The sequence below is a fragment of the Hydra vulgaris genome, chromosome 03, assembly GCF_038396675.1.
Source record: "Hydra vulgaris chromosome 03, alternate assembly HydraT2T_AEP".
Taxonomy (NCBI): domain Eukaryota; kingdom Metazoa; phylum Cnidaria; class Hydrozoa; order Anthoathecata; family Hydridae; genus Hydra; species Hydra vulgaris.
Genome location: NC_088922.1, coordinates 12,965,905 through 13,110,083, shown reverse-complemented (window position 1 = coordinate 13,110,083; position 144,179 = coordinate 12,965,905). Strand labels below are relative to the sequence as shown.

At 28.1% G+C, this 144,179-nt stretch overlaps 6 protein-coding genes across 8 annotated transcripts; 2 read left to right on the top strand and 4 right to left on the bottom strand.

Annotated features, from left to right (window-relative positions):
- Positions 1-3,429: 3,429 nt before the first annotated feature.
- On the bottom strand, positions 3,430-20,356 carry LOC136077956 (uncharacterized). Of its 3 annotated transcripts, none has more exons than XM_065792386.1 (4): positions 20,157-20,356; positions 19,467-19,597; positions 19,143-19,203; positions 3,430-3,582 (listed from the first exon to the last, which is right to left on the bottom strand). In XM_065792386.1, exons 2-4 carry the CDS (start codon positions 19,545-19,547, stop codon positions 3,479-3,481), a joined length of 246 nt encoding a protein of 81 aa, XP_065648458.1. In that variant the 5' UTR covers positions 19,548-19,597; positions 20,157-20,356; the 3' UTR covers positions 3,430-3,478. The 3 variants fall into 3 exon arrangements, with proteins under 3 accessions (XP_065648458.1, XP_065648456.1, XP_065648457.1); XM_065792384.1 differs by lacking the exon at positions 3,430-3,582 and adding an exon at positions 16,039-16,214; XM_065792385.1 differs by lacking the exons at positions 3,430-3,582; positions 20,157-20,356 and adding exons at positions 16,039-16,214; positions 19,986-20,144.
- A 12,402-nt stretch (positions 20,357-32,758) lies between these two features.
- Positions 32,759-33,337, bottom strand: LOC136078479 (uncharacterized). Its single transcript, XM_065794252.1, has 2 exons — positions 33,017-33,337; positions 32,759-32,965 (listed from the first exon to the last, which is right to left on the bottom strand). The coding sequence occupies exons 1-2, from the start codon at positions 33,335-33,337 to the stop codon at positions 32,759-32,761; spliced, it is 528 nt and encodes a 175-aa protein (XP_065650324.1).
- Positions 33,338-36,655: 3,318 nt separating this feature from the next.
- On the top strand, positions 36,656-37,789 carry LOC105843717 (probable palmitoyltransferase ZDHHC24). Its single transcript, XM_065792383.1, has one exon. It carries the CDS (start codon positions 36,717-36,719, stop codon positions 37,578-37,580), a length of 864 nt encoding a protein of 287 aa, XP_065648455.1. The 5' UTR covers positions 36,656-36,716; the 3' UTR covers positions 37,581-37,789.
- A 474-nt stretch (positions 37,790-38,263) lies between these two features.
- LOC100215025 (U5 small nuclear ribonucleoprotein 200 kDa helicase) lies at positions 38,264-78,554 on the top strand. Its single transcript, XM_065792382.1, has 32 exons — positions 38,264-38,354; positions 47,143-47,312; positions 47,401-47,575; positions 52,667-52,732; positions 53,277-53,412; positions 53,588-53,646; positions 53,721-53,807; positions 54,312-54,461; positions 61,138-61,237; positions 61,786-61,922; positions 62,039-62,119; positions 63,691-63,864; positions 64,412-64,705; positions 65,106-65,722; positions 66,823-67,030; positions 67,137-67,401; positions 67,594-67,772; positions 67,886-68,948; positions 69,158-69,318; positions 70,218-70,445; positions 71,098-71,289; positions 71,401-71,579; positions 71,648-71,810; positions 72,301-72,697; positions 73,231-73,307; positions 73,394-73,481; positions 73,581-73,702; positions 73,786-73,929; positions 75,986-76,162; positions 76,252-76,412; positions 77,891-78,022; positions 78,131-78,554. Exons 1-32 carry the CDS (start codon positions 38,310-38,312, stop codon positions 78,321-78,323), a joined length of 6,420 nt encoding a protein of 2,139 aa, XP_065648454.1. The 5' UTR covers positions 38,264-38,309; the 3' UTR covers positions 78,324-78,554.
- Positions 78,555-82,675: 4,121 nt separating this feature from the next.
- On the bottom strand, positions 82,676-87,167 carry LOC136078478 (protein FAM200C-like). Its single transcript, XM_065794251.1, has 3 exons — positions 86,855-87,167; positions 85,720-85,854; positions 82,676-83,235 (listed from the first exon to the last, which is right to left on the bottom strand). The coding sequence occupies exons 1-3, from the start codon at positions 87,165-87,167 to the stop codon at positions 82,676-82,678; spliced, it is 1,008 nt and encodes a 335-aa protein (XP_065650323.1).
- A 24,250-nt stretch (positions 87,168-111,417) lies between these two features.
- LOC100197083 (NADP-dependent malic enzyme) lies at positions 111,418-141,249 on the bottom strand. The gene is made up of 12 exons (XM_065792381.1): positions 140,819-141,249; positions 127,727-128,010; positions 120,399-120,474; positions 120,143-120,304; positions 118,295-118,398; positions 118,013-118,122; positions 117,684-117,781; positions 117,294-117,407; positions 116,293-116,404; positions 114,706-114,848; positions 112,236-112,409; positions 111,418-111,892 (listed from the first exon to the last, which is right to left on the bottom strand). Exons 1-12 carry the CDS (start codon positions 141,068-141,070, stop codon positions 111,656-111,658), a joined length of 1,866 nt encoding a protein of 621 aa, XP_065648453.1. The 5' UTR covers positions 141,071-141,249; the 3' UTR covers positions 111,418-111,655.
- Positions 141,250-144,179: the final 2,930 nt, after the last annotated feature.

The following is a 144,179-nucleotide window of genomic DNA, read 5'->3' as shown; positions in this document are numbered from 1 at the left end:
GAGTGGCCAGCACAAGGCAATGCGACCCTTGGTGTTCACATTATTCGCTATGAGCCCCTTGTTCAGTCTGACAAAGTTATTATACCTCCATTGCACATAAAACTTGGTCTGTTTAAGAACTTTGTTAAGGCATTACACTCTGACGGCGAACCGATGAAAATCATAAAGGAGACCTTTTCATAACTGTCACTTGCAAAAGCAGAGGAAGGAGTATTCGTTGGACCAGACACTCAAAAACTTTTGAAAAGCCAACAGTTTACTGATTCCTTGTCCCCGATTGAGGTCAGAGCATGGAAGGCTTTGAAAGACTGTGTGGAGAACTTTCTGGGTAAGTACCTGAAATTTTAAGGAATTAAGTGCATAATATTGTATTCTATCAAAAAATATCTTCTTTACACTCATTTATTCAGGCAAGCACCGGTCGGACGGCTATAAAGACATCATTTTTTTTTTTTTTTTTTTTTGCCATATAAATTTATTAAAGTCGTAAAGCATAATATAAATACAAATAGCAGGGGCAAGAAGAAGACATAATTGGTCTTATCACCAAGCCCCTTAGTCTATACCGTAAATATAAGACAATAAAAATTAAAAAAACGCAACACTATATAATATAAAACGTTTTTCTAAAGACTTAATAGAATAAAATCTCAGAACTGTTATCAGCCTTCAAAGAAATGAATGTGCACATTTCCCCAAAGATACACTTTTTATATAGCCATTTGGACTTTTTCACCAATCATTTTGAGAGAAACATTACAGACGAGCATGGAGAACGTTTCCACCAAACGATTTCAACTATTGAACATCGCTACCAGGGGTGCGCCAATGAGAGAATGATGGCTGACCTATGCTGGCTGACTTACAATCCTGTTTAGTTTGCCTTTTGTCAATTATACACTCATATACCCTAAAACATCGCTTAGTTTTATTACAAAAATTGGAAAACTGGTATCTCTAGTTTACCAAAAAATGGTTCGACCATGACAAATTTGGCTATGCATTTGGTCTTCAGGGCCATCCAAAGAACATTATTTTCGTTCCAAACCTCTTGTATAAAGTGAAAAGTGAAAAAATGTCTGGTAGTGTTATCTAGTGTTTACTTGTGACCATGAACTAACGACGCTTTTTTTTTTTTGCTAGATATGTATTTAACAAATTTAAACGAATAAAACTAATCGAGTTTTTGAGTAACTTTTTTGAGTGACTTTTTACATTAAATTCGAACGTAGGGTTTTGTACATTTGAGCAGGTGGAATATCAAAGTTTGAAGAGCATAAATATAACCTTTTCGAACAAAACGTACTCTTAGATAAAATACTATTAGATACCATGGATCAAAAACCAAAAAATACCAAGGATCAATTTATATTGTTGTTTAAATGCATAAATTTACATCATAAATTTATACAAACTATTCAGTATAAAATGACATAATATATACTCTACTATATTATAAAATGACATAATATATACTCTACTATATTATAAAATGACATAACATATACTCTACTATATTATAAAACGACATAATATATACTCTACTATATTATAAAATGACATAATATATACTCTACTATATTATAAAATGACATAATATATACTCTACTATATTATAAAATGACATAATATATACTCTACTTTATTATAAAATGACATAATATATACTCTACTATATTATAAAATGACATAATATATACTCTACTATATTATAAAATGACATAATATATACTCTACTATATTATAAAATGACATAATATATACTCTACTATATTATAAAATGACATAATATATACTCTACTATATTATAAAATGACATAATAAATACTCTACTATATTATAAAATGCCATAATATATACTCTACTATATTATAGTATATATTCGAAAATTTATATTTGTATACAGTAATTATATTTACATGTTTAATATAAAAATAAAGTTTTAAAAAGCAAGTGTTAGTAGAGTTATACTTTGACAAAAAAATTGAATCTAACAGCAGAAAAAAGAAACAAAATAAGAACATATCAATCCAAAATAAGAAAAAAAATAATTTAAGTATCAATGCTCAGAATTTTTTTAAATGAATTTCAAAAAAGTAAACAAATTATAATAAATAAGTAAATAAATAAAAATGTTTGATTCAGCTATAACTGATAATCATTTACTTTTACTGATTAAAGTTATTTCAGAAAACTACTCAAAAATACACTTTCATCATCTTGGCAAAGAAGTAACAAAAAGGTTTAGGAAGCAGTTGACTAAACTTATCTTATTCAAAAATCAATGAAAACATTTATTTTTATTATACCATATATATACAGTAGACTCCTGATAACTCAAACATTTAAAAAATTGAACTTCCAGTATTTGCTGGGACACTTAAAGGTCACGAGTTATTAGCAGTTATATATGTATATATATAATATGCATATATATATATATATATATATATATATATATGCATATTATATATGTATGTATATATACATATATATATATATATGCATATTATATATGTATATATATATATAATTATATATTATATATATATATATATATATATATATATATATATATATATATATATATATATATATATATATATATATATATAATCTAGTATATTTATGTATACACTTACATAAATGTACTAGATTAGTATATTTATGTGTGTGTGTGTATATAGTTAGTATATTTATTTGTATTCAAAGAAAAATCTATTAAAATTAAACTAAAATATTTATGAATAATAAACTCTAGAAGGAACCTCTGAGTTGTGTGTACTCACAGAGCTCAGCTAATAGTTCATGCAGCAGATGTACATTACCAGTATCTATTTAAAGCAAATTTTTATAAGAATATTTATATTAAACAGATACTAATCTGCCTATCATGCAGTTGTGTTATTAACCTTCTAGCACACAGCATAAGATAATTAAGAACTAAAAGGTACATAAATTGGTTATTAAATTTTTTCAAAGATTTTATTTATCTTATAATATACTTATACATATTCCTAAAAACAAAAAGAAAAATATATATCGCCTAATATAAATTTTATTTAACCTAATATATATATATATATATATATATATATATATATATATATATATATATATATATATATATATATATATATAAATATATATATATAAATATATATATATATATATATATAAATATATATATATATATATATATATATATATATATATATATATATATATATATATATATATATATTAGGTTAAATAAAATTTATTTAACCTAATATATATATATATACATTATTTATTAGGTTAAATAAAATAATATATACATATATATATAAATTTTATTATATTAATATATATATATATATATATATATATATATATATATATATATATATATATATATATATATATATACATATATATATACTAGCAGTAAGCAACCCGTAACATGGGTAATTAGTAATTAAATAATTGCTTATAGTTAATGACATAAAAAGACTACATTAACATCCGTTAAGTTTTTTTTTAAATCTTTTACACACAGCAGGTAATATAAAAAGAAAGTCAAGTAAAGCCTACCAACACCTAAAAAAAGAAATGAAAAATTACAATTTTTAATTACAAAAGTATTATTTGCATTTTATTGTAAGTAGAATTAGGATAATAATATAACAGAAAATATAAAGAATTAAAAAAATAGCTATAACAGCCCAGCTCTATCAACACAAAACACAGTAACAATAGCGCATAGCATAAGATATTTGTAAGCACACATTACAGACATTACGATGTCTCTCCAAAATAATTTAAAAAGTAAAGATTATAAAAAGGCTAGACTACTTAACTTAATAACACCACAAATTAATAAGATATTTTATCAACTAAAATACTTGAACTAAAAAGATTTTATTTATTACAATATTTAATAATTATGGTTAAACAATTTGAACAATTATATCATAAATAGCAAGCAACTCGTAAAATATTTTATATACATGGTTATTATCAATTGTGGTATTAAGAAATACGTAAGAGCTCAGTAATTACATGTTTTATTGATGCTCCCTGTACTAATTCTCATTTAACTCTCATCTAAGAGAGGGAGAGAAAGTGTTTCCAAGCTTCTCTCTAACTGTTGACTAATGATTTATAGAGTAAATTTCATATCATTAAATTTACTAAATTAAAACCATGTTTCAACAGTAAGCAAACTAATCAAGTGATGAGAAAGGCAACTAAAAAAAAAAGAACATAATTATGTTTGAATTTATTAAAAAATTTAAAATCATTTCAATTTGAAACTGCTATCAACTGTTACTATAAATAGTAAAATTCATTCTTAGTATTGTTCTGAAGTGTTTAAAATCAAATAAACAAACATTAACACTGCTTGACACTGAATTCTGGCATTCTGGTTTTTCTGCTCGCTGAGCAGCATTTTTTACATTTCAACAATGACTAATTTCATCTTGCCTAGCTCTCTTTCATTTGGACAACAATTATTTTCGCCTACTAGAATTTACACAAATATATCCTTCCTCTATTATTAGCCATTTTAATTTCACTGTATTCTTTAAACATACTACCAGTAATATTACTATTGTTATAATTGAATAATAAATAAATGTAAAAGAATCTTATAAACTGTGATCTTTTCTAATCAAAGACTATATTTTAACTTAAGATTAATTGAAATCCATATATATATATATATATATATATATATATATATATATATATATATATATATATATATACATACATAAGTTGTTTATCAAAAAAAAAAAAACATTTACATCAATAAATTATAATTTAACAAAGTATCTAGACTACAATACAAAATCTAAAAGCGTAAAAAATGAAGCAATATCAGTCAGTATATTTTACTCTTAAGTAATAAAAAAAAAAAAGGAATTCAAGAGTATGTCTATATTAATATTTTTTAAGAGAAAATATTCATATACAGAGAAATATAAAGGTAATTCTACAGTTAAGCGGCCTAAAATAATTTTATTTTTTCGCTTGTTGCGCACTGTAATAAATTATCACATCCGCCTAAAATATCACATCACCCATAGAAACATACAGTTCATGTTCCGAGATCAGATCATCCAAATATGGTAATAATATGATGTCATTCAAAAATTATTCGAATAACTCAATCATGAAAACTCCTCATTATTAAATTTTAAATCGTGGTAGTAGAATTTTTATTGTGTATCATTTTATTTAAAAATATACATAATTAGACTTCTAAAATTTTAAAGGCGGTTTATATTGAATATCGATATTAAGTAAGTTATTTTATATTATATAATCTTTTTACGAAACCATTTTTATTTCTTTTCTACCTAAGTTATACATTGAGTGATTATATGGGCTGGGCACTCAATCTAAATATGTGTATATATATGCGTATATATATATATATATATATATATATATATATATATATATATATATATATATATATATATATATATATATATATATATGTGTGTGTGTGTGTGAATAAAAAGTTGACTGGTCCCTAAAATTTTGAAAATAAAAGTTCTTCTAAAGTATGTCAACCTGGTACTCAAAAGAAGCGAAATTATATAAAAACTTTAAAAATAATAATCAATTTACAAAAAAATAACTTTTTTCTTAAATAAATGCATAAAAACTATTGTTTTTAAGCTGAAAATAAAAAAAGTCATTATGTTCAAGTTTTAAAAAAATAGTTTTTTTAAACATGCTTCTTTTGTAAAGTGATTACTGTTTTTGAAGTATTTATATAATTTCGCTTCTTTTGAGTACCAGGTTGACATACTTTAGAAGAACTTTTATTTTCAAAATTTTAGGGACCAGTCAAATTTTTAAGGGTCTTGAGCTACCCCTAAAATAATTTTTTGTTCAAAAAAATTTTAAACCTAGTGTTTTAGTATTATATAGAACAAAGTAAAGGGGTAGGAACAGGTTTTTTTCAAAAGTGTTGTTTTAAGAGCTACCCTAATATGTAACTCCTGTTATATTGGCAAGACATCAAAACCAGGGGCGTGGTGGCTCTAAAAAGCCCATGCGGGATTTTTATTAAAAGGCCTATATATGCGGGATTTTACCATATATGCTTGATGTAAAGGCCCATACGAAAAGAAAAAAAAAATATATATATATAATTAATATTATTGTTTGTAATACTTCAAAATAAAAATGGTAACAACACAATGCAGGGACCACGTTTTTGTTATGATTTTCTTAAAACACAACTTTACCGCAAGCAAATACGATTAGTTTTTTATTGTTTGAAGAACATAGCCTAACACAAATTTAAAAATCAAAGATTTTAATTTTTCTATTACTATATGATATATATTTTATTGTACAATAATATAAATTTCTTTACATTATGTAAAAAAAATTTTCTAAAATAAATATTGAAAATCTTGAAAAATAAGAAATTCTTTTTATTTTATGAGAAAATTCTTTTTAGTTTATGCTTTTGTTTAATTCGGTGTTTTTAACTTTTTTTAACATTTTAGGATAAACTCGCAACAGCTAAAATGCCGCTCTAAAAATGGTGCCGTTATTGACATAGTTTAAACATAAAAGTTTTTATAATGTAGTTTCATTTAGCAGTTCATCTTCCTTTTTTAAATCTGTCTGAGGACAGGATATTACAGAGTGATTTCTTTATTTACATACAATAATATAAACTGTATAAAGATTAAAAACTTTTTTTATTATTGAAGAAGTTTATATCTGTTTCGAAACGTTACAAAAATGCAAAACATGAGTTCGAATTTTATTTATATAAAACGTTTAAAATTTAACACCAAAACATTTTTCTTAAATAAATTAAAACGCAATACAATTACTATATAGTAATTGTATTCTGTTTTAATTTATTAAAGAAAAATATTTTAGGAATAAATTTTAAATTAAGTTAATTTAAGTCCAACAATAATAATACCTATTATTATTGTTGGGTCTGCTGACTTTCTTAAATTTATTTTGTCAACATTACGATCGTTAAAAACTGTTTATGGGTTCATTATTTTCTCATGAAAAAAATATCATAATAAGTCTTAAAACATCTACTTTGTTTTCAGAGCAATGTTATTATTATGCAAAATACTAATATAATTGCGCCTAAAGTCGAAAACTTTAAATCAAGTGATTAATAAAATTTTATTTGTGCTTACATAAATATTTTAAATGATTGTGGAATTTCTTTAAAATGTAGAAACAATTAAAATTTTCCAAAAGGCCCATATTTAGATGAAAAAGTGAAAAGCCCATGCGGGAATCCCGCTTAGCCTCTGGGGCCACCACGCCTCTGATCAAAACTGATTATGACTAGTATTTAATTAAAACTTTTTCATTATGAAAAAATTTGTCATTTTTTTAAGATGTTTATTTTTTACGTATTCATCATCTCAGTTATTATGCAAAGTACTTATAATGCGATGCAATTGTTGTGTTAAAAACTAATATTTTAGTTAATTTGTTAGTATATCTAACTATTTAATGCTGATATTGTGTTTTTTAACCTTTTTTTTGGGCTCTATAATAAGTATTTTCTTTATAATTCAATAAATCATCTATTACTCACCAAAATATTTGACTTTAGATTGCACAGTATTTTTCACACAGTTCAAATACCATTCCACCCAATACAATATTTTATTAGGGAAAGCTTAAGTTTATTATTCTTCTGCAGCATTGAATGAAGTACTTTAAAGGTTCCCATCTATCAATTAATGGATATAGCAATATGATTATATGTAAAATAAACATTAAATGTTTTTTACATATAGTCATAATGCTAATATCTATATATAAGCTTAGATTTTGTAAAAAAAAAGTATTTTTCTAAACTTATTATAGACATCATAAAGCATATTGTTGAGCTTTAAACTACTCTAAGGATATTTTGAGCACATTACTAATAGTATATAAGTATACTATACTTGTCTACTATAATTGTATACTTATCTGCCAATAGTAGATAAGTATACTATACTTATCAACTAATAGTACTGTGCTCAAAAACAAAAACCCATACTGATAGTTAATAAAGAGATTTTCAGAGGTTATTCAAGTTATTAAAGATTAGTAGTGTTATACAAAAAGATAAAGTCTTAGTTCTTTTATATAACTCTGTCAATCTCTAATAGCTACCTAAACTGTACTGCTAAATTTTATAGTAATATGATGTTTTCATATAATATATTATGTTATATTATTACTTCAAAATTAGGTTTTGTGACTTATATCACACAGAACTTTGTGATATATATAACATTTAAACAGGAATTTAAAAAGAGCAACTAATAATTTCTTTTTAAAAACAAAAAATTAATAATATACTCTCTTAACAAAACCAAAACTTTTCTTTATAAGATAATTTAATTGAACATTAAAGTTGATTAAATTCCAAAAATATAGGGTATAAAGTAGACAGTAAAAAATCTTTTAGTGTACTTTAAAATTAGGTTGCGAAGATTTGCGTATTTTTCATATGTGTAACAGCCTAATAAGCATTTAGTCAATTATCTTGAAATGAATCAAACATTATTAGACCCAAAGCATGGATTCAGGAAAAGAAAAACATGTTTACCAAATTATTATTGTTTTTATAAAGTCATGCTTGACAAATTTATTTTTTTTGAAAAATCATGCATTATCAATTCATTATTGTTTTTAGAGGGGTACCAGAATTTGTTGACAACGAAATATATATATTAGGGATATGACAATTTTGCAACCCTATATCTCCATACTAAATTTAGTGGAGATTTTGTGCAAAAATCAGAAAAATAACAAGCATTTTTACTATATGTCAAAAAAGTTCACCCCCCAATTAAAAAATATTTGTAAATTTTTTTTAAAAAATGTAGTTTTGCAACACATCTTCCACTACTTTATAGAAACCAATAAACATGTATAATTAAAATTTGTCTACTGTGTATTTGACAATAAGTATTTAATATTTAGTTTTTCTATGCTATGGCATAATGGCATTAAGTCTTGCATCACTTTCACAGCACGTTCTGCACATATATTTGAACGTTGTGTTGGTATTGGTGTTGGCTCAGTGGACCAAAACCTTTTCAATGATTTCAATGCTTTAGGATGCTCATTGCATGCTTCTAATAGATTAACCAAGTCTGCAGGATTGAAGTAGTGACCCCCAAACCATATATCACCCCATGAACCACAGATGAAGTCACATGCTGCTTGAGCTGATTCTGATTCTTGGTATTCTGGTAATAAAATGTAAGCAAGTAGAATAAAAATGGCTCTCGAATTCCACCTTGCATTGCTTATAGCAGGAAGTGATTTGAAATTAACTTTTGGAAAGTTACCTGTGCTTTTAAACTTTCTATAACATGCTATTAAGTGATTCAGGAAATCCATGTCATCTCTCCAGCGAGTTCGCTTCACTTTCATCGAAGGATTTCCAATATTACTAAACAATAGCTTCAAGTTCTCGTAATCTTGCTGCAACCTTGTCACAAAAGGGTAATGGAGATATGGTGACATTGTCGATCCTTCAAAAAGATCATTCATGACATGTTTCAAAAGAGTATCTAGAATATGGTGTTGGCATCCAATAAAAACAGGCTTTTCTAGTCCAATGGTTTTAAAATGTTTCTGTAACCGTGTAACTACACCATTTCTTAATCCTGTATTTGTAGATGTTGTGTCAGATACAATCATTTTTATGGCTGGCCACAGCTCATACTCATCTAGCACATGCTTTATCCCATTATATATTGTTTCACTTTTTCCATTCATCATTTCCAGAACAGCAAGCCTAACCTCTCTATTTTCATTTTTCAAAACAACTACTTGGTGTTCCATTTTCTTTATTTGTTTTCCATCAAAGTGCAAAGACCACTTTTCATTTTTTAGGTTTTCCATATAATTTGCTTTCAACTTTTCTCCTTCTTTCATAACACCTTTGTAGATACCACTTTGCGTTGGAGTATGAATAGAAATACCACTTTCTGAAAGAGTTTTACAGACTTTATGTGCTTTTTTGGTACTAATCTTAGCAGAAATCACTAAATTTACTGCTGAATTTGTTTTTTGTTTTTTAGATGATGATGAAGGACCTTCAGCTTCGATATCACTGCTGGAACACTGCTCTTCACTTTCTGAAGGTTCTCCTTCACTAGCTGATTCAACAAAATCTTGTCCTTGACTGATGGACATTTGTTTCTTTATCAACACTAATTTTCTTGGATGAATACATTCAGCATCTTTAATTGTGGTACAATATCCAGCTCTTCCATTTGTTGACTTTTGAAGACAATAAAATTCTTTATCTTCCTGACACAACCATTCACCTTTCTCATCGGTTATGTCAAACAATCGTGTAAAATTTTGAGTTCCGGGTTTTCGACTATCTTTGTCAAGTTTTTTCAATACATTTTCTATTTTTCTTTCTGCCGATTTCCCTTGTTGAATAGGAATATTTAGCTTTCTCCATAGCAATTTAGTTTCTTCAGCCACAATTGCAATTCTCTCCTTTCTACTTTTCACATTTGATGACAAACTTTTAAATCCATCAATGATACGCTGTTCTGTTGGCATCTTCTTCATTTCACTAATACTTTTAACAACAGTAGTACATTTTCTGGAAGTTTTAGCTTTTTCAAACCTTACTAAATTTGATTCCCAAACTTTCTTATTCTTGTTTGAAGCAACTCTATTTTTGGACATAATGTTCAAAACACAAGACAACAGTTTGACAAAGTTAAAGAAGGCAATTCCGGTTATATACAAAAAAACAATTATAAAATGCTGAAGCACTTCCGCGCGGTCCAACAGGGTTCAAATCGAAAATTGCAGTTATTAAAAGTTTCAGTTATCTCGTAAAGAAATCTGTAGAATTTATGATGTTTGTGATCACAGTCGTATATTGAGTAAGATTGGGTTCTTTATTATATTTCTAATTTATAACTCACTAAAAAGATAGGAAAAATTATTTTCAGATTGAGGGGTGATCTTTTTTGACACTTTACATAAAAAAAATATATTTTATGTTTATAAATATAATTTCTCCACTCATGGTTACATGGGGAATAAAAAATTCTTAAATTTTTTTTTTAGTCATACCCCTAATATATATTTAACAGTTATTTAGTGAAATAAATTCTTTGTAGCATTTCATATCAACAAATTTATTATATTTCATTTTAATTTTTATCACTTATTATTTTTGTAGTAACATTTAAAAAAAATAAGGTATCAATAGTGTTATTCATAAGGTATCAATAGTCTTATTACAAAACAAAAAACTTTTTCTGGCATTTTAGTTTTGGTAGCAAATTGCTACGGCTCATAATTTTACAGACTAATATTACTAATTCTTTAAGAATTAGCAGCTCTGAATCTGTTGTTATTGGAGACTGCTTGGATAAGAACTATTTTAATACATTTGCTTAACTTGACAAAGCGTTCAACCATATCAAATACTGAGTTCCAACCTATCTTGCAGAGGTATAAGTTCATATCCAAATTCTAGTTTTACATGCTTCTGCAATATATCATCTATTTTCACACGTAATTTTTTAAACAATTTATGGTGCAAACTTTTTTTGAAACTGAAACTGAGCTATTTCAAATTTGATGTAGCCCAGCTCTTCACCTTTATTAAGTTCTTGACTGTTGTCCTCATTGTCATCCTCCCTATTATTAATTTCAGAATTATGGTATAAAACTTTATTTGGTTTCACATAAAGTACCTCCCCCACTGCAGGCCTTGTTAAGAAACAATATGCCATTTGAATTTTGCACAAGAAATGGCAATTTTACATGCACGCTAAAACTTTTTTAAATTATTATTTAAACAGTCTTTTAAAATAGTTTATGTGGAAAACATTAGGCAGTAATTAATTGTGGTAATAATATTTGTGAAATATTTTTTTTATTAGATAAAAAAACTGATAGTTCAAAAAATTTGTTTCTATTTTCCGTTTTTAAAAAAAAAATTAATTTATTTTATTATATTTCAATTAAATTATTTATTAAATATTAATAATCACAAATTTATTTTATTAGATTTAATTTAAATTCTTTTGAAAATTTTAAAACACTCTGTTTTAAATTTTTTTTTTTTACTGCTAAAAATTCTGTTGAAGAAAAGAAAATTATTTTTAATAAATTTAATTGAAGTTACTTTAAAATGTTTGTATTATATTCAACTGTCTTCTTTATTTATTTATAGTTTCAAACCAAGAATTTCTTTTCGTTCCGTTACGAAAGTGCTTATATACAAAAAAGTGCTTAATTCACTTTTAGCTGTATATAAATACATTGCTGGATAACCATAATCAAGCCTGTATGCAAAATTATTAGATTTGTTCAAAAATTTTACATAACAAATTTATGAAAAGATGGTTTTTTCAGTTTTGAAATTGCTTTTTAACAAAGTTTTTTTCTTTATCGCTAATTTTTTGAATTGATAATAGAATGAATGTCTATGATCAGTTTATGAGTAGTATGCAAAGATTTTGTTAAAGCCAAAATGTTAAAAAAAAATGTTGATAATTTTTATTTATATTTTGAGCATTAAAAAACATAAGCATAAACAATCACCTCCTCATTAAAAATAAATAAACATAACATTAATGTTGACTAAATACTTAGCTTAACTTTTACTTTGAATTGCATAAAAGTTTATGTAATAAAATATCAAAACTTGCAACACTTCAATAAAAATTCCAAACTTTGAATGCTTAAAAATTTACCAACAAAATCTAACAATATTTATAATAATTGATTAAACTAAAACTTCATTAATAGCTTTGATTTCATACAGGTTCAATCGCATTCTATTGTTAATGATTACTTTATTTAAATTCAAAAAACGTCTAAACGGATAATTTTAAAATATCCGGATATCCGGATATTTTAAAATTATCCGGCCAGATAATTATTATATACAAAACCTTCAACAGGTATTTTATTCAGGGATGCGGAGTCCCAAAAAGGGACTGGGGATTTGAAAGTCACAAAAAGATTACTTTATCCTAGTTTTTTGTATCCCGGAGCTCTAAAAATATAAATAAATTATGGAATACTAATAGGAAAAAAATTAAGACTTTTAGGTTAGAGGAACAATTGTTTTTTGAGCCCGGAGTCCTTAGGTGTAATGGCGGCAAAGACTCCAGGACTACGGGCTTAAAAAAAATAAGTTTCAAGTCAGTGAATCTCATGCATTGTTTTATTATAGCAGATAATAAGTCAACAAACATGTTTAGAGCTTCTGGACACTACAGACTTGGAAAAAATAGAGATATAAAGCCAGAGTCCTTTTTGAACTCGGCATCCCTGATTTTATTAAACCAAATATTACAAAATATCACCATAGTAAAGATTCTACAATGACAAGTTTTGTTTGGAAGCTTTTAAAATAAATGATCCTTCTGAATCGATAGCAATTTGCATTCCATGTGGAAAACAGATTAGCAGGGAATCTAATAATTCTGGTCAAAAATCGTTTTCTACAATACTGCACAATCGCGCCAAAAAGTTTCATTTAAAACAGTATGAAGAGGAAAGAAAAAATAATATTGAACCTTTAGCATCTTCAACTCCACAAGAACGTTCAAAAGGTAGCATGCTAATTTTAAAGAAAATGTGTGAAATAAAAAAACAAATTTTTTTATATTTGTTTTTTTATATAAATATAGCTGGGAAATTTATCAATATGTTAGAAAGCTGGGAAATTAATTCAAAAAGAAGACATAGTTTAGTTAAAGATAGTGCTGCTAATATGTCTCAAGGAAGTAAACTTGCTCAAATAACATCAGTTCATTGCACAATTCATTTATTGCAGCTTGTGATTAAGGATACAGTTTTTTCCCAAAGATTAGTAATAGATTTATTAGCGAAAGCACGTAGGATAGCAGGCCGTTTTAATCATTCATCAAAGCATGTACAGAATTTAAGTTATTACAACAACAACAACATGAAACACCTCTACTTTTAGTGCAAGAACGACTTCAGAAGCTTAAAAGAGCAGTTCAAATATATTTAGCTGATCATAATGAGCTGCCAACATTCACATCAAATGATTGGAAACTCATTGAAAGTCTATTGCATATTTTGAAACCTTTTTATGAACTTACTAAGTTTATGAGTTCTGATGTTTGTAGTTTGTCAACAGTAGTTCCAAATATATGAACTTACAAAGATTTTTATCAAAAGTTGATCAAAAAAGATGATACAGTTCAAATAACAAAACATCTTCTAGCATCTTTAAATAACAGATTCTTTTCTCAAGATAATCTAGATCAGTGGTTCCCAACCGGTGGTCCATGGACCCCTGGGGGTCCATATGAACTTTTGAAACGGACCACAAGGTAAACGTAAATTCAAAATAAATTTGAGTTATTGAATTTTAATTTTGATATTTTTCTCTGTCTTAAAGAAAAAAATAATTCTTAAATTCAAAATGTAATTCATGCTAGGCAACATATGTTGCACAAAATCTGTGTAAGCCAATTCGACGTTAACCGTCAATGACTTGCGGACCACTATGAAACAATAAATACTTTATATTATTCTTACATCCGTAAATTTTAAATGCTATATAAAATTATCTTATCTTATGGTAAAAATATTTTTCCTAACTAATTGGTTTGAAAGAAAGTAATTTGTATTATTTTCTTTGAATAGTCGAGAATATACTTCTCTCAAATGAATTATACAAATCTCGAGTTGATATATTACATTATTTTATATTATTTGTTAAATTCTTTAGATGTCTAAAAGTAAAAAAAGGTCATATTCAGATGAATATATGAAATATGGTTTTACCTACATGCTAAAAGAAACCATTTGCTACCTACAGTGTGTTATTTGTTATAAAGTACTAGGAAATGACTCTATGAAACCCTCAAAGCTTGCTATTCACTTGAATAAGTGCCATCCTGATCTTCGAACAAAAGATTCTGATTTTTTCAAAAGAAAATTTGAATCACTGAAGAGGTGTAAGTTGGATAAAACTGGGATTATTCACCAAACTCAACAGAATATAGTAGATGCATCTTATAAGGTTTCATATATAATAGCACAGAAGAAAAAAGCTCACACATTGGCTGAAGAAGTTATACTTCCATCTACAAAAGAAATCGTTAGATTACTATTTGGAGAAGAAGCTGTAAAGAAGATAGATAATATACCTTTATCAAATACTACAGTCAAACGAAGGATAACTGACATTTCATCAAATATTAAAGAAAATGTTATTAATGAAACTAAAGAATCACCATATTTTTCTATTCAGTTGGATGAGTCCACAGATGTAAGTTCAATGGCACAATTAATTGTATTTTGTAGGTATATTCACAATAATAAATTCAAAGAAGAATTTTTGTTCTCTTCTTTCCTTGAAACAACAACAAAAGCAGCTGATATTATGGAAATTATGAAACAGTTTTTCAATGACAATAAATTACAATGGAAATATTTGTTAGGAATTACTACTGATGGAGCTCCTGCCATGATGGGTTGTAAGTCTGGATTGCAGACTAGGATAAAAGAGATTGCTCCAAATGTAGTGGGTGTACACTGTTTTATTCATAGACAGGCTTTGGCAACCAAAATATTGCCAGGTAGTTTGAAAACTGTATTTAATCAATTGGTCAAATTAGTGAATCATATAAAATCTTCTGCTTTTAACACTCGACTTTTTACAAAATTTTGTTCTGACCTAGATGCTGAACAAAATAAGTAATTGTTTTATACTTCAGTGCGATGGCTTTCTGCTGGAAATTTTTTGGAAAGATTTTTCAAGCTTAGAAACGAAGTGAAAGAATTTTTATGTCAAATGAAAAGTGGACTGGTAGAATATTTTGAATTTGACAATTTTGAAATAACAACTGCTTATCTTGTGGACATTGTGGGTCATTTTAACAAGTTAAATTTGCAACTTCAAGGCAAAAATGCTAATGTCATTACACACTCGGATAAACTGAAGGCATTTATTGAAAAGCTCAAACTGTATAAGACTAGAACCAATAATGGAAATTTGATAATGTTTCAAAATTTAAATAGCGTAATTGAAAAAACTCCATCAACATTACCATGACTACCAAGTGATAGTAAAGATTCTTCTACCTGAAGAATTGGAGGAATCATAATGATATTGTGCACCAACGCATTTTCAACTGCAATGCTGCTACCACATTTACTTAAATTCTTCATTGCTATCATTACTAAATGAAACCTTTAAATCCAGTATTGTTTTATAATTAAGAACACATTTAGGGGATGTTAGCATGAAAAGTTGTTTTTACAACCACCCAAATATATATATATATATATATATATATATATATATATATATATATATATATATATATATATATATATATTTATATATATTTATATATATATATATATATATATATATATATATATATATATATATATATATTTATATATATTTATATATATAAAATAGGGTGTGACATCTGCCCCCTGTTCTAAAAAGATCTGTTCATATTTTTAGAACTTTTTATAGGTTCTCACAAGCAACTTCGTAAAAATTTTAAAATTTAAGGGAGCACCAGACCATTGAACACTTACCGGGCCCCTAATATTATAAAAAAAGATTTTCAAAAGAGTGTCATGTTGAGTCTCAAAAGAAGCAAAATTATAAAAAAAATTTAAAAAATCATAATTATTATTATTAAAAAAATCAAAATTTTATATATATATATATATATATATATATATATATATATATATATATATATATATATATATATATAAAATTTAGAGTTGAATGGAATAAAATTACCTTTTTTAACTAAAAATGGAAAAAGTTAATTTTTATGATAATAAGTCCAAATAAAAATCCTAATAACTTTTCTAAAATGATAGTTTTTTTTTTTAATTTTTATATAATTTCTAAGTATTAAATAATTTTCAAAACCCAACATGACATACTTTTGAAATACTTTTTTTATATAATATGAGGGACCTGGTAAGCATTCAAGGATCTGATGCTCCCCCTAAATAAAAAAACTTTTATACAAGTTTAACAAAGTTGTTTGTGAGAACCAATAAAATGTTTCAAGAATATGAACAGATATTTTTTAGAATATAGGGGGCAGATGTCACACTCTAATATATCAGCCCTGGGCATTAGGAAAAATGAGGTCAGCAATTAACTACCAGGGATATGGTTCAGATTGAACTCGGAACTACTTGCTTATAAGACGAGCAGTCTACCACTATACCACTACTGTATATAAATATATATTTGGGTAAAAAAGATATATATTTAGGTAAATATATATATATATATATATATATATATATATATATATATATATATATATATATATATATATATATATATATTATATATATATATATATTTATTAGAGTGACACAAAATGTGTAAAAAAAAAAAAAAAAAAAACTCGCAGTACATTTTCCGGTTCAATCAAACTTAGAGACTCTACAAAAAAAATTTCTGATTCCTAAGTGATCAGGAAGAGCTACATGTAAATTTGACAAATTTTACGTTCCAAGCATTTTTTATTTCTTCACTTTTTTTTATTATCTGCAAACACTATTTGAAGGCTAAAAAGTTTGTAACTAAAGCACTAGAACTAGAGATTTTCCCCAGGTATGTAACAGTTTTTCCATGCATACACTTTTCAAAGGATATTAAACAAAAATAACAATGTTTTAGGAATGATTACAAGCATCTTGTTGAATATTTGGCATATTACATGAACGTTAAATCTGAGAAATTAAATAACTTTTACATCTTTCAGCCTGGCGCCTGTTACAATGCAAGGTTTATGGCCAATACAATATACTTTTTAATGCTTGATATGACATCCACAGTCGTTGAATATCTGACTCCTGAAAAGAAACATGGTCGCAAGGGCAGCATTTATTGTTGCTATTTATTATGAACCTGCCTTTCTTAAATCAGGCAAAGCAGAGCATGCCGTTCTAAATGATTTTAATGCACTTAAAATTGCTAAAACAATTAAAACAAAATGGGATTATGAAGTTGGAAACTCACTTCATAAAAGCATGAGTAACCACACTTGGTATTTGTCTCCTTAAGTTGTCATACCATCGCTAGGTGATCCTCATAAGAACGCAGATGCTAAGCGTTTATTCATTGAGAAGCTTTTAAAATCTCCAGTTCCTAAGATATCAGAGATTTCGGTAGAAGCTCCATCAGCTGTTATTGTTTCCAGTGATTGTAGATTAGAGGACTTAATTACAAAGGAGAGTTGGTTTTTTTAAATACTCACAGGTCTTACCGAATCTGTTCGAGTGACATACTTCAAGCGATTTCTTAGCGCTAGATTCATACAAACATTTCATTCAGTTAGTTCGCAATCTTAGTATGACTAACAACTGCGCAGAAAGAAATATTAGCTTAATTGAAAATTTTGTTCACACTTCCCACAATGAGGATCTGAGACAGAACATTCTTTCAGTAGTAAGGGATCATAGAAAACTAATTACAAAAGATATGTCGCTTAAGGAACTGGTAAACCTGAAACCTAGAGTTGAAAAATTAATGTAAAATAATATCCTAAAAACAGTGTTTTATTTTTTCTTAGATCAAACAAAACTATAGCTATAAACATATTTTAACCTCAATTTCTTATAAAATTGTCATCTTCTTAAAAATAAAGTCTTTATTTTAAAAGTGGGGTGTGGGAGCATGTGCCCCCCCCCCCTAAAATTATTAGATCACATTTCATTATTTTGTCCAATTCTCAGGGCCGACGACACTCTGTGTTGCCGGCCCTGAGAGTTGGAAAATTAATGTAAAATAATAGTTAACTGTAAGATACTACAGTGTTTTTTCTTCTTCTTAGATCAGAGATCAAACAAGAATTTAGTTATAAACACATTTTAACCCGTAAAAATAACATAAAGTTCAGGCAATCCTCAATATTTGAAAACTTACATGAAGCACTTCCAACGAAGAAAATTAAATAAAATTTTGTATTTAGACTAACTGATTGTTGTAGAACAGGTTAAGCAACTGCGGTTTTAGATTTTCTAAAAATTTCATTTTTCGACCCTAATTTGTGTCACCCTAATATATATATATAAAAATATATGTGCAGAATGCATGATAATATGATAAGTTTTACCTTTTTTGTCTTCATCTTTTTTTACATTAAAATCCACACTATATTCATCTTCCACTGGAATCTGAATATAATAAGGATGCAATGATCAATTTATTGAAGTTTTATTTAGCAAAATTATATATCATCTATCTCAAAAAGCAAGATAAAGTTATGCAAATAATAAAATTATTCAAAAAAATCTTTTAACAAGTAAATCAACACACAAAATACACTCATTTTAAAGAGCTAAAATTACATGATAATAATTATACTGAATAATAATGAAATAACTAAATAATTAATGTATTATTAATAAATTTTATCAATATAATTAAATAATAATACCACATGATCAATTATAGTCTGGCTAATTTTATTACTATTATCTTGAACGGCAAATATATTAATTGGATTATTGAGTTCCATTGTTAACAATATGAATTGTTAGTAGAAAATAATTAAAGATTAGTGTCAAACTAAAAATAAAAAGTAAAAATATTATTAAAATAATTTTAAAAATTATCTTTCAAAACCTAAATACATTATAATAGTTGATATTAATAGAATATCAAAATTAATTATAACATCATAAGTATTATGAGAACTTGATTTAATTCAGTTATATAATGTTAGGAAAATCTATACAAACTGTTAACCTCTGTGACTGTAATTAAATTTCGGTATCCTAAGTTAGGATTCCTAACAATATCAACTATTATCAATATATTTAAATATTTAGAATAGTAATAAAGTTTATTGAAATAATGAACACGCAAATATTTAAATATATTAATAATAGTTGACATTGTTAGGATAACAAAAATTAATTATAACTTCATAGGTTTACAATATTATACATTATACCTGCACACCAACATGCGTCTTGCATACAAGAGCCTCTATTTACTTTTCTTTATTTTTCAAAACCAACCAGTGCTTCTTCAAGAGGCACAGAGTGGTTTAGAAAAGTAATGTGGAAAGTACTATAACATTGATTTTCGAATATCAAATGCCTAAAAAAACAAATATACATACTTTACTTGTAATCCTTATCGAAAGTATATCTTCTTGCTTTATACAGTAGGCTTTACCAGAGGTAGATAAATAATTATTTGGTAGATTATATTACATTTATCAACCTTTGTCAACAACTCGCGTGATAGACTCGCAAAACGAATTCGTTACGTAACTTCATTACCTTAAATGGATGATCCCATCTCGGAACATGAACACTCTCGAAAAACCGAAATCGAGAATGCGTTTTCAAGTTATTGCACTTAGAAGTGTATCTAGTACGTCCGAAATATTTATGTACAAAAACAATAAAATTAAAAACGCAACGATCAAGATTCATAAACGGTTTGTAAATAATATACTATAAATGAAGTCAGCATTAAATGGTAATATATTTTAAATTCATACTTATGAAATTTTGATCTTAATATATTGCTTGACAATGATTATATAGATTACACATGAGGGATGTGATATTTTAGATACCAAATACCAATACTTTTCATTATTTTAAATGTTACATATGGGGGATGTAATATTCTAGAAGCCTGGATAAGGGGGATGTGATATTTTACATAGGAATTTCAGCTTCTTATTGTTATATATATATAGATTATACATGGGCTATGTAATATTTTAGATAACAAATACTAATACTTTGCAGTATTTAAAATATTACATAGGGGGGTGAAATATTCTAGAAGCCTGGATAAGGAGGATGTGATATTTTACGAAGGAATTATAGCTTCTTATTGTGATATATATATGTATATATATATATATATATATATATATATATATATATATATATATATATATATATATATATATATATATATATATATATATATATATATATATAGATTACACATGGTGGATGTGATATTTTAGATACCAAATACTAATACTTTGCAGTGTATAAATGTTACGTAGTGGGATGTAATATTTTAGAAGCCTGGATAAGGGGGATGTGATATTTTACATAGGAATTTAAGCTTCTTATTGTGATAATTAGTCAACACATATACTGAAATAGTGGTAGCTCTTTTTTATTTCTTTCAGCTTTGTTGGAAGATGTTTAAAAATATATGAGATATATATGTATACAATTTATGTTTATTTACAAAGCTTATAATAAATTTACAATTTTTTGTATTCTTTATTTTCATTATTTTTTTTAGCTTTTTAATGTTCAATTTAATCTTCTATTTAATTTAGATGCGATTGAGCTAACAATTAAAAAATGCAAAATTGTTCAACAATTATGGAAAAAATGAACATAAAAAATTTGGGAATTGCGATTATTTACTGTTAACTAATTTGAAATCAAAACAGCATGTTGATTATTGTTGTTTTAAGCCCACTGCGACATCGAAATGCTTTCGCGAATATTTTAATCATTTCGACAACGAAAAAATTAAGCAATAATAAAAAATTTATATTCGTACACACTTATATTTGGAATATTTGGTTTCTTTATTTACTTAATGATACAAATGCTTTAAACCGTGTCCCACATTGTACGACGAGGATTTCAACAACAATTAAAAATCGTGCTTGATAGCGAGGAATTTAACAAGTTTAAAATAAGGATGAAAGCGTGGTGGTTTAATTAAAATGATTAAGTTAGATAATAAAATTGACTATATCGATTGGCATATGAAAGACTTTTTAATTTCAATTCAACGAGTCGTACAAACGCGTAGCCGTGGTAACAAAATTCCAAACATAAATTGCCGGTAATTATAATATTTTGCTGAAATTCCTATGTAAAATATCACATCCCCTTATCCAGGCTTCTAGAATATTATATCCCCCTTATGTAACATTTGAAATAATGAAAAGTATTAGTATTTGGTGTCTAAAATATCACATCCCTCATGTGTAATCTATATAATCATTGTCAAGCAATATATTAAGATCAAAATTTCATAAGTATGAATTGAAAATATATTACCATTTAATGCTGACTTCATTTATAGTATATTATTTACAAACCGTTATGAATCTTGGTCGTTGCGTTTTTAATTGTTTTTGTACATAAATATTTCGGGGATGTGATATTTTAGGCGGATGTGATATTTTATTACAGCACTCGTCTGAGGAGGCTTTTTATACATTAGAAATATTAAGTGAAATAATAAAAGGAAAAAGATCGCTGATCCATGCCAAACCCTTAGTCGATGTAGCAACACTTCCTTGTAGCAACAGGCTGTAAGATAGTCGATGTAGCAGCACTCCCTTGTAGCAGCAGGCTATAAGATAGTCGATGTATGTACTGAAGCCAATAAATATTCTTTTTGTTTATATTAAAAAGTCACTACTTTGAGCAAGTCTTCACACAAAAGCGCAGCGAGCGTAAAAAAATAAAATTGTTTTAGGCCGCTTAACTGTAGAATTACCAATATAAAATATATTGAGATATAGGCACATTTATGTATATAAACTTATTTGTCAACAAATTACAGACAGTTTTCCATGTTAAATGCATGAAATATATATCTAATAAAGAATATACCCAATACAAAATTAAAAAATGTAGCAAACTTACTAAAATCAGTACCAGTTCTACTGTCTAAAATTTTTTATTACTATTAACTCTTCTAATAATAATAAAAAATAACAATAAAGTGATCTGACTAAAAATCACTTCCATTATTTCTAATCGCTCTAAAAATTAGTTTTCAGCTCTTTCCAATTGTACTAAAATATAAAATAAAACTTGCTTAGCTAAGTTGCTTAGTTCTTAAAAATCTGAAAACAGAAAAGCAAAAAACCTGGAACAAACATTTTTTTATTCAAACTACTATATTTAATTAATTCAAACTACTATATTTATATTTAATTAATTCAAATTACTATATTTTTATTCCATTTACTAAATGTGCGGCCGAGGCGCAGTGTTTAGAGCGCTTGCTTTATAAGCAAGAGGTCCAGGTTCGGAACAAGCCTTGGACATTTTTTTGCGTCACGGTAAGGAAGGAGGCGTGAACTTTCTGGTTAAATGCACATCCGCGGTGCTCTGTGACAAGACCCTTAGGTCTTCTTAGGGCACCTATATAACAGTATTTAAACAAACTAAATTAAATAAAGCTATAGAACTTCCTACATTGTTGATGACTTTTTTTTTTTTCCGTGAACGCAATATGGCTGCCGGCCATGCTTTAAATAATAACAATAATGGCAGCCAAATATTAACTCTTTTATTGTTTACTCGGATTATTTCGCTCTATATTTTTTAATTAAAGTGGTAAAGATAATAGATAATAAAAAGTGGTAGATTAATAGACGAAAAAATAATTCACATTTGAAAGCTTGTAATAGTCTTACTGATACCATGCTATGCAAGGACTTTATGATTGTTAATGAGCTCTTATGCTATGTCTTTAACAAAGTTGATACTCTGCCCTTTGAAGTTTTGGTTAAGATCGTTAAGAGCGTTTTTTTACTGACGAAGAAATTGAAATAAAACTTTCAACCCTTTTGTCAATAGATCCTGTTAAAAAGATAACTGAATCCAAGCGTTTGTCGAAACATAAAGGTCCCGATAAAAAATTAAAAGATTTGTCACGTCTTACCTTTGTGGATACTGATTACATAGATGTCCTTACTATATCGCAGCAGATACACCGCATGCAGGCTGACATTCTTAATTTTTGTGCCTCAGGTAATCCAATAAATGTAAATAGCAACTTAAATTCCACAAGTTCTCACTCTGTTGAATGTGCTACCCCCATGCTTCTTACCTGACTGAGCTAGTTAATAATATGGCTATTAAGCTAAAATCTTTTTCGAATCAATTCATGGAGTTGATCAGTAAAAGGCTACATAATTTATTCACTAATCTTGAAAAACCTGTTAAATCCATTAACAAAAAATACAAACAGACCCAACTTCCTATTTACGACAAGCAGACCCAACTTCCTGTCAATGACTGGCCATTCCTTCCAACTGCTAATGTAAAATCAACCATCCTTGATCCCAACCCTCAAACTCAAGTTAATTCTTCATCTAATTCAACTAACAAAATTGAGCTAAATTCGATATCATAGGACTCAAGTACTGATGCGCATGTATTTGTTGATCATGCTAATAACTGTGGTATCGATTTTCATTTATCTGGTCATCCTTTATCTTATGAGACCTCTCAACCAGTATTGGACCCTGTTGATTTCCAAACTGTTACTCATCTAAAGAAAAATTCTAAACAATTTATGTATGTTAAAACCACTTTCTTCGTATGATTGCTCTAAAACTAATTCTATATTTGTCTCTCGTTTATCGCCAACTGCCTCTACTGAAGAATTAGCTAAATTTATCAACATAACATTTAAAACTAAAGCCACTTGCTTAAAAATTGTCACGAGTAAATATCACTCTTCCTTTAAAGTATGTCTCTGCTGGAGATGATGCTGCTGGAGATGCTCTACGACTGCAGCAAATGGCAAGAAAATGCGCTTGTGCGTCGTTTCTTCAAAAATAGGAGTAAAGATTTGTAGCTTTAATTGTCGTGGTGTACAAAGTTCTACACACGAATTAGTACTCTTGTCTGCAACATATGATACCATCTGTCTACAAGAGATTTGATTAGTCAATACTGAACTTAGTTTCTTGAACAACATTGTACCTGATTTTTTTGCCTTTGGAGTGTCTCCAACTGATTCTTCAGCAGGTTTTATTCGTGGCAGACCGTTTGGTGGTGTTGCTATCCTGTGTCGTGATTCTGTCTTCTGCAGAACTCGAGTTGTTACTACTGATAATTCATGGTCTGTTGCTATCCTTGTAAATAACTTCTCTGATAAGTTCACAATTATCAATGTCTACTAGTGATTCATATGAGAATGTTGATAAGTATCTTGAATGCCTTGGTAGTCTTTCAGCTCTTATTTCAGATTTAAATGGTAAATTTGTTATTACTGGTGACTTTAATTGTGATCCAAGATTTCGGTCTCCATGTAGTAGTCTCCTAGTTGATCTTTGTACAGATGAACATCTTGTTACAGCTGATATCTGTCTTCCACATGATTCCTTTACCTTTGTTAGTGAGGCATGGGGCACCTTTTCTTGGATTGATCACTGCCTTGTCTCCCAAAGTTCTCTATGCAATGTTAATAACTTCGAAATAATTCAGTCAACTAGTTCATCTGATCATTTACCTTTAGCATTTGATATCTCTTTTAAAATTAATATATCTTCTTCCTATACTGCTCACCCTACTTCGACAAGTCTGCTAAAATAAATTTTAATGCTTTGTCGACCATTATGATAAAGGAGTATACTTCCATGAATGTCTTACTCAATCTTCATCTCAGTGTCTTAATTATTCTAAATCAAGTTTAAATAGAAAACAACCTATGACAGGTTGGACAGATTATGTAAAAGATGCTCATAAGGCTGTTAAAGATGCGTTCTGCTTATGGCGTAGCTGTAATAAACCAAAATTTGGCCCAATCTTCAATCTTTTTAAAAATTCAAGAGCCTTATATAAATGTGCCATTTATTTCTCCAAAAAAAATAGAAGATACTATAAAAGCAGAAAAGCTGGCGAACAGTTTAGCAAATAAGAACTATACCAGTTTCTGGTCTATCATGACTTCGCTGGTCTATCATGACTTATTCGCAGCGATAAATGTAGTCTTCCACCATCTATTGACTCTGCCTCAGGTCCTGATAATGTATGCCACATGTGGTATAATAACTATTCCACCCTGTTCAACTCAGTCAAGCCAATATGCAATATAAATGACAAATTTATAGTTAAACACTGTAATCTTCTTAAAGATGATACCTATCTTGTCACTCCTGATGAAGTCTAATCTATCATAACTCGTATGTCGTGTGGAAAAGCAACTGACCATTTTAGACTTCAGTAGGAGTATTATCTCTATGCTAGCCCAAATTGTCTTTATGTTTTTCCTCCATGCTTTGCCATGGATACATGCCTATTGGTGCTTCACACTCTGTTATTTCTCCTGTGGTTAAAGATAAGAATGGTGACCTCCGATTCTGCTAATTACCGTCTAATTGCTTTGGTGACAATTTTCTCCAAGATTTTGGAACATATTTTTGTCTCACGCATTAATGAAAGTTTCACTGTGACTCCAAACCAATTCGGATTTAAGAAAAACCATTGCACTTTTATGCTAGTTCTTATTTTAAAAGATATTTTAAATTTTTATCTATCACATGGCTCAAATATGCATGTGACATTTATTGACATTAGTAAAGCCTTTGATAGAGTTCGCTTTGATACACTATTTGCGAAACTCTAAACCTAAAATTATCTCTGGTGTAACTTTACGCTTACTCATTGTTTGGTATGTGGGTCAAACAGCTCAGATCCTTTGGGGTGGAATATTATCCAAAACATTTAATATCAGTAATGGAGTGCGACAAGGAGGTGTACTGTCTCCTCTTCTATTTAATACATATATATTAACGATCTTAGTGTTTTACTCAATAAAACAACCGTAAGCTGTTGCTTGGGTCCTTCTCTTGTTAACCATCTTCTTTATGCTGATGATATTGTCTTGTGAGCACCCTTAGCCAAAGGTCTCCAGATCTTACTTGATTTATGCTCCAGTTATGCTGTGAAACATGATATAGTTTATAACAATATTAAGTCTCAAATAATGTTTTTTTAAATTTATAAACCCCTTATAAATAGCCCTAGTTTCACATTATCTGGCATGGTTCTCACATACACTAGTCGTTATAAATATCTGGGTCACTTGATCTCAAACAATATGCAGGATGACGAAGATATTTTAAAACATATGTGCTCTATCTATGCTAAAGCTAACCTCATCCGTAGAAAGTTCAGCTCTACACATATACAAACAAAGATCATGTTATTTAATGCCTTTTGCAGCCCAATCTATGGATGTCAGCTGTGGTATCTTTGGAGAAAAGACTCATTCCATCGCCTATGTGATGCATATAACAATGCACTTCGCTTGATATTAAACAAGCCACCATGGAACAGTGCAAGTAAATTATTTGTGAAACATGGTGCCCATTCACTTAATGTTGTTATTCGCAAGCAACAATACTCCTCACTGTTACTGCTGCAGAATAGTGAGAACCTCGTCATAAAAGCTTTTGTTAACTCAGACAGGTTCTTGCAGTCTCCACTGATGTTTAAATAGAGAGCTGAGTTATATTTATAACACTTCAATTTCTTATCTTTATTTTATTTATTTATTTTTTTCTTGGGTTTTGTTTATATTCAAGTGCGTTAGTCTTTGTTTTATTCTAATCCACTTTATTTTACCCATTGTATATTTATTATATTGGGCATTGAGCCTGTCAATAAATTTTGATTGATTGATTGATGACAAAACTGCAACACGCCCTGGTCTAATACTATGATCATTTCCAAGGTTGTTTACATGTTTGTGTATGGTATCATACTGCTTGCTTCTCTGTTTAGGCTAATTGTCTAACTGTCTAAGTTTATAATTGTAATACTGAGATAATGTAACATGATTTCTAACCAATGTAGCAGGTTTAGGGTTGTGAACCATTTGATTATGCCAACCAGCATCTCTCCTTGAAAAAAATAGAGAATAAACCATAAGATCTAAGTTGGCAGACATACTTGATATAGTTTTAAGAGGATGACCTTTTGGGTAAAAAACAACTTCCCTGGAAGCAAGTGGAGCACCATCTTCGCCAACAAATACAACTGCAACATAACCAACATAAGGGAGATTATAGCAACATCTATCTTGCACTTTAAGTAAAGACAATTTTACAACTGAGACTGAGCGACCTTCTATAGTTGCTTGGCGAATTTCTTTATCTTCCACTTCAGCTATGTTTTTAAATGCAGGAGCAATTGGGTTCTCTTCACTAATAATATTTTGCAATCGAAACATTAAAACATTCAAGCAAAGATCATTACCATGTTGTTGCATTCTAAAATTTACTGCTGCAAGTGGGTCATAGATGTATACTTGACAATATGTGAATATATATATTCTAAAACATGGCAGCCCATGATTCATGGGTTGAACTACATTAGCTTTAAATGAAGCAAATGAAAGACAAGCATTATAATTTCTAATATATAAAAAAAAATTTAGATTGGCATTTCCATCGGCATAATTTTCTTTAAACAAATCCTCTAAATCTTGTGGAAATGGTGAAGGTTGCAACAAAACTACCTTTCCATAATGGCAACACAAAAAATGTGTTTCATCAGAAAATTTCTTAGCACCATAATGCTGACAAATATAATTCATATCTCCTAAATAATTACAATCTGCAATAGTATTACTTTTTGCTATACAATGCAATGCTTTCATATCTAGCAGTATATCTAGTATTTTGTTGACTATTAATTTCATCTCGTCTAAGTCTATCTCTTTCATTTCTGCGACAATTATTTTCACTTGCCTAACCAAGCTCTCCTCATTTAGGTTCAAATTACTTGCTACTTGCCGAGCAGCATTTCTAGCATTTTGTTGATTATTAATTTCATCTCGCCTAAGCCTCTTTCATTCCTGCAACGATTAACTTGCCTATTTAAATTTCCATTTTCTAAACTAATATCTGCTTCTAGCTTAATATCATCTATTTAAACTTCACTTTTAATTGAAAGTAGTAACAAAAAATCTTAAACAAATCTCAAAGATTATGATATAATTTTTTTTCTACTCTAAATAGCACACACAAATAACTTTTATATATAACAAACTGTCATTTAAAATAAATTATACAATATTCTTATGGCTTTAAAAAAATATATGTAAGCTAGTAGATGTTTGAAAAAAAATAAACTTAGTAAATAATAATTAAAAAAATTATTAAAAACATGCAATTCTAATAATAAACATACTGCTACCTAAGGTTGTTCACGGACGCAAAAGTTGAATTTTCGATAAAAAAAAGAAACTCTATTTTTGTTTCGGTAAGTTCGAAATAATTTCCAACTAATTAATTTTGTATCGAAACAATTTTTCACTTTCGAAATTGTAAAATTTGTTTCAAAATATTTTTGCGATTTCGAAATTCTGAAAATAACACCGAAACAATTTTTCACTTTCGGAAATCTAAAATTTGCTTCGAAATATGTTTGAGATTTCGAAATTCTAAAAATAATATCGAAACAATTTTTCACTTTCGAAATTCTAAAATTTGCTTCGAAAAATTTTTGTGATTTCGAAATTCTGAAAATAATACCGAAACGATATTTTACTTTCGAAATTCTAAAATTTGCTTCGAAATATTTTTGCAGGGATTAGAACCCCAACGGTTCTTTTGCAGGGATTAGAAACCTCAGGATAAGATAGGGGGTTGATATTTTTTGACATTTTGTGGAAAAGGGAGGAGGGGGATCTGAAAATTTTTTTGTGTGACGTAATTTGCAAATGACCCCTTACATCTACACGGTGAAATATTTCATATAAAATATTACCTCTCTCAAAGTGAATAAAACCTACCTATAGCAAAAGCTACTTAAGTGTTTTTGTTTACAATTTAAATTGTAAATTTTGAACGTATAATTTTTTAAATTTTTACTGGTTGACTGAAACCTGGATCTTAGGTTTATGTCTCAAGTGAAAACAGCTGAATATTTATTTAATACGTTAAACGAAATCTTCAGTGAATGGTCAATCAGTAATAAGATTTTTGCACTAGCTACTGACTCAGGTGCAAACATTTTCTCTGCAGTAAATAAATTTGATGATAATGTTCTTAAAATTTCATGTGCTGGTCATCGTTTGAATCTTGTGGTTAACGATCTTCTAAACACGAGAGATATAAAAGTAAAAAAAATTTGAAAATGGTTCAAAGTGTTACGAAGTAAAGGATTACGACGATAATGGAAAATTAATTAATAAAGAAATTACAGAAAGTGAAGTTAAAAAAAATTGAAAAAATTAACGAAGGCAAATTGGAAATCACTAAGGTAATTTCATCCTGTAGGCACATTGTTGGTTCATTTAAACATTCGGAGTTATTACAAAAAAAGTTAAGAGAAGTTCAAGAAACACTTCGAAATGAAACTAAAATAAAGTTAGTACAGGATATAGCTATTCGCTGGAACAGCCAATTCGATATGATTGAATCTATATTAACTAATAAAACTGCGTTGGATATGATAAGCATCGAATACCAAAATATAAAAGATTATGTTCCCACTGATAATGAATTTAAGGTGCTGGAGGATTTATGCGATTTGTTACACCCAATTAAAGAGCTAACAAAACTTTTTAGCGGAAAGAAATATGTTACAGTAACATTTCTGTTTCCAACATTGTATTCTCTACTAAATGGAATACTTGAATCGCAACCCATTTTTACAGAACTAGTTGAGACTTTTCAAAAGGAATTATTAGGGTCTCTAAATGGACATTTTTGCTAATGATTTTTTCTTAGCAGCTACTTTTCTTGATTTCAAATTTCGTAAATTTTAGTATATCAAAAATGATATCAATAGATATGAATGCATTACAAAGGCAAAAATTTTTTCAAAAACGTTTTATAAAATGCATCTAAAAGAATCCGAAGAAATCGATATAACAATTGAAACAAATTGTTTAAATAACACTTTAAACTCAACAGTCAACTGACAATACCATAAAAACATTTCAGCAATCGTTAACGCCACCGTTTGCAAATACTACTACTTTCGTTAACGACAAAAGACGAAAGCCAATCAACTTAATTGAACTTGTAGCAGATAAATCATGTTGTCATTTAATTGAAAACAATGATAAACTTGAAAAAGAAATAAACGATTACAGTCTGCAATACTTTCAGAGCTACGAAAATAGTGCCATCGATTTTTTCCAATCTAATCAAAAATTGTTCCCGGTTTTGACACAAATTGCACCGGTAATATTTTCAGTTCCAGCGACATCGGTACCATCAGAATGCTTATTTAATTCAACCGGATTAATAGATACGGAGCTACGGAACCGGCTGGCGCCGAGCTTATTGAAGCAGTTAGTTTTTATTAAAGAAAACAAATAATAAAAAACATTTTTTTATCAAATAATGTTTTGTTAAAAGAGTTCGAATTGAACTGAAATTTGTTTTCACTTATAATTCTTAGTAACTTAAAACACTTGTATTCTTATTTGTTTATCTGATGAGCTTTTTTACAAACAGCTTAATTAATGACAAGTTGTTTTCTTTCCAGTCTTTATTTTTTTTTCCTGTCTGAAAAAAATACCAGTGTTCAATTATTGAGCTGCCACCAGGGCAGGTGCTATTAGGTGTCACGTGGTGGGGTGCAATTAAAATTTTTGCTAAGTAAAAAATAAGGTCCTTGTTTTTTGAAATTCGATGACTGACTGGTCTAAAAGGTCTACATTTGCCGGCTTATTTAAAAGGGTAAATTTTTCCGACTAAATGCACAAAAAATGCATTGAGGAGGGAAGGGGTGTAAATAATTTTAAATTTAAGTAATCTTTCCCCGTTACTGAATGGTTTAGAATTTGTAACTAAAGATACTAATTTCCTAGCTTGCAACAGTAGCATTTACTGTTAAGATAGTGCCTCTTTTTAACAAATCTTGTTGTCCAACGAACTAATTATAAACTTGTTTTTTGTTTTTTTCCCTAATTCGTCAAGAAATTGGTTAAGATTTTAGATTTTTTGAATCATGGTGCCTCTTTAAATTATATTCTTTGCACACTAAAACAGATTCATTACATACTAAGCATACTGGCACCAAATTAAATTTACCAAAATGGTATTATTTTGCTATGTATACATTTATCTCTATATATAACATATATATATATGTATATATATATATAAATGTATATATTTATTTATTTATATATATACATATTTATATATATATACATTTATATATATATATATATATATATATATATATATATATATATATATATATATATATATATATACATTTGTATATATATAATAAAAGGTCTACCTGCTGAAACACCCCGTGGTAAATTATTTAGGCGCCCGATTATTTTAATATTATTATGCAAATAAAACATAATGTATTAAAATTATTTTCAGAAAAAATTTAACTTTCCAAAATTCTTTTTTTTTCTTCCTGAAATTAAATAAACTTTTCGAAATCTAATTTTATTTTCGAAATTAATTTAGGATATCAAATATTGTTTGGTTTTTTTCGAAATTAATTTTTGTGGAAAACCATAAAAAAAAGCATTCTAATATTTTGTAGAACCTCCTTTCTTATGTAAGCATTGGTTCACTTTCTTTGACATCGAATTTACAAGATTTTGAGTTATTTCTTTAGGCACATTGTCAAGCAGTTTCTTCATTTCAATTTTTAATTGCTCAACATTTAAAATTTCGATTTTTCCAAGATGATGATCTAACCACGACCAAAAATTTTCTATACAATTTAAGTCAGGGCTGTTAGCAGGCCAAGACATTATCGATATTTGGTTGTCGACAAACCATTGTTTGCATATTTTTGCTGTATGACATGGAGCACCATCTTGTTGATATATGATATTACTGTTTTCTTCTTTAGATATATCAATTGAGGAAAGAAGGCAATTATCTATAATTTCAGTATATCTATCAGCATTAAGTCTACCTTCAAATAATTGATAGCATCCTGCATAATTCATGCAGGCCCAAATGCCTATACTCCCACTACCTTACTTAGTTCGTTTTAATGTATATTTCGAATCAAATCTCTCTTTAGGTATAACACGGCTTTTTCGTATATCTACCTCAACATTCATTTCTTCAGAAAATATAACATTTTGCCACTTGCAATCAGGCCAATTTTTATGTTGACTGCACCATGCAATCCTTGCTTTTTGCTGTTTCTTTGAAAGTCTTGGCTTCTTGCATGCAGATCGCTACATATAATTATTTCTATGAAGAATTCTTCTAACAGTTCTTGAACTCACTTTTATTCCAGATGTATTTTTTAATTTATGACAGAGAGCGCTTGACGATAATTTTCTGTCATGTTTCATTAAACGAATTAATAAACGTTCATCTCTTTGTGTTGTTACAGCTGGCCGACCAGATCGCCGCCGATCATCGATATCACCTGTTTTAGTAAAACGTTTTAAAATTCGTGCAACAATTGAATATGCAATATTTAACTTATTTGCTATTTGACGATGAGATAGTCCTTGGTTTCGAAGAAAAATTGATTCGTAACGTGTTTTTTCAGAGATTCTCGACCGTGATTTTGGAGTTTCATGCTGTATTTTTTCGCTCATTTTGTAACTTTTTTATTATTTAATTTATTCGAGTTTTTATTAGTACTATTTAAAACAAAAAACAAAAAAATATAAGAAATAATAAATGCAGATGATAATAAAATCAAAATTAATGAAAAAAATCATGAATTTATTACTTAAATTTTGAAAATTAAGCAGTGAGCCTTAACTTTTGACCAACATAAAAAATAAAAGTTTTATTGTATTTGTTATCAAATTATTTATAATTAGGAGTACGAAATAAATTTTAAGGAAACCACATGTCAATTAACCAGTAAACATGATACTTATTATTTAATACTAATAAAATATTGAAAAAGTATAATAGTTTTTAGAATAATTTCAATCAAACAGGATTTAAAAAAAAAAAAAATAGTGAGCTCTAATTTGTGGCCAATGATGTATATATTATATAAAAATTATGTTTTTTTTAAAAAAAAAAATACTGCAATTTTGCAATTTTGTTCCCGGTTCATTTTTACTTATTCTCTTGGTTCCACTTTTCCTTTCTGTGGTCGTCATTTTTTGTGTGGGGAATTATTATAACTTTCCCCAAGACATAAATAAAACACTTTTCAGTTTGAAACACTTTTTCGCTTGGTACCGTTTTGTCCTTTCTGTGATCGTCACTTTTTGCGTGGGCAATTATTATAAATTTTCTCAAGACATAAATAAAACACTTTTCAGATTTTCTTTCATTTTGCTGTAATCTTTATTATTTTATTAACTTCTGACTAGAATAAAATATTATGTACTCTTTTTATATATATTTCACAACCATGTTATAACCATATTAGGCGCTAATTGCTCCCAAGCGGATTGGAAAAAGTAATTCACAACGTTTCTTTGATAATATGTTTCATGGGTGAGTGACGCGGTTATTGAAAAAGTTGAAACAAACAAGTGAGTTGTTGACGATTTCACTAAGAAAGCTGCACTCAATATGTGTTATTTAAAGGGCTGTGGATTAGCGGGGCATTAACCAATTTACCTGAAGCTGAGCTAAATGGATTTCAAAATGAAGTCATCAGGCTCAAAAAAAGAAACCAAAAAAAGAGGAGTCAGCATTAATATTAAATATTAATGCTGACTCCTCTTTATGGCCAGTTGTTTTAAGTTAAAAAGAACTAGATGCAATCATTTTAAAGGATCTTCTTTCACATTTTAACGAGATTATCCCCGTAATTCTAAAAACAAAATCTTTTCTTTGAACACGTTTCATTAATCCTTGCTTAATAAGGAAACAGAAGAAAGAAATTTTTTGGTTTGGAGCTCTACCACCAAGAGTCTTTACTGTTTACTTTGGGCTCGAAAGAAGTATTTAAAAGCGGGGAATCGTTTTTTCCCTGTTAGAAATGAGTGACTAGGGAACAGTGGAGGAAACGTGATCGTGTGCAACAGCATCAATCCAGCCTGTCGCATCAAACTCTCTATATGGATTGGAAAGAGGAATCTATTTGTCATACCTGCTTCACTGGTATATCACTCAGAGGCTCTGTACGTTTTCTGTAGTGGTCACAGTCTGTACTTATGTGTTGTGCACACAGTTAAATTGGCCATTGAGAATAAAAAGTTCTTTTCTAAAGCGACAGGAGTTTCACTTTTTAGTACAAGATGAAGCTCTTGTATCAATGCCATCAAACTACTTCCCGAGAGGCTGAGAGGGATGTGTTGACAGCTCTTATCGTGCCATATAAAACCTGGATTTGATCAGTCAAGCGAGAGCCTTAGAAAAATGGTTCTCATCTTTTGAGTTTATATTGTTGATAACAATTTGATACAAAACTCTTACTTCTGTTAACAACGTTAGTCATTTACTACATTCTGAAGCCATTACCGTCTATGAAGACTACAGCTACGTTGGTTAGCTGCTAGAAAATCTTAAACCAATTAGAGACTATTGGAAGCAATTTTTCCAAAAGGCTATATTTGTAGCTAGACCTCTAGAATTTGAAACTAAATTCGCAAAGTAAAATTCATAAAAAAGTAACTTGTAAAAAAAGTGTAAAACAAAGCGCTTCCACAATGAGGCATCAAAAACAACACATTTCTATGACTATGAAAAAAAAAAGAATTCAAGGTGAACATTTTTGATGTTAGTTTAGAATGTTTGATCAGCAGATTTGGCTGAGTAATGATAATCTTTCCATTTAAATTTTGCTTGGTTTTATCTCGCATTTTCAGTTCGTCTTTTTTCAAACGCATTTTACTGTAACTTACCATTCGTTCTCTAAAATCTTTTATTTATCAAGTTTTTTTCTCGCATATTAATACTTTGGGACTCTCCCATCTTTATGTTTTCGTAACTCATACAGTCTACAACTTCTTAAGTCTTTTGTCAACCGTTTCATTGGTCTTTAACACTATTGTTTGTTAATTAGTAACTCGCAACTTAATAGCGGTTGCTTGCAGACTTGTTGGAAATGAATAGTCAGATGTATTCTCAAATCTCAGATAAAAACTCAAATTAAAGATATTAGAACAAATATGCCATGGCATAATTGATTTTGCTTTATTTATAAATTCATTAAAGTTGTCTCACGCTTTGCCTAACATACTGTTTAACGATGAAAACATCTAAAAGAAAGTTTTGACATCAATTTGTTCTGACTGGAGAGCTTTGCTCTTTGATCGAAAACAATTTAAAATGTTGCTCCAATACGAGTATGAAGACAAATTCAAAAGTTGTTCCGAGTTAACACCACTTGAAACTATGATAGAAATCAGTTATTAAAGGTCAACTAAAAAAAGTCTCATGTAAACATCATTCAAAATTAAGTATACTATACGCATGCGCCAAGCGTGTTTTAATCTAACTATCGGCGTTTGTTCACTCAACACTTTACTATGTTTCATATTGTCGGGGAAAAAACCAATCTGGCGTGTATATAATTTGTATAATTTTCCTGCTTCTTCCCTTCTACTTTTTAAATAACATTTAAAAAAGGTTATAAACCCTCACACATATATATTAATGTAATCTATATGTTACGGAAATATAATCAAGTTATAGTTTGATAATGTTAAATGCAGTTAAACCTTTTTTAACCTTGTCTACATGAAAGTTATGCTATTAATGTTTTACCTCAAAAAATAATATCTGCCCCATGTCAATTAAACGTGTATAAAGTTAATATTGTATAACTTTGCATGATAATACTGTTGTCAAAAAACTTGTGGAATGTTCAATTTTAACTTCTGAGCACTTTGTTTTATAGAATCGCAGTTTAAAAGTCCCTTTTTTATGAGTCTTTTTTATCAGTCAATTTGCTAATAATTCAAAGATTGGGTAGCACTCGTTATTTAAATTTAAATGATGTTTTAAAAATTAATGGTTTTTTCTTTAGAAATATTTCCTGCTCTTTAATAAAGATATATAATGAGAAAAATTAGAAGTTTCTGGCCTCAACATAGTTTATCTGATAAATTGGCTTTTTCATTTACTCATCTTGGTTTAATTGGAATAATATTGTTTGAATTTTTTATTGTTTTACCTATTTATCATGAGCCATTCACAACAATGTTCTGTATCCAAATAGCAATTGGATTGTATCTTGCTTTTCAAGTGTTTTCAAATTTATATGCAATGATTTTTTTTAACTCATCAATAAAATCTCAAACAAATCTTCCATCAGTTTTGTATCCAGATTGGGTGTATTGCAATTTTTGCCAGCTAAATACACCACCTCGCTCTCACCACTGTCCCGTTTGTAATGTATGTGTTTTAAAAAGAGATCATCATTGTATTTTTACTGGAAATTGTGTTGGTTTTTATAATCATCGGTATTTCATTATGATGGTTTTTCATTTGTGGCTTGGTTGTTTTTACTGTTTATTGTATAATATTGAGTACTATATTGTTATGCTTGGAAATATTGGCTTTGGGATGTTGCTCAAGTTATTGTTTCCACTACTGGCATGGACATTTGGCTTTCTTAATAGTTATCAACTTTTTATTGCTTTTATAATGGGTATAAATTGTATGGCTATGTTGCTTTTTTCAACTTTAGTTTGTTTTCAAATTTTTTTTATTAGCAGTGGTCAAACGCAGTTTGAATGCCGTAAAAAAATTAATTACTATTCTCTCAGTCTGCTTAAAAATTGGCGTGTTGTTTTAGGGAATAGATGGTTTTTAACTTGGATTTGCCCCTATATTACTTCTAAATTGCCTGGAGATGGTACTGATTTTAAAAAATCGTCAATAGAAATGTCTCCAGTCAATAGCAATGTCAAATATTTATAATTAATTTAAAAGCATTTTATTACTATTGTGCTGTTGGATCTAATTCTTACTGTTTTAAACATAAAAATTTTTTGTATGTGCAAATGAATTTTTTAAATTTAATTTAAAAAAACACAATTTTAATATTTTGTAAAAGCATATATAATTGAACTTCATTAACTTTTATTAAGTATGTCATTTTGTTATTTATATAAATTTCTTTACAAGATATTTAAAGTGTGTTTCTTAGAAAAGTTGTAAAGAAAATGTTTCTCAAAATTTACACTTATATTTTTTATTTGTTTAAATAGTTGGATAAAAATTTATTTTCAACTTTTGCATGAATTATAAATAAAATAATAATATAATAAAAGATTAATTGAATAAAATTTTATTATGAATGTTTGAGTATAAATAAATTTTTAAAAGTTTTTTACATTTAAAAATCTTCATCTTTTCTAAATTTTCTATAGTGTAATGTCATTTTGTTTTCTCAATTTTTTTTTGTTCAATTTAACTTAACGTTCAAGTCAACTCTAAAATATTTGCATTTTTATTTATTAAAAAAAATACTTTTGAAGATAATTCATTTGTTTGATAAATTTTTCTTTTTAAAGTTTTTATTTATTTTGGTTTACATTTAAACTCTTGAGGTTGAAATTTGAGATTTCTCTTGATAATTATTTTATCATTTTTAAAAATTCATTTTATCATTAATACTAGAGCAGGTTAAAATAAAATTCATCAATAATGGCAGATGCTACTGCAAGATCATTGCAGTATGAATACAAGGCGGTAAGTTAATGTTATTATAGAAAATAATAGTTTTCAAGTAATATTATTCTTTTATACTAAGCTCCATAAGAAACACAATTGCAATAGTCAGTTGTGCATAGTTTTAATGGCTATAATAAATAAAAACAAATATTCGGGTTTTTTTTCAAAATCTTTTTTAAAAAAGTTTAAAATACTTAAATATATTCAACCCTTGGAATTAAGAAAAATATGGTCGGCAATAGTTTGCCGACCTCAAACACCTAATTCCGAGGGTTGTATATTATTATAAAAAAGTATAATATACAGGTCAAAAATGTTAAACATGTAAAATTTCCTGATGACTTATCATAAGTGTACTAGCACTTCACTTTAGGCAAGAATCATACATGGGTCTTTTCAGTTTTCTTTTGCCAAGATAAATATTAAATAGATTTTTTTAAATTCATTGTTTGTGATCATTTTAAGCTTACTTAAGTAAAACTACTTTTATAAATATAAATAAAAGTGAGACCTCTGCTTCTGAAAGATTTCTTAAGCCAACCAAGTACCTGGTTTGCTCTTGCAGCCGGTGCTTCAACTTGATGCTTGATTTTCAAGCCTTCTAAAACAAGAACACCTAAATCTCTTTTGACTGAAGTCGTACCCAGTTTTTGTCTTATTCCCATCTGATCAGTCATTGAGTATAAATAAATTTTTTCAACAATTCAGTCTTTGTAGACAAAGACTGATTTGTTGGAGCAACCTATGTGCATGCATTTTCATTTGTCCAATTTGAAGAGCATTAGCCACTTTTTTAACCATTTAACTGCTTTGTCAATGTCTAGCTGGAGACTTGCTTTGTCCTCCTCTATTTTGATGATACCTAAAATTTTGCTGTCATCAGTATATATCTTGATGTGGTGAACTATTTTTTCCGGTAGGTCATTTATTTAGAGGATGAGGAGCAACGGTCCTGTTACTGATCCCTGAGGCACTCTACTAGTTACCTCTTTCCACTCAGATTCAGCTTTGCCAACAACAACTCTTTGCTTTCGGTTAGTCAGCCAGTTTGTTATCCACCTGAACAGTGAGTCTCATAAACGGTAAGCTCTTAGTTTATGCAGAAGTCTTTTATGCGGCACTTTGTCAAAGACTTTTGCAAAGTCAGTGTATATTACATCTATGGCATAGCCATGATGTACTGCGTTCGTCAGAATATTGTGAGCTTCTAGTAGATTAGACACACAGTCCCGCTTAGGTAAAAAACAGTGTTAAGTTTTTGTGAATAGACTGTTATAACAGTGCTTAATGATTCGTTCATGAATGAAGCTCTCCATTATCTTGCATGGTACTGATGTTAGTGATATCAGTCTGTAGTTTGAGCGCTTCCTTCTGCAAGCGGTCTTAAAGATTGGTGTTATAATTGACTGTTTCTATAAATTGGGTACTTTACCTTCAGAGAGAGAATTGCGGTAGATCATAGCTAATGGTATGGAGATCATAGTTTGCTCTAATCCATATATACCTCTTTTTGTTGTTGTCTGTTGTTCAGTTGTTGTTTGTTACAAATGAACCAATGATAAAGCAGTGTGATTCACCTGCTGGTGTGTGACCTAGTGAGTCGCCTTTTATGTAGTTCAATAATTCGGTATGGTTGGTCCATGATAAGTCAAGTATGCTTCTTGGCTCTTCTTCTTTATTTCTTTTATAAGTATGGAGCATTACCATTTGTGTAAGGAAATTCATGTTTAGACATTGTTGGAATAACATATCACTTTGGTGCTCATTTTGCATGTGGGCAACTGTTGCTGATGCTCTGTCCAACTCAAGTTCTTTGTATGTTTTGTGACTGAATTGAAGTCGCTGTAGATTAACATTGATGAGCATTCCAGTTTTGAAATGATTCGCTTCGCAGTATCAATTGTCTTTATTACTTTTTCAAGCATTACTTTGTTGTGGTCCTTCCAGGGATGCGGAGTCCCAAAAGGACTCCGGCTTTATATCTCTACTTTTTCCAAGTCTGTAGTGTCCAGACGCTCTAAACATGTTTGTTGACTTATTATCTGCTATAATAAAAAAAATTCATGAGATTTAATGACTTGAAACTTATTATTTTTAAGCCCGGAGTCCTGGAGTCCGTGCCGTCATTATAACTAAGGACTCCGGGCTCAAAAAACGATTGTTTCTCTAACCTAAAAGTCTTAATTTTTTCCCTATTAGTAGTCCATAAACTTATTTATATTTTTAGAGCTCCTGGATACCAATAACTAGGATAAAGTAATCTTTTTGTGACTTTCAAATCCGGAGTCCTTTATGGGACTCCGCATCCCTGGGTCCTGCAGATAATAAATGCAACCCAGGAGAATCGACTCTTTGCCTAACTTTATAACTCGCCATACTTGCTCTATGTCCGATGAGTTCAATTGCGTTATATCTGTTTCAGCTACTGGTATATTATTTTTTATGTGTATTGCATTATCTTCCCGTACCCCCTCTGTTTTTTTTGTGTATTTGGTATCCTGGTAGTCAAATGTCTGATGTGTTGGTAAACCAAGACTCTGCAAAGAAGAGCAAATCTGGTTTGTCTGCTGGTTCTTTGATGTCTATTCTTGCCATCAGCTTATCTCATTTGGCACCATTCAGCGTGTGTAGATTATTTGCCCAGAAATTAAGTTGTTTGCGATTGGCTTTATTGGTAGTGGTAAAGGATTGGAGGATAAATGTGTTGGAGTCAGGTTGGTGAGATTTGGGCTTGAGCCATACTTGCTGTTGCGGCAGTGGTTGCAGCATAATTTTGATTGGTGTTGTTACTGGTGGCGGTGACTGATTTGATTTTGTTGAATTGATCTTTGCTGATCCACATACACTTCTTGTTCTTACTAGATTTTTTGACGTTGGTGCATCGCACAGATCCAGTACGTCTGGATGAACCAGCGAAAGGGCTTATTCAATTTTCCCTTTACAAGCTCTTCATTCTTTTGCTTTTTCTCGTTGAATAGTTTGTTTATTGCTTCGGCTGGAGTTCGATCCTCATGTGTGTAGACTTATGTGAATTGTTCTATGTTGTGGTAGTTATCCCTTCTCAGTGCCTCACGTTGGGTAATTGCAGATTTAAATACTACTTGGATGACCCCAACAAAGAACAGAACAGCTCTCAAAAAGGATCACCTTTTTGAGAGCTGTTCTGTCTCCTTTCTCTCTTTTTGTATTGGTGAACATGTACAATCTCGCCTTTACTTACTTCGATGGCATCAAAGAACTTGTTGACTAGCTCTTCATTGCTTACGTTTGTTGATTCCTTGAGTCCTACAATGACCACATTTGAGTCTTTCTTCTTTCTTGTCTTTATTTTGGTTGCTGCCAAGTTAATGATTTGGTTCCTTTTTGTCATGTCGAGGTAGAATGGTTTTTCATTTGTTGTTCTTGAATTTGCTGCTGGAGGTCTGTTTGCCAAAGCCTCGGGTTGCTCACGTAAGTTTTTGATGTCATTATCATGCTGTTGCTTTATTTCAATTATGGCTTCATATTCAATTATCTCAATACAACTTTGATGATATTGGCTGTTTTGATCCTGTAGAGTTTTTCAAATGTGTCTTTTGTAATTGTTCCAAGTTTAATTACTCCGTCAGTAGCGTTATTTATGATCGTTTCAATTTTTTCAATGTTTCTTGTCATCATTATGATCCAATAGTTTTCAAATTATTCAAAATTGTACATTTGTGAGAGCGCTACCACTCTAAACAGTGGATTATCTCTTGGTTGAGAATTTTTTGAACTTTTAATTTTATTAACACAAATACTATGAAAAGTTTAGATTTTTTTTTTCCGTCGTATGTATATAGTTAACTAGTTAAAGTATAATATAGTTAACTAGTGTACATATAAATCAATTGATATTATTTTGTAAGTTTGCCATACAATATTCAAAAAATATGAAATTTTATCAGTTTGCAAAAAAAAAGTAAGATTTAAAAGCTATATTGACAATAGTTATTTTATTTGTGCCTATAGCGTGTTATAATGATAAATGGCTTGAATAAAGTTTCTTTAATAAATTAAATACTGTTTGTAATAATATTTGCAAAAAAGATAATAACAAAAATACTTCAAAATTTCATTATTTTTTATTATAATAAGGTTACACTTTTTAGCTCTTGTGCTAGATTGATTAAAAATTTTTCTTATTAGAAAATTATCTAAATTGATTTAAATAAAACTTAAATCAGTTTAGATGATTTAACTTTATTATTTTATTTATCATATAAAACTGTTTATACTTTTGTTTTTGTTGAGAAAAATTAGTTATAAAAATGCTTTACATAGAAAAGTTGTTTTTAGTCTTTACATAATAAAATTATTTAGTACATAATCAATTAATTTTTACTCATAGATTAAACATAGATTAAAAGCAACTTTCTGTAAGAATCAGGCAGAATCCAATAGTGACCCTCTTTAAGTTTGCCATTTTTTTAGTAAGTTGATGCTATTGATACTAAAAGGTAAACTTCCAAAAAAAAATTATTGGTTCTTTCAATATTGGCAAAAAAAAATTATAACGCAAAAATTACACAAAAGTTGTTTTTTTTGTCATTTTTAGTCATCATTTTCATTTAAAGTTGCAAGTATCCCATAATTTTTTATTATTATTACAAATCTTAATCAAATCTTAATGATAAAAAAAAAAAACGATAAAGATGGTTTACTGTAAAAATTTATTTTCAAATATGAGTATTTATCTTTCATCTATCATGAATTAAATTTTTGTTCATTTCAACCTTCATTTTTATCTAAATTCTTTGGTAGTCTATAATTTTTTTTTAAATATAAATAAAATTATAAGGATAGGAGGAGGAGGGAGGGGGGGAATTCGCAATGCTTTATGAGTAGTTAGTTCTTTTAAATTTCAAACTAAAAATAATATTTTTTGAATTTATTTAATAACTAATTTTGCAACAAAGAGGCTGTTCATAAGTTTTTAGACACCTTTGTCACAAAACCCTACCCCATTTACCCTCCCCTCTTCCTACAACATAAATAATGAGCAGTCATAGCCCTTTACATTTACTTTAATAGATGAAAATTTATAGTATAAAAAATATTATGAGTACCTTAAATGGCTAAAAGGCTTTGGATTAAAATAAAAATTGAAATAAACAAAAAATTAATTTTTGCCTACTTTTGAAGCATGATATTTAAACAAGCAATATGCTTACCATATTAATTTTATCCTGTTTTAGGTCTCATCTAGCTAATATATAATAATGAAATGAATTAACTAAAGAAAATGATGTGCTTTCTTCTAATTTCAAGTTTAAAAATGCATTTGACACCATTTGGTCATTAATACTAAAGTTTTGTCAAATTTGAAGTCAAATATCTAGGGAGCAAATAAATATTTTTTAATTAACAATTTAGCATTGATCATCTAGTATGAATAGCAAAAATATATTGTAAAAATTTTAATGAAGCTCCTTAATAAGCTTTGCCTAATTCTAAGAGATAGCGGATCTCAATAAAAAAATAGTAAGTCAAATCTATGTTTTTTTTTTTTACTATTTTAATACCCCATTGGTATTTTTATAAATATAGTAGATAAAAGGCGAATAGTCATTTTTGAAAATAAACATTTACTGTTAACTCAGGGCTCTAGCCATTATGAGGTCATAAAATTTGCGCTATTTGACTATACTTTCTTATTATTCTGTTTAAAAAATTATGAGATACTTGCGGTTTTAGGTAAAAATGAAGATCAAAAATGAAAAATTTTTTGCATACTTTTGAGGCATGGTGTTTAGACAGACCAAAATGTTTACTTTACCTAGTTTATCATTTTAAATTCTAAACTAGTCAAAAAACAATAATCTGGTGAAATACCTATTGAAAAAATGCTTTTGACACCATTTGATCAATATTTCTAAAAACTTTGAAATCCATTATCTAGAGAACTAATATATTTAACTAGAGAATTTATATATCTAGGGAATTAATATGTTTCTTAAATAAAGTTTAAAGTATGATTTTTAACAACATTTAAAAATGATTATAGAGCAAAAATACAAACTTATAATTTTATTTAAAATTTTTTATTTTTAGATAAAGCCTGATTCTTAGAAAAAGTTGTTCTTAAACATTTAAAAATAAGTTTATGACATTTTTCAACAAGGCAATTAAAAATTCAAAGAAATAATGGAGTTTTTTTTATTTATGTTGAATATGTGTTATTTTTTATTGTACAACACATAATACACTGTATCTATAGGTCAAGAAAAATCATAGGCCTGATATATATATATATATATATATATATATATATATATATATATATATATATATATATATATATATATATATATATATATATATATATATATATATATATGTATATATATATATATATATATATATATATATATATATATATATATATATATATATATATATATATATATATATATATATATGCAGGGCAAGACAAATCAATGAATGTGTGAACATTTGTTAAAAAAAAAGACAGAAAAACAAACGTCACGTTTCTTTACTTTTGCTAACACAAATGTTGGCGTTTGTCTAAAATTTTAAAAAATGAATGCATTATTTCAGCAAATTTTTTTCCGCATAATTATGTGATTGATAGTATTTTATTGGTTATAAAAAACACACATTTATAATAAAAAACAACTAGTTGCTAAAATTTAATCACTTTAAAAGAAACTGTGCTAAAAAATGATTACCTTCTTCAATAGTGTTACTTTTAAGCAAAATAACTAAGAACGCCGTTGAAAAAAGTCTTTAACTAAAGTTGAAAACTTAAGTTAAAATGAATGCATTTAAAATTACATTAAAAGAAACCATGCGAAACTTTACAATTGCTTTTTTTGTGTCCTTTTTTTTTAATTTTCTTATTTTCCTTAAAGTAAAGTAATGCTTGTTTGCACATTAAAAACACTTTTAAAAAATTTAAAAAGGATTTTAAAGTTTTGCTGAAATATATATACTCAAATAGAATATACAGAATTATTATGTTTATTTAGTTTTCGTTTTTTATTGTGCATTTAATAACACCAACAATATAATTTTTTTTAAACTTATTATTAAATACTTAACATTATATTATTTTAACACGTTTTTAAAAAAGAAATGTAAAAACAACTTTTATATTATTTTTAGTTCCTTTTATTTTAATTTCTTCAAGTTAATATGATTTTTTTTTAATAAACGTTTTATTGATAAAGTCAACAAGCTAAATTAAAAACAATTCATTATTTAGTATGGATGGAATTACAATTTACAACAGACAGTTTATAATTAATAGTAAAGTGATCATTTAATTGGTTTTAGCGCACACTAAACTAATAATAAATAGTTTAGCGCTGCGCTCTCCTACGAAAAACCAGGACAATGGTTACCCAAATCATTAGGTCTTTGCATATTAATTATCATTAATTTGCACACACTTTGCAAATGCTTAAAAAATATTTTTGAAAAAAAATTTGATTAAATTCAATAGGCATCTTTAATATATCTTACATGCCCACAAAACGGGTTTCAAAGTGGAGGGGTACAATCGTCCATTTCTAAAAAAAGTCTTCTATATCTCAGGCCTTGTTACGAGATTTCGCTGTGTAGCGAAAACGCGTAACGCATTTCTAAGTAACTCAACTCAGCAAATATATTTTGCATCGTTAGAAGTTATATTGCGTCACTAGCGTCTTTTCAAGTACCGCATTGTAATTAAAGTTATTTTATTAACACGTTAAAAATCATACAAACAGTTTCTTTTTTTCTCACTATAACTAAAGTTACAAATAAAATCTAAGTTCTTATTAAAAAAATCACTTTTATTATTTTTTTCAAATATGAACTAAATTTTATTTTGAAAAAAATATTTTTTTTCATGAAACGTAAAATATTTGTTTATTTTCTTATGATTTTATATTTGGTTTTTGGTTATTTTATTAACTGTTAATAAATTTTTTCTTATTTAATTTGTGAACTCTTTTTAATGTTTTTAAACAATAGAGTTATTTTTGTTATTTATCAGTTACCGATAATATATTCGTGAGCATAATTTATTTTCATAAATTAAATGAACGTCATTAAAACTTTACAATATTGAATTAAAAATAAACAAAATATCTTATTAATAAAATATTTACATCAAAATAAATCGTGCATTTTTTTAATCTATTATGACTAAAAATAATTTTTATATTTAAAAGGAATTTATATATTTAATTCCTTAAGATAAAACTTAAAACACTTTATTTTTTTTAGCTAATTTTTAATAACAAAAAAAAAAATTATGAAACAAATTATTTCTTTAACAAAAAAATCTATTAGTTTACAATTGCGGTTAAATGCTTTTACTTACGACTTTATTTCTTCTGAATTAACGTCACGTTAACGATAATCAAAAGATAATTTTAATATTCTAAAAGATATAAGTTTTTGCGTAGCGCAAAACTGCTGAACGCGTAGGCAAATTGCCTTTTCGCAAGCAAAATGCGAGCTGCGTAACGCTTCTTAACAAGGCCTGATATCTAGAAATTAAAAAAAAAAAAGTCCTCAACAAAAAAAGTGTGTGTGTGTGTGTGTGGGGGGGGGGGCTCTGGTGTTGTCAGATCTGTCTTATAACTTATTTACTAAAATAAACATTATTTGGAAATAAAACTTTTATTGTCTCTTGAAATATACGTTCGCCAATAATTAAAGATACAAGCGTCAATGTTCATTAAAAAAATGATTTGTCGTGGCCTTATATATATATATATATTTATTTAACCTATAAAGCAATTTATATGAGTTAATGAACTTTTTATTCCATTAGAATTCAAATCTTGTGTTACAAGCTGATCTTAGTTTAATTGAACGACGTGGTCGAGATGAAGCTACTGGAGAAGTTTTATCACTACAACATCACATTGAAGGAATCAAGATGGGAGATAAATATTTAAGATCTAAGCCGCCAGAGCTTGAAGATCAAGCTAAGAAAGCTAAGTGGGTTATTTTGTTCAATTTTTTTTAGTCATTTTCACATTGTAATTTCTATGTACTTTATTGAAAAAAAAAATTATTTCTATTATAGGAAACGCAAAACAGAAAAAGACGATAATTTAAATTATGGCAAACTCAAAAGTTCAACTCTGTTATCTGATAAAGTAGACGATATGGAGGGTATTTATTACAGGCCAAAAACTTCAGAAACTCGTCAAACATATGAAGTGTTACTTAGTTTCATTCAAGCCGCAATTGGTGATCAGGTGACCAAAGTTTCATTATTTAATTCTTATCATTTAAAACTAGCTGTTATGACCCATATGATACGGGTTGTGATAAGTCTCTTCCACACCCGACTATCTCTAAACTTGTTCTTAATTTCGTCTCTATACTTTAATTTATTATAGTAAATGGCAATAAATTAATCGATTTAAAGTGCTTGTCTTTTGGTTAACAGTTAATTTACTATACTTTAGAATTGTACTTATTCACTTCAATATTTTTTACATAATAAAAGTACCTTTAACATATAAGACAGTTGCATAACATTTCTTCAGGTGTTTTTGGAAACTTAGGCTATAATAACATTTTACCCTCTCATTTAGATTTATTTAAAAAGTAAATTTGGACATTGAAAAACAGGCTAAAGAGACCTAGTTATTTTAAATAAGTTAGCTTTATCTGTTTGATATTTTTTATAAAAGCTTTTCTGTGAAAAAAATCTTAACAAATTCATTCAATTAAGCTTTTTTACTGCAGAGTAAGGCAAATAAATTATTAAACCTGTTGTTTGTGCCAAAAATCGATACTTAATGCAAATGGAAACTTTTAGTACAAAAGGTGATAAAAGTATAAATGTTTTCTATTCACATATAAAAATATATAAAAAACAAAACAAAAGTGGCCAATATATCCATTCAAAACAATAATTCCAAAGATTAAAAATATAGAAATTTACTTGAGAAACAAAAAACATTTTTCCTGAGATAAAATAAAAATAAAAACTTTAATAAAAGTTACAAAAAAATATTATATTCAACATAAAAAAGTATCAAAAATACTTTTAAAAACAATTTAAATTAAAACATTGTTTCATTATTATATAACTTTTAGTAAATGGTATGAAGATTATCAAACTTCATTTTAGCTTTTAGAATACAATCAACATTCACGACATTTCTTAAATTCTGCTCTGTAGAACTTTCAAAAATCAGTCATAAAAGAAGGAATTTGACCTGAAAATGGAACAAAATTAAAAATTGAATACACTTAATACACATTAATGTACTATTTATTTATTTAAAACTTAAAAATGTGACTAAACAGATAACAAATAAGAAACTTACTTTGTGAGGCTGTCTTTTTTTTGTGAAAGTTTCATGATTTTTTATTGCAAGTTTGGATAAACAACTATTTTTAAAAAAGCAAGACTAAAAATTAATGAAAAATAAAAATTTGCTCTAACTTATTTATACAACCATCATTACCAGGTAGCTCCATTCTGAATGACACTGCTGAATAAGGATCATATCTATTTAACGGACAATATATGGGTATAAAACCTTCTTCAGGCCTTAAATTTTCAATACAATGCAAAATTTGCATATAGACCCTAAAACAGAAAGGGTCATTATTTGAAGGAGGAGTTATTTTGGCTGTAAAGGAAGCTAAAGATAGAGAGAAACTATAACTCAATGCATTTGAACTGAATGCATTAAACAATGAACTTGACTCAATGCATGGGTTTTGCTTGTGTTTTTATGACTAGGCAACTCATTCTATTATCTCCTAATGAGGGTACAGCTCTAAAACTTAAAACATAAAAGTTTTATGGTTCTGAGGCCGCCTGGTAGTCAGGTTTCCCGAACTCTGTGGTAGCTCTCAGAAAGGTTGATTTCATCAAAAGCCAAAAAATATCAAAGAACTAACAGTGCCATGTTGCGCATGGATGGTGTACTTTTGGTTTGTACTTTTGGTGTGCATTGTCAAGGCCCCATTTGGAGCCCTTCGCTAAGGTTTAGGATTTATTAAAAGTAATGAGGCAATTGCTTGGGCTATTAAACAGTGTGCTGAGTACTATCTATGCTTTGAGTCAAGCTCTTTAACAAATTTGAAAATGAATAAAGTACCAAAAACTATTAAACACAAAAAACCATCTTTATCACCAAGTTCTCTAAACCTATCAGTCACTAATATTCATGGTCTTCGAAGTACCTTTTCTTCTGTTGAGTCCTATCTCTTGCAAAATTCACTAGACTTATTTGCTCTTTGTAAGACTAATTTGAGTTCAGCTGTCTCATCTTGTGATCTTAGTGTTGATGGTTATCCTCCTTTAATTCGTAAAGAATCCAATAGTCACATGCTTAGCCTGGGCATTTACATTCTTAAGAATTCACCCATTTGTTGGGAAACTAGGTTTGAATCCACAGACTATTCTTTTATGTGATTTCATTTAGCACCACTTGCCTTTCTCTTTGTTCTATATCATTCTCCTTCATCTCAAGACTGCACTCTTTTTGATGCTATTACTGATCATATTAACCAAGTCCTCTCTCTTTATCCATCAGCCAATATCTTTGTTGTTGGTGACTTTAATGCTCATCAAACTGAATGGCTTGGCTTTAGTGTCAGTGACTCTGCAGGCATTAAAGCCCACAACTTTAGCCTTTCTCAATCCCTAACTCAAACAGTCAACTTTCCAACTCGCTTTCCAGACAACCTGAAGCATTTACCTTCTCTACTCGACTTATGTCTTGTTTCTGATCCTAGTCAGTGCTCAGTTTCTCCACATTCACCCTTAGGTGCTTCTGATCACAGTTTGATCCCTTTAAAACTAATATCTCATTCTTCTTTATCATCTGAATTCCCCTATCATTGTACCTCTTACAACTACCTTAAAGCTGACTGGGACTCTTTCTGTGATTTTCTTAGTGATGGGCCTTGGTTAGAAATCTTTCTTCTTCCTGTTGACAAATGTGCTTCTTACATAACTTCATGGATTCAGGCTGGCATGGAATCTTTTATTCCCTCTCAACGATGCCATGGTTTTCCTCACATTGTGCTGCTGCAATTTCCAATCGAAACCATTACTTCCATATCTATCAGCAAAACAGTTCTCCAGAAAACAGACATCTGTTTTTTACTGCTAGAAACCATTGTAAAAAGGTTTTGTCTAAAGCTAAAGCCCGCTTTTTTCAGGTCATGAAATCTTGTATTTCATTAAAAAAATTAGGCTCTCGTGACTTCTGGAAAAGGGCAAATCTGTTGTTTCACAAAAATAAGGTATTAAGCGATCTTGTTCTTAAACATGCAAAATAGAGTTGACTGTGTGAAATGCAAGGGTTTTGGAGATAAACACCAACTTTATCAAGAGTTTGACCTTTTAAAAGAGTATCGTCTTTTAGAGTCATCATCGCCTTTAAAGTCATCATCGCCTTTAGAGTCATCATCGGCTTTAGAGTCATCATCCTCTTCTAATTTTTAAAAATAAAAATTACAGGTTAATATTCTTTAAATACAATTGACAAAGGACTTGAATTGTGTTATTATTAAAATGCATGAATTAAATAAATTACCTGCCTTTAAAAGTTACTGTACTAATTTAGAAATATCATAAGGTTTATCTATTACTACAGAAGTTAAAAATTAAAAAGTTTTTGATCTTATTACTGATTAAGCAGATATTAATAGATTATAAAGATTTAAAAAATATCTCATAAAAAATATCTGTGTGGTCAAAAATATAAAGAGAAATATTTAAAGGCCAAGCATGCTAAAAACTCAGTGTCAAAAATCCACAAATGGGTAACAGCTGTATTAAGTTCAAATTTTAAAATTATTTAATGCAATTAAATAAAAAGTAAGTAATTTTAGGACTTTGTCAAAAATTTTAGGGCCCACACAGGCTATAAAGTATTTTTATACAACCATATAATGTTGTGTCTGTTCACCATTCAAATTTTTTTTTTCTTGTTTTAGTTTTAGTCGTATATAAAAATAATATTTTAAAAAACATTTTTATTACAATAAACTAAACTAAACATAAACCTAATATTTCATAAATTTTTAAAGAAAAAAGGATATGTGCAACTTCCATCATATTTGCGTTCATCATATGCGCAAAAATACAAATATATGTAAAAAAAAATAATTTTTTTTTACATATATTAGTTTTTTGGAGCAAATAAGCTCTGAAAAAAACTTATTAATGTTAAAAAAGTATATTACAAAAACAAAATTATATTTGATTACATCTTGGCATAAATTTCTCACTTCCATTGTGCTTTTTAATCAAACTAAGATTACATATAAAAAATTTGCCAGTTTCAAATATTAAATGAAGGATTTAATTATTATTTTATCAACAATGAGTTTAAGGGTAGATCTAGAATTTGATTTAGGCCTAACTAAAATTTGTCAAATTGCCTGGTTTTGAGTATAACTGGAAAAAATTTTCTGACAAATTAAATGTGACATGAAAAGATTTAATTTGCTGGAAAGTATTTTCTGACAAGTTAAATGTGACCAGAAAGCTTATAGTTTTTAAGTTGGTTTTTATTGTTTATAAAATTTATTGTGACTCCAAGGCAGATATAATATATGCCACAGTATAAGGTATATTGTGGCATATATTATAAAGACTTCGAGATACACAATAAAATAAAGAACAAAAACAACAAGCTTTTTGTTGATATATATTTATTAATGGTTTTAATAAAAAAATTTAGCTCAAGCATTTTTTTAAACATTTTCTTCAATAGAAGCATAACATGTTCATAACATAACATAACTTATGTTGAGAGTTGGTAGTCCCTCTCAGTCCCTTTCTTATTTTCAATCAATTTTGTTTCAATCGAATTTGTCGACTTGGTTGTTAAATGGATGCAGTGAAAACTTTTTAAAAAATAGTGATAACTTGCAGGGGCTTTTTAGACACTTTTCGACAGAGTTGAACATATTTGGGGAACATTTGGGTGTTGCCCAAATTCAGAAACTAGGAAAGAAATTAATTGCTTTTTTTTTTTTTTTTTTTTTTCAAAAAATGCATATATACAGCAGTTTCAGCAAAATTATTTAAAAGATCTTTTGCATTTAACTTGCTGCTTTTTTGTGATGTTAATAAAGAAGAATCTAATGCTGTTCTCTAATTTTTTTTTGTTTTGTTTGTTTTTTTATAAAATATACTATATTTTTATTTGTCATTATGAACTAGTTTAAATCTTCTACTGTTTTCTTTTAAACTTTTAAATCTATTAAAATAAGTAAATCAAATTATATAAATATGAAATTATATTTTATATTTCCAAGTTTTATCAAATACTTTACATTGTTTTCTATAAAAGGTTTAATTTCAGCCTAGAGACATACTTTGTGGTGCTGCAGATGAAGTTTTAATTACTTTAAAAGATGAGCGATTAAAAGTGAGTTTATTATTTTTATTTATTGTATAAGTCCTTAATTTTTACCAAAATGAAATAAATTGATTAGTTGTTTTTAAGTTACATTAAAAATAGTTATTTTAATGTTTCTAAACACTTGATTTACAGTAAGTCAAATGTAAAGTAAAATTGTTGAAATTAAAATATTCAATACAAACCTCAAATGGATTTGTTAGATATACCTTCAGATATAGTTGTGAAAGAAAAAGTACTAGGTTAAAACTGTCAAACAAAACTCATCGAGTTTATATAAAAGAAAAGAGTTTTGGTTAAAATGGTTACCAACAAGCTTCTGTAATAATGCAGAAGTGAAGAATAATATAAAAGGATGTAAAGTAAAGGGCTGAGTCAATAAGTTACAAATATCTTCGCATAATTAACAATATATTTATGAAGTTTATTTTCTAAGAAAAAACATTTATTGAACTTATTTTCAAAAAGCTTCTCATTAAGATAAATAAAAAACTGCAGTTTCATAGTGTGACTATGTTGTTTATTATGCAATTTTTCAATTATTTTTGTTTAGGATAAAGAGAAAAAAAAAGAAATTTCTGCTTTACTTGGAAACATGCCTGATGAGCGATATGCTTTGTTATCAAATCTTGGAAGAAAGATTACTGATTACTTAGTTGAAAAGGAATCAGCTGCAGGAGCTGCAGATGGTACTTATTATTAAATTATAAATAGGCTTTAGTTTGAAAAGGGTTTTCTATTATGTATTTCATTTAGGTTTATCATAACTTAGATGTGATTAAAAGTAAAACAAATAAATTTTTAACTATTTAATATACTACTTCTAATGAAAATGTTGTACAGTTTTTTCATAAAATATTTCAGAGGACATGATTGATGAAAACTATGGTGTTGCAGTACAGTTTGATGAAGAAGAAGAGGAGGTTTTTATTTATACATCTTATTCTTAAATAATTTTTAAGTATTGTAAACCTCATTTGATATTTCTTATCAAAAGGAAAAAGATGTACGTGAAATTCGTGACGAATCTGATGGTGACGATGAAGGTGTTGAGGCTGAAGTAGATATGACTTTACATGGTGGTGTAAGTATTTATAATAAAAACATTCAATATATTTGTAATTGTATTTCAAATTTGTTGTGAAGCTTGAAATTTAAAATGAAATACTTTTTTGAGTTTTTAATAAGGATGCAGTGCATCCCTATTAAAAGATAAGTGCTATTTAGTCATTCCACATTGCTTGTATTGTGTGTATTTTTTTTTTTGAAGTTTTATAAAATTTTGAGTTTAAAAAAACTCGGCATTCTACAGAAGTTTTAGATTATTAGAATCAAGTTATTTTATTTGTCCTCATCCAAGTTAGTGCTATAAACAGTGTTTGACTTTTAAACTATAATGCACTTGGATATTAATGCGTTTGTTTGTTTTTACTAATGTTGATTTTAACTTCTGCAGTTTCATTTTTAAATTTAAATCAATTTTAGTATCTTTTTTGTTACTGTTAGTTATTCTAGAATGCTATTGAAATTTAGTGAATCTAAATTCTGACTATGTTATGTTTATTATTTAAATTAATTTGTTTTTCAGTTAGATGATGACAGTGGCTTCAAAAAAAGTAGTGGGGTTCTTCATCCCCGTGAGATTGATGCATATTGGCTACAGAGGGAACTTAATAAGTTTTATAATGATGCTGAGTTATCAAGATCAAAAGCGGATGAAGTTTTAAATGTTCTAAAGGTGAAATCATAATAAATAATTTTATACACTTTATAGTTTTATGTTTTAAATTTTATATAGTTATATAACTAAAGCAGGGGTCGAAATAAGTGTTGGACATTGGCGCACCATGGATTGTTTTTGAGACTTGTTAATTTTAATCATTTGAATTAATTTAACCATTGTTCATTTTTGCTGAAAAAATGAACAATGATTTGTTGCCCTCCTAGCTGGTCTCAAGAATGGTCTGAGGGGCTGTAATGTCCGACACCTATTTTGACCCCTAAACTAAAGTATTAGATAAAGTATCGTTTTTATTTTTATTATGAATTAATTTGATTTTGAATTAACTTTGAATATGTATATTTAGTATTAATTAAATATAAATATATATTCCTAATATACCTAAATCAATACCAATGTTTAATAATATTATTTTTTAACAAATTTTTTAATTTTTATTTACAGGCAATATGTAGTTATAATCCTAAAGTAGTTCTTTCAAGTAACTTTAGGTTTTCTATATTATGAGGAAAGCTGTAATATAATTATTATACTCAATACCTTTATTTATTATTATACCTAATATTTTCTTATCTACCTTTATTTATAATTCTACCTAATATTTTCTTATGAGAAAAGCAATAATAAAAATGTCATACCTTTATACTAATGTAAAATATTAAAAAAAAAACAGATTATATCTTTTCTTCCTTTGATTTCAGCTCCAAGAAATTGAAATCTAATAATTTGAAGCTAGATTTTCATTCTGAAATTTTATTTTAGTGATGATTTTTTCTAAAGACATATATGTGTGTATGTCTTTTTTTGGCGCTATAAAATATATATCACTGAAATATGGCTGTTTCAAATGTCAAGAATTTGTGAACTTTATCTAAACAAACATCAGACCTCGACAGGAGGCAAGAGCTTTAGGCCTCGTCTCTTTTCTACACTCCATGATTAGAAAAATTAAAATTTTTGTGCACACTACATCAAAAAGGCTAAGTTTGAGTTTTAGATTGACTTTTTTGCTTACAAAATGCAGTTTTTTTTTTTTTTTTTTTTTTTTTTTTTTTTTTTTTTTTTTGCGTAACAGTCAATATATCTATAACATTAATCACAATATGGTCAAGTTTGCAAAGTTGTTTATAAAAGAAAACCATTTTCATTGTAATTAAGATGAAAAACGCAAAAGTCATTTTATGTTAAAAAAAATTAATCACATAATAAATTGCAATTCTTTTTAAAAGGCACTGTTGTTGCACAAAAAGATAAAATTAAAAAAGCACTCTGATTTAAAGGAAAATGTTTTTGATTATATTGGACTATTTGTATAAATATAAAATTAAAACACTCTAAATTATATTGATAAAATATAAAATTATTTGACTTATAAAAATTAAAAATATTACACATTACAAAGTTATTGCATAATAATTTTTTCTTTATGCAATGAATTGTGTGTTTTTTATATATTAATTACTTTAATATATTATTCACTTTTATTGTAGAATTTTTAATTGTTCAGGGCTCGAATTAAGCGTATCGCGATCGCAAATCGCGATTACTTTTCGCTCCTTCGCGATTAGTTTTTTCTTAAAATTTGTTTTTTCGCGATCTTTCTTTTTTTCGTGATTATTCTTTTTTTATTTTAGAATATTGATACTCTATTTGCGAATATTTAGTGTTCTTTTACAGTATAAAACTGCAGTGACTTGTAACGATAATTTTTTTTTTAAAGCGGAGCATAAAGTAAAAGAAAGAAAAATAAAAGATTCAGAAAATCAATTAGAAAAAATGGTCAAATGCAGGAAAAAGACCGATTGTTTAAGGAAGGAAAAATTTATAAAAAACAAACAATTAAAGACCTATTCGAAAGAAGAAATAAAAGATTTTGATTGAAAAAAGAAATAAAAGTTAATTGATTGAAAAGTCACTTTCTTAACTCGAATTTCAGGGCTTTATTCCGATTTAGCTCATTCATTATGAACAAATTTAATGATATTTTTATAAGTTTATTTTGCGAAGAATAGTGGAAGGCAATATAGACTCTAAATAGTTATTAAAAAAAAACTTTAAAGTTTGCGAAAGTTAATACGAAAGTAGAACGAATGTTTTCATGTATGAATCGCGTAAAAAATGACTGGAGAAGTTGTTTAAGACAAGATCTCTTAAAATCTCTACTTCGGATAAGTGAAGAAGGTCCTGAGATTGACAAATTTGAACTTGATACTGCTATGGACGAATGGTATAATGATAAAGTTAGACGATTGTCAGCAAGTTTTCATCGTTATCCGGAAAAAAGAAAAAGACAGTCAGGAAAAACAGACATTGATCTAGCGACAGTTACAATATCGGATTTGGAAGAAAGTGAAAGCGAGGAAGAAAATGTAATATTCTAAGCATTAAACTAGTGAAATGATTACAAAACGGTCAAACTATTTATGATTATGATCTAATACTTTTTCTATTAGCAATCAAAAAAAGTATTAGATCATAAAAGATTCTATTATTTAGACACATTTTTTTCTTTCGCTTTATTTTATTGAATGAAAAAAGTGAACGCTAACTTTTATTAAAAAATACATTGAATAAAAAAGCAATAAATAGAAATATCATGGGAATTTGATAAGGTTACTTAAATAAGAAAACTTACTTGCGGTAGTGGTGTAGTGGTAAGAGCGCTTGCTTTGTAAGCGAGAGGTTCGGAGTTCGACTCCCACCATGTCCCTGGAAGTACCGCGCTCAACTTAGTTTCTCCGCGCAGCGGCCTTGCTTGGCAAGGTTCGTGTTTCGGAGTTAAAGAGTTAAGAGAGGGTTGCACCACGAATAACAACTAAAAAAAAATTAAAAAAAAAAACACAAAAAAATGAGTAGCCTCCTCGACTGTAGTGGCCCCCCTCGGGCCTTGGGGAGGTGAATAATTTAAAAAAAAATTTAATAAGAATTTAATTATCATTCTTGTTTGTGATTGTGCGGGTTTTCGTGAAAATGTTAAGTTTTAACATTTTGTCGCGATAATGTTTTTTAATGTTTTTTATAACTGTTTTAAATTTATAGATTATTTTGTAAGAGTTTTGAATAATTTTTTTTACTGTTAAAAATTTATAGAAAATTAAATATTCTAGTTGTTTTAAAGAGTTTAAAATATGTAAATAAAATTGAAAATGAAATAATTAATTAAAAAAAGATTATATCAAGTTCATTGATTTTACAAAAAACAGCCATTAGATTTAATGCAGTATAATAATAGTAATAATGTAAATTATAAAAAAAGCTACTTTACAACCGCTGAACGTAAATGTTATGACATCTTATGCAAAATTATTTTAAAAAAACTTATTATATATGTTATTATAAATAAAGTAAAATAAATCATGCCCCCTCCCCTCTGGTGGGAGTGGAGGAGGGGTTATGAGTAACAAAAAAATCCCGATTAGATTTTTTTACGTTAATTCAAGCCCTGTTGTAATAATTCTTAAAATGCCTACATTCTATTACAATAAGAAAATATAAAACATTTTTTATAAGTAAAAGCTTTTATAGCTCTTTGACAATTTTTTTTATCAAATAAGTAATGTTTTTAATAAATAAATAAATAGCTAGTGTGAAAACCCAAAGACAATGCTTGCCTAAAGAATTTTTTCATGGCACAATAAATGACATTTGTTATGTATGTATTCTTGTAACATTAATGTTACAAACATATGCTTGTAACAAGTATAAAACCAAATTTTGTATTGAATAAGCAATTTTTTTTAATGGTTAAACAGATAGCTCATGCAAAAACCAAAAACTCTAGTAAGAAGCTGTTTAGGAGAACTCTCCTAAAACAAACATGAAAGCCATGTGAGCTGCTCCTCTAAATAAATGTGTGAAAACATGATACTCAGTTTGTGTATCATACAATTATATCAGGGGTGTGGTGGCTCTAAAAAGCCCATGCAGGATTTTTATTAAAAGGCCTGTATATGCAGTGTTTTACCATATATGCTTGATGTAAAGGCCCATACAAAAAAATATATATATGTGTGTGTGTGTATATATATATATATATATATATATATATATATATATATATATATATATATATATATATATATATATATATATATATATATAATAACTGACCTTATTCTAATAAATCATCAACACAAACTAGCAAGTTGATATAACACTTGTAATTGTTAATATTGTTTGTAACACATTTGTAATTATTAATATTGTAATTTGAAAATATTAATATTGTAATTATTAATTATTGTATTTGTGATTTGTAATTATTAATATTGTTTGTAATACTTCAAAATAAAAAATGGTAATAATACGATGCAGCGACCACGTTTTTGTTATGATTTTCTTAAAACACAATTTACCGCAAGCAAATACGATTAATATTTTATTGTTTAAAGAACATAGCCTAACCCAAAATTAAAAATCAAAGATTTTAATTTTTCTATTACTATATAATAATATATATTTTATTGTATAATAATATAAATTTTTTTTAATTATATAATTATTATATATAACTTTTTTTCTAAAATAAATATTAAAAATCTTCAAAAATAAGAAATTCTTTTTATAGATAGTTTATGCTTTTGTTTAATTCGGTGTTTTAACTTTTTTTAACATTTTCGCATAAACTCACAACAGCAAAAATGCTGCTCTAAAAATGGTGGCGTTATTGACATAATTTAAACATAAAACTTTTTATGACGTAGTTTCATTTAGCAGTTTATATCTGTTTCGAAACGTTACAAAAATGCAAAACATGAGTTCGATACTTATTTATATAAAACTTAATTTAAAATTTAACACCAAAACATTTTTCTTAAATGAAGTAAAACGCAATACAATTACTATATGGTAATTGTCAATACAATTACTATATGGTAATTGTATTGCGTTTTAATTCATTTAAAAAAATATTTTGGGGTTAAATTTTAAATTAAGTTAATTTAAGTCCAAAAATAATAATATCTGATATCTGATCATTTTCCATTATTTTATTAACCTGTTTGGATATCATCGTCAGATATATCTGTTGTAATGATGAAATAAATTGTAAAAATGTGAGGGATTTTTTACAAACCATACAGTCAAATTCTGGAATAGATTGCTATTTGAAATGATAGAAGTTAAAAAAATTAACTTATTTTAAACAAAGCTTCGTCAAGCACTGATTGTTCATGGGGCAGATGGGTTTGTTGACACAGTTGCATGTTTTCAAAATGCAGGCTCAAGAATAATTTCCTCATCTTTTTTTGACACCGGTGATTGTTGTGTATGTCTTTTAACAACATAAAGATCCCACTACACAGTATTTTGTAATTTTTAGCAGTTTTTTGTTTTTGATTTTGTATTCAATGGCTGATGATTGCCGTATAGGCATGAAGCTTAAAGTACCATAGAAAAAGTTGTTTTTTCTTCATTAATATATATATGTATATCACTCTATTTGAAATATCTTTTTAATATTGAGCACTCTTTTACAACTATAAGTTTTGTTTTATTATTTTATTACAAACAGCCTTAAATATAAATATACATATGAGTGTGTGTGTGTGTGTCTGTGTGTGTGTGTGTATCTATACACACACACACACACACACACACACACACACACACACACACACACACACACACACACACACACACACACGATAGGTTGCTAACCATTGCATATATGGGTTGCTAACCAACTTATTTATGAGTGCTAATCAAAACATTAGCCATCAAGTTTTAGATAAAAAAATTTTGATTTTAAAATGAATTTAGTAATAAGTTCATTTAATTGCGGTGCATTCTGTTGTAAAAATTTATTTCAGTTGTTCAATTTGAAATTCTATTATAATAGTTAAATAGTTATAGAAAAAAAGGTTATTAAACTGACTGAATTAATGGATTGCCAAAGTTTTATAAATACCCATTTTTAACAAGGAAAGAACAAAAACAAAAACAAAAAAATTTGCAAGATTAAAAATTGTTATGCAAACTTTAACAAGATTAATTTTCTGTTTTTATTTTAATTTTACTCTTGAAAAGTTGTAAATAACCATTATTAGCTGAGTTTCATTTAACTATTCAGTTCACTATAAATTAACTGAGCTCCATTTAACTATTCAGTTCACTATAAATTAACTGAGCTCCATTTAAATATTCAGTTCACTATAAATTAACTGAGCTCCATTTAAATATTCAGTTCAGTAAAAGTTAACTATTGGTTTGAATATTAAACAATTAGAATTAGAGAAAATTTTTTTAAATTTAAAACTATAGTTATTGTATATTATTGTGCGTGTGTGTGTATCTATATATATCTATATATATATATATATATATATATATATATATATATATATATATATATATATATATATATATATATATATATATATATATATATATATATATATATATATATATATATATATATATATATATAATATTTAACTATTGTTTTTATTTTTATTATAATTTAATTTTTTATATAAAAGTCTCTGTTAGCAACTTAGTTTTCTTTGAGTGCTTTATATAGCCATTACTGTTAAAATTTTCTATTTTATTTGTACAAGTTTTAAAAACTTCAAAAAAAAAATTATGATCTTATAGTATTAAAAGAAGGATAAAGTTTTAATCAGTATTCTAGAAAATTCTATAAAACTGTAAATTTTTATGATTTTTTTTATAGAATGCCAATGATGAAAGAGATCTGGAAAATAAACTAGTTCTTTTGTTGGGTCATGACAAGTTTTCTATCATTAAAACTCTTAGGAAACATCGAAAGTTGAGTAAGTTGTTTTTCTCTACTGAGTTTTGTTTAAAGTTTTTTCGACACATGACAGCGAAAACAAATACAATTTTTAGCTATAATATAGATAAAGCCCATAATTTTATATAAGTGCTGTTTTAAAGAGAAAGTCTCAATTAATCTTTAAAAAACCACATATTTTATTACATTTAAAAAAATATTTTTTTATTGTTTTGTTGCATATGAATCCGAGAAACCCCATTTTTCTACCAAGTTTTAATTAAGGTTTTGAATTATGATTTTGAATTATGATTGGAGCATTGTTCAACGTATTTAGACTTACAACTTAAGCACAAAAAGACCACTAGTACTGTTATCTTTTATGTTACAAAAAACAAAAAAAGTGCTGTTATCTTTTATAGAGCTGTTCTCTTGGTTTAGTTAAACTTATAATAACACATATAATTAAGTTAATTGTTATTGTATTAAATTGCAAATTTGCACATTTTGTAATTTTATTAAAGTCATTTCTTTCTTTGGCATAAATAAAAAGTGAGGATATAATATTCAAATTTGATCTCTTAATAGTTTTGTATTGCACCTTGCTAACCATGGCTCAAACAATAAAAGAACGCAAAGACTTAGAAACAAAGATGAAAGTTGACCCTGAACTTGCTGAAATTCTTCATCAACTTTCAGAGGAAGATCAAAAAGACTTGGTTCAGGTTGTTATTTTAAAACTTGAGTATAACTTTTTAATTTTAAATATTTGAACAAAAGTTAATTCTTCATAAGAAACTTTTATATCATATTGTTTTTTTTGTTACTTTTATTTAATTAGGCGGAACGTGCTCGGAAAGCAGCAGCAAGAAAGTCTAGGGTAGATGCTGACCTTAGTGCATTAGACAGTGAGGACAAACTGGTAATTCATGTCTTATTTTGTTGAAGAGTTTAATATTCAATTCTTATATTTTATTTTTATTACATCCATAAACCAAAATTGTTTAGTAAAGTTTTTTATTATTAATTGAACTTTATATTAATTAACCAATTGATTAATATAAAGTTACATAAAGTTTCAAATATGTAACAAATAAAAAATTTATACAATTATAAATACCTGCTAATATAACATGGCTATATAATATATATTATTAAGAAAAGATTTTTATATATAAATTGTAAAATATTTTTGATTACATCAGTTTTATTTTTATTTGCTTTAATTAGGTTTTAAGCAGGTTTAATCTTAAACCAATCTTGCCCTGATCTTCTCACGGTTATCAATTTTTTTACAAATGCAGCCGAACCTTGTTTGATTCTTATATATCTTTGTAACAGTTAATTGTTGTTATTTTTAGGTTGTTTTTTTCCTCAAAAAAACACTTTAATGTGTATTTTATAGTGTCATGCGCAGTGTTGTAAAAAATATTTAAAAAAAAATATTTAAAGTATAAAAAAAATAGTTTTTTTAATTTGCAATACCAAATTCGTTTTGAATTCTTGAAAGTGTTTTAAAACAGCTAAAGTTTAAAATTAATCCCATTAAAAATCTTTTGGAATAAGCATCTCAAGTTTCTTACAAACTTGCTAAACTCTTAGTATGATAAATGCCAGAAAACAAATAATTTCTTATTGAAGTTTGCCCAGAGTATCAGCAATAGATTTCATAAATTGTTTGTCATCTTCTAATACCCATAATTCCTTTGGTTTAAAATGGCACAATTTCATTGCATCAATTATTTTTAGGTAAGCTTTTTACTTACTCTTGGCTCCAAAATTGATATATGAAATCATGCAGAATTCCATTGAGTCTCTCCTTGTGTCATTAATGAAACTTTAGTATTATACTCTGCAGCATCAGATGCTTGTGTGCTTTCGCTGACATGTGACCACAGTTTTGAGCAATTGCACACCTGTATTGTTTGTAGATAATTAAACTGTTCACCTTTACTTGCAGAAGAACTTTTATACTTACTTTTAATTGCTGTTTATTTAGTTTTGTAGTGGATTTGGTGGTCAACTAACTCAAAGTTAGTTGACCACCAAATCTCCTACAAAATGTTTTTACAGGGACACCTTATGCTGGCAAATATCATTTAAACCTTTTTTTCTAACACTTCTGGACATTTCTTTCTTGAAAGTTCTTTATTTTTAGTTTTGTTTTATTTTAAATAAAAAAAAAAAATTATATAAACAATTTTGCATTTTAAAAAGCATTTAAAATACAAAATACCTCAAAAATTGTCTTTAGAATACATATACTAGGTACTTGTCTAAAAAAGTTTTTAAAATGCAAAATACAAATACTTCAAAAGTGTTTTAAATACTTTTATTTTTAATACTTTTATTTTAAATACTTTACAACACTGGTTTCTCAAATTGTTATAGTGTTTCATAAATCAGAACTATATATTGTTATATTGTGTGACACATTGTTTATTTTATTTAGATTTTTAATTTCAAATTTTGAATTTTTTTAAAAATTGTTAGAGTCGATTTGCTAAGAAGTTACTTGACTTGGAAGATTTAACATTTAAAGATGGAAGTCATTTCATGGCAAATAAAAAGTGCCAGTTGCCGGATGGCTCATTTAGAAAGCAAAGGAAAGGCTATGAGGAAGTTCATGTACCTGCTTTGAAACCTAAATCATTAAAAGATGGAGAGGTTAGAAAGAATCAATATATTTTTAAATGCTTATATATATATATATATATATATTATATATATATATATATATATATATATATATATATATATTTATATTTATATTTATATTTAAGTATGGGTGTATATTTATTTAAATGTAAGTATATATCTACTTTAATAATCTATTATTGATAATAATATCAGTAAAACTTATAAAATCTATCAAAAATAATAACTAGGTTTGTACAGAGCCTATTTTCCTATTTTTTTTTGTTTTTTAGATGTTTTTAGGCCTTTTTTTCAAGCTTCTAGCTATCTGTATTTTTGATAGTTCATATGTTCATATGTGGATTTAGGAGGCAACAAATAGAAATAAAACAAATAGAAATAAAACAAATAGAAAATGTTTAATATGTTTTAAGAATAAATAAATCGAGCATAAATTATTTAGTAAAATTTGCTAGTTTTGGTTTTTAATCTTATTTTTATAGAACATATTTAATACTATTAAGTTAAGGATGTTATCAGAACAAACATTTATATTTTATTTTTAAAACATTTTTAGGTCTTGGTTCAAATTAGTGACCTTCCAAAATACTCCCAAACTGCATTTGAAGGATACAAGCAGCTAAACAGAATTCAAAGCAAACTAGCAGATGCTGCACTAAAAACAGATGATAACCTTCTTTTGTGTGCTCCTACTGGGGCAGGTAAAACTAATGTTGCATTAATGGCTATCCTGCGTGAAATCGGAAAACATATTAATCTTGATGGTACAATTAATACAAGTGAATTCAAAGTTATATATATTGCTCCGATGAGATCTCTTGTCCAAGAAATGGTCCTCAATTTTTCAAAGGTACCTAAAAGTTATTTGACAGATTTAATCATGAAAAGTTAAAAGATTTTAAATAAGTTTTTAATTTTTTTACATTTTCACATTTAGACATTTTCAAAATAAATATTAAGGAATACAAAAATATTTGAAAAGTTACCTTTATAGCATTTAATTTAACTATTTATTACAATTTATTCTCCAATATATATTTTTAATTATTATTAGGAGAAAGCATTAATGTTAGTTATTATAATATTATAGATTCTGATATTGTATGTGTGGTTTGTTCATGTGTATATAAATTGTTCAAATTTTCAAAATAATTACATATTTTGGGTTATTGATTTTGTTCTATTGTTTATTATTATTTCAATTTTGTTGTATTTTTACTAAAAATAATTATTCTAGTTTACTTTAATAGAGGCTGCAATCTTATGATATTCAAGTATCTGAGTTGACTGGTGATCACCAATTAAGCAAAGAACAAATTGATAGTACACAAGTAATTGTATGTACACCTGAAAAATGGGATATCATTACTCGAAAGGCTGGAGAGCGTACTTATACTCAGCTAGTTAGACTGATTATCATTGATGAAATCCACCTATTACATGATGAGAGAGGTCCTGTCCTTGAGGCAATAATTGCTAGAACAATAAGGCAAATAGAAAGCACTCAAGAACCTGTACGGTTAATAGGTTTAAGTGCCACATTACCAAATTATGAAGACGTTGCAACATTTATGAGAGTGAATGTCGACAAAGGTTTATTTTTCTTTGACAATAGTTTTCGACCTGTTCCACTGGAGCAACAATATGTAGGGGTGACTGAAAAGAAAGCCATCAAAAGGTTTCAAGTTATGAATGAAGTTGTTTATGAAAAAGTAATGGAAAATGCAGGTAAAAATCAGGTGCTAGTGTTTGTCCATTCTCGCAAAGAAACAGGCAAAACAGCTCGAGCTCTAAGAGACCTGTGTTTGGAAAGAGATACCTTGGGCCAATTTCTGCGTGAAGATTCAGCAAGCATGGAGGTTTTAAGGTATTTTTTAATTGTTTAAACACTCAACATGACATAAAAAAACATAATATTCAAGTTTTCATAGGTTTTTTGAAGTTCAATATAACATAAACATCATCAAAATATTATATAAACATTTATTTGTATGTTTTTAGTTAGTTTATAAAGTTTCATTTAAATGTAATTATACCAAATTTAGAAATTTTTTGTTGAACTTATTTTATCTTTAACCTGTTGACTAAACTTTGGCAAAAGAAAGTATTTTTAATTGTTATTTAATGTATGCAAATGTTAATGATAAGTATTAATGCTTTAGCTACCAAACTTAAGCCTCATCATAAATTGGCATCTCTTTTTTTTTTCCTTCACAAGTATTACCATGTTTATTGCTCAGACAAGCTATCATTACTTGTTCCATCAATCAAAATTCAATCTTTCATGGCTCATCATTTAAGTCACATCCTCTTACTGTTGCTGTTTCTTCATGCTCAAAAAACTGTTATCTTTTTTTTTTTTTACTTGAACATCTGTGCTTTGGAATTCTCTCTCATCTCCATGTCTCCCTGACACATAATTTACAGTTTTTTTAAGTCTTCTGTTAACTTTGTTGCTCTTCAAACTTTTTTTTTTCTTCTATATCTTTTTTTCTTTTCTTCTTTTAACTCCCAACTTAATTAGTGGTTGCTTGCAATGTATTCTGTGTGGCTAATCTTCTTAAATTAATTCGTACTAGTGCTTTAAAAGGTTAATTTGATTTCATAATTAAAATATAAAAAAAATTCTTTTCATTTTATTGGCATTATTAATTTAACAAAATGGTTAAAAATCAAACTAAAGAATATAAATTAGCATTAATCCAAAGAACAATTACTATCTGTCCATCTTCAGTTTTTGTTTTTTAGTTTAACTGTGCTACATGGCAGTATCCATTTTAAGTTATCAATATATAATCTATAATATCTGTTCACAGTGTATTATCTGATAGTTTTCTAAATAAGATTATTTAAATTTGTTGTTATTGTTTTAAATATTTTAATATATCATATATGTTTTTTTTTGTCATATATATTTTTTATATCATATATGTTTTAATTTTTACTCTGATTTTTTATCTTATATAGAACTGAAGCTGAGCAGGTTAAAAACTTAGAACTAAAGGATATTTTGCCATATGGTTTTGCTGTTCATCATGCAGGCATGAGTCGTGTTGATAGAACACTTGTTGAAGATTTGTTTGGAGATCGTCATATACAAGTTCTTGTATCAACTGCTACTTTAGCTTGGGGTGTTAATCTTCCAGCTCACACAGTCATTATTAAAGGAACTCAGGTATGATCAAGATTATAGGTATAAATAAGGATATACATTAATTAGAATAATTAGTTAAATTATACATTAAAATAATTTAAAACGTAAGTTTTTTTTCTTGGTGCAGGTTTATAGTCCAGAAAAAGGAAAATGGGTTGAGCTTGGCGCACTTGACATTTTGCAAATGTTTGGACGTGCTGGTCGACCACAGTATGATACTAAAGGTGAAGGTATTTTGATAACCAACCACACTGAACTTCAATACTATTTGTCTTTATTAAACCAACAGCTTCCAATTGAAAGCCAGTTTATAAGTAAGTTAGCAGATAATTTGAATGCTGAGATTGTGCTTGGTACAGTTCAGACTGTCAAAGATGCTTGCACATGGCTAGGTTAGTTTGTTTAGGTTATTTATACTGGTTGATAAATTAAGCTGTTATAAATATTTTTTTTCTTTTTCTCTCTTTTTTTTAATAATTAATTTCTAAATACTTTAAATTGGTTAGTTTGAAGTTATATTTGTTATTAGCAAGAAATATCAATCCATCTTTGATTGGTTTATAGTTATTTTTATTTTAATCCAGGTTACACTTATCTATACATTCGTATGCTTCGTAATCCAACACTGTATGGAATTTCACACGATGATATGGAAAATGATAAGCTTCTTGAACAGCGTAGAATGGACCTTATTCATAGTGCAGCCGTTTTACTTGATAAAAACCAGCTTATTAAGTATGACAAAAAAACTGGAATTTTACAGGTATTAGTTATATTTTTGTGTTTTTATAATGCTACTAATATTTTCATAGTATTTTTTTAAGTTGCAAGTCATTAACATGTATAATTTTTATATATATTTATTTTTATTTTAAGACAACTGAACTTGGGCGAATCGCAAGTCATTATTATTGTACTCAAGAATCAATGGCTACATACAACAAACTATTAAAAGCTACTTTAAGTGAAATTGAACTGTTTCGTGTTTTTTCTCTTTCCTCTGAATTCAAGTATATAAACGTTAGAGAGGAGGAAAAAATGGAACTGCAGCTTTTAATTGAACGAGTACCGATACCTGTTAAAGAAAGTATAGAGGAACCTAGTGCAAAAATCAATGTTTTATTGCAAGCATATATTTCACAATTGAAATTAGAAGGGTTTGCCCTTGTTGCTGATATGGTTTTTGTTACTCAGTCTGCAGGCCGTCTTATGCGTGCCATTTTTGAAATTTGTCTTCACCGTGGCTGGGCACAATTAACTGATAGAGTTTTAAATCTTTGTAAGATGATTAACAGTCGCATGTGGCTGTCAATGACACCATTAAGACAATTCAAAAAAATGCCTTTTGAAGTGATTAAAAAGATTGAGAAAAAAGATTTTCCATGGAAAAGATTTTATGATCTTGGCCATAATGAAATAGCTGAGTTAATTCATGCTCCAAAAATGGGAAAAGTAATTCACAAATTTGTTCATCAGTTTCCTAAAGTTGAAGTCACAACACATATCCAGCCTATCACACGTTCAACTCTAAGTGTTGAAGTTACAATCACACCAGATTTTCAATGGGATTCAAAAATTCATGGCAATTCAGAGGCGTTCTGGATATTTGTGGAAGATGTTGATGGAGAAAGAATATTACATCACGAGTATTTTTTGTTAAAAGAAAAATATGCCACTGATGAACACACTGTAAAGTTTTTTGTACCAGTTTTTGAACCTTTACCTCCCCAGTATTTCATCAGAGTAATATCAGACAAATGGCTGCATTCTGAAACACAGCTACCTGTTTCATTTAGGCATTTGTATTTACCTGAAAAAAACCCACCTCCAACAGAGTTGCTAGATCTTCAGCCTCTCCCTGTATCAGCATTAAGAAATTCTGATTTTGAAGCACTTTATCAGGACAAGTTTCCTTACTTTAATCCAATTCAGACTCAAGGTTTAAAATTGAATTCATTATTGATTTTTTATTTTTGTTTTGTATTTGTAGTTATAATCGAAAATAAGAAGTTTAATTTTAATTAAAAATTGCAATTTAAGTTAGGACTGTTGTGTCTTAACTTAAATTGATTTAATTCAGCATTGAGTGTAAATGAATTTAACATTTATATCATTTATATGTAAGTGTATGTCATATCCTTGTTATAGTTTTCAATGCACTTTACAATTCTGATGATAATATATTAATTGGTGCTCCGACTGGTAGTGGAAAAACAATATGTGCAGAATTTGCAATTTTACATCTGTTATTGCAACATCATGATGCTCGTTGTGTTTATATAACTTCACTGCAATCTCTAGCTGAACAGGTTGTTTATTTGTTTGTTTGCTCATTTAGTTCAGTATTCATAAAAAAAAATAACTTTTTTTTTGGTTGTTAAATATAATACATAAAGTAGTCATTTGATTATCTTGATTGCTAAGCACTTATATAACTTGGAAAATGTCACACATGTGTCTTGAAAGATTCACTTATCAGCTCTGTTTGTTATTATTTTAAAATGTGCTCTGATGATACTAAAATAATGAAAGTCAAAGCTTAACAAGTTAATTTAAATAAAATTGATTAAACTCTTACTTGGCTTACTTGGTTTATAGAGCTAAATGTAAAAAATGTAATGCATTTTTGTATTTGATGAAAAATTATAATTATTTCAAAGTTTTAAAATTATAATATGTGATACAATTATAATTCTAAAATCACAATTGTTGAAAATAACTTAAATGAATTGTTTCACAATTTTAATAGTTATTGAGAAAAATGTTGCTGATCTTTCAGGCTTTTAATAATAGTTTATTAAAAAGGGACTGATTAAGTACAAATTGCATAAGTGCAAAATGGTATCAGTGTGAAGTACTTTATCTTAAATTTGAGCCATGCATAATTATAATAAAAAAAACCTCTGTCCCTCTCTTTTTTTTCAAATTAAAATAAAAAAAAAAGTTTTCAATGTGTGTAGAAATTTAAAAGTTACTACAGAAATTATGGACAATTTTTCAAAGTTTGAAGCTAACTTGAAAGTAGCTCTCTGTGCCATGGGAACTCTAATATACCCCCCCCTCAGTCTATTGCGAATAAGAGTAGAGAAAGCCATTGATCTTCTGAGTGGTAGTATTGAAATAAAAATACTTGGTGCAAAACTTAGCCTTAGGAAAAGCTTTTTTCAATTTTTTCATTGTTTTTATATAATTTTGATATAAATTTTAGGTATTTACTGACTGGCGCAGTAAATTTGGTATAATGCTAGGGAAAAATGTAGTTATGTTGACAGGGGAAACAAGTGGTGATCTCAAGTTGCTTGCCAAAGGTAACATTATTATTTCGACACCAGATAAATGGGATGTTTTATCTCGCAGATGGAAACAAAGAAAAAATGTGCAGAATGTTAATCTTTTTATTTTGGATGAGTTACATTTAATTGGTGGAGAAAATGGGGTATGTTATTATTTTAATTGGTGAAGAAAATGGGGTATGTTATTATTTTAATTGGTGAAGAAAATGGGGTTTATTATTTTGGTGCTTTGTTCTTTTTATAGCTTTTTTTTTTGTAAAACTTTTTTTTTCAAAACTTGACACTAGTAATTAAAATTTTGCCCAATTTGATATTACTTATATCAAATGATTTTAAATACAAATATTGTTAAAATAAGTTAAATCATTATTTTGATAGGTGAGTAAATTATTTGGATAGATAATTAAGACTCTAAATTTTCATTTACTTTTTACTAAAAGAAACATTTACTTTATTTGAAATAGTAAGTAATTTAAACTTCATACAAGTATTACTATCTGACTAATCTTAGAAATAAGTGTTTTTGTTGTTGTTGTTTTTTATTTTATTTTTGTTTTTTTAATACAGTTTTGCAATAGTTTTGCTTATAATAGCTTATAATTGATTTTGCTTATAATTTTTAAAAGTTTTGTTTATAATTGATTTTTTTCGTATTATTCGTATTTTTTATTGCATATAAATTAAAGTTTGCAATAAAAAAATCTTTAATCATACACTGTTTAAAGTTCTTTTTATATGACCCATTAAGCAATATAACTGTTACAGTAAAAAAAATTTTACTTTATATGTTTTTAGCCTGTGATGGAGGTGATTTGCTCTCGTATGCGTTATATATCATCTCAGATAGAGAAAGGTATTCGCATAGTAGCATTAAGTTCTTCACTTAGTAATTCTAAAGATATTGCACAGTGGCTTGGTGTTAGTACAAATAATATATTCAACTTTCACCCTAATGTCAGACCAGTGCCTCTAGAGTTGCACATTCAGGTAGAAAAAAATTATTTACTACTAGTTACCTTTTTAAAAACTAAACATTTTTAAAATCAAAAGTTTGTTTTCATTTTTCTAGGCATTAAAATTTTTCTTATTTAATAATAGGGGTTTAATATTACTCACACTGGATCACGTTTAATAGCTATGATAAAGCCTGCTTATCAGTCGATAGTCAGGCTATCTCCACGGAAACCTGTTATTGTGTTTGTACCCTCAAGAAAGCAAAGTAAAATCACAGCGCTTGATTTGCTATCTTTTTGCGGTGCTGAGAATCAGCCTCAAAGGTAAATTTAAAAAAAAATTGTCTAAAGGTTTTGTCATTTTAGTTTTTTAATGTTGAATTTTTTTTTAGGTTTCTCCACTGCACAGAGGAAGACCTTCAACCTCATTTGAAACGCATTCAAGAAAAAACTTTAAAAGAAACTCTCGCTTATGGAGTAGGTTATTTGCATGAGGGACTCAGTGATATAGAAGTTAAAGTTGTTGAACAACTTTTTACCTCAGGAGCTGTGCAGGTATAATGCTTCTGTTATATACAACAATTAGTCAGGTATAATGTTAAAGAAGAGTTAACTTATTTTGGCCACGGCTCTTTGCATGTTTTGAAAATTTGACCATTTTGAAAGTGCACTGAAAAAACTCTACTAAAGAAAAAAAAAACACAAACTGAAATTTAAAATTTTTGAAACGTTAATATTTTCTGATGTCTAATAAATGAATTAAACATAAGAAAAAATCTTAAAAAAGGATTTGAATCTGCACTATATATTGATCAGACAATTGCAACTCAAATAAAAAATGGTGTTTCTTTTAGAGTGTTGCACTAAAATTATATGTTACGCATATTTAAAACCCGCTGAGTTATCAAAACATAAAAAGAGCCGTGGTCAAGTTATCAAAACAAAACATCTTTTACATGGTCAAACAAGACATACAACTGCACGCATCTTCTGTGAAAACCTGTTTTTTTCTTTTTTGAAAATAAAAAATTGTTTTTTTTTTTAGATAATGGTAGTTTCTAGGAATCTTTGTTGGACAGTAAGCACTCATGCTCACTTAGTTGTTATTGTTGACACATTATATTACGAAGGAAAGATACACACATATGTGGATTATCCAGTTACCGATGTACTTCAAATGATTGGGTTAGCTAACAGACCTTTACTAGATGACTCTGGAAAAGCTGTAATTTTATGTTTATCATCAAAGAAGGAATTTTTTAAAAAGTTTCTCTACGAACCACTTCCAATCGAATCACATTTAGATCATTGTCTTCACGATCATTTCAATGCTGAAGTTGTCACTAAAACAATTGCAAACAAACAAGACGCTGTTGACTATTTAACATGGACATTTTTATATAGAAGAATGACACAAAATCCAAACTATTATAATTTGCAGGGTAAAATGTAATATGTATTATTGTTCCTTAATATTTAAGCTTTAGTGTGTGGATTATTTATTACTAGCTGGAGTTACCCGGCGTTGCCCGGGCCAATATTTAAACTGGCTTACCTGATATCTGTACACAAAAATGAGCCAAAAATGGGCCCAAAAAATGGTCCCCTCTGACCCCGGGGGTCGGGGTACGGGGTCAAAACCCAGCTAAGAACCTTCTCCCCCTCAAGGACTACCCCCATGCCATCTGTACACAAAAATGGGCCCAAAAAATGGTCCTCCCTGACCCCGGGGGTCGGGGTACGGGGTCAAAACCCAGCTAAGAACCTTCTCCCCCTCGAGGACTACCCCCATGCCAAATTTCATCGAGATCGGTCCGGCGGTTTGGATTTCTATAGAGAACAAACAAACAAACACACACACATTGCCCTTTATATATATTATAAGATAGTTAAATAAATTTATCAAATTTTTCTTTATAATTTTTCGTTTTTATTTATCTTGTATGTTAGTATTTATCTATTAAAAATTTTTTAGGAGTATCTCATCGCCATCTGTCTGATCATATGTCTGAACTTGTTGAGAACTGTCTGGCTGATTTAGAACAGTCTAAGGTAAAAAAAGAAAATCTTTGTGGACTGTTAAGTGAAAAGAATGTAAGATTTTTATTTTTAGAATAAATTGTTTGATTTATTTTTAGTGTGTTTCTATAGAAGATGAGATGAATGTCACACCTCTCAATCTTGGCATGATTGCTGCATACTATTATATTAACTATACAACTATTGGTACAATTTGTCAAGTTTTTTTTTTAATATTTTTATTTTTATTTGCGTTTACAAAAAAAAATATTAAAATAAATTAAATCTTTAATTTATTTTTTAAAGAGCTTTTTAGTGTTTCACTTTCGGCTAAAACTAAGTTAAAAGGTTTGATTGAGATTATATCTTCTGCTTATGAATACGAAAATCTACCTATACGTCAACATGAGGATGCAATTTTGAAACAGGTTTGCTAAATAATTTTATTTAATCATTATTTTCTAATTATTTTAATTTCACCAAAATATTTTATTCACAAATAACTTTTTAGCTTTCAAATCGTGTTCCATATAAAGTATCAAATGCAAAATTTAATGATCCACATGTGAAAACCAACTTACTCTTGCAAGCTCATTTATCAAGAATGCAACTATCTCCCGAGCTTCAATCAGACACTGAATTTATTTTGGGAAAAGTATTCTACTTTATTTTAATAATATTAGCATAATAATATTGACAACCACAAATAATAATATTGATAACCACAAAAAAAAAAAAAAAAATTAACACAATTTTTTAATATAGTTTGTGAGCTTTAATTCTTAAAATGTGCACTTTAATTTTCAAAGAAGAGAGATAAAAAAAAAGAATAATAAAAAAAGCAACTGCAGCCTCAACCCAAGCCCTTGGTCGATGTAGTGGCACTCCTTGCATGTTCTCCCTATTTTGTCAGTTGATGTATGTACTTAAGTCCTTGCAGTAGGTACCAGCAATTTTTGGTATCATGTTGCTTCAAGTTGGAGTAGATAATTTATAAGAAAATAAGAGTTAACTTAAAAATAAAAAATCTAAAGTTAACTAGTTGCTGTCTGTCTGCTGAAAAATAAGTTTGAAATTTCAACTTAAATAAACTGCTTTAAAGATGCCATTATTTTGTAGAATTACAAAGGATATGTCATTTAAAAAAAGTAAATATAAACAACACTAAATCATTCCAGTTTTTCTGAATTAAGTTTTCAAGCTAAAATGGTGATTTTTTTTTTTTTAACTTAAAAACAAAAATATCTGAATTTTTTTGTTAACTGTTTATTTAAACCCAAATAAGTTGCAACATTCAAAACCTTGTTTTTTTTATGTTTTATTTACATAAGTTCATCTAGTTATATAGCTTTATAGTAAAACTACCTATTTTTACAGGACCCAAATATGTCTAAAAATTTAAAAATAAATTTTTTACGTTTCATTATATATGAAAATACACTGAAAAATATTTTACACCAATACTCATTTTAAAAGTTCATTAATTAAAACTCATTCTAGTTCATGTTTCATAATGTACTATGTAAAAAATAAGAAAATAAAAAGAAGTAAAAAACAAGGAAATATGTAAAAAAAAGAAATTAAAGCAAAATAGAATCAGGAAGATTTGCAACTTTTAAATTTTGCACATTTAGTTTAATGGTCTAATAAAGCTTGAAGCATTTGATTTTTCTAAAAAAAAGTTGAAAATCACTGGGCCCTACCCCGCAGCACTAAAGTGCCGTACTTGGCCGACGTCAGATCAGCAAAAAATTTATTTGCATTTTTTGCTTTCTGTTACAAAAGAGGTAATAATTTGTTGATTACGAAAACATTGCTTTACAAAAGCATAGCTTTAGACAATAACATTTTAAAGAATGTATCAATTAAACTTTATGGAAGCATGTAGCAAATTTATGAATTAGTAATTTTTTGGTTTCGAAGTTGTTTTTAAACAACAACAACAAAAATTTAACTAATAAAATAAATTAATATTAAATTTCGAGTAAAAAAGTGTGAGAACAACAGACATCTAAAAAAATACAGAACTATAAAAATTTTCATTTTTATAGTTCTATAAGAAGTTTGTCTAAAAAAAATTAGGTGAAGTCTTACAAAGGTGTCAATACCAGTGGTAATTGTTGCTAGCAGAAAAGATAACTATAATTTACTGTAACAGTAACTTAAATAGTTTTGGCTATAAGCTTGAAACAGTTTTAACTTACTTTAGCTTAACAGTTAAGTGATTACAGGTATAAAGAGCAAAACAAACTGTTAAAATGTTACAATGCAATATGCATTATGTTTTTGTTCATGTTATCATTTAAATTTTTTATTTATTTGAAATCTGTTTTTTAGAAAACATTTTTTTATTAAAGTTTAAAATTTGATTCATATTTTTTTAATAAACATTTTTTTTTGTAAAAGTTTAAAATTTGATATTTTCTTTCAGGTTACCTTGTTATTTATTTTGTATTTCCTTTCTATAGTTTTGATAAGTTTGTTGTTTTTTTTTGACCAACTTTTATTAATATACTATTAACAAAATATTTGGTGTATTTATCAGACAGATAGAATTACCTATCCAAACTTTATTCCAAGCATGAGTATATATGCTAGACATTTCTTTCAATCCTATTTTGCACCTTATGCTTGCAAAAGAAGTATTCACAGTATATTACAAGTGCAACTGTGTATTTATTACTTTAGAATACTTTTTTTTATTTCTTTAGGCAATGCGCTTAATTCAAGCCTGTGTTGATGTTCTTAGCAGCAATGGTTGGTTATCTCCAGCTATTACTGCAATGGAGCTAGCGCAAATGGTGACTCAAGGAATGTGGTCAAAAGACTCTTATCTTAAACAAATACCTCATTTTTCTGCAGAAATTATTAAGCGATGCCAAGATAAGGTGATTGATTTGTTTTACTATTAAGAATTTAAATTTATCAAATACTAAAAGTTATTGATCTAAAAATTTATTCTCTGAAATTCTTGCAGGAAATTGAGTCTGTTTTTGACATCATGGATATGCAAGATGATGACCGCAATAGCTTATTGAAATTATCTGACCTACAAATGCAAGACGTTGCAAAGTTTTGTAACAGATATCCCAACATTGAATTGTCCTATGAAGTTGCTAATAAAGAATCTCTTGCAAGGTTAAATATTTTGCTTAAATTTAAATAAAATGTTATCCGAAATTATTTTACCCATTTTTTAAGCCTATGTTCTGGAATTGGTTTAATTAGGCTTCTTTCCATCCCTTTTGCATTACAAAAATAACAAAATGTGACAAAATTTCTCTGTTTTTGATATTTCTTAATTAATTTGAGTATGCTGTGTCTGAATATGGTATTTATTTTTTATTGCATCAATGGTTAGATTATAAAACTAAAAAACCGATTAAAAATTTTGTTAATATTGATCGCATTTCTCATCTAAGATTGATTAAAAACATTGTGGGAACCAGCTTACAAATGGAGTTCTCTAACTGGCCGCTCATGTCTTGTAAAATGCGGTCTGCAGCCCTGTCATCCCATAAACAAAGAAAACAAAAGTACATTGTGTATTCCCATTGTAGACCAAAAAGATACCTATAAAATCTCCACATACATTCCACTTGTGATTGTTGTAGTAGTTTTTCTCAATTTCGGAAGCTCACTCCACTTATCTTTTAATTAGCGGAATTAGTTTCTGGAATTGAAGGAAATCAGTTTTAATTATAGAGCAAAACTGCCTTTAAAGTTATTGTTGAGCTGTCAATGAATGACATTTCAAGATTGTGATCAATTCTTATGTCATCAAAAAGATACAAACATCATGAAAATAGCCCAGTGATTCTGATACTACATTACAAGATGCGAGTGTTTTATGTCTTTTTCAGTCTTTTGAGATTCTACAGCTTGGATTTAATAACTTCTATTATTTCAAACGTGATGTCAGAAGTTATGCATTTGTTTTAGTGAGAAGTCTTGTACTGAGTCATCAAGTTTTTGTTGGTTAGAGAAATAAGGTTAATCATTCCGTTTCATGAAACTACTTTCATCACTAAGTTCATCCGGTGTGCCTACTATGAATGCTTTGCAGCCGTTTCTTCTGAGAGAAATGGAGTAGGAACTTTCACTGTAAACTGGTCCAATAGAAATTGGTATACTTAGAATCATCCTACCCTTCAGTTTGTCATGATGGTTCTTTGGTTCTCTCCATATTCTCGGAACTGCAAGGAGCCTTGACTTTTAAGTTGCACGTAGTAATCCTTCCAGAGTTGATCTGTAGCTACCACAACATTAGCGTGGTACCCGCGATTCGTCCAGATCTCCTATTACCATGTCAAAATAAGCATGATATGCATTAAAGAAATGCGTACCACTCATGTGCACTATTTGTACCACTGGCGTATAATATTAGTACACTGACAATCTTATAAATTACGTATATACGAAAACTCTGAAGTATACTTTATGCTTTTTCAAAGGAAATCCTGTTATTAAAGCAAAATCAGTATACCAAAAATATTTGTGAAACGTTAAAAATTTTACATAAACAAAAATATTTTATTGTGTAATCCTGTATATCTCGGTTTTTAAAAAACTTGAGTGAAAAAAATTGATGAAAAATGATTTTTTTTATCGTTTAGCGGTCGACCAGTTGTTGTAAATGTCAACTTAGAACGTGAGGACGAACAACCCGGACCTGTTATTGCTCCTTTCTTTCCACAAAAGCGTGAAGAAGGCTGGTGGATAGTTATAGGTGATCAGAAAAATAACAGGTAATTTTTACTTATTGTCTAAAAGAATTTTTTTTGTTGCTATTTTAAATTTAGTTTTTTGTTTTCCTTTATATTTGGTCTTTTTATTATTTTTATTTTTTTGTTTAGTCTTATTTCAATAAAAAGATTAACGCTTCAGCAAAAAGCGAAAGTGAAATTGGATTTTATTGCACCATCTGCTGGCAATTATTTATATAATTTGTTTTACATGAGTGATTGCTATATGGGATGCGACCAAGAGTATCCGTTAAAAATTGCCGTACATGAGCGAGACGATATGAGTGAATCGGGAAGTGATTAAATAACTTAAATAACACTTCGATATTGACGAAATTGCTTGGAATAATTCCAATCTCGGTCTAAAAGATATTTCTTAAAACAACTGAATATCAACGTAGACTAATTTATTGGTTGATTCAATTTCTTTTGATTCAGAAGTATCTGCAGTTGATGTCAATCTTTCGCTAAACATCAACTAAATGCAAAAACTTTTTTTTTTTAAAAAAAAAGAGATAAAAGATTAATTATTTAATAATCGTTTATTATTGTACTTTCTTGTGACCGTGATTGTGATTGTGACCGTGGTGGCTCACCCCCATTAAGTCTAACTTTTTATTTATAAAATTTCTAAACTTGTTTTTAATTTTTTATATAAGGAAATTACATGAAAACTTAAACTTTTCAAAATAAAAATAAAATTTTGCATTTTTTGATGCTGAGTCAGCATAATCTAAAATCTTACCTTATCTAAAACAATGATATCTTGAGTAAAATTTGCACTTATTACACCATATTTCGCCAAATGGTAGCTAAATAGTTGCTTTAGGGCTGGAACTAAAAATTTTTTCAAATGTTAAAAAAAACTAAAATGGCAGCAATAAATGTGCAGAAATTGATTAATTGTCTGTGTCAGTCTGACAAACTACATTGAAACTAACTCATTTATACTTAAAATGTTACAATTCTAGTTCCAGCCCTCATAAATAAGTTAATACACATACTGTGAAAATTTGAAGTTAAAAGCTTAAACCAAACTGAAAATATTAACGTTTTCGTAAGAGAAACATTAAAATAAGAAAGTCCTCAAAAACACATTTAAAAATAAAACAACGTAAAAACGAAAAGTTTTTTTGTGAAAAGTTACTAAAAACTGCCACTAGTATAAAAGTTTCCATCATCATTCTCCTTCTCTATGTCTAAATAGCCTTTTTTTATTGATCTTAAATGTTTTCGTTTTTTATCAATATCAGTTGATTTTCTTGACATACTTGATAGTCGCTTTTTATCTTTTTTGAAAGCTCCTTTTTCGAAATAAATACCTCCAGAAAAACCAAGCATTATAAAAACATATCTTAAGGAAGTAAATCCATCATTATAATTTAAAATAGAAGAATAAACAGCTATTTCAAGAATTTTTATTGCAGTAAAAGTAGCTTTAGGGCATCGCTGCCATATGAAACCATTAAATGACTCATTGCAGTTTTGTGTTATTTCATGTAAACACTTTCTTTACATTTCAGGGTCTGACAATTCTTGAAAAATAGGTTTAATTTCCTCCATAATTGCAACTGGTAAGTTAATTTTTTGTTTATAGCTTGTTTTAACTGTAACTTTATCTGATTGCCATTGCACCAGCTGTTTCTCCCTTTTAAACAAAATTGATGACGAGTAGCTTCATAAGGAAAATTTGTACAATCGTAAAGTACAGCTATTACAGAGTTTCTCATTCACAGTAGGTTATTTTTATTTTTTCTTATAGCCATTCCAACAAAGTTCTGCATTGTGTTAATAGACTCATTTGTTAATATTCCTTTTCCAGATATTTTTAAGCCGTCACTTAACAACCTGCCTTTAAAATCTTTAATTTTTTGACGCAAACGAGAGTCTACTCTTTTCTGATAATGGCCAATACATTCTAGCTTTTCGATAATACAATCACCATATGGTTTACTTTTAACAACATTAGAAAATGAACTTGAGTCACCATCTCCAAGGTACTTAGTATATTTTAAATTATATTTTTGTATTGACGAATGAAATATTTCTTGAGCTCCAGCAGCTTCCATTGACCCTGCTGAGCCAAAATGATTAACCTGGCAATTGTGTGTAGCTCTCCAATATTCAAAATCAATAGGATTGTTTATTCTTTTATGTACTTCACAATGCATGCAAAACTTAGATAAAGAAAAAACATCAATCACCTTTTTATTTTCATATGAAAGACCAGCAACAACACCATTTAGGGAAGAGTATCCACGACGTTGCCATGTTCCGTCTATTGATATGCCACAGCTAATAATTTCATCATCAGAAGCATTTGCATTTATCATTTCTCTTAGTTCTGATTCAGCAGCTTTCATACTCTGAGAACTAATTTCCTTATAAACTTTATGTAAATTATTGTTTGAAAGGTCATAACTGTGATTCGTAAGAGGTGGAGACATATTCATTATAGCAGTAAAAGTAGACATAGCTTCGTTACCACGTTCGATTTCACGAAATGTCATTACAACACGTAAATTTATTTTATATGGGTTTGAACCAGGTTTTGAACTTTGATTTATATATGGAGATGAATAAAATGTACTTTCAAAGTCACAGTTTGAACATTGTATAATAATTCCAATAGAAAATCCCAGATACGTACAGATATATTATGCAAAACAGTTAGCTTGCTATTACACTCACAGCATGTAGAATACTGTTCAAATATATTTTTAATAATTCTAAAGTTACATTTAAAGAAAAAATTGTCGACTTCAGAATCACAATTTGTTTCACTACTAAAGTAATGTTTTTTCTTAAGCTTTGATGCACTTGTTGTTTCTGATTTCCTGCTACATTCAATTACTTCCTTTGCTTTCCTCGAATATCTATTTCCTAGATATTTTCTCTTTAAATTTCTAACTTTGCTTTTTTTGCTTGCCGTATTCAGATAGATTGTTTTCAGTTAAATTCAGACAAATTTTTCAGTTAAAATACTTTAGAATGAAACAGAGCACATTTTTTTAAAATGATGTATTTTGTAGAACAGTAGAAAAGCATAATAGATCTAACATAAACATAATAGATCTAACACTGAGAAATACTTCAAAACTTCTATTGGAAATCTTCAAGAAGTAATTAATAAAATAGTTGTTTACACCGTTGCTAAGGCGTTGCTAAGGAGTAGGAAAGTGCATTGATCACAATAATTGTATTTTGTGTTACTTTTAAAGCACATAGTAATAAAAACTGATTATGGGTTTTGTACTTTAATGTTTAAAATAGCATAATTCAAAAAAAAAAAGTTTATTTTTTTTTTATTTTTAATAAGGGTAAGCCACCTTAATGGTCAGTGAAAATAATTTTTTTTATTTCGTGAAATTTAGATCTTTCGTCTATTATTGTTGCATTTATTTTTTAATTATTTGCATACATATCAGACGGTTTCGCAATATTTGTAAAACAAATTCTGATAATTAAAATTACTTTTGAAAAATTCTAAGAATTCTTAGGAAAAGTTATTGAAAACATAAAAATCAAAGTCCACTTTATAATGCTTCTAACCGAATATTGCAGTTTAAAATAATTACATTATATTTAATTACTTTATTCTCTCGCGTTGTTTTATTGCGCTTCATATTGCATAGTTTAGCAGTTTGAAGGGTTCACTGTTTTGTTTTTAAAATTTGACTTATAAAACACAGTCTAGGTTCAACATTTTAAGAAGTAGGGGAGAGTAGGGTATCATGACACACTTTTGGTTTTTGCTTCGTAACATTTGTTTTAATACGCCTTTTTATTAGGCGATTTGTAAAATAAATTTATACCTACGAAATTAAACTCATAAGTTATCACAATATAACAAGTTAAACTTGTGAGACTATCTAAAGCAGTGGTTCTTAACCTTTTTGTAGTCACGGACGACTTTCATAGTTTTAGCAATTTTACGGACCCCTTCCAACCCTTTTTGTAAATGTAATAGGAAAGAAAAAAAAAATCATAACAAACACCTTTATTTATTAGTATCAAGTTTAATTTATCGCATATCAGTTGTTTAATGAGAGTCGCTGATGTTTCTTTTCAATAAGCACACTGAATTGAGGAATTATCTTAAACAATGCAAGACGCATATCGTCTTTGACATCTATTTGGTTACGATTTTTATTTTTTATTGACACTAATGCTGAGAAACAGACTCACAAAGGTACGTAGTAGCAAACGGAATTAATATAGACATTGCTCGTTTAACAAAAAGAGGATAAGCTTGTTTTAAACATCCTTTGCATGAAAATCAGCTCGCAATACTGCTTTGGATCTCATGTCTATTAAATCATCTTTAATAAAATCTTCCTCATTGATATCAATCATAAATGGGCTACGCACCCAAGTCTCCTGATCAAGGCTTTCAGGGCAAAAGTACCCTTCAAACGAGTTCTGTAGCATTTTAAGATGTTCTAAGACTTTCTTTTTTATTTCTTCATTTAAACTTCTTGACGATTGGATTTAACTTTGCGACAGCAGTTCTTCCAACATACAAAAATTTGCAGTAACACCTACACCCACTCTTCTTTTCCAAAGTGGCAGCTTACCAAGAAAAGCTTTTAGTTTTTCAGTTGCATCCACGATTGTGACAGCAGGACCCTGAAGTGACAAATTTATTTCATTCTACTAAAAAATATCGGCTAAGTAAGCTAGTCCTTGCAAAAAGTTTTCACTTTCCAGAATTTGATATAATGCACTTTCTTGATCTTTCAGAAATATCGAGATTTCTACGCGTAACTCAAATAAGCATTTCAAAACTTGTCCTCTTGATAACCAGCGAACTTCTGTATAATACAGCAGAACTTTATGGTCAGATCCCATTTCTTGATAAAGCTTCTTAAACAGCCAGTGTTTCAAAGCCGTGGCTCTTATGAAGTTAAATATTTTGATACACGTGGCCATAACTCTTTTCAAGAAAGTAGGCAAAGTTCGTGATGCCAATGCATGTCGGTGTAAGAAGCAATGAGTTATCGTGATGTTAGGAATCTCTTTCTTGACCAATGCTGCAAAACCAGAAGTGTTTCCAAGCATTGCAGGTGCTCCATCTGTACACATACTGCCAAGCTTATTTATCCAATCGACGCCGTATTTTGCATAAACGTTTATCATACTAAAAATATCCCTTGCTTTTGTTGTTCCCAAAAGCGATTCGCAAAACAGAAACTCTTCTTCAATACTTTGTGTTTCTATATGTACATAACGTACAAACAACATAAGCTGGCTACACTGTTATATATCTGTGCTCTCGTCCAGTTGCATGCTGAATGGAAATGGCGAAGAGTAAAGTTCATTAATCACCTGTTGCAATACGTTGGAAGACATTTCAACAGTTCTAGAATGGGTGACATCATTTAACATAGACACCGCTTCAACATTCTTTCTTTAATCTCTACCACACATAAGTTCTACTATTTCTAGTAAACAAGGCTTTCAAAGAGTTTCTGCAATAGGGTGTGGCTTTTTTTGTTGGGCAATGCGATATGCAACTTTGAACAATGCTTCTTAACATGGTTTTTGTGTTGGAATAAAACCTAGTTTGGGTAAACATCAACATTATCGAATGCATTTCTTGTGGACAGATTTAAGATACTCTGACAATTTTGACGGCTTCATACTGTCATTAGCAAGCACTTTATCACATTAAAAGCACTGTGGTTTTTGTGTTCCATCTCGTTCAGTTACAAAAGTGAAACAAAAGGCGACATATAAATCGTTATATTTTCTTTTTTTTGTGACATTTTTAACAAACTGTAAAAAAGAAAAAAATTTTTTTTTTGACAAACGTACACCTCAATTACTGAAAAACCAATGAAATAAATAATGAAAGCTATATTATAAATAAATATATGTTATGAGGTGATGAAAATTATCATGTAAAACAATTTCCACCTTTGTTTGTGTGATAAAAAAACAACAATGGCACTTGAAAGTGTTGTTTGGCAGTGAAGTCTTGGCACATATGTCTTGCTATAAACCATCAATTAAAAATATAAAAAATTAGCTGTTCAAAAATCAAAATTCCACCCCATATTTTTTCTAAATCTGTGCCTGCTACATGAACCTCCTGAATGCATACGGTGGACCCTTGAGGGGTCAATGAACCACCGGTTAAGAAACCCTAATTTAAAGTGAAATTAAAAAATAATGTCAAGGTACTTCATAGATAAGGTACCTCAGGTCTCGCTGGAAGTAAATGAGTGCAAGAGCGGAGAAAATCTCTCCTAAAATGAATATGGAGAGCCATGCGAGCAGCTCCTCTAAACAGTTTTTTACAATAGCTTTTGGTTTATGGGCAAGCTATCTATTAATTCGTTAAAAAAACTGCTTATTAAATACAAAATTTGATTTTATACTTGTACTTGTTACAAGCATAGGCGAGTACATTTGTAACGTTAATTTTAAAAGAATAAAAAAGTAACAAGCGTTGTTTATCGAGACGTGAAAAAAGTTCTTTGCGAAAATCATTTCAGTTTATTGCGCAACTATTGGTTTATTTACAACGATAATGGCTTTTTTTCACAAACAACTTTGCAAACTTGACCACATTTTTATTAATTTATTTATTCTTTTTATCACCCGAAATTACAGATAAAAAATACAAAGGGCATAAAACTAATAGTTTATACTTTAAGTTGAAATTTTAATTTAGATTCTTGGAATGCTTTCTTCCATCAAATTTTTGAATATCATTCTTTGTTCTCTGATGTTCCAGAACTCAAAAGACTGGTTTTAAATTTCCGCTATATTATTTTCTACGTTATCGTTACGACGTTTGATAATGACTTTTCCCCCTTGATCAAACGTTGAATGAAGCTTAGCTCCAGGCGGTTGCAAATTTTCATTACTTCGTTGATAAAGCAGTTATCCTTATTAACATCAGATATTTGAGTTAAAATCAAGGAGAAACAAGTCGGATTGCTCAGTAATCTGATAAACAGATTCAATTTGTTTCGAACAAGATGGTAGATACGTCATCAATTTTAAAGTAGGAATGCAGATAGTTTTTGCTGTATTTTGAAATACTAAAGAGAAACTTTAATGCTGATCTTCCAACAGCGTCTAATTTACTTGGAAAAGTATTTTTATAATCACAAAGGGCATAAAACCATGTAAGGAGGTTGTTGTAATCTGATAAACAGATTCAATTTGTTTCGAACAAGATGGTAGATACGTCATCAATTTTAAAGTAGGAATGCAGATAGTTTTTGCTGTATTTTGAAATACTAAAGAGAAACTTTAATGCTGATCTTCCAACAGCGTCTAATTTACTTGGAAAAGTATTGTTATAATCACAAGTTTCTAATTTGTATGATAGATTAGGTATAGCCAGAGATTTGAACAAATGAACTATAGTTAATTGGTGACAAAAACGAATTCAAGATTTTATAAGAGCTCTGGAGATTGATTGAAATTGAATAATTCTTTCGTTTACATTTACTGATTGGATTGTATCTAAATTTTGTCCATGGTCTTGATTTCCCATAGGAATCCGAGGTGTTTCAGTTTATTATTGAGTTTCAGGGAAAAACCGTTAATTTGTATTATATTTTTTGTAATGAACTCGGTTTTTTCTGTGTTTAATTTGATATAGACGTTTTGACATTGCGTTTAAACTTTATTGATCAACTCTTGTAGCCCAGAAAGAGTAGGACTTTACAGGATTATATCACCTGCATAAGCAATAATATCAGTGTATAAACCCATTACTGTTGTTCCAATTTTACAATCAGAAACAATTTGACTTAATATACTTTCAGTGTAGATGTTGTATAAATGTGGCGATAAAATGGATCCTTGTCGCACACCTTAAGACAAACAGAAATTATTTGATTTATGTTCAAGGTTTGATATATTAGCTGTACCCCAGTTACAACTATCGAAGGCCTTATTTGCTTCAAAACTACAGATATATACTGGCGAATTATTATTGTTATAGTGTTTTAATGTCTCACTCGATAGAAACTCTGCATACAGGGTGGAGCTATTTTGCTTGAAACCAAATTGATGAGGGTGGTTGTCTGATATTTCCAGACATACTTGCATGATAATATATTCAAAGAGTTTTGTCAAGATAGGTATGATACTAATACCGCGATAGTTATCTGAATTATTAAGAGGTTTTTGTAGGATTTTACTATTGAAATAATTATGGAAGTTGATAAGTTCTCCGGCACAGCTCCATTATTAAAGACACTGTTATAAAACTTTGAAAGCCAGGTAAGGAGGTTGTTGTTAGAAGAGTATTTAAGATGTTCTGCAGTAACTCCACAAGAGTCACGTGATCTATTAGACTTTAGCTTACGAATACAAAATTCAATGTCGGAAGTTGATAATGTTATTGTTATACTGACTGTTACGTAAAAAAATAGCATTTTGTAAGCAAAAAAATCAATCTGAAACTCAAACTTTATCTTTAATATTTGATGTAGTTTGCACTAGTTTTTGATTCGATGTAGTTTGCACAAGAATTTTTAATTTTTTTAATCATTATCAAAAAATAGAAGAAAATTAAAGAAAGAGATCTATATTTATGAAAAGAGTATACCTATGCGAGAACCATAAACTGCTTTCGTAAACTACTTTAGGGCGAGAGCTAAAGCTCTCGCTTTCCGCCGAGGCCTGGTACCTTGATACACACTATAAGCATCATTTAAAAAGTATAAAACGTAGAGAAAAGGCAGATTTCTACTTGAAAGATAAACAAACTAATAACTATAACCCAAATAATGCATCCAACAGTACAAAATACATTTCAGATAACTTCTTAAATTTCTTAAATATAAAATAAAGTTCCTTTAGTCAAACTAATATTAAAATCTTCTTCAGCAGCTTTATCTTGACTAACTTTGAATTCATTCATACAGTTAGTACAAACTTTTTGACCAAGTATGATCTTAAGTTGATTTGCTATTGATATGTTGACTTTACACAATCCCTTGATAGTTTTTTTCTTGTGGACTTTAAATGGACCACAACAATATTTTTGAAGTGCTTCATATCTAGAAATATAAGCTTTTTCATGCTGAAAACATATCTCCTCATTTGGTTCGAAAGAATATTCTATCCTTTGATTTAAAACTTCAATATCAATATCTTTTAGTCTTATTCTTCCTACCATTCTACAACATGACATTTTATCACAATCTTCATTTAAGTTCTTCTCACACAACACTTCTCTGACATTTTTTACTAATCTAAAAATATTAAAATCGAGGGTGAAACATGTAGTATTATAATCCAAAAAAAACTTTTTTATATTTTTCCAGTAATAAAATCAGTAAAAATGAAATCTCAAGTACAAATGAGATTAAAACTGTCTAAAATGCAACCAATAAACTATTTCTACATATAACTATTACTGCAAACACAAAACTTTTTAGGTTTTGGTTATTGGAATATTAAAAATTAAAATAATGAAATCCAAAAAATACTGTGCAGATTTAGATTTTACTACAAACTCTTGAAGCAATTAAAGTATTTTACACTCAAATTATAGCCATGTGAAAATTATAACATTATAATTTTATTTTATGCCTAAAATTAAACAAATACATATTATAAAATCATATCAAATAAATTAAGTCAAGACACTGATAATGTTATTTTAGGGAAAACTGATTATATTTATTCAAGGAAAAATTAAAAATATTCACCTAAGTAATAGTTCTACAATCATGTCATAAGATAGAGTATAGGTCTTTAAATTTATTTGGGGGGATTGTCCATTATAAAACCTTGCCAGTAAAAAGTTTTATAATTTATTTTAACTGTCTGTGCTACTTTCAATGCCTACAAAGTGAATGTAATTTTTGTATTTTTCTAAAAAAGTGATATTTTAACAGGCTGCTGCAGGTGCTAAAATAACTTTTAACACATAATTTTAATTTTTTCCACAAGTGGTTACTCTAAGTACAAAAAAGTAACAAAAAATTGGAACAGCTTTTCTTTTAGTATTAAACTGTAGCACATTAAAGTTTCCAAAATTTTGAGGTAGAAGAACTTAAAAATTTTTTTAAATTAGTCAAAAACACCTGCAAAAATAGATACTTTGGGTTACAAACTATTACCGTAAAAAATTTCGGGTAATCATCTGTTTTATTTAAAAAGTTATGATCTGTTAAAAATCAAAAAAATTTACAGTTAGGTCCTAATACTCAAATTTTTTCAATTTTGGTCAATATTGATTCAATTATAACTTTTGAACGGTTAGGTCAATCGAGCTGAAATTTTCAGGATTGTGTTTTTTTCATAAAAGATGTGGGTGGTCAAAATTTGAAGCAAATTTGAGGTGGTACCCTAGGGTACTTTTGAAAAACTAGGTATTTCATATGGAATAACCCAGTAGTTTTTACTTATGAAAAAATGTTACTTTGCAAGAGCCCAAAATTGCTCCCAAAAACTACTTTAGGGGAGTGTGGGCGAGAGCCTGGCTTATATATATACACAATTAATATATATATATACTAGCTGGAGTTACCCGGCGTTGCGCGGGCCAATATTTAAACTGGCTTACCTGATATCTGTACACAAAAATGGGCCCAAAAAATGGTCCCCCCTGACTCCAGGGTAAGGGGGCCCATTTTTGGGCCCCCTTGACCCCGGGGATTGGGGTACGGGGTCAAAACCCAGCTAAGAACCTTCTCCCCCTCGAGGACTACCCCCATGCCAAATTTCATCGAGATTGGTCCGGCGGTTTGGATTTCTATAGAGAACAAACAAACACACACACATTGCCCTTTATATATATAAAGATATATATATATATATATATATATATATATATATATATATATATATACACATATATACATACATATATATATACATATATATATATATGTATATATATATATATATATATATATATATATATATATATATATATATATATATATATATATATATATATATATATATATATATATATATATATATATATATATATATATATATATGGGTATATGGGTAGTGTTAAAAACAACTTTTTTTGAAACCCCCTAAATGTGTTCTATATAATAAAGTAATACCGGATTTAAAAATTTTGAATTAAAAATATTTTTAGGGGTGCCACAAGACCCTTAATCATCAAACAGGTCAGAATTTAACAAGATTTCTTTATTATAGTTTTTGTTAGCGATGTTTTTTTGACACTTCTGAATATAAATACACTTTGACACGTCCAAGTGTATTTATATTCAGATTATATTATATTCAGTAAATAATTTATATTAAGAAATAAATACCATTTTATGTTTTTGAAAAATTAATTTATTTTGAAAAATGCATAAGCTCTTTATATAGATATTAAAAAACAAAATTGGAATATAAAAATGTTATTATTTTAAAGGAAAATCATAACTTTTAATTTAGTAAACAATTAGTGAGTGTTAAGTTAATATACACTGAGGCATATTCGTTTAGACGCATCAATTTTTTTCGCTTTATCTTAATTTTTTTCTATGTATTGTCAACTGGTATGCATGCAAGTTATTATCAAAATAATTGTAGTGGTGTGGGCTAATAAAAATCACACAAAAATTTTTTCTATGTGTCTTTATTAACATGATAGTATGTTTGATATACAAAAGCACATTTTTTAATTGGAATATATCTATAGACGCAATCAGGTTAATAACGGTAATTATTGATTTTTAATCACTTTTACACAAATAAATTGATAAATTTTAGTGTAATTTGATCTTTTGCTCTGCCAGTATCATTTTTATTGCATTTTACGAAATGCCTAAAGGAAAGTATTTGACAGGTGCTGAAAAAATACAAATTAATTTATATCGTCGCTCAGAAATCTCACCAGCACTTTCTATACGAGAAATAGCAAGAAAAATTGGAAGATCTGACCATGTTGTACGAAACTACATTGCAAAAGGTGACAATTACGGTGTAAAAAAAGCAACAAACGTCAACAAATTATTAAAAAATCGGCAAATTAATCGAATTCGCTTCGAAGCAACAAAAAATAAATTGAATGCAACACAAATAAAGGATAAATTATTATTGCCTGTCACCAATAAATAAGTTGCACATATTCTACGTACAACACCAAACGTAAAGTGGAAGAAACCACACCAAAAACTAATGTTAAAAAAGCACCATAAAATTGCTAGATTACAGTTTGCTAAAAACCATATGCATCGGACTCATGAGTGGCAAAACTTAATATTTTTAGATGAAAAAAAGTTCAATTTAGATGGTCTGGACTCTCACAGTTGTTATTGGCATGATCTAAGAGGAATAAATGACCCACAAACAAAACGAAATTATGGAGGATGAAGTTTAATGGTTTGGGGTGGATTTTCTTATTCAGGAAAATTGGCTGTGTTGTGGTTTACCTAAAATGAACTCGATAAAGTATACAGAAATGTTGGATGATGTTCTCATAACTTATATGGATGAAAACATGGACGATAATGCCATATTTCAGCAAGATAATGCTGCAATTCACACATCTAGGCATTCTATGAAATGGTTTAAAGACCACAACATCCCGGTTCTCGAATGGCCAGCTTGTAGCCCGGACTTAAATCCAATCGAGAACATGTGGGGAATGCTATCAAGAAAAGTTTATGACGCTAAAGCAGCCGGACACCAATTTAAAACTGTTACTGAGTTAAAGTGTAAAATCCTTGAAGCATGGTCCGAGTTGGGTCAAACTACACCTCAACGACTAGTGGAGTCAATGAAAGGCAGAATTTCTGAGGTGATCCAGTGTAATGGAGGACATACGCATTACTAATTTCCATCTTTTAATGTCAAAAATATGACTGCGTCTATAGATATATTCCAATTAAAAAATGTGCTTTTGTATATCAAACATACTCTCATATTAATAAAGACACATAGAAAAATTTTTTTTGTGATTTTTATTAGCCCACAACACAACAATTATTTTGATAATAACTTGCACGCATATGAGTTGACAATTCATATAAAAAAATTAAGACAAAGAGAAAAAAATTGATGCGTCCAAACGAATATGCCTCAGTGTAGTTTATTTTTTTATTATTAAGGAGTTTTGGTAGTTAAAACAAAAGTTGTCACATCACTCACCGTCAACTTTTCTCAAAAAGTTGTGATTAAAATTCCTATAAGATTTATAAAATACTTTAAAATTGCAATAATTGATATTCTTTGTTGTTATGTCGCTTTTAAAAGTTGTTTTTGCATTTAGAGTAATAATTTAAACATAGAACATGAAGCTATTATAGAGCAGTTCAGAAAAGAATATAATGTTGTGTATAACAAATCAAACGCTGTTAAAAAACAAATCACTCTTTCATGTGGTCAAAATTTACAATTTTGTTTACGACTCGGAGATTATTTTAAAGCAACATGAAAGTTTAAAAAAATAATTATTTTTAATGATTGGGAAACTAGATAAAGATATCAAAGGTTGTAAAAATAAATTTAAAAAACTTTTTAAAAATGATATAACATTTAACATTTTTTGTGCATTAGACATTGAAAGCATAAGCTTTTCACATAAAATGAAAGGAGTACAAAACGGAGAACTAGCTACAATTAAATTTTCTAACTGTAATAATGTTAAATCATCAACAAATTTTTTTATTAAAACACACCAAAATGGAGCTGTAACTGCTTCGTCTGCAGCATCAAAACCTTTGATAAAAAAGAGCTGTTTGTGTACAAAGCTTTGGAAAACCTAAAAATTGGTCCCAAAGTGAGATCCTACTTTGATGATCAAGATACTACTAAAGAATTTTTCATTTCAAAACAAGATTGATAATTATTTTTACTGTAATAAAAATGATGAAAAGTGTTGACTTATTTACCTAACTTTTTATGTAATTTACAAAATTTCTTTTAGGTTCAACTACTTTAAAACCTAACAATGTGGAAAAACCAAATAACTCTCTTTTTAAACTTGCTGATCATTACAAAGTAAGTATAGCTATTACTGATGACATAAAAAAAAACATGGCAGCTATGAGCCTAATTTGTTTGAAAGTCTCAATTTTCTCAAAGTTGGATATTTAATTTGAGTGATTATAAACTCCTCTAACTTTGGTTTTATTGAGCAAGAAAATGATTAATCCGCTTGCATTATTGATTTTTGAGCAAACTTTAATATTTATGAAAACATTAAAGTTTTTAATTACTTTGAACACGGAAACACCAATCCTATATAAATTACATAATCAATCTACTCTTATTTCTAAGCTATAAAGTATTCACACTTTCTGTAAAGAATAATGAGGTAAATGCAGTGAACTTCACATTAACAATTTGTTTCAGTTAATTATTGCATTGCAAATTACTAAAAAAGGCTGTGGTTAGTAAAGCTTAAATGTAATGCTCACAATCTTATACATTCATAAATATCTAATTTTCTGATTTCAAGAAAAATATAATTTTGCATTGTTTCAGTGTTATCAATTTACTTATTAATATTATTTAAAATATACTCTTAAATTTCAAAATAGTTTTGATTTAAAGTTTGATTTAAAAATTTATTTTGATAAAAAGTTTAATTGAGTCAAAGCACCTGATATGTTCAGTTAAAAAAAACAACAATTATAAGTTGAAAAATTTGAATGTTAAAAAGTAAACAAACCTTGCTGTTTTTGTAATTTGCTCCATTTTTTAATTCCTTGACAAAAGTAAAAAGACTTACTTTTTAAAAATATGAAGAATTATTTATTTGAAGAATTATTTATTTTGAAAAAATTTGAAGAATTATTTATTTTTCTTGGAGGAAACTTGAGTTTTTTATTTTTTTACTTAAGATGTTCGTTTTTTTTTTACTCTAAAATTAGAAAAGAAAATAGAAAGGTTAACTTACAGGTGTCTTTATTTTATAATATTCACATATTATAAAAGATATATATATATATATATATATATATATATATATATATATATATATATATATATATATATATATATATACATATATATAAATATAAATTAAATATATTAAAAATATTTAAAAAATATATAAAAATTATTTTTATATTTCAAAAGTTGTAATCTGTAGGAATCAGATCATTAATTTTAACGTTTTAGATACTCCAACATTGATCAGGATTGTTTGGAAAGCAAAATAAAAGAAGGAAGCTGACTCCTATGTAAATATTTCCGACCTAAAGAACGGAGTAACAGTGCTGAGCTTTTGTTTGTATACCAAGCATTTTGGCATAAAAAGCTGCTAAAATAATATGGCAACGAGATGTTGTTTTGGATGTAACATAGAAAACAACACGAGATTCTTTACCTTTTTTGGTAGTCAAAACAAAAGTTGATTGACAAATGGTAGCAACCTTTGTAAGCAAAAGTGAAACTTTAGAAGCAATAATTGAAGCATTTGTCACAATAAAGTCTTAGAATGAAGATTTACAACCTCTTTATTCCATTACGGATTATTGTAATGCTAAGATACGTGCTCTTGAAACTATTTTTATTAGTACATGTTTATAAAAGACATTTAGTTTTTCATTATATATACATGAAATTAATTTATCTATACCAATATACAATGCATCAACTTTTTTTGACTATATTTTTTCAGGTATTTATCTGTGACTTTCACAGAGAAAGTAACAATTGGTTGAAAAAGTTATTAAGTGGTTGCTCTTGCAGAAAAGATGACATTTTATGTATTTTGAAACAAATTGCTTGGTCTAAATAAAGTGACGAGGAAAAGAATACTCAAAGAATATTGTCTGAATTCTGGAGTCAATACAGAACAGTCTGACTTCTGAACTGAACAGTCTGAATTCTGGAGTCAATACAGAACAGTCTGACTTCTGAACTGAACAGTCTGAATTCTGGAGTCAATACAGAACAGTCTGACTTCTGAACTGAACAGTCTGAATTCTGGAGTCAATACAGAACAGTCTGACTTCTGAACTGAACAGTCTGAATTCTGGAGTCAATACAGAACAGTCTGACTTCTGAACTGAACAGTCAGAATTCTGGAGTCAATACAGAACAGTCTGACTTCTGAACTGAACAGTCAGAATTCTGGAGTCAATACAGAACAGTCTGACTTCTGAACTGAACAGTCTGAATTCTAGAGTCAAGAAAGTTTTACTAAGTTTAAACAATATATAGTATCGGCTCCCAATTAAAAAAGTATATAAAATATTTTGGAAGCAAATTAGACGTTTTATATATTTTTGCCAAAATACATGATGGTTTAACAAAGAGTTAACTGGTTTTTTATATTTAACTGAACAAATCAAAATAAAAAAAAGCTTTTTTTAATTTAGAGGTGGGTTTTGTTTTGTTTGTTTATTTCGCCGTTTAATAGCTTTTACAATTTAAAAGTTTATAAATAAAAACACTGGAAGATTGGGCAAGTAGAAGACATTATTTTGTCTTATCACCGAGCCCCAATCGTACGTATTTACAATAACCGTATAATATATTTATACTTTACAAACTATTTATTGAAAATTATAAATGTAAAAATAAATAACAATTAGTTTAAGAAATACTTCAAGAACAATATTCATGTTAAGAGTAATAATCAAGTAAACAAGAAAAACTGAAAGAAAATAGTATAAAAGAAAAACAAAAATAAATAAATTAATTAAAGAGCACGTATTTGCAAGAGCTACACTATATACGTATATATTATACGTATATAGTATACGTTTATTTATATAAAGTATTTATTGAAAAATATGAAAATAAAACATATAACAATTTGTAATAAAGTAATATTTAAATAAAGAACAAAAAATTAAAAATAAAAGAGTACTTAATTTACAAAAATATTTATGTATATTTTAAAACCAATTTGAATAAAAGTTAAATAACAATTCATTAATAGTTAAAAAAAAAAAAAAATATTCAAGAAGATTAGATTTCAACAATAACTTTTAAGATTAGAAGAAACACCATAACTGAAATAATGAAAAAAAAAAGTTTATAAATTCTGAGACATATTTTATATAATTGAATTTTAGTTTAAATGAAGCATTTAAAATCGGATATGTTAAAATCCATAAGTAATAACACCTGTTTTGATTCATTTTTAAACTGTTGCATACTAACTTGTTTTGTATTTGCAATATTAGGAAACTTTTTCCACAAATAAGGTCCACGATATTGAATTGAATATATAATTTGTTTTGAATTATATTTAGGGACAATGTAGTTATTATCTGAAAATTTTATCGGGTATTTATGCACTACTTTTTTTTTTTTTCAAAATAGGACTGAAATATTTTAGGAGATAGTCTAATCTTTATTTTATACATGAACATTAAAACTTGGTGTAATTTGATTTTATAAACGTTTAATGCGCCTAGTATACGCAGAAGAGGTTTGCATGGTACAATTTTATCAGCTCCAAATAATATTACGCACGCATGTTTTTGTTTACTGTACAATTTTTTTAATTTTGTATGATTTGTACTTGCCCATGCATTATTACAATAAACCAAATAACAATGAATGAATGAAAATTATAAATTTTTTAAAGATTTATGATTTAGAAATGGTTTAGCCCTATATATAATGGCAATATATTATTGATAATTTTTTCTTAACGCTTTTTATATGATCACTCCAACGTAAATGTTCATCTAATATTAAAAATTAACTGAAGTTTCTCTTTTAATGTTACCGTTATTGATTATTAGATATGGCAGTTTAATGGGAATATTTTCTAATTTATTTACTTTATGAAATAAAATAAATTTGATTTTATCGACATTTAGAGACAGTTTATTACTTATAAACCATTCATTAACCATACTCAACTCGTCGTTAGCTGTTTCAAAAAGTGTTTTAATATATCTGTGGGAATAAAAAAGATTGGAGTCATCTGCAAAAAGAATACAATATAAGAAGGACGTTGCTAAATTTAAATCACTTATATGTACTAAAAATAATAAGGGACCTAAAATAGAGCCCTAGAGGACACCCACAAGTTACAACATATGAAGCTGTTTGTTTTTGCTCATATTGAATGAATTGCTTTCTATTGGTCAAATAGCTTTTGAACCAAAGTAAGTTATTATTTTTTACTCCATAATATTCAAGTTTTTTTATTAGTATGTTATGGTTTACAGTATTAAAAGCCTTTGACAGATTAATGAAAACTAATGTAAAGTAGTTAGTACATAATGCATTTGTTATTTGATTGACTATTTCAGTGGAGCATTTTTTTTGAAACCAAACTGTTGTGAGTACAACATATTGTTTTCTGATAAATAATTAAATAGCCTGTTGTACATTATTCTTTTAAGCAATTTTGAGAAACACGGTAATATATATATTTATATCGGTCTATATTTAGAAATAATAGAGTCATCGTCAATCTTAAAAACCGGTGTGATTCGTGCAATTTTTTTAATTTTTCCGGGACAATACCTGTTTTGATATTAACTTAGAAATAGATCATATGAGTTGTTAGCATCGTTTGATTGCAAAACCAGATTCCAATCAACGTTGTTTCTTAAAAAGTTTTAAAACTGTTTTACAGAGTTTTCATTGATTTGTCGCCTAAATACGGTAGTTTTCGAAGAAACGTTGTTATTTATTATGTTATTAGTAACTAAGAATGTTGGGAAATGATCTGATAAGTCAGTTTTGATTATACCTGTGTTAAAACGGTTATAATGAAAGTTATTAGTTATTATATTATCAAGAAGTGTAGAAGAGTTGTTAGTCACTCTAGTTGACTTGTTTATTGTTGGAATTAAGTTATTTTGAAGAAGAGTGTTTTTAAAATATTTTACGTTATTATTTGAAGCATGTTTTTTTAGGTCAATGTTTAGGTCACCAGTCAAAAAGACATGATCTCGCGTTTTATGAATGATTTAAGATGAGTTTTAAATTTTTTTAAATTACCAGATGTTGGTCTATATGTCGCGTTTACAATTATGTTTTTTGTGTTTGTATTTTTTTATTCAATGCATAATGACTCACAATCTATTTCATTCACACAGAGATCGTTACGTAAACTATAATTAATTGAGTTTATAATATACTCACGCCCCCACCAATACCAAAATTACGTGGTTGGTGAACTGATTTGTAATTATTTAGTTCAAATTGCGCATTTGTTTCACCAGACTTACATCAAGTTTCCGTTAGACAAATAATTTTAAAGTCATGTTTTAATTCATCCAACAAAAACTTCGAATATTAATGTTTAAAATTGAAAAAAAAAGTTTCCTTTTTTTTTGTAGATATTGGAAAGATATCTTGTTTTAGTTTAGTAGTTTAGTTTAGTGATTATTTTATTAAACAAGATATTAAAATACCAGGGGCGGATCCAGGATTTTTATCGACTGTAGCAAAAATGCCCATAATACTTTTTTTTGTCTAAAAAAAAAAAAAAAGTCCTCGCTTTTTACATTTGACGACAGTACTAAAAGTCCAAGTTTGCCAACTGCACTATATGATCTACATATGCCGATTTGCTGGTCTAAAAGAGCTAAATTTGCAGAAATAATGAACTAAAATTCATTGATAGAGGGTGGAGTGAGGGTATCACACACCATTCACGCCAGCCTTGGATGTACAGTGACTTTTGGTGATACATAAGGTTCCCTACCACTGCTTTCTCCTTCCATCCGTTTAGAGCGGAAGAATGTTACTGGATTTACGCGACGTTAAAACCATCTAGTTAAACTGAATACTTCTTAACGAAATGGGCAAGTTTTGCCGCATCGGCGTGAACTTCCAACTAAATGCTCATCCGCGATGCTCTGTGACATGACCGTAAGGACTTCTTGGGGTACCTAAATTAAAAAACTAAAGAAGGAGATAGTTTACATGTTTTTTTATGACTTTTAATCATGACTAAAACCCTGATCAAACCCTTATCCTCAGCCGATGTATTTACATTTAGTTCTAGGTATTCCTATTGCCAGTTAATGTATTTATGCTAAATAATACACAAAACATTATCATATAAATTTATTTATATATTTAAATCAAAAAAATAATTGTGGTTTTTAAAATGTTTTGGTCTGCAAAAAAATTGGAGGTTGATATTTGAAAACGAAACCGACAAATTTAATCTAAATTTGTTAAATGTTCAATTTTATTTAATTAATATTTGTTTTAAAACACATGCTTTATAAAATATCTGAAAATTAAAATAGACACTGTAACGATTTAGATAAATTTATAAAAACAATTTATAAATATTTTCATATTTTTAATAATAAACTTTATTACTTCATTACAATAAACTTTGTCTAAAAATGAAAAAAAGAAATTTCAAATCAAATAAAAAATAGAACTAAAGTAATTAAACTTTTAAATAAAAATATACTTTAAATAAATACTTTAAATAAATAAGGAATGCTTTTAAAATCCCAAAACAGCAAACTTCAGGCATATTACAATTTGCAAATCTCTGCAAATAATAAAAAATCAAAAGTGTCAATGAATAAATGTCAACCTAACAAGACCAACTTAATATTTCATTCTTTGCTTAAAACAACATAGTTCTTTGTTTGATTTTGGTGTAAAAAGTTTTTAGTGGTTTTTTATAAATTAATATAGAAAATTATATTGTGATGATAACACTCAATTTCAATTGAGTAATGCATTAAAGCATAAAAGTATTAAATATGGAAGTCAAACAAACTTTATCTTTAATCAAATTGAAGAAAAGACATTGAACAGTATTGTCAAAAGGACTTTTTAATCCACCTATTTCAAATGATTTTGGATATTGACCAAAGTTTAAAAGAATAAAACATTATACTGGTCAAAATTTCATTTTCGTTAAAAAAATCATAATTTTAAAATACATGTTAATGTAAACAAGAGACTTCTTTGGTTTCATAGAACAATTAAAAAATATGTCTAAAGATACTTGTCTTAAATTTCTAAATTCTGTTTCAAGTAGTTTTGTAACAAATTTTCTTAACATAACATATTTGTAACAAAAGTGTTTCTCCTAATGTTTTAATCAGCTAGACTATTTCTTCACATGAATAACTTGTGAAATGCCTTGTGACATGTGTTAATATTTTATGCCTATTTTCTGATTTTTTTCATGCATAATGCTGTATTGCAAAAATCCAAAACAAACTTTCTTTGTTTATCATTTAGATCTCTGAGGAAACTTTTTGATCATTATTGAACCTAAATACATTACAAGTTTTATACATTACAAGATTACAAGTTATCGTAACATCTAAAACACTTTTCGAAAGAGAATTTATATCATTGGTTTTCTAAAAACAGCAATTTTCTGATAGTATTAGTGATACAATAACATTTTTATAACATACACCTTATCACAGAGAATAATAGTTCCTAGTAGAAATTTTCAAAGTAAGAAAAAAAGTAGCACAAAGTTCCTTGCAATTTTAGAATAAACTAAAAATCTATCTAAGAGGAAAATTGTGCAAAATGTTATTTTAGTTTAACCTTTTGGAAGTTTTGATGCCAATCAGATAATATAATGAAGTGTTGCTAGACGTTATAAAACTCGCATTAGGTAAACATTCTATCCTACGTGTTTTCTTCTCTTTGTCTCTGTGAAATCTATAAATTTTTTAAAACATTTTTAAATCGTTTGACTTCTTCAATGATAAATAAGAACAGCTATAAAGACATTTCACCATTTTTCATAAGCATAAACAAATTCCACCATTTTCCTAAGAGACTAAATAAAGAAATCAACAGACGGCGCTATTTAATTTCGTCTTTATAATTATAAAACTTTATCATTTAATGATTGTAATCCACTTCATTAAAATATTTAAAAAAACGGAGAGTCGATATTTAACAGAGTTTATGTCTTTGCCACACGATTATGATTGAAATTTGTGAATAATTCTTACAAACCATAGTTTTTTAAACATATTTAAAAAAAAAAAGAAAAGAAAAGAAACAAAAGAAGAATTTAAGCAATAACAAGTGGCACAATCCTTTTCTAAGATCGTCAAGCCGATAGTGACAAGCCTCTAATTGTTGGGTAAGTTTAACAGTAGCAATCATTAAAACTTCAGAAATGTCGTTATGTCGTTCATCAGTAGTTTTTCAAGTTTTTGCTTCAATTTATACTTAAACACATTAAGCGTAGCAATTGTTTTAAGTTCATTAGTTGATATTTTATTCCATAATTTTGGCCCTCAAGTAGAAATTGAAAATTCAGTCGTCAAAAATAACTTTTGAATATAACTGTTATTTAAAATTCTGGTTAGATATCTATTCTGATTTATTTTGAATAATGGGTATAGATTTTAGGAGATATATTTTTATATCTCCAAAACATTCATTTTATTTGAATTAACAAATTATGCTTGGGAGTGTGTATTATCGGTCCACATTGGAAATGATTCTGATTGCATGCTTTTGCTTATTTTATAGTTATTTTATTTTATTTTTATTTGTACTGCACCAAGCAATGTTTGCAAAATTAAGATGGCAATGAATGAACTAGAAATATAAAAGCTTCAAACAAATTATATTTAAAAAAGGCTTAGCTCTGCATAGCAGGCCTATGTTTCTTGAGATTGTATTTTCGAGATATTGTATGTGATCTCTCCACGTCATATTTTCATCAAGAAGCACGCCGAGAAATTTTAAAGTGGTTTTTGAAAGTTTCAAAGGAATTTTATCTCGGAATTAATTTTTAAAGCGCCTCATATTGACTACTTGTAACCTCCATATCTTATTTAAATTATTTTTCTCTTTTGTATAAAAAAAAATGTATGTAAAAGTAAAAAAGAGAAAAAAAAACTGAGCTGACTGTAGCAATTGCTACAGCTTTGATCCGCTCCTGAATACTGTACGAATCTTGTTTAAATAAAAGTGCTATAGATGGATCAAAAAGGAAAGTGTCAAAAAGCTTTACGAAATAAAAAATCAAAGAATCATAAAAACAATGATAAAAAGGTTTACGTTTTTAAAGAAGCTACTGCAATACTTCTTCTATACTCCAACTTATTGAATGAGGCTTCAATAAAAGTCGAACAAAAAAGTTGTGCAAGATCTTTAAAATATAAATGAAGATTCTAACTTCATTATGAGATTTATTTTACCTAAAAATATAGTTATACTTACATAAGCGCTGGAAGTGTTTAAAGACTGGGGGGCAGAAATGGGTGGGACTTGGGGAGGGATACCCTCCCTGAATGGGGTGTTTGCGGGGCGTTATTCCACTGAAATTTTTTTAGGGATAAATAACCCTGCTAACTGCAGATTTGCAATCCTTTTTAAATCATTATATTTAAATATTTGGTATAAAACAAAATCTACCAAAAATAATTACAGTTACTGTAAAAAATGGCCAAATACGGATGAACGTTTACGGGTTTTAGCCACAAACTCCTCGAAGAGTGCTAGGTAATCTTTTTTAATGTGCATTAAAGCGAGGTAAGTGAGGCGACTCTGTGACATTATTGAACGCAGCCAAGTATTAAGCAGTCTCAATGCACTGAAGGACCTTTTAGAACCAGCTATGGATATTGGAACAGATAAACACAACACAACTACCTGTTCCACCATATCAAATAACCTGCGGGTATTTCGTTCAAGGTCTTTTAAAGCTGCTGCTAGCTGGTGTAAATCTTTAGGCAGCGACTTGTCCTTAAACAACCGTGGAAGCAGTTGCAGCTGTAACTGCAACATAGGAACATCGACATTATTTGGCAAACTTTGCAGTGGTATGCTGGCTATTGTGGCTGCATTACTTGTGGATGTGCATGAACCTATCAAAATAGCTTCTGCGCTTGCAATTTTATGCAATCCTTCTTGGTTAAAACGGCACTGCAGTTCTGCAACTGAGTGGTCAATAGCTTCGAAGAGACTTTTCTTCCAGATAACATCTGTAGTTAATTATTCTACATTACGACTTTGAGCTCCATGCGAGAAACGAGCAGGAGCATTAACTGTGGAACTACACTGTGTTTTAGGCAGCTCGAGATTCAGTGTGGTAGCTTTCTCGATGGCTTTCCTTTGTAATTCTGAAGCAAATTGATCACTAAGCAAGTCTTGAAGTTGAGCCAGAAGGAGTTGAACACATTTTTCAGCGGCTGATGTACTCAGTGATGGGCTCTGTAAAGTTTTGGCTACCAATTCAAATTCGGAAAACAGAGCATTGCATAATAGGACTCCATAAAAGGTTTGTGCCTTAGAAATTTGTTTGGCTAAGTCTGAGATTTTAGCTCTTGCATCAACACGTACTAACCTGTCGCTAAGCTGACCAAGTTCAGAACAACATCATCTGAACCAAACAAAGATACATACAATGCTTTTCTCTTTGAAGACTGTCTTATGATTGTTCCAACATCACGCACATATTGAATTGTGCCAATAACCTTTTTTTTTCATAGCAGACCTCTTGTAAAACAAGATCCAACGAATGATTTGCTCAGTAAACTTACACTGCCTGTGGGTAAGTTTCTCCGAGACGAGCTCTTACTCCAGTTAAGTGTCCGCTCATGTTACTGGCTCCATCAAATGCATAGCCAACTAGTTTATTCATGGGTACTGTGCAGCGGGTAAACACTTCAATTATGGCATTAAACAATGTTTCAGCAGTGCTGTTCTGGCAATTGTAGAAACCCATAAAGCATTCTTGTACTTTTAAATTAGGGCCTGCATACCGTATGCTGACAGAAAATTGCTTATGACCCACCACATCCGTAGTTCCATCAGCTGTAAGGCCAAGATTGAGCACTGTGATATATTAGAGACAATGCTTCGTTGAACTGACTGTGCAAACATTTGAATAGTTTCATTTTGTATTGTGTCTGACATCCATGTGTCGCGTTTGTTTGACCACTCTTTTACAAAGGGTACATCTTGTACTCGTTCTAGTACAAGCTGCCATAGATTTCCATCATGATGTTCTCCTCCTCTCAATGCCAGACCCAGCCGTCCTAAATATTTAATGCTTGAAAATATTACTTTCAAAATAGTTCGAGCGATGGCCTGAGATGATGACACTTGTTCACTCAAAATAGCAGATATAGGAGTCTGTTTGGTATACAGTATTTTCTCTGTGGCTTCTTTGTGGGCGGATGACTTTTCATGAATCGAAAATTTTTCGGTTCCTTTTTTCCAGTTGGAAAAGCCAGAATCAACAAAATCATTAGCTTGTCGATTGCTTAAAGTTACTAGTTTATTATTCACAGCTTCCAAGCAGTTGAAACACCAAACAGAATCTGTCTTAGGAACATAGTGTAACCATGGCCATTTCGCAAACCAAATACTTTTACAGGACCTTTCATACTGATCTGATTTCTTATTTGGGAATTATAATACTGAAATTTTTTATTTGGGAATTTGTACGTAGAAGGGGGTTGAAAGGGATAAAAGGCCAGGGCAGTACCTGTTACTGCCGGTACAGCAGGTTTGCTTGAATCAAACTTGGCAGAGAAAGTGGATGTGGTAGACACAGATGGCTGTGTTGATGGATCAGAATCATACTGTGAGGATATAGCGGTTTCACAAGCACAATCACCAGTTTCAGTTTGGCCCGTGTCTGACCTAAAGGATTTGGATATTACATACATTTTACCTTTTAGTATTTGTTAAAAAAAATATTTTCAGTAGTCTTGCGATTATGGAATGCTGCCGTAAAATAATCACACTGCGTATGCTAGCTAACCTAGGCAACTATTTGGTACAATCGTCTGTTCCATGATTTAAATTTAACATATTAAATGCTTACTAACCTCGCCCTTGAAAAGAAGACGCCTATAGTCTTTAAACGGGGCTTCTTTGCTTCTGTCATTGATTGATTTGGTAAAGAATTGTGCAATTAAACATTAAAACAAATTTTGCTTTTTTAAATTTTATTTTATTTTCATGGAGTCTGTACTCTATACTCTCTACAATGAAATTTTTTTACTAATCGAATTCTATTGAAAAATTCTTAATTTAGTTTTTTTTCATGGATAATGACTTTGAAACAATAGACTTTCAAAAGTTGCGTTTTGACGTTTAAAAAACGTTTCAAAACTAAAAATATTTTTTTTGCGACTGATTTATATGAGGGCGATATTTTCTTTTATAACAGAAAAGTATTTGACTCTACATAATTTGTTATTAAAACTTTTAAAGCTGAACTCCAAAATAACATAGGAAAGTTCACGGTAATACACATCAACATCAGGAACTTAAATACAAATACCGATAAGCTTAAATACTTTCTTATCGAAATAAAAAAAAAGAACTTTTGCATTCTTTTGAATGCAAAAGTTTTTTTCTTTGGAGTGCATAAAATTATCGCTGTTTTGAATCGCGGACAGTGAAATTTTGGAGGGGGGGGGGGGCAGAAGATATCCACTGCCCTCCGTGCAGGAATGTTGGGTGGGCAGTTGTCCATCCTACACCCTAAGTTCCAGCGCCTATGTATACTTCTTAAATGTCTAGAATGTGAAGATTTTTTAAATTTACATTTTAATTCTTCAAAAAAAGTAAGTCTTGGTATTGGACTAAAAAATTGTTGCAATGGTTGATAATGAGTTACTCTTTAATTATCTACTAATATTACTAAAAATAACTTTAATGCAAAACAAAATGATCTAGTTAAACAATAGCGCGTTTGGCATAAACCACTTGACATAAACCCTAATGTTGTAGCATTTCGTGAATTAGGTAAAAGATTGCTATCAGTTTTGCGGCTCTTGTATTAAAAGAAGAAGGCTATAGCATCAGACAAATAGCAGAAAAGCTCGGAAGGTCTCACTCTTGCATTATTAACATAATTCAGAGTTCCGATGAATCGCTAAATCAAATTATACGAGATGTCTAATTTATTTACATGTTGAAAGAACTGTTCTAAGTATTAAAGTAGGATCAGCTGTTCTAATCTCTAAAATGGACAGAAAATTTCAAATAACATTTTAATAAGTTTGAAATGACATTTAGTAATAATGAGCAAATTTGCAGTTTACGTAAGGACACCAAACATTTCTCGGAAGCAGAAAAGCAATGTAACCATAAAACAAAATCAAGAAAAAAAAATGTTAAAAGTAATAAAAAATATTTTTTATTATCAAAATAAAACATGAGTTGGTGTAATGTAAAAAAGTGAAGATTTCTGAACTTTGTGTGTATCATTTTTTTTTTACTTGCGTTTTTATTAAAACCTTGTTTTTTGAGCTAGCTACGGATATATTTTTAAAACGAATTACCAAGTTGTTTTGAAATTTGGCTCATTTATTGTATTTACAACACACAAGAATAACCTTTACTGCTTCTCTCATTTAGTATTTTTTTAAAAGATTTTGTGCGCTTAACTACCCCATTTTTGCCCAAATTTTTAATGTCTTATAGTTTTTATTGAGTTTTAGACCTAACTTAAATCTTTAAGTCCACGACACAATGATATACACGATAAATCACCAGCCAAAATTTCAATCATAAATGATGAACGGTTGTTAAAAAATCTTCGTCGCCCTTTACCTCATTTTTTGACCTTTAATGATTAATAAATGATAATAATTTTTATATATTAATATATTGTAGAATTTGAGTGAAAAAAAACATGCAAAAGTTGGATACAACTTTTTTTTCTAATTACTGTATTACCACCTTAACTCGCCCTGAACCAGAAGGTGTACGTTTTTTTTTCCTTAAAAAGCGCCCATAACTCAACCTCATATTTTTTTGTACTTTGCTTTATATATTTGGCCAGTTAAACAAAACGAAGATCTTATGGCTGTCATAGCATTTTTTTAAAAATAAAGACTTCAGCATCAAAGTTGTTGTACAGCACAGGATACCTCAGGACTTCCTGCAAAAAACTTTCGTTATTAATTTTTTAAATAACTTTTCCTTGTTTTTGTTCCAGTTTATGTAACTTTTTTAAAAAAATACTTTGTTTACTTTATATACAACCAAACGCAATATGGGATGCTGCAACATTTCTAGTTAGAAGAGATAAAATTCTACATAGTTTATATAAAATTCTACACCTATACCAGAACCATAAAAAAAGCATGCAACCGGAATTTTAATTCATTCCGGTTCCGGCCGAACGGAATGAACTAAAAGTCAATGATTTTCCGGCCGGAAAATCATTATCCTACAGGGCAATCAAGAACTACTCAACGCCGTTAATGCATGTACTGGAAAATACACGAATTTTGCGTTTCTATAAAAAGGTTATGTTTCACTGCATTTTTTTAGCCCGAATAATTTATTTTTTTCTCCTAGCGCTTTAGTTTGTCTAAAATCAAACAAAGTTAAATTTTTTTTAGATTACTAAAGTTTAGATATAAAATTTTGCTTTATAGTTGATGAGCCATATTTTGGTATAAAATGGTACTGCTCTCAATGAAGATAAAACATTAAATTGAGAAAACAACTTTTTCAAACAAGTTTTAACTTATATGTTTAATTTCTAACCAGTCATATGTCTGCAAACATATTAAAGGTCGACAAAAATTATTATTTCAAGTTTAAAACCTGTTTTTTCCATTTTATATGAAAGTTTTTATTAATATGAGTGTGAAGAACACACAAATTGACATACGACTAGTTAGACTTTTAAAGTTAAACCTTTTAAGGTTTATTTAAAAGTCTAAGCACAAAATTTAAACATTACTGTGATGTGAACCACCCCTATTTTATAATGCCATAAAACTATTTAACTAAAATTCCGGTCTTTAAATTACCATAGATTAATATATATATTTTATTTGAATATATATGGGCAATTCCACTTAAAATAGTAAAAAAAAAAAAAAAAAAAAAATTCTCGGCGACTTATAATAACTTCATTAAATTTATTTTCCAACTATTTAAGAATACTTTTAAGAAAAAAATTTATTAAAAAAATAATTTTATCATACTATAACATACTCTTAAAGTTGTAAGGGTTATATGAGCATTTTTTGACGTTTATATATAGTTATGTTGTGAAGCGTTGAAAAAAGTTTCAGTGCTGTTTTTTTAAATAACTATTACTTCTAAGTTTGACTAAAAGGCAAAATCAAGCATTATGCATAATATTTTTTATAAAAACGAACTCTAACTAGGTCTATAAGAAGAACATATTAATGAAAACAAGACGTTACGACCGTCACAAAAAAAAGTCGAAAAGCTTTTTCTATCCTTCGTATCGAACTTTTTAAAACTACAACCATGGTAAAAGTAAAGATATATACATATTTTATCATCGTTTCAAAAAAAAAACATTAAAATGCTTTAAATCACCCTTTCAACATATTACTAAGTACGTTACGACCATCACGATACGTTTGCTTTTCCATAACGGCTTCTTGACTTAAAAAATAAAAGTTTAAGCGCGAACGATATAATCCATTTCAAACGATTTACGTCATTTAAACCAAGTTATAATATTAATCAACTTTGTTTATTGTTTAATTTGCAGTTTGTTTATTCATTTTATTACTAAACTTGTTAAAGTTTTTTTTGAAACCATAAGTAACTGTTTTCAAAAAATTGATGTAAATAATTTTTTTTTAAGAAATAAAAACTTTTTAACAAAAAGGCAATTTTTTTTAGATTAAACGTTGTTTATAGTTTGCCCTGCAACTTTTTGGTTTAATCGATTTCGCGGTTGTTTTTTTATTTACAACATTTCGCGGGTTTTTTTAAAATATATAACGGAGCATATATCATAAACAGCAGCCGTTATATTTAATAACATATTTAAAATGCCAAAATCAGATGCTGAAAGATCGAAAGCTTATAGAGCAAGAAACAGAAAAGCTTTGTTAGAAAAAGAAAGAATTAGAAGTTATCAAAGGAGGCAGTTATTGACACCAAGAAAAGAAAACAAACAAAAAAATCAAGCGAAGGTTCGCAACCAAAGGCTAAGAATGAAAAAAAAACTTGATTTCATAACTAACGTCAGTCTAAATTCTACGCAAGACAATTCTTATAACTGCAAATCGTCAATGAGAAAGGCATTAAACAAGTATTTATTATATTAACATATATTTTTTAATATAATTGCTTACACATAATTTGGGTTCTTTTATATCAAATAACATATTTAGGACAAAACAGGCTCTTCCAAAATCTCCAAATAAAAGACGAACTATTTTAGAGCAGTTGGGTGCTGAATATGGCCTATGCACTGCTAAAGAAACACATCGAGTTCACTTTACATCAGAAGAAATTAAAAAAGTAAAAGTATTTTATGAAAGAGAAGATATATCAGTTATGTCTCCTGGAAGAAAAGACTTTATGAAAATTGACGGAGAAATAGTTCAAAAACGCTACTTAGTTATGAATTTGAAGGAGCTGCATCAACTGTATTGTGAGGAGAATGCTGACAAAAAAATTAAATTGAGTAAGTTTTGTGAATTAAGGCCAACATACATTCTTACGTGCAAAGATACACCACTTGAAACATGTGGTTGTATTTATCACAGTAATTTTACTTATTTGTGTGCTGCTTTGGCAAGTAAAATACCTTTTCCTTTGTATTGCAATAAATGGTTAGAAAATTATGTATTGTGCAAGCCCCCAACGTACCAATGTTGGATAATGAAATGTTCATTGTGGTGTGATAGTAAACTATTGAAAGTTTCTTTGCCCGAAATCGGAGACATGGATACCTTAATCACCTATAAATGGTGGATTAAAGAAGATCATCGCTGTGTACTTAGTCAACATAAAAAAAACATAAAAGATACTTTTAAACATTTCCGCGACTATTTACCAGAGTTTACTGAGCATCATCTCACTAAAAAGCACCAGTCTGAGCAATACCGCAGTCAAAAAGAAAATCTCGAACCAGGCCAAATTTTGATACACTTTGATTATTCACAAAACTATACATGTGGTTATCAGGATGCTGTTCAAGCTGCTTATTGGTCGCAGTCAACTATTACCTTGTTTACAGTTGTAATCTATCGCTACCAATTAGAGTCAAAATCATTTGTAATAATATCCGACGATAATGATAAAACAAAACGCGCCACTACAACATACTTAAGTGAAATATTTGACCTCTATTGCATTGATTATTTAAAAAAAGTTATATTATGGAGTGATGATCCATGCACTCAATTCAAAAATAGATACATGGCCAAATTCATACAACATTGCTCTGTGAAATATCATTTTCAAAGTATAGAATGGAACTTTTTTGCTACCTCTCACGGTAAAGGAGCAGTTGATGGGGTAGGAGGGTCATTAAAGCGATTTGTTTGGAACAGCGTAAAATCTCGTGAAGTGATCGTCTTAAACGCTAAAGACTTTCTCTTAGCATCAAATGGGTGCAAAACTTATGTTAGACTTATCAACACAGATGATATTAATCTAAGGTGGGCCTTAATATCTGATAAAATAGAAAAAGCGAAAGCCGTTACAAATATTACCAAAATGCATTTCTGGCAAGTAAAAAATGAAAAGTTTTTGGTTTCAAAATTCTCTAATATTTTGTAATGGGGTTGCGGAACTATTTTAAAATTTATATATTAGTAAAAAAAATTTACTTGTCTAAGATATTTTTTTCCTATATTGGATTCCCGGCTCCGCAAAACATTTGCGAGTCGTATGAAAGTACATACTCCTAGATATTGAGCTATACTAAATAGAGTTAATAAAACAAAAAAAACAGGGAGCATAAATAGCATTAAGCGTTCGTTGCCTACTCCAAATAAAAAGATCCCAGTATTGAAGAATCACCATGGATAACCTTGATATTGTTATAAAGTTCATATTTTTTAACATAATTTAATTAGTTTTTATAGGCATTTATCTTTTTTTATTTCATTTATTGCGTTATTTGTTGTTTTTCATTTTTGGCTTTTTCGTTACGACCGTCACAGTTACGACCGTCACGACATAAAACTTAATAAAATTCATGGAAAACTTCAAGCGAAAACTATGAAACTTACCATATAGTAAGTTCAATGTGTAATTAAAGAACACAGCAAAGGATTTTTTTTCTCTCTGTGTAGATGGCTGCATAAAGATTGACAAAGTTTATTTGTTTAGATTTGTCAAAAAGTAAGCGTTACGACCGTCACGCTACGTTGAGTTGATTTTTCAAATAAATTGAACACTTGAATAATTTAACTTTTGAATACTAAATTATATAATAGTATTTAACATTTCTGGAAATTTTCATGTAAATACCATTCTTGGTTCATTTTTAATGGCTGAAAACGCGTCAAATGTTACGACCGTCACTTGCGTGGAATTGCCCATATATATTTTTTATTTTTTTTGTAGAAAATAATGTATACATATTTTCTTATTCCATCGCAAAAGATATGTTGAATTTTAAACAATATATATAGATATTGATTAAACTTAACATATCTTAAAACTTAACATTTATTGTTTATAAACAAATGTTGCAGACCGGAAAAAAATATGTTTGTTATCACCGAGAACAAACAAGACAAAAAAAAGTTTGAGAACTTGCATTAACGGCGTTGAGTATAAATAAACCTAAGCAAAAAATACAAATTTTAAACGAAAACAATATAATTTTATTTGCAATAATTATGTAAGGATTTCTAGAAGTTTAGGGAAATTGTGGTGGAAAAAGAGTGGTTCATATAGAAAAAGAAAAAAAAAAAAAAATGTTACTTAAATATTAAATGGTTAAAAAAAACAGGATGCCTACAACAGTAATTATTTCAATTTAACCTAAATGGAATAAAAGAAAATAATATAACTTTAAATATAAATATTATGCAAGTTAAAGTTTCAATACATAAAAATATAAAAACAACATTAGATTTAAATGAAACAAAAGTCAAACTAATGAATTAAATAAATATATTATATATATTTTTTAATTTTATTTAGGTGCTCCAAGAAGTCTTGTCACAGAGCACCGCGGAAGAGCATTTAATTGGAAATTCACGCCGCTTTCCTAACTGATGTCAAAAAACTTGCCTAGAGGTGAGGTTTGAACCACGGATCCTTTGTTTCTGAGGCAAGTGCGCTAGCACTGCGCCACGGCTACTCTCTCTCTCACTCTCCATATAAAATATATATATATAAAATATATATATATATAAAATATATATATATATATAAAATATATATATATATATAAAATATATATATATATAAAATATATATATATATATATTATATATATAATATATATATATAATATATATATATATATTATACAGCCACAATGCTGAGATGCAGGCTTTCACTTTGATCTTGAAGGTAAAAATTAACATAAATATGAACCTTATCCGGCCGGAATTTTATTAACAAATCCAGTTCTGGCCGGAATTCAAAAAGCCGGCGAATCTCTAATGAAGGTTCTTAGATTTTTTTTCAACCATTTAAGTTTTTTATTTTAAAATATTTGAGTAATTTATTTAATGAACACATAAAATTGCAAATAATTTTATATAAAATACTCTAACTTAGTACCCTCTATTATACGATAATTTAGATAATAACAATAGAATAAATTATAATGATAAAAGAAATTGTTTAAGAAAGCTATAAATTTAATTTATAAACGCCATGTGTTATTACATTTCAATAAATATTATGCCCGAGTCCTGTAGCGTATCATTATTATTATTATAATTATACACTACAGGACTATTATTATAATTTAAGTATTAAAGAATCATTCTATTCTAATTGATTTTGCATGTGTCATCGATTGAAATTGTGATATCTATCGTGTCATTTCGGAAAACTGTCGTTGAAACTTTGCTTGTGTCATCTGGGATAATCGTATGTCTTCGGAATAAATGACATATAGTTCGGATTGTAAATAATTGATCTAACAAGTTTTCGCTTGTCGTTTGGCTCTGGAATCATAGTAGCAACACCTTGTTTGTACGCGATATCAGCAACTTTAAGTGCAATTTCAAAAGAAACCTCTTTGATTTTCCGCAAAGGTGGATACAAGCGACCTTCAGCGATATCTTCATCTGTTACTTGCTCAGACAAGGACTAAAGGCAGCAACAACAAAATAACTTTTTTTAACAATTTAATTATTTTGTATCAGACAATTTTATGAATAATTTTTTACTTTCAGGTGCCTAATATTAGGTAGATAAGGGAGGTGGGCTAATTTTGTTTAGATTTGAAAACGTTGGGGGAGGGGTAATAAAAAAATTAGTGAGAATATTTTCTTAAATCTAATAAACGAGAGTTGTATTGATAGAAGAATTGTGTGGCTTGTGGCCAAAACTTGTATCTTATAACAGCTGTTTTATCATAATTTCAATATGATTAATATGCTTATATAAGTTTTATACTATATTAGACAAATACTAAACTATTTTTAAACACCTGGGCAGCAGCTAAAAACATTTCTTCAGGAATAATTCTTGATCCGCTAGCAATTACTCCTAATGCTAAACCTGGAAAGATATAAACATTGTTTCCTTGACCTGGATAAACAACTCGTCCATCTTTCAAAGTTACTGGTTCAAATGGACTGCCACTTGCAAATAAACATTTACCCTATACAACAAAATTTAATGTTCAAGTAACAAGTTAAATAATGCACATTAAGTAAACGTACACTACCGTTCATAATTATTCGAATGACGTTAACTTTTTTTAAAAATGCTATTTTTTATTTACCTACTTTTTATGAGTTTTTTTTGCACAATTAGATAATTCAAAAAACAAAAAGTATTTTAATAAAAATGCTTAAGTGGGCAAAACTGCATAAAAAATGGACCATTAATGTCTATAAATGTGGACCGACACGTCAAAGTTTTAAATATTTGTTTTCAAGACAAAATTATTTTTTTGAAAAAAAATAATTGTTGAATATATAATAAAATAGTGTGTATTATTAACTGCAAAATATGACGGATGTAGTGTTAAGGTGTGGGGTTGTTTTGTTTGGAATGCTAGACTTCACATAGTAAAAATAGAGGGAGTAATAACAAAAATAGTTTACTTGGACACTTAAAAACTCATGCTTTGAAAACTCAACTTTGAAAAGTTATGTTAATGGGAAGCCATTTATTTATTAAAAAAAATGACTTAAATCCAAAACATATTCTTCAGAACATTGTATAAGTTATTTGATTGAGTTCGAGAATGATCAAATATTGAATGGAATGATTTAACCTCCCCAATCACAAGATCTCTCTCCTATCGGATTATTTGGGAGGAATTAAAAGTAATGTCAAAAACTAATGCCTTATAATGCATAAGATGTGGAAAAAACTTACTAGACAAATTGAATAAATCGTTAAGTAGAATGCCAAGAATATGTATGGCGGTTATTGTTCCAAAGGGTGATTAATAGGCAAGTAAATTATAAACTTATCTAAAGGGACTTTAAATTCATTTTTTTATAAACCTAATAAATAGGAAGATAACATATAATTCAGGTAGACTTTGTTTTCAATTTTTCTCCCAATAGTAAGTTAAAATTTGATATCTTATATTAAAAAGTACGATCATTTGAACAATTATGAACGTTAGTGTATATAAAATTTTTTTTTTTTTAGTGGAAAACGTTGCTGCCTATTTGTACTAGACAAAAAAAAAAAAAAAACTATTTATATAACGAAAATAAAATAAAATATTAAACTTTATTTGGGAACATTCTAGAAAATTTTGGAGCTTTTGTCATAATAATTGAGAAACCAATAGTCTTAAAAAATCCTAAATTTTGTGTTAAGGATTGATCTTAAATACTCCTAAAAAATTAAAGTTATGTAAAATAAATAAAAAAAAAATAATTCTAATTGGTTTGACTTTATAGCTCTTATTAAGTAATTATTTAAATTGCTTCTTGCTTGAAATATGTGAACCATATTTCACATATTTCAAGCAAGATGCAATTTAAATAATTGCTTCTTACTTAGATGTGCTTCATTTTATAGAATTTTAATGATTTAGATACATGAAGTTCATTTTAAGAAGTTGCAATTGACAAAATTTTCATATATATCAGTGTACTATAGAAAAGTATGTTATATGTTAATATCGTACTCTGTATTAAGTGATGTGTGAAATTTCCTACCAAATTTTATATAACTAGTTATATGTGCTATGTTACAGGTTGATACAGGGGAGAAAAAAGAGACACGAAGTTTGCTATCCCACAAATTTGACAACAATCGATGAACAACTCAAGCAAATGCTTATTCTAAAAATTCCAAAAAGTATTCTGTCCTGTAAAGTATTCTGTTTTAAAAAAAATATTCTTGATGCTTATTTTATCAAATTCAATATGGAAGTCTACTCAATTATTCAATATGGAAGTCTACTCAATTATTCAACATGGAAGTCTACTCAATTATTCAATATGGAAGTCTACTCAATTATTTAAGGCGAATGTTTTCATAAATACATATTTGACTTTATACGCCGCTATTAGTATTATAAAAACATAATCCAGAACTACCATTTGGGGGGCTACATTTTATGGAAAAGAATATGAACTTTTTTACATGCTCAAACTATTTTTTCAACTTTAACAAAAACTTAGTAAAGACAAAGAACAACAAAACAACAAGGAATCTTTTTGCCTAATTTCATTTCACCAGTGCCATTATCACCAAAAAAGTATCAAAATAAATATAAAGATTATTTGTTACTGCAAAACAAGCCAACCTTTTTTAATGAAATTCATTCAGAAAAATGTTTCAAAACATTCAAATATTTTCAATGTGAATGTTTTGAAACAAAAAAAATACTTTTATTAAAAATAAAAAATAAAAATAACTTTAATAATGAAAACAACTGTAAAAATAATAACAATAAAAAACAATAATACAAGATGTTAACATACATTAGTCCAGTTAATAGCTTGTTCAGCTGTACATTCAGCGTGAGTGGTTGGATTACTTAGCGCAAAAATAACTGGTTTGTCACAATTCAAAAGCATCTGCTTACAAACAGTTTCTGTAAAAGCTCTTCCAGAACCAGCAACACCTAAAAAATATATAAAAAAAAATTGTATAAGGAGATATTTTTCTTAAATCATTTTTATTTTTGACATGGAAGGTGTTAAAAAGTAATTTATTTTTAGGCAAAATAAATACAAACTTTTTTTAATGTTTTAATTTTATAAGTTCCAGTTTTTTTTATATATGGGTATTATCATGAATCCATAGGTTTTAATCTAAATCTAGCTGTGTTTCCTTATGAGTCCCAAATACTTTATAAGAAAAAATGCAACATTTTTTTGTAATAAAAAAGAAAAAAAAAGAAAAAAAAAAGAAAATGTTTTCCACAATTTCTATAATATATGGTCAAGCTGTGTACAATATATTATGAAGCTGTGTATGATGTATTTTAAAGCTGTGTACAATGTATTAGTAAGTTGTATATATTATGAAGTTGTGCATTATGTATTATGAAACTGTGTATGATATATATATATATGTATATATATATATATATATATATATATATATATATATATTAGACAGTTGTGTCAAGAGCACTGGCTTTTGACATAATGTAAATAATAATTTTACTAACATAAAAAATTATAACAACCTAAAAATTGACATTTGCTATTTCTACTTTTGAAACTCTTAAGATTGGTCTGATCATTCTATTATTCAATTAGCACTCTTGAGATTGCTCTAATCATTCTATTGTTCAATTAGCACTCTCACTATTATTTCAGTATTATCATCCATCGATCTTGACACTCAGCAAGTTTTATATACAAAAAAAAAAAATATTTTTATATTAAAAATCTATATCATTAAAAATGCTTTAGCTTATAGTTAACAGTTTGACAAATATTTGTATGAAATGATTACTAGGTTTTGATAAATAACCGGCAACAATTGAATTATTATTTTCAAATAAACTATGATATGATATACCATTTAAAATAATTTAATTTTCAATAACTCAGTTTTGGAGTATTAAGTAGAAATAAAACTGTCATAATTTTAAGTATTTGTAGAACATTAAAATCTATATTAGTAAAGTGCAAACACTTGAATATCTTGATGACCTGATAAAAATATTAGGTCATCAAGATATTGCCTGATTGAATGATAACAGATGATTTCCAACACATTTTAAAAATCAATGTTATTTATTTAAACTCATAATTATTAGGAAAAAAATAAACAACAAAATATTCAAAAGATATTAACCCTAAATTTATCCCTATTCAAGTATGATCACGTAATCATTTGTTTTACTAAAACCAAATTTTACTGATGCATAAAGGTACACATAATAGAATGGCAAAATTATCAATTTAAGTCTCGACAAAACGGTGACATTTTTAACTTACTTATATTGCAGAAGTTTATATTGCAAAATTTTAATAAATTTGATCTTTTTTTTCAAAGATTAGCAGTTGCAATTTTCACATTATATAAAAATTCATGTTATAAAAAAAAGGTACCTATTATAGCAGTGGGTTTAAGATGTTTAACAACATGCTCAAAACTATTCGAAAACTCTACATTATGAGCAAACAGCGCTCTTTCAGGAGTTAATTCACCAACAGATCGATTCTAAATTTGAAAAAGATGAAATAATAAATAATAAAAAATAAATATTCTGAACAAATCATAATAAAAGCAATAAAAAATACACTATGTGTGTGTGTGGGTGTGTGTGTGTGTTTCTATATATATATATATATATATATATATATATATATATATATATATATATATATACAAATATAAATATTTTTATAAATGATAAATACTACTTGGGATCAACCTAAAGTTTCTAAAACTCAATGAAAATTTAATGGAAAAATATCAAAGTAAAAATATGCAAATAAATAACAATTCATAATTGTTGCATTGTTATTAAGTGATATTTGAATTTTATGTAAATAAATTGTAATGAACAAAGTCACTAGTGAACAATATTTAAACACCTATCTAAGTGAAAATGTGCAAATCTGTGTAAGTAAAATGTTTTAACTTGCATAAATATCAACATGCATAAGAATATTAAAAGAAGCCAAAACTTGAATAAACTAATGTATGAAAAAAAAATTGAACATGTTACTACAAAAGGCATGCATAAATTTACAATATGAAGTGAATATGAAGCTACATAGATCGTTTTTAATATTGTTTTTAATCTTATAGTACATCCTTATATTTTTCTTTTATTGAGTTCACTGAGAATAGGATAAAATTATTTGAGTTTAACCATGTTTAAAAAATTATTGCCATATTTAAATATTTATAAAAATAAAAACCTAAATTTTAGATAGATAGCTTCTTTTAACAAAATAATTTTAATTATTAGTTGTTTCTTTTTTCAGTGTGCCATACTATTTTGCCATGTGTAATGTATGTACATGCCAAATTAGTAAGCACACTAATTAAAACTACCTTATTTTCACATCAAAGTATGGATTATAAAAAAGTTGTTTCATACCTTAGTGACTAATCCATCTTTATCAAACATATAAATGTGTTTTACTGCTTCTTCTTTTGATAACCCTTCATTTATCAAAGCTTTCACTAATAACTGTGCGATTCCACAAGCAGCCTGAAAAAGATAAAAAAAAAAAAAGATTGAAAAAGATTTTTATATATTACAATATATATTACTATATAGTTTTTTAATTTATTTTTATCAAAACTTTTTATTTTAATGCTTATTTAACTATTATGAAATAGTTAATTTTTTAAGTAATATTACTTGTCTATACTTTTACATTTGAATTTTTTTGACCACAAAAACAAAAAGTTAACTAAGTTTAAATTAATTATAATATAACAGAATAATTATAATAATCAACATAAACTAATATAAAGATCATACACCACCAGCACCAAAAAAGAGAAATTTGTGATCTGGTAATTTCATACGGCTTGCTTTTAAGCTTGCCAACAAACCTCCAAGAGCTACAGCTGCTGTGCCTGAAACATTTCAAATATTAGCTTATTCTCAAATTCAATCTTTATTAATAGAGAAAACTATCTTAATCATTTTTACAAAACATTAATATTTGCAATATATAGTTATATATAAAGTTAATTACAACATTTAAATTGATGGAACTATGTAACAATCACATCAGTAGCTGATTATCACAATTGATATTCATAGAAACAATAACAACAACAAAATCAAAAGCAACAATATTATACCTTGAATATCATCATTAAAAGTACACATTTTGTGTCTGTAGCGTTCCAAAAGACGAAATGAATTGTGGCTTCCAAAATCTTCATATTGAATTAAAACATTTGGTCCAAACCTTATCAAAAAATAAATAAATCAATAAAGCAAATATATTTCAATAAATTTATTAGGTTAACTTCAAAGTTTAATTCACTTTGTGCTATTTTCATATCTAAAATGCTAAGCAAATAATATCATTTTTTTAGAAACATAAAAATAAAATTAAAAAAAAACCAAAAAAAAAAAACCTTTGCCGCAAAGCTTGTATAACTTCGTCAATCAACTGATCATAAAGCTTTGTGTTGTTTCTTTTTTGTCTTAAACCAATATAGAGTGGGTCATCCAAAAGTTTCTATCAATATAATTACTTAATTGATTCTATTTAAAGTTTTAAAATTTATATATATATGTATATATATAAAAATATGGGAGAGCAGGAGTAGTTGCCTCTGTTTTTCTATGAGCTCTCTAGCTAATAGAATAAAAACAGAGGCAACTACTCCTGCTTTCCCGTATTTTTTTTTATTTTTATTTTTTTTGGAGTATATGAATTTAGGTAATATTTTTAAGTTGCATTCATTATAAAAAAAACTTTCTTGGGACCAACTTACCTTCTTTTTACCACAACCCGGGGTAAGTATGCACTAACTATAAAAATGATCATTAATATATTATTATGAGGAAAATTAATAGAAATATTTTACAAGTTGTTTGGGCAGCAACATGAAACTCAAAATTTAATATTACTTTAAATTTTTTTATGAAAAATAATTTTTTTAATTCTTTTTGTAAATTATATGTATAAAAAATTATTTAATAGTATTATACTATATATATACTGTCAGTATATAAAATAAGCCAACTTTCCCCGCGAAAGTTTTGCCAATTTACACCAAAAGCCTTCTTTTCAATAAATGCCATATAGATCTTAAAAAAAGGCAATTATAGAAAAAAAAAAAAACTGACTGGAAATGAGAACGATTATTATTATCAATTGGAATTACTATTGAAAGACTGGAATGTTTACAATATATATTTTTTTCATACAACTCAGGCTTGGACAGGAATGGTGTGCGATCGCACACTGTAACTGACCACACTTATAATTTTTTTTATTTACAACTTGACCATGGCTGTTTTGATGTTTAAGCAATTTAAATGCAATAAAAAAATTGTTACATTACGAATAAATTTTAATCATTGATCTTTTCTAAAGTTTTATTTTACGCGAAGGCTTTAAATAAAATAAAAAAAAAAAGATTGTTTAAAGAAAACACATTTTGTGTAAATTAACAAAAAATGTTATGCTTAAATTTTTTTTATGTAAGCATGTATTTTTTATGATAAATTTAAACATTTGAAACTATTTTTAAATGTTTTTCTGAAAATCTTTTAAAAGATTATTTTTGCAAGTTACTTTAAATTATGAATAAGTTAAATTAAATCTTTCTGTTGCAATGGAATGATTTAACTGCATTATTTTTTTTGTTTCTTTTTGTTACAAAGAAGTGTTTAAAACCTTTCTGGAAAAAATAAACGCTTATACAATTTAAAAATAATATATTTAACACTTTTTAATAATTTAAATAAAATTTGTTTATTCATTAAACAATAATTAGAAGTAATTTGTAAAAGTGTTTCAATTTCATTAACAGCTTTTACCTTTTGATCTATTAAAAGTTCATGGAAATTTAAAATTTCTTTTAAGTTTTTTATATCATTTTCTACCAAATGAACTATTTTATTGCAATCCAATAATTTTATTTCAATATTATCCATTTATTCAATATTATACAGTTATTAACCTGTTTTTCTGTGTTAATGACAAGAGTGTGACTATTAGATTTAATAGAGTCAAATTAGAGGAAAATTGTTTTGCAAATAGTTCTTATCTTTAAAAAAAAGTAAAGTTGATAAATCAAAGTTTTAGGTGTTTAATTTAACAATGACTATGCCCTTAATTAAGTTAGCTTACCATTTAAAACATAACTAGAACATAATTAGAACTTAATAAATAATATATAAAATTAAATATAATTTAAAATCGTGCCTAAACAATGTCCATGAAAATGAATTATAAAATTCAAAATAGTTACAGTGTTGTTAGTTCCAACATCTATCATTATTGGAAGACAAGCAGATGGATGAATACCACCACAAGCTGTATATAAAGCAAGTTTTCCAATAGGTATTCCCATTCCATTACAACCTAAATCTCCTAAACCAAGAATTCGTTCTCCATCTGTCATAACCACAGCCTGTAATACAAAAATTTTAACAGCAATTAAAAATTGAGCATAAGATTTAGGGAAATCAAGGAAGCCACTTAAACTTTTTTTGTTGAGTTTTTACCTGCACTCTTCTTTCTGGCCAATTACTAATAATATCATAAATACGACCAATATCATGAATAGTAATAAACAAACCTCTAAAAAGATAAAAATATCATAAAATAAAATAAAGATAAATAATTTTGTATAAAAATATCTTTTAATTAAAACAATTCTTTTCAAGAGAAGCTGTATGTATTGAGTTTTGCAATTCTTTTCAAGAGAAGCTGTATGTATTGAGTTTTGCAATTCTTTTCAAGAGAAGCTGTATGTATTGAATAAGAAAAACAAATAATAATTTAAAATTTATATATATATATATCAACCCTCAGAATTAGGGTCGGCAATGCTGACCTAACAGCAGACTTTAAAGTATTTGAGGTTGGCAAAAAATCGTTGTCCTTGTTTCTATACTTTATAGTGAATCCTTTTTGTCAAATTTTCTTTTGCTGACCTCTAACAGTTTGAGGTAGACAATTTACTGCGACCTCATTTCTCCTAATTCCGAGGGTTATATATATATATATATATATATATATATATATATATATATATATATATATATATATATATATATATATATATATATATATATATATATATATATACACACACACACACATATATATAACATTAAATGCAAGTTTAGATAAACCCTTTGGCGTCACATTAAAATAGCCTGCTGGTGGGGACATCAGTACATATATCAACTATCTTATAGCCTGCTGCTGCAAAGAAGTGCTGCTACATCAACTGAGGGTTTAGCATGGGGCATCAATTTTTCTTTCATTATTCATTGCTTTTTTAATTTTATTCTTCTAAAAAACAGTATCGTATATAGATAAGCAAAACTAGTAAGCATTAGGGGTGTTCAAACAAAAATAAAATTTTCAAAATCTGAATACACAAGAAGCTAAATTTGGGGCAAATATAAAAAAAATACGATTACAAAAAAAAAATTCAAAAAATATTGACATTTACCTTGTGCTTAAATGGAAAAACACCCCAAAAAATGTCCCAAATTGTTCCTAAATTATTTGGCTTTGAGCGCAAGGTAAATCTCAATATCATAATCAGAGTTAGGGTTGGCATTTGGCTGACTAAATAGCATGTTAGGTCAGCATTACAGAATACTGAATAAATTGGAATTAGGAAAAATGATGTCAGCAAATTATTGGCAACTCAGTGTTTCACAGGAAGATATTCGATTGGACACAATTATGATGGCACAAAAAATACTTTGTTTTGACGATTTGACCACGGCGCTTGACATGTTTTCAAAATTAAAAATGCGCTAAAAAAAATTAATTAAAATTATCTAAAAAAAAATTTTAAAATGAAAAAAAGTATAAAAAAAAAAATAAAATAAAAAAAATACTTAACTAAAGCAGAAACACAATATGTATGTGTATATATATATATATATATATATATATATATATATATATATATATATATATATATATATATATATATACACAATATCTGAAAAAATTATTCGACCAAATATTTTTTAAAATATTTTTCCTAAAAAAAGTGATGTATTTTTGTAAAGTTAGACTTTTTTTGGTAAACTCAAGATTAATAAAAATATAAAGAACATGTTTTTAAATAGATTTTATTTATTTTAATGTAAAATATGAATCACAAAGTTTTCAGTCTTAAAATAAAAAAACTTTTATTTTAAGACTGAAAACTGTCGTTTTTTTATTGTCAAAAAAATATTCGACCAAACACATTATTTGTTTCATAATAAATTATTATATAACAAAACAATTATTTTAATACTTTGTTGGACCTCCCTTTGCTTGGATTACAGCTTCTAGACGTCTAGGCATTGATTCAACTAAAGATTTTGTTTCTTCTGGTTGAATCTTTTCCCAAGCTTCTTCAATTGCCACTTTGAGGTTATCTTTTTTGGAAAATGACCGATCTTTAATTTTTCAGTCTAAAATTTCCCACAAATGTTCAATGGGATTATAGTCCGGTGATTGTGCGGGCCATTCCAAGACCTCAACATTATTTTCAGCAAACCACTCCTTGGTTTTAGTGGCACTATGCTTGGGATCGTTATCTTGCTGAAATGCAAAATCAGATCCTAGCCAAAGTTTTCGAGCAGATGACTTCAAATTTTGTTTTAATATGTTTTTGTATTGCAACTGATCCATTATAGTATCAATAAATTGGAGTTTTCCGACACCCTTCCAAGCCATTGAACCCCATACCATCACGCTACCACCACTATACTTGACAGTTCCTCTTACGCAGCTTAATTTGTAGGCTTCTCCAGCTTTTCTCCAAACTTTTTGGGCTCCATCAGATGACTTTAAGTTGAATTTCGATTTGTCGCTCCACAGGATCTTTTTCCAGAAACTTAAAGGCATGTTTTTGACATTCTGAGCAAACTCCAATCTTCTTTTCATGTGTTTCTTACTTAAATATGGTTTATTACGCACAAGTCGTCCTTGAAATCCCTGGTCTCGGATACGATTTCTGATTGCCTGATAGGATAATTTAATTCTATAATTCTCTTCAGCTTGCTCAGCCAGTTTTCGAGCAGAAATAAAGCGATTTTTCTTGACTTGTATAATTAAGTTTCTATCAAAACTCTTAGAAGTCTTTTTTTTGCAACCCTGCCCTTCTTTTGTGGCTGTTGTTCCGATCAAATTATACTTCTTCATTATGTCGGACACTGTATTATGAGGAATTCCAGTCTCTTGGTGCACCTAACGATAGGTTTTACCGTGATTAACTAGATCAACAGCTAAATTTCTCTGAGAAACAGTCCAGTGACATTTACTTTCTACCATTTTACTTAAAAAAACATGAAACTTTTTTTTTATACGAAACTTTTACGAAAAGTAAGTATCGCTATTCATTGTTTTTAGTATAATTTAGAGCGTAAACATTTTTTTTGGGAAAAACTTGTTTGGTCGGATAATTTTTTGAGACACTGTATGTATATATATATATATATATATATATATATATATATATATATATATATATATATATATATATATATATATATATATATATATAAACCCAACTAAAACAAAACTTAACTAAAATGCTTGGTTTCTTTAAATCATGTTTTTAATTACATTCGGAATAATTTTTTATCTTTATTAATGTCAAGAACATTAATAAACATAAATAGACAAAGACATTATATACATTAATAAACATAAATAGACAAAGAACAATTTACTTTTAATGATTGTTTAAAATATACTCACACTTGATTTAAATTAAAGTTTTTTTTTTTTTACTAAAATATTAAAAAATTTAAAAATATTAGTTTTTATGTAAATGTAAACAAGTAAATAACTACGCATTAAAAAATATTTCATTCTTTGTTTTAACATTAGTACTTTTTTTTTTTTTTTAATAATTTGTTTTAAAAAATTAACATTTATCATAAAAAATACATAATTATATAAATAAAAAAAACAACAGTTTATTTATAGTTATTATAAAAATTTATGAGAAGTGTTTTGGTACTTGATTAAAAACTGTTTCGATAATATAAAGTATTAAAGATCAAACTAATTTAATTGTATAGGGTTTCTAAAACATTTGTCTTTTTTTTTTTCAACAAAATTTTGTTTATCTTTTTAAATGTATTGACTTTAATTATTCTTATATTAAAAATCATTAAAGAGACTTTTGCTGTCATAGAAAGTCATTGTTTATAAAAACAAAATTATTTTTTATTTTTTAATAACATTTATTATAAAAAATGTATACTTAAACAATTTATTTAATATAAATTTAAAAAATTATATACAACTGTCAATTATAACTAAAAAAAATCATTATCAGTAAATTTTTACTTTATTTAAAAGCGTTTCGAATATTTTTCATTCAGTGCGTTTTTAAAATGTTTTTTGAGATAGCCGCGGTTAAATCGTCAAAGCAAAATGTGATTTGCTGGTCATATAATGACGTGCGATCCTATGCCTTCCTGTGAAAGACTGCAACTATCTAAAACTTCTTAGCACAAAATGTGAAAACACTTTTAAAAATAAGACAAATTTTTAATTTTATTTAAAAACATTTTATGATTTAAATTTAAGACTATTATTAAATGTTTCGACTATATATATTCATCATCAGTTATAATATATTTGTTAAAAATGGTATAAAATATAGTATACAAATTGTAAAAATAAACATAATTAAAGCCATAAAATTGATAGCAAACTCCCTATATATACAAAAAAAAATTATTAAAAATCATTTATCAAATTTCAAATATAACAAAAGAACCGGTAGATTATTTTAAATGGTAAGAGTCATTTTTACATGATTTACTTGTTTATTCATATCAGGTTTTTCCCATTCTATATGAATACTTTCTTTAATTTTTAATTCAATTTTGTTATTGGCATGATCCAAAGTTGAAAAGCATTCATCACCATAATTAGTAAAACATTTTTCTTTTGGGTGAAGTTGCGTATAAATAAGAGAGTTTTTATCCCTTCTGTAGTGTTCAATCATTTGTCTTTAAGTGGCAAAATGTTTCACTAATATAACAGGATTTACATCTAGCATACACAAATTTGTAAACAACAGATGATTTTAAAATTACAAGAAGGTAATCTTTAGATGAAAAGAAGTTAGACACATTTAACGAAGCGATTTATACGGTAACCGACTTACAATGTCTCTTAATAATTGTGTGTAATTTTTGCTTCGTTAGCTCGTTACGTTTGAGATATTTAGATGTTTGAGATTGTTAATATCATAATGAAGACAAAGGGTAGTATTGTTAATTTTGAAAGTTCAATCAATTAAACATTTTATAAGACTTATTTTACATGAAAAGTAAAGCTATAAAAGAATATAAGATAAACCAGTAAAAAAATAAAGTAAAGGTTTTTTTTATGAAAGAGTTTTTTTTAATTAAAAAGTTTTTTTTTATGAAACACCAATATTGTATGACGTTGTATTTGTTGAACTGTTTGACTTACATAGAGTTAATCCAAAAAGGGTATTTTTGAGTTTTCTTCCTATTCCAAGGTAAAAGATATTGAAGAATATTTTTTGTTTATATAATTCAAGAATAAAAGTGCATGGTTTTTAGAGGGGAAAGCAGCAAAAATATTATCTACATACGTTTGTAAAACAATGGTTTGACTCCATTATAAGGCTTGACCCATTTTTCTTTAAAAATACCCATTAAAAGATTAACAAGTACAGGTGCTAATGGAGAACCCATAGCATTGCTATCAACTTCGCCATAAACCTGTCCTTTAATAATTTTAGAAATTCCCTTTTTATAAACCTTTCTATCCAATATAACAACAGAAAATAGAAATGGATAGAAATAATAATTAAAAACGTATATTATTAATGATCCAACAAATTCAAACACTTAAAAAAAGAGGTCACCATTAATAAAGTGACGCAACTTCAAAACTTCTTAAGAAAACTCAAAAGTCACGGTTTTTTTGATGATTCGAATTATAATAAAATTTATTCTAAAGGGCCTTGTCCTGCTCGCATATACGGTCTTCCAAAAAGACTCACCTTCTTGTAGATTTTATATCATTTGCTGTTTAAAAATTTGTTTGTGCTGGATGAAAATCCTGTTATATTGGTGATAATAAAATTATATTTATGATTTAAATGATTTTCACATTTAAAAGCTCAAAACATTTTAAAGCTCAAAAATCTGCACATAATCAAAAATCTGCATATAAATTTTGTTTTTACCTCACCAGAATCAAGGGTAAACCTTCCCAGGAAACAAGTGCAATTTTTCATCTTGTATGTCCTCGCATGAGTATTTTATTTTAAACAACTTGGTCACATTCATTTGCAAGTTTTTTTCTATTAAGCATTGCAGAAAAAACTAAGTTTCAAAAAAATTTTCAAACTAACAGAATAGGACACTAAAATAATATTTATTCTATTTAAATAAATAGAATAAATATTTTAAATGAATTTAAATAAATAGAATAAATATTTTATTTTATTCAAATAAATAGAATAAATATTATTATAATAAAATGAATAATTTAAATAACTTGTATACTGTTTTTGTTTTTGTTTCTTTAGAGTGGTTGTTATCTTCAGCAACAAAATTGGAAAGGCAAAGCAAAAAAAAAAAAAAAAAAAAAAAAAAAAAAGTTTTAAGTTGACATTAAAAAGAATGATGTTCTTATATTTTATTTGTTTTTTTTTAAAGAGGAAAGAGAAATTGCTATCTGCTTCTAAAATATATTTGTATCATTTTAATGTAACTTTAATTGTAATTTTAATGTATTTGTATCATTTTAATGTCTATATAATGCATGCATATACTTTAATGTATAATTTTTTTCATTATATGATTAAATTTAATTGTTCATGTGAATACGTACATTTAGCTTATTTGGACAAGACGTTTACTTCATACACAGAATGTTCGTGGTTCAAATCCCACCACTGGCCATTTTTTAAAATTGTTTTTCTTTTAAATATCGCTGGTCATATATTTGCTTTAAAACCATTTATCTTTTCTTTTTTGTATATAAAAAATCTTTTTGTTGCATGTTTATGAATGATACACATCTCTTCACATTCAGATTTCTTATACCATTTAAGCCTTTTTTGTGTATTTTCTAAGTAAGGTGTTCACACATATATACATAGTTTTTAAGCTTCAATTAGGCTGTCTACACATTTTTCACATAGTCTTAATAGTTTCATACTACCTTTCTATTCCTGTCTGCTTTATCCCTAATCTTTTAGTGCTTTGTAATTTTGGATATCTGTTGCTTTTTAACACTTGACTATGTGCGCTTAGTTCTACTTGCCCCCTCCCTTTTAGTCTACTATGTTACTGGTGAACAATTATTAATAATAATAATTATTATAATAGATATAAAAAACTTGCACACAGCCATGACCAAGTTGTTTAAAATAAAATACTCATGCATAGACATAGAAGACAAAAAACCACATGCGTTTCCTGGGAAGGCTTGAAGGTAGTAATACCAAGGATGTAGTGCCGCAAGGGATGCAATGAGGATTGAACTTACTTACAGTACTATGAATACTCTACCTCTACTACTGCACTATAAACACCTTAATACAAAACAAAACATTGTTTTTCTGTCTTTTTTACTAATTCAAGTTCCTAAAACTTTAATCTAACGAGCCTGAATTTTTTAACTACTGTTAAAAACAGTTAGCAAGTTTTATGTTTAATTGATTTTGTAACTACTCATATGTTATCAAATAAAAAAAACAACAAAAAAAACAAACAAACATTTTTTAATTAATATGAATATATGTCAATTAATTGTATAGCAATAAATTATTTGTTTTAGCAATAAATTATTTAAAAACAATTATTACCTTGGGTCACGAAATATTAATCCATATTCTTGACAAGCTTGCCCCACTGTGGGTGTGTAGACAATTGGAGTTAGTTCTTCTATATTATCCATTAATAGTTGATAAAATAATCTTTCGTTTCTTGAAAGTATTTGGGTTAAAAGTATATACTTTTGTAAATCAGTCTGCAGTCTTCTTATTTGAGTCATAGCTCTGTCCATTTGCAATTTTTGATTGTTGATTGCTGGAGGTAACAGCCCATGAATACCAAGAATTTGTCTCTCAGCAAGTGTGAATGCAGTACTCTTAAAATAAACATAACCAAATTATATTGACATAAAAACTTCTTTTAAGATAAAAAAAACTTGTAAGACATCTGTAAAAATATAAAAAAAATAATTTGGGCGGCGGTACCCACCGTGCCGGTACCTAATGTAAGGAAATTTTGCACAAACATTGCCTTATATAAGCATTTTGATGCAAAAAAATTTTTTTGCTATAAAAAAGAAAAGAAAAAGTCTTTAATGTCTAAATTTGGTGGCTCCTCAATGTTGCCCAAATACATTCAACACTGTTGAAAAGCCTTTTTTCCACCTTTAATAACCCTGTTATTAAAGGTGAAAAAAAGGTAGTCCCTTATTTAAGGTGAAAAATAGTTTGTCTCTTATTAATGGTGAAAAAAGGTTCTTCTCCTATTAAATGTGAAAAAAAAGATCTATAATTATACCTTATCCTACTTTATTATTGCTTATTTAACTCAATTATATCTTGTTGAAGTCAAGATATAATTGAGTTGAATTATATCATGATGAAATCAGGATATAATTTAGTCAAAATTGTTTGACTGTGTTCAATAATAAAACAAACAAAGTAAAACTTTATTATCAGCTTCTCAAACTGATTTTTTGTAAATCGGCGTGTAACAATGTAAAACTGCAAAAGTTCTATAAAAATTCAATGCAGCTAGGAATATTTTAATGTGAAATAATAAACAACTTAACAACATCAAACTTACATAAACTAAAATGCATTGGAACAGTCTTTGTTAATAATTCCTACAATTAATAATTTTTGGTATAAATTATCTAATTACTGATTTGGTTTAAAGCTAGTTTTTAAAGTCTTTAAAACTTAAAGATTTAGCTGATTTTTGTGAAATTTTTACCTATGATACTTTTAGATATTCACACAAAAAAAAAGTTAACTAAAGTAATCCAAAAACACAACCCTTATTCTGAATACTAAAGTTTCTAATTTCTATGCGCTGTTGACTTTTTATGAAATTACAATGTTACTGTTGTGGATTGTAAAGTAATGTATCCCAATAATAAATCTACAAATAAACTCATTTAAAAATAATTTTACAAGTAGTCATTTAAAATATTGTTTAAATTTAAAAATTTATAAAATACAATTTCAATTTTTTCAATTCAATCCATTATATAAAAATATTGATTTTAGCTCATAATTATTCATTTGCATTTAGATAATCATATTAATTATATTATTTATATTATCATTAATTATAAATAAGATTTTTAAAATGTTTAAGATGATCAACTTAAAAGAATAAAATAATTACTTTAATGAATGAATTTTTTGATGGCAAGCTCAAGTTAACACACTTGCTGAACATCAAATTTCAACACAAATCTTATAGAAAAGTTTTGAAATAAACTTTTATAAATTTTTTCAATATCTTCACTTCCAAAAAGGCTGCAAGCAACCACTATTAGAGTTGGAAATTACTGGAAGAGAAAAGATGAAGTTTATAAATCAAGAAAACGATTAACAGATGACTTAAAAGATTGCAAATTACATGAATCAGGAAAACAAGAAGAAGGAAGTGAATTCACGAGAATGAATTTTAGTAGATGGCACAAGAGACACTAGCTCTTTAGAGCAGCACCCATTATAGTATTTATAGAAAAGAGAAAGAGAACAACAATGAAACGATGTGAAAATGGTTGAAAGTTGCTTGGTGTAGTTAAGTTTATGATTCGAACTCTTTTATTTGAAATCAGCATGATTTTATCTGCCTATTATGTTTAAACATGAGCTTTAGATGTTATAATTTTTTTTGCTTCAAGTTTGTTTAATATTTGAAGAAACTTTTCTTTTTTTTAATACAATTTTCAAAACATTTTTACTACCCCTAATAGTGAAACTAAAGAAAACCATTTTGTAGTCTTAAGATCACTTTCGCTCATCGACGTTAACATGAATTTAGTTAAAATCTTTTGAAAAAGTGCCTTAACCTACAATAGATCCTAGTTTTAATCAGTTCTGACGTATATTAACTATATATAGTTGTCAAAGTACAATATTTCTATTATTTTCACAAAAAATACTAGAATTCCGACCAAGAAAGAGCATATAATTAAGAAAAGTTGCCAATAAACAATCAGAACAGATCATATTATTTTGCAATGAATTTGAGATATGGTTTTTAAGCAAAGGTTGGAAATAAGAGTTAATCCTAGATGAAGGGTAGATGACTCATCAAGTACATTGGCGTTCATAAATATAGGAAGATCTAGATTGTTGCTATAACGATTAGCTGAAAAAAAAATTGAGTTTTATCTGAGTTCAAGTTCACCAAGCCAATGAGAGTCCCATGTTGTAGAAGTAGTGAGATCCTTATCAAGCTCAAATGCCTCCTTCAAGCAATCAAAGAGCATTGGCTTCTTATCAAGGCAAGAATAAATGGTAGTATTATCAGTGAACAATGCCAACTTAGATGTGAGAATTTCTGCGAGATTATTAATGTAAATTAAAAAAAATATAAGGCCAAGGATAGAATTTTGAGGAGCCACTAAAGTTACAGGAAATGAAAAAAAGTGCTGTCCATCGAGGATAACCTTTTAGACTACAATTGGTAAGGAAGGATTCAATAGTCTCAAAGATGTTAACTGACACAACATAAGAATAAAACTTAAGGAGAAGACCAGCATGCCAAACTTTATCAATTGTTTTAGAAATGTAGATTGCGATAGCCTTAACCTCTCCACATCTGTCTAATGCATGATAGAACCTATCTGTTATTACCATTATTAAATCAGCAGTAGAAAGAGAAGATCGAAAACCATAATGATGACCTGAAAACAAGTTAATAGATTCAAGATTAGAGATTGAGTGTTTGTTAAATAAAGACTCAGAAACCTTGCTTATGATAGGAAAAAGACTAATAGGACGGTAGTTAGATGAGTCAGATTGCTCTTCAGAATTTTTGAAAATAGGAATAACAGATGCTGCTTTTCAGCAGGCTGGAAAACAAGACTCTGCTAAGCACTTTTTGAATAGTTTTGAAAGTATAGACGACAGCTCTAAAGAACACTTTTGCAGGCTTGGTCAGAAATGGCGTGCGATTGGGAACATCATTCTTTTTGATTTATTTTTTATAAACAAGAGAACGAAAATATAACTTTAAATTATCAGTTTTCATAATTTTAGCTGCTTAATTTTCTTATAAGTGTACCAAAAATTAGTTTTGCTTTCAAATGCCAGCAGCAACATGTATAATTTTTGTATAAAATGCTTGACTTGTTGATAAATTTGGCTTAAAATTCACATTCAGCATGCTACACCATTAACCCTTTCAGACCCAGATAAAAAACAGTAAAATGATTATAAGTGAAATGTCATCATGTAAAAGGTATAATATAAAAATTAACTGTCAGAATTTCATAAATGAGACCTTGTTTTGCTTATCAGAAAAACATCAAATTATTTTTTTAAAAGTCTAACCTTTGAGTCATTCTATATGAAATCATCCAAAAACAAAGAAACTTGTCACCCATACATCTCAGAACTGCATTATTTTTACACTATTTAAAGTCCATATTAAATAAAACTTGGAGCTAAAATTGAGGCTGTCACGCAAATTTGCAGGCCAAAATGTCGATTGTATATCATTACTTTATCTTAGGTTTACTGAGAAAAATAAGATTCATGAACTGTTTCTGTAATGTTTTATCAAAGAAAGCACTCAAAAATAACACTTATTCAATTTTTGAAAAAACTTTATTGTTCTCCTTCTTCCCAAAGCTGCGATCTTTTAGATGTAATTTCTGATCAAATTAACCATGCCCTCCATGCTGTTTTTGGTGATTTTAATGCTAATCACACTGAATGGCTTGGCTCCTACACCACTGACCCTGCTGACACTAAAGTCTATAATTTTTGCATTTCTCAATCTCTTTCTTGTTTTGTTTTTTTGTTTGTTCACCTCCCCAAGGCCCTTAAGTCCACTACAGACGAGGAGGCTACCTAATTGTGGTTATAACCCTCTCTCAACTCTATAACTCCAAAACACGAAACTTGACGAACAAGGATCGAACTTGGAACCTCTCGCTTATGAAGCGAGCGCTCTACCACTAAACCACTACCGCTTACTCTGATAGTCAACTTTGTGACTCGTTTTTCTGACAACCCTAATCATTTACTTTCACTCCTTGATTTATGTCTGGTCTCTGATCCTAGCTTGTGTTCAGTTTCTCCTTTTTCTCCTTTAGGTGGTCCTGACTATGCAATAATCTCATTAAATCTTCTGATCTTATACTTCCTTTTCAGATTCACACAATCATCGCAGTACTTACTACTAACTACTACCCTAAAGCTGAATAAGATTCTTTTCATGATTTTCTCTCAGCTGAAAAATGCGCCTCCTACATAACCTCTTGGATTCAGGCAGGAATGGAAGCTTTTATTCCTTATGGTTGGTTCCAAGTCAAGCCGCATTCTACTCTATGGTTTTCATAGCCTCTTGTGCAGCTGCTATATCTAATCATAATTATTTTTTTCATCTTTTTTGGAAAAACAGTTCTCTTGAGAACAAACAGCTATTTATTATTGCAAGAAATCGATGTTAAAAGGTGCTGCCAGATGCTAAGCTCCATTATTCTCAGCTCACTAAATCTCGTATCTTATCTCAGAAGCTAGGCCCTAGAGACTTTCAGAAAATCTTCAACAGCGTCGTTAACAAAGGAAGGTTTAACAACATTCCATTGTTCCTTTATGGGATTGATCTTATTACCTCTCATAAGGATAAGGATAACCTTTTGCAAAGAACTTTTATTATAATTCTACTCTTAAAGCTTATGGCCATTCTCTTCCTTCCATTCCAATTAAACAGGTTAATCATTGTTAGACATTCAAATCATTCCAGCTTCTTTTGCTAAAGTCATATCTCGATTAAACAGCTTGTGGTCTAGACAAAAATCCTGGCATGGTCTTACAAAATTGTTATCCAGAACTCTCTTCAATTCTCTTTAAACTATTTAGTAAGTGCTTGACTGAGTCTTGTTTTCGTGCATGCTGGAAAATGACATCTGCTGTTCCAACTTTTAAAAACTCTGGTGAACATTCTGACCCCTCCAATTATCGTCCCATCACTCTTTTTTTGTTATTAGCAAGGTCTTCAAGCATTTGATAAACAAATTTCTCACATCCCATCTTGAGTCAAATAACTTACTGTCAGACAATCAATACAGTTTTTGACCCTTTCGCTCTATGGTTGACTTGATAACTGCTGTGACTGAAAGATTTTATTGTGCATTAGATGGAGGCAGAGAGGCTAGGGCTATTGCTTTCAACATATCTAAATCTTTCGACAAAGTTTGGCATGCAGGTCTTCTCCATAAGCTTATTTCATATGGTGTATCTGGGAACGTTTTTGAGATTATTGAATTGTTTCTTTCTAACCACTTTATTACACTCTTCTTTATTTCCAGTAATTTCTAGGGTACCTCAAGGTTTACAATACAATTGATTTCTAAATTAGCATCTGCTTAGGTTGCTTTTCTTTATCGTGCTTGCTGTTTTCTCTCTCCTGATTCCATTTTCTACTTCTACAAAACTCTTATTCATCCCTGTATGGAATATTGTTGTCATATTTGAGCTGGTTTTTCTCATGATGCTCTTTCTCTTCTAGACAAAGTCCAAAACCCATTGTAAACATAGTTAGACCCACTCTATCTGCTAAGCTTGAGTTTCTTTCTCATCATCAAAATGCTGCATCTTTTTCTTTTTTCTAAAAACACTGTTTTGATCACTGCTCAAAGGAGCTATTATCTCTAGTTTCATCAACTAAAACTCAATCTTGTTTGACTCGTCATTCAGCAAAGTTAATCTTCTACTGTATCTGTCCCTGCATGCTTGAAAAACTTTTATTCGTCTAGTTGTTTTACCCGCCCATTAGTTAGTTTTAGACTTTCTTGACAAACTAGTCTCTTAACAGTCCCACTACTACCATCACAGGGGGATTTACCATGACTGGTAGCAAAAAACACTCACTCAGCATTTAAATTACAGCCACTACTGTGATAACAAAGGTTGACAAAGTTTTATTGTTATCAGTACTTTTTTTTTATAATTATTATTAGTTTTAAAGCCGCACAGTCATCAGAAAAATACTTCACACAGGATACATCTGGTAGATTTTATTTGATATCTTTACTTATATCTTCTTTGAGAAATGTTTTTTCTTGAAAATAAATTACAATTGTAAAAAGTGAACACTGATTTTCAGCAAAATCCCCTAAAGTTAAATATTCATTTTGGTTGATATTTTCTTTACAGTTTTTTAAGAATCTACTTTGTGTTTTTGCTATAAATAAATGTGTGGTAAGGTTATCAATGCTTTCACATAAGAAATCATTAAACTCATCTAGTGGCTTGAATACTACTTCTTCTTTTAGCTCATGGTTGTAATGCACCACTTAAGTTTCAAAGTACAAAACTTTGAGAAACTGACTTTAACATTAGGATAGTCTTTTTTAAATGCAACATTTAATTCATTAAGACTAAGAAGTAATAAACTTTCTTAAACATAATAATTGTTCTTAAGACTAAAAAAATCTTTTTTACCTGGCATAATTCTTGAAAACTTATCATTTTGATAAAAGTTAAATACTAACTGGGCTGTTTCTGGGGAAAGAGGGTTTCCAATTTATTTTCTTGGCAATGATAGAATTCTATACACATTTTTAACATGTCTTGAGGTTCAAACAATATACTCAGACACTTCAAAGTAACTTGATATCTTTTAACGTGTCCATAATTCTGGTGCAAGTGTTAATAGTTGCACTTTATGGGGATAAGAGTCAGTAAAAGAAATTTTCTATTTGATTTCATACATGAAAAATGTTTAGATCATGATCTTTCTTTAATTTATTGTTAGAAATGGTACTGCTTTTTTCATCTATATCATATGCTAATGAAACCATTTTTACAACTATCTATAGTGTCACTAAACTTTTGTTTTGCTGCAGGTATTTTTGCAGTGTTTTGGAACACTTTTCAAATTGACTGTTGAAATCCCAAGCAATTCTATAGAGGTATCAAACTTAAAATTTTTCTCACTTTTTGATTCCCATTCCTCCTGTAAACTAAAATCTTCATCAGTTTCTACTGCTTTTTTGTAACATTTGCTGCAGAACTTCCAACCTGGCATTACATATATACTACTTTTTTATAAAACCTTTGTCTAGAGAAAATTGTAGTGAAACCTTTACATTGCCTAAAAAAACAAATTTAAATAAGTTTTAAAATCAACTTTAATTTTTTTTAATTTTAACTTTAATTAAAACATTAATAGCAAACTTTAAATCACAGCCACATTTGTTTGCGAAGTATATAATAAATAATATTTAATAACTAATATATTATGGTTAATGCAAAAGAATTCAAAGACGCCCTGGATGCACTGGAGAGTAAACTGAGAATTATATATATATATATATATATATATATATATATATATATATATATATATATATATATATATATATATATATGTATGTATGTATGTATGTATGCATGCATGTATGTATGTATGTATGTATGTATGTATGTATGTATGTATGTATGTATGTATGTATGTATGTATGTATGTATGTATGTATGTATGTATGTTTATGATTTATTGGATTATTACTTGATCCAAAAAATCATAGACATCACTTGATTCATGTATTTAGAATAAAATCTAAAAATGGTATTGCATCAGTAATTGTTGAGTTAATAAATAAGGAAACAAGAAATGACTTTATAAAAAAATCATAACGTAAGTTTAAGGATATTTATGTAGATCCGGATTTAACCAACTCCGAGAGAAACTTAGATAAACAACTCAGGGATAAATGTAGAGAATTAAATAAACCACTAAACCTGAAAGTTGATCACGTAATTAAAAATAAACAAGTGGTTTTAATAAACAAATAGCAATTGTTGTTCAAGTCACCACAGTGTAACACTGACACAAATAATTTTAAACATTCTATACATATTCCTTGTCAATATTGATATAACCAATATAACCAATTAAGTGACCGTGATACAGTCACTGGAGGAGGAAAGCATTTGGATTCGAGTGCTAATACACTGCTGGAAAATGAAATGAATCAAGAACAGAAAAAAAAGGTTTGAAAACAAAAAAAATTGATTATTTAACAGCTTGGTATACAAATGCAACCTCTTTAAATAATAAATTTGACAAATTAATTGATGATTTATTCAGATATCAGGCTCAAGTTATATTTGTGTGCGAGACTTGGTGGTCAGTAATGTCTACTACTAATATTCCGGGTTATAATCTGTTAAAAAGGATTGTCAATTTAGTTGTGGTGGTGGAGTATGTATTTATATACAAGAGAATACTAAATCTTATGGCAAAGAGAGAATCTAACATGGTTGTATTTACCGGACAGGTCTTAGTAATAATAAAAAAGTGTGTTGACATTATAAAATCATTAAAACAGGCATATGTACTCAAACAAAATAACAAATGCTCTGATATTTTAATGTGGTGATTTTAATTATGCAAACATCAAGTAGAACAACGAAAACTTTAGTGAAATTGAGAGTGAGAGTGTCACAATAGCAAATAACTTTATTGAGTTGCTACATGACTGTTACCTGCACCAAAATGTTATCCGCCTTTTTTCAAGTAAAGTTTGGTATAGATACTAACATTTGAGACCTCATTTTAACAGTTAACAACTAAAGAGTTTAAATTCTGTTAATAAAATAATATAACAGAGTTAATAACAGAATATAACAGTGTTTATATTCTGGAGCATTTTCCACTGCTAGGTGGCATCGATCATGGTCATCATATTTTGAAATTTAGATTTGAATATAAAAATAGATCTAATAAGGAAGAAAAAAATTTAATGGAAAAAGAGGAAACACACAATAAGGAAGAAAAAAATTTAATGGAAAAAAACTATAAAGCGCTAGATTTGTATTTTAATAAACATAAACAGGGTACAATAATTTGAAGAACTTGGTGTTAATGAATATTACAAAAAATAGCTTAGAAAATATGAAATAGGTTGTAAAAAATAAATTCCAACACTAAATTTAGATAAAAATTCTTTTCAACACAAAAAAAATTCACAGTGGATGACAAGTGAAATTGAAAGTATGTGTAAAGAAAAACAAAATAGTTGGTTTAGAAACAGAAATTCAGGTTTTAAAAAGTCTTTTAGAAGTCAATAAATATAAAAAGTTAAATAAAGATATAAAAAAACTTGTCAAAAAAAGTATTCACAATTTTGAAAGAAACTTCAATCCTAAAAGTGTCTATGCATATATAAATAACAAAACAAGATTTAAAGACTCTATAAAAGCAATAAGCAATAAAGCTACATAATGGTATAATAACTACTGATAATCAAGAGATAGTAAACACTCTTAATGAATTTTTCGCATCTGTTTTTATAAAAGATGATTCATCAGAAGAAGTTTTAGGCAACAATCTTTTTAAAAAATGTCCTGATCCATATTTTAATATTTCTATTATTCAGAAACATTTGAGTAATTTAAACATGTACAAATCAGTAGGTCCAGATAATAAAAGTTTCAAAGGAATGTTCAGAATCTTTGTCAAGTTGTTTAGCAATAATATTTCATAAATCTTTTAGTACAGGTACTATTCTAAAGTTATGGTCATGTGCAAACATTGTTTCATTATTCAAAAAGGGCAATAAACTAGATCCAACAAATTGTAGAGCGAATTATTAGAGATCATATGGATGTTTTACTCATTGAAAATTTAATTTCTAAAGAGTAACATGGTTTTGTTAATAACAAAAGTTGTATAACGAACCTGTTGGAAACATTAGATTTAATCACGCAAGCGTATGAAGAGGACATTTCATTCGATGTTTTGTTTTTGGATTTCAAAAAAGCATTTGATTCAGTCTCTCACAGGAAATTACTAGAAAAATTATTCAGACAGGGATTTGGATCATCTTTGTTAAATTGGTGTAAATCCTTTTTGTCAGATCGAACTCAGAGAGTGGTGATAGAAAATAAATTTCAAGTTGGAGTACCGCAAGGTTCAGTACTCGGACATCTTTTATTTGTAACCTTTATTAATGACTTATGTAGAGGGATTATTAAAGTCACTAAATTATATGCAGATGATACCAAAGTTATTTCAATCAATCATTGTTATGATGATAATAAATTATTATAAGAGGACATTAACATGTTAGTAAAATGGTCTGAAGATTGGTTAATTAATTTTAATGAATCAAAATGTAAAGCCATGTATAGTGGTAAAAAGAATCCTAGATATGAATATAAATTGAACAACTCTGTTTTAACAGAAACAGCAATAGAAAAAGATCTTGGGATTTTCATTTCAAATAATCTAGAGTAGAAATATCATATTAATTCAGCTATAGGCAAAACAAACAGAAAATTAGGCATGATCAAAAACTCTTTAGAATATTTAGATGAACTTTCATTAAGTTACTATGCAAATTGTTAGATCAAATCTTTAAGGGGGAAATCATATGAAAAAAGATTAAAGATACTTGAACTGCCAACTTTGCATGATAGTTATTTAAATGAAGAGGTGATCTGATTCAAATGTATAAGATCTTAAAAGGGAAAGATATTGTTAATTTTCACCACCCTCCATTAAATTTTGAGCTGGAATGATCAAGCAAAAGGAACAATTGTAGAATATGCAGACAATTTACCAATTCAAGAACTCGTCACCATTTCTTCACAAACAGAGTTACAAACGATTGGAATTCTCTTCCTCAATGGATAATAGATAAAGATAACTTAATCCTTTTTAAAAACAGCATTGATAAATATTTTGGTTTCTAAACACTATTTTTTGTAATTGGCTGTCATAGTCTTAATTCTGCATAATTAAGACTCAACACATCATTTTTAAGTATAAAAAAAAATCTGGGGAGGTGAGCCGGAATTATCCCTCTCCTTTGCCCCCTTCATATGCCCATGACCATGAATATGTCCTAAACTAGTTATTAAATAACACTATATTGAAGTTTCAAATAAAAAATCTCCTTTGTTACAAAATTTAGATTTTTTACAAAACTTAGGTAAATTCTGATAAGTTGTTATTTTTTGAGTGCTTACTTTGATCAAATATTACAATGCATGAATTTAATTTTTTTTAGTAGCCCTAAATAAAAGTAATGATATACAATCAACATTTTTGCCAGTAATTTTGGTTGACAGCCTCCAAAAATCAATAATTTATGTCAATAATTTGAACAAAACTGGATAAACAAGACATTTATTGAGACTATCAAGTCCTAAGAGTTGTATTTTTGAATTCTTTGAGCAAAAACTTATTTGGGTTCCAAATTTTAGGAAAATCCTCTAAACCATTATCAAGATATTATATGTCAAAGTTGTTGTGTTTTTTCTTCAGATAACCAAGAAAATGCTGTATCTGCATTTTTTCAATTGACGATATCTCAATAACCCATGTATATTTTTAGCTTAAATTTTCCTAGTTATTGTTTATTTAATATAGACTGTGAATGTAAAAATAAAGCAATTCTGAGATGTAAGAGTGACATGGTCTAAATTATTTCATATGGAACGACCCTTTTCTTAGCATGTCTGTACTATGTACAATCCAGTGAAACAAATAAGAATTAATATCAAGTCTACTAACTCAGAAACTAATCTAGGAATATACTCATAATAATTTACTATTTTCAGAACATACCTCCATGCAAGTTAATAAAGCAATGCAAATGATAAGTTTAATATAAAGATCCTTTTCTTATTTTAATTCATTTTGTTTTAGAAGACTATTCTCAGCATTAGTTCGACCATATATAAAGTACTGCTGATCTGTTTATAATCCTTGTGTACTTAAAGACAAATGACAAGCTGAATACTCAGAAGAGCTTCTGAATTAGTTCATGGATTAAATAACCTTTCATATCACCAAAGGCGATATCAAAAATTATTATAAGAACCATAATAAAGACTAATCAGAGATTTAATAAAAGTCTATATATGACTACTGCTATAAATGTCTTTATAATACAACTGCTATAAATGTCAAACAATCCTTCTAAAAACCATTTCAAATCTATTACAAGAGGACATATATTCAAACTAGAAAAATGTTTTTGTCATTTAGCTACAAATGAAACCCTCTTTCAGTTAATATTATAAATGTATCATCCCTGAGTAGTTTTAAAAACAAAATAGACAATTACCTAAAGGAAGAAATAAACATTTATGATTAGAGATATGAAAATATACCATTATAATATATTTGTATGACATGTTGACAGACATTCATTCCTATATAATTCTTTATTGTAAACATTATATAATAATAATAACAATAGTAATAATAATAATAATAATAATAATAATAATAATAATAATAATAATAATAATAACACTATGCAAGAAAAAGAAAAAAATTTTTTTTTTTAAAGTTTTGTAGTTAGTGAGCAATATGCATAAATGTACATCTTATTTTGTTTGTTTTTATCAAAAATATGCTTTTTAATAGTTAAATAGTTATTTGGTGATCAAAAAAAAAGAGAGTTATTTTGGTTTACAGTATTACATTTTACCTATTAATTTGAATAAATAACAAAGATTATAAAAGATTAAAATTTTAGGCTTATAAAAATATATGCTTCTTTTTTGCCCATATTGATTTTGATGCTAACTATATATGATAAAACAAAAAAAATGTGCAACATACTAAACAAATTTACTTTAGTAATTAAAAAACTAACGAAAATTTCTACTATAAAAACGAAATGTTAAGAAAAAGTTTCATATAAAAATTAATAAACTACAATATACCTTGTTGAGCTTTGGATTTCTCAGAATGTCAAAACCTTTTATTGATGGAATTTTGCTAGCATGAACTATTCCATCCTCTGTTATTTGGTAATCTTTTGTTGTCGGAATGGGAGTATTCCATCCTTCTTGAACATCATTACCCGGAGAGTAAAATCGGTATTTACACCAAGTAGAACCTCCAGATAGATAAGTTGTGTTTTTTAGTAAACGTTGTAAATTAAGACCATGATTAAATAAAGTAAACCTGTTCATTTTCACTTATTACAAAAATGAAAAATGAATGTCATCAATCATGTTAACATACGTTCTAAACACATCGGAGTTTTTTTTTTTTTTTTTTTGAGTTTACGAAAAGTACGAAGCGCTGTTACAAAATTTAATAAATAATTTTTAAAAGCACTCCATCCCAATATATATCATCAATTAAGAGCGATTATGAAAGGAGTGCTTTTTAAAAATTAAAATATTATTAAGGGAGTAACAGTTCATACATTTATATTGTTATTTTATTTTTAAATTCTAATTTATCTAGTTATAGGTTCAGTGGAGTACATATATTTAGTCAATTTAACGATTAATTCGTCAAATTATTTGAGGCGCAAGGTAGAAAAAAGCACCAAGACCTAGATTCGAGATTTAAAAATTTAAGCAAAATGATAGAAAAACTCAAAGTTGACTTTATTTTTCCTTGTGATTATCATTTTAATCGTTGTTTAATAATGGTTGTTCAAATTAAAAACTTAGGTTATATTTGAGAAAACTTTTAAAATGTTACAAAAGTTTTAAAATAAAAAATACAAAGTTTTTTAAAACTTCCTAATCGTTTGGCTTGAAGTGTTTGCTAATACTTGTAAAGAAATAATATTTGTTTACATTAAAATAGCGTATATAAATATTTTAGGAATATTAATTTTATTTTAAGTAGTTTTGTCAACTGTAAAGACGTTTATAATAATATAAGACGTTATTTCCTGTTACGTAAAAAAAAAAATTTTTTTTTTTTTTTAAATACATACGTAATTTACGTATTTTACGCGTAAAAAACTTGTTCTAAGAAATTTGAAATCAATATTAGTCAAATCAATTATCATTGAAAGCTTAATACACCATTTAAGTTGACGTGTACAGCTTAGCATACTTTGAATTGTACAACAATTTTTCGTAAAATAATATATAATTATTTAAACATTTAATGGCATACTCCTAGCAATTTAATGGCAGACTCTTTTTTTGAATTAGAAAATTGATATCAGGTATTTTTGTTGGACGATCAGTCACATAAGAACTCAAAAAGTTTTCATTTATAAAAATCACTGAATTGAATGAAAAAATACCTGTTTATTGAAATCCTGAGACTATATTTTCAGAAGAACAGACTAAAGAGAACGCAATACCAATCAAGCTTGAAATGTCATTGATGGTGGATGGATCACCATAAAAGCATTTGCAGCATGATTATAAAAGCTTTTAAATGGTGCATAGACAGTTCTGTCCAAAAGTTATAATGTTTAGACAGAACTGTCTATGCACCATGCTTGTGACTGCAGTGAGGTGGTGGTGTCAACATAAAAAAACTCCTTTTCGTATTGCTAGATCGATTGTACTAATAGACAGGTGTGTCTCGTGATCGTCCGAAATCGATTTTTTCGACAATCACAAGACAAAAAGAGAGATTGCTTTTCTAAACATTTTGTTGATATCATTTAGCCTGTCAGATGAGCTTTCTTAATTGTTCCTTGTAGAGCACCGTACACCATTGAGACTTTGAAATGCACTTTTGAAAGCAACATAAAAATAGGAATTGCGTATTCTACAACATTTACAGCAGCACTTTGTAATAGAAATTTTTCCAGTTTGCTTTTTTTTTTAAATTGGCAATAACTTACATTTTCCGCTTTCTGTACTGTACAACAACCATCATCACCATTATGATGTCATTAGGAATAAAATTATACTTTTTAAGAATTTCTTCCAGATTTAAAATAAAACTCTGCGATATTTTTTCGTTTAAACTTGCACGTGACAAACTGTTCCCCAGCAGTAAGGGTTATTTTTTCAAGATTGTGGAACAACTTTTCAAATATTTTTAGCAAAATCATATGGTAATTTTTTTAACTGAGTGCAAGTAAACCCATATTGAATCTTGGAAACCTTTACTTTTCTTAAAGTCAATTCTTAACACGTGACTGTTTGTGAAGGAAAGGCTAAACTTTAAAAAGGAAGATAATTATCAAAAATCAAAAAAATAAACTCGAACTTTCTAAATTATCTTAACAACAATCTCCGAAACAAATAAAAGGAGGGCAAGAAAATTTAGATCGGCCCGCTAAAAACTAAACTATTTTAACCGTTGATCAAAAAATAATGTAATTACGACTTTAAATAGAGATCGCTGATGTTTAAACACATAAAATGATGACATTACCACAAAAAAAAAAAGCCTAATCTTTAATTGTTTTTTTTGTTACTTACTGTGCCCCTCGATCCGTAAGTGCTCCACCTTTCTTTATGTATTAGAGTAGTTTTACTTATCTATTAGTTTTACTATTAGTTTTATCTAGTAGTTTTACTTTATTAATCTTAGTACTTTTAAATAAAGTTGTGTATTTTGTTTTAGCAAATGTTATAGTATGATCTTAAATATGGCACTTTTTATGGAAAAAAACCCAGCATTTTAAAAACTTTTTTTATCATTAAATGTCTTTAGAGTTGCTAATTATAATGCTATTTTTAATGTAATAATGCTAATGTAATAGTGCTAATGTAATAATGCTAATGTAAAAATGCTAATTATAAAGCTGATTTTTTATTTTAAATTATAGCTTATTCTAACTCTATGAAGCTGTGTTTAAAATAACATATGCTCTTGAGGTTTGTGATTATAAAGACGTAGTAATGCCAGTTCCTAAAATGTAGTTGGAAGGAATATTTATGAATAACTAAGCGTAAAACATTGCAATAGTATTTCAATATGAAACTTATATTAGAATAAATCTGCTATGTTTCCAAACAGTACAAAAATTCATTTATTCTTAGTTTTACATTTATGATTTATCAACAAATGTACAGTAAAATAAATTGAACTTATTTATTCGCAAATGGAAATATAAACTTGGGTATTGTGCATTTCCATTTCAGTGCGTGATTTTTTGTTTTTACAATTAGAAGGTGGGAAGCAATATACGTACTATAATGATTTTCTTAAAAAACAACTATAACAAATATATTTTTTCAAATTTGAGGCTACCTGAATGTTTAAATATATTTTTATCATTTTATTATATTTGTGTGTTACTCCGCAATAGTTTAAAAACTATTGCAGCATTAACACACAGTTAATCGAGCTTTTATGTTCCGTACG

Coding starts and splice junctions, on each gene's coding strand:
- LOC105843717 (XM_065792383.1), top strand. CDS start 36,717: ATGAGAAAAATTAGAAGTTTCTGGCCTCAACATAGTTTATCTGATAAA.
- LOC136077956 (XM_065792384.1), bottom strand. CDS start 19,547: ATGGAACTCAATAATCCAATTAATATATTTGCCGTTCAAGATAATAGT. Junction 19,204..19,466: donor AGACTATAATTGATCATGTG/GTATTATTATTT, acceptor TATTATATTCAG/ATTCCAGTGGAAGATGAATA. Junction 16,215..19,142: donor AAAAGATGAAGACAAAAAAG/GTAAAACTTATC, acceptor GGTTTCATTTAG/TAATGATAGCAATGAAGAAT.
- LOC136078479 (XM_065794252.1), bottom strand. CDS start 33,337: ATGAGCGAAAAAATACAGCATGAAACTCCAAAATCACGGTCGAGAATC. Junction 32,966..33,016: donor AAAATACATCTGGAATAAAA/GTGAGTTCAAGA, acceptor AATTATATGTAG/CGATCTGCATGCAAGAAGCC.
- LOC136078478 (XM_065794251.1), bottom strand. CDS start 87,167: ATGGTAGGAAGAATAAGACTAAAAGATATTGATATTGAAGTTTTAAAT. Junction 85,855..86,854: donor TGAAGAAGATTTTAATATTA/GTTTGACTAAAG, acceptor GTTTGTCTTAAG/GTGTGCGACAAGGATCCATT. Junction 83,236..85,719: donor TGATATTATTGCTTATGCAG/GTGATATAATCC, acceptor ATGTACATATAG/AAACACAAAGTATTGAAGAA.
- LOC100215025 (XM_065792382.1), top strand. CDS start 38,310: ATGGCAGATGCTACTGCAAGATCATTGCAGTATGAATACAAGGCG. Junction 61,923..62,038: donor ATCAAAAAGACTTGGTTCAG/GTTGTTATTTTA, acceptor TTATTTAATTAG/GCGGAACGTGCTCGGAAAGC. Junction 67,773..67,885: donor AAAAAACTGGAATTTTACAG/GTATTAGTTATA, acceptor TTTTATTTTAAG/ACAACTGAACTTGGGCGAAT.
- LOC100197083 (XM_065792381.1), bottom strand. CDS start 141,070: ATGAACAGGTTTACTTTATTTAATCATGGTCTTAATTTACAACGTTTA. Junction 118,123..118,294: donor ATACAAGCTTTGCGGCAAAG/GTTTTTTTTTTT, acceptor TTTTTTGATAAG/GTTTGGACCAAATGTTTTAA. Junction 111,893..112,235: donor TGTTTTTAGCTGCTGCCCAG/GTGTTTAAAAAT, acceptor TGCTGCCTTTAG/TCCTTGTCTGAGCAAGTAAC.